Genomic DNA, 128509 nt, shown 5'->3' with positions numbered 1-128509 from the left:
GACAAACGCTGGTGGACCTGTTCCTCTGTCTTATTCTTATTAAAAGCAACAGGGAAGCAACTGGCAGTCCTGATTGTGGATGCCCTCACTGGTGCTTTTAAAATCCTTCATTTCATTGAAACATTAGTATAAACAGTAGAGAGGCGGCCACATGGCGCTGTAATGATTCAGAGTGGCGTTGTGTTCAGTCCAGCTGTTACCAGGTGTGTGACTTTCCTCCCACCATCCAGCAACATGCAGATGAAGTGAACTGGTGACTCAGTAATGAGGCGTGGGTGTTCACTCTTCCATTGCTCATCATTAATAAAGCTGTTGACAGTACAAACCATCTTTTACCTGATCTGAACTTCAGGCTCCGTTTACATGACAAGGTGTAGAAACTACAAAACTTGCAAGACAACTGAAGCCACTGAGAGTCACTGAAAATGGGTCGAAAATGCTCCAACTCGAGGGAAACACAACTTCTTGAACATGCTGTTTCTGCACATGCATGCTATGACTGCTGTGAACAGTTCTTCTGCGTGTGCTCCAGTAGATGGACGATAACAACGCTGGCCTCCAGATCGTCATGTCTCCCAGTCCAGATTCTCCTTGGACCTGCTGGTTTCAGAGTTGACAGATATTCTCAATAACAATCCATCTTCATCATCTTTCCATACAAATGTCTCCCATTGTTGTTATCACAGTGTATTATTCTCTGCGTGCATGTGTGAGTGGTTTCATTACAAAAATAACCAACAGCTCCCACTAGAGGCCTACTGCTAATCGCATTGTTTTCAGTATTTCGGTCCTTTGTTTCAAGAACGTTGAAATGAAACTGCAAAACTTCCAAAACAACAATGCAAAAGTTGTGGGGATCACGTGGGCAGAATTCCCCATATAGACTGAGGGCCGGGGTTTGTTAGCATATATATAGCGCCACATCGGCTGTTCTGTTGCAGTGGTTTTTGGTAATAAAGAGTTCATGTATGAGCAGATCACTCTGCCTCCGACTCCGACAGCCCGACCGTTACCTGGTGCCACATTCAGGATTTCTCTGCGCTTCTTGCCGGTAAGCGACTTTTCTCCAAAGTCAATCGCGTGCGCGGTTATCATCAGGTGCCGGTCCATCCCGCAGACGGTCCCAAAACCACGGTCATTACCCCATTCGGGCTGTTCGAGTGCCTTCGCATACTGTTAGGGTTAAAAAATGCAGCTCAGTCGTTTCAACGTCTGATGGACTCGGTCCTCCGCGACATGCCATTCATTTTTGTGTACCTCGATGACATTCTTGTCGCCAGCGCCTCCGATACGGAGCACATTTCCCATTTGCGAGCGCTTTTTCAGAGGCTCAGTGAGCACGGGTTGATCGTTAATCCCACGAAGTGCGTTTTCGGCCGGCCTGAAATTGATTTTCTCGGCCACCATATCACCGCGGACGGTGCATCTCCACTCACGTCTAAAGTTGAGGCTGTTGCGGCTTTTTCCGCGCCCTCACTCGGCTCGCGCGCTCAGAGAGTTCATACAGGCATGAACTGCACCGTTTCATCCCGCGTGCGGCCCACATCATGCGTCCGCTCTACGAGGCTCTTAAAGGAACCACCCTGAACCAGGCCGTCGACTGGTCCACGGAGCGCGAGTCAGACGCGTCTGGTTACGCCGTCGGGGCCGTCAGGGAGCAGTTGGTTAATGGCGCCTGGCAGCCGTTAGCCTTTTTCAGTCCTCAGCTCACGTTCAGGGAGTGCAAGTACAGCGCGTTTGATCGTGAACTGCTGGCGCTGTGGTTGGCGGTGCACCATTCCCCTGGAGGGCCGCGAATTCACTGCGATCGCGGATCACAAGCCCCTAACGTTCGCGATGGTGAAAGTGTCTGAACTGTGGTCAGCGCGACAACAACGGCAGCTCGCTTACATTTCTGAGTTCACCACAGACGTCCGATACGTGTCGTGTAAATCAAACGTGGTCGCAAATTGTCTCTCCAGAGCTGCGGTCGGGACTGTCCAGCTGGCCCTCGACTACACCCGTATGGCAGAGGACCAAGCCTCTGATCCGGATGTGGCGAGTTTTAGGACCGCGGACTCGGGCCTCTGTTTGGCCGATGTGCATTTCGGGTCCGCCAATTGTTCGCGACTTTGCGATGAGTCCACCGGCCAACCACGCCCGCTCGTACCGGCCTCCTGGAGACACGCGGTTTTCGAGGCCATACACAACCTCTCACATCCGGGCAGGAAAGCCTCTGTCCGCCTCGTGTTCGCAAAATTCGTGTGGCTGGGCCTCAAACGCGACATGAGGTCCTGGGCTGACAGCTGCGTGAGCTGTCAATGCGCTAAAATATACCGTCACACGACGGCTCCGCTGGAAACTTTTCCAGTCCCGCACCGGCACTTCGATCACGTTCACGTTGATTTAGTGGGTCCACTTCTGCCTTCGCATGGGTTCTCCTACGTTCTGACCATGGTGGACAGGACCACTCGGTGGCCCGAGGCCGTACCCCTCGTGTCTACCTCGGCCGCTGATCTCGCCTTTGTAAGCTCATGGGTGTCCCATTTTGGCACCCCCGCCGACCTGTCCTCCGACCATGGCGCTCAATTCACGTCGGAGCTGTGGAGCACTGTCGCGGAGAGTCTGGGCGTTAAGCTTCACCTCACCACCGCAAACCACCTCCAAGCCAACGGCCTGTTTGAGAGGTTCCACCGGTCCATGAAGGCTTCCCTGCGGGCTGCCCGAACTGACTCACTCCGCCTCCGACTCCCTGTCTCCGGCACCACAAACTGATGTGTCATGTGAAACATAAATGGGGCCCACAGGTCTGATCTACTGAAGATTTGCCTGTGTAAAAACATGCAGTACTGTCTTGTTTTCTGTGTAGATTGATGCACCAAGGCCACTCAGTTTGTCTTTATGAAAATGACAAGTGTCTCCCAGACTGCACATAGTACTGAGGGGAGTATTGTTCAGTTATTGAGGTGTAAATCAACCCGGCTTTCAGCAGAGATGCAGATGTTAACGTAGTGACATGCATTTCCTCAATTGCCTCGATGAATAGATTTTCTTTTTCTTTGTTGTCTTTTTCACCAACCCATTTTTTTGTTGTTGTTGTGACTCAATATGTTTCATGTTTTTAATCAAGAAGTTCAACTACATAGTATCACGTTTCCCTTCATTATGTACTTGTGGGGCTTCGTGCTCCATCCAATCACTAATGGTGAACACAAGCCAGGAGACAAGGAAACAATGCTGTTTACAGCAGCTGTAACGTAAACAGGTTTAATTAAACTAAAATGCTGAATATCGCATGTCACACAGCACAAATCCTACAAGATCTCAGTAAATCAGGCCCTAAATCTCCTGTAGCTGTGACTGTGAGCGTGTCCGTCTCGCTGTGTTTGCACTGTGATGACTGGCAGCCCGCCCAGAGTTTACCCGGCATTTGCCATTTGTAGGCTGGGCTCCGACACAATGCAACCCAGGGCTGAACAAAGTGGCAGAAAAGAGAATGCGGTATTGCAGATGAAGTGGTATTTGTCTGAAGAATCCTTCAAAATGATAAATGAGGTTTGTTTTTTAAACACGTCCCACAGATGTTCCTCTGGAAACTCCTGTCAAGCTACTCCTGAACCACTTCTCTACATCGTCCATCATCCTTGTGGAGGAAGTTTAGCAGCATCCAGGGTCAGTCACAGTCAGTTCTCAATAATGGCCGACAGCCCTCTAAACTCCAGCTCCCAGAAGCCACCAGGAGACTGACCTTTGTAGGTTAAACCACCTCGTCACAGGAGTGGAGGGGAGGAGGAGGACAGACGCCTGACAGCAGAGAGCTGGAGACCCGACAGCAGACACAGAAGAGGGACAACGGCGGCCGAGGGGGAAGCTTTTGTTCCTGCCTGAGTTGATTCTTTAACTTTCTTTCACCAAGTGGCTCATGAAGCCCAGTCATTACCTTCAAACTGCTTCTGCGTGTCTGACTGCTGCTCCTCACACTGCAGCTCTCCTGTCTTGCCCGATCTGCCATGGTTAATGGTTCTCTGTGGACATGTGGGTGTGCTTTCATTACAAAAACAACTATATCAACTTGTGGAGGAACGTTTCATGACCATCAGTTGAGTTGCGCACGCTGGAATTCAGCTGTCATTGTAAAAAAAAAAAAAAGTCTTTCATTCTTTCAGGAACATTGACCTTCTGCCGTTGTTCCACGGTCGACTTCCGATACTCATGAAGCCGTTGATGGAGCTTTTATTGGAGGCCATGAATCATCAAGAGCATCCAGACACCACGGTGGCATGGACGCACGCCGTCTCCTGCCGCCTTAAATCACAGACTGCATCAATGTATTCATGTTATAGTTGCTTTTCTCTTAACCTTCCCATGCTTGGTTCGCTACACGCCAGGAAGACCTCGACCATTCCTGCTGGGGAGTGGTGCAGGGTGGAGCTAGCAATTTAGGAATTCAGTAGCATATTAAAAGCAACATATGAAAAGCAATAGACTATATGTCCCTGGTGTGTTTCAGTGCTTCTAAAGAAGAAGTCGGTCTCATTTCATTCCATTTCTTCTCATGTTAAGGCTGTTTTCCAACTCTTTGTGCCAACAAGATTCGATTCCATGACATTCAGAAAACAGCAGAATGAAGGCCTTGCAGTTTCCCTCTCTGGTTTTATGATCTGTTTTGCTTCAGAATCAAAATACCACATTTAAACTCTTCATTTGTTGATTTGTCGGAGCCCCACTGGCAGCAGTTTGCAAGATTATAGCACCCACACTTGGGCAGTTTGTCACAAAGCTGCAGTCAAACCTCTATAAACATCAGTGAGCATCATTAGCATCAATGGAACTTTAAAAAAACTCTACAAAAAGAGAATGCGCTGCATGAAACTTAACATCTGGGATTCTGCGTTTACTTTCTCTCTTAGCATCCAGAATCTCTGAGTGGGAATGTTTCTCCCTGATATCCATGAGAGGTAATACTTGGACTCCTGCCTGAATATTTCCTCTTTCCACCAGTTCTGAGAAGTGTGGGAGGAAATCAGACTTTGCATGGTACATAAGTGTTGTGAGTGTTTCTGTTACACCGTTGTTCTCCAAGAAAAGGAGTGACGAGAGATTAGAATGCCTTTCCAGTGTGCATTCAGGGTTTTCGTTAAAGGTTTTCTCAGTATTAGTGAAGAACCTCGTTGAGAGCGACCGCTGGACTCTGGTTCAGACCGGCGCTCAGGCAGCCCTGCCAGGAGCTCCGGGAGTCTCACTAGACTTTTATTATCCTGCCGTAGAGAGAACTGTACCCTCATTAGTGTTCAGTCTTCCTGGCTTTGTTCTGTTTAGTGTGTATTAAGGGATTGTGCGATACGGCGTCTCACCTTTGAAGCTGCAGCCCTGATTTAATAAGCTCCTGCAGAAAATGGACTCAACTGCCTGCTCAGGCAAAAACCTTCAGTGAGGACGTGTTTGTTTGGTTGGTCAGCTCTGAATATCATGAAGTGGCATCCAGTGAAAACAGCAGTACTTTACATGAGACTTTTGTGACCTTTTGACCTGAAAAGGATCTGCTGGAGTCTATATGTTTATGTGGAGGAACGAGATGGAGCACTGAAGGAAATGCTTTGTTGTACATTAACAAAGTATAAAGATCTGAACCACACATCTTAGAATATATATCCTTTTGTCTAAATATACAGTATTTACATGCATTTTACTTTGCTGCAACATTTAGCATATTGTTGCAGTAATCGATGGAGGTGAAACCACATCGGGACAGCAGAGCGTGAACGAGCTGAATCTCGAACTGGAACATAACAACACAGCTTTCAAGTTATTTCTTGAACAATGAGACCCTTTTATTGTGGAAAAGCTTCAGTAATAATAAACATTCAATGCAATCTGGTATGAATCAATGATGCTGATTGCACGAGGACTTTGTGTGAAGCTGAGAAAAAATGCAGGAGCAAATGTGTAAAACTGGTCGTCATAGCTTATTGGGTGCATTTTAACGATATAATGATGTATATATAATGGGACTATTAGCACCTGATAAAATGAGTAGCCAGTTTTTGGCATAAACTTTGTACTGTACTTGCTTTACAGTTTTAATAACTAAACCGAAAAAAAATATATGAGAACACAAAAAAGTCAGATTTAATAGCGTTGCCTCTCTGCTGTCTTTGTTACTCTCCGGGGCCGTCAGGAAAACATGAGCTGCTCCTCGCTGTCCCCCGAGTATCCGCTCTACACACACACACACACACACACACACACACACACACACACACACACACACACACACACGTTTCAAACTCTTAGCTCCTGCACAGAAGACGGAGTGACTAAGTCGTTACGTAATCCCGGCAGTGGCTGTTTTTTCGAATCGCTGTTTCACAGCCAGAGATAAAGCAGAGCCAGAGTGAGAAACTTCATGACTTCTAATTTAGCAGAAGCAGATTTTATGGACGTTGGTCGAGTGTGTTTCTTCCACAACATCTCGCAAAACTAAGGGTCCGCTTAAACAGCAACGACTTGAAGTGGAAGTGTACAGATCTGCCACAATAAAGACATGTTTTTCCGAGCTGTATCTCGATATACTGAGATAGTTTTCTCATTTTGAAGAGAGTTTTCTCATTACAATTTACAGATTAGAGCTTCTGGCATCAGTAACTCTTTAATGAAATGTCATCAACACACAAACAACACCTCTTTCTCAATGATGTGAGGTGGAAAATATGCTACAAGCTCATTTTACTCAACAGCAGCTGTTTGTTGAGAAGGGGAGATAACATTGATCCATGCAGCTGCACAGCAAATTTTCCAGTGTTGAATTAACTCTGAAAGTGTTAAGAGTGGTCTCATATATACACTGTTGTAGTGTTAAATGTAAGTGTTAAAATATACACTTTAAAGTGTTGATTCTAAGAATTAACACTGTATAGAGTTAAATAGGAACACTGGTCAACAGAGAATATTAATATAACTCTACAGAGTGTCAGCATTAGAAAATTAACACTGGTCAGTGTTGAGATTTTAACACTACAAAAGTGTATATATGAGACCACTCTTTAACACTTTCAGAGTTAATTCAACACTGGAAAATTTGCTGTGTGGCTACGAATGGTTTAATTTCAATTAATTCACTTACATATGATATCAACAAGGAATCATCATCTATTTGATCAGAAAATATAGATTATATATAGATTATATATAATAAACTGTATGACTGAATGTATAGTAAATGCAAATAAATGGATTATTCCTTTGTCGACATTACAAAGGGCGGATGAGTCATTAGTATTACAGAGGAGGTGAAATTTGCTGTGTTTTTATTGAATCTGCTCGGGAGCAAGTGAGAGAAAGTAATAAAAAGAGGTTTTAGTTCTTCATGCATTATAGATTAAAAACAGACATGGAGGAATTTAATCTCTTTAATAATCCTCACTGATCCCAAACGGCTGCTCGCTCATTATTTGACAGCCTCAGTGCAGATTTGAGGAAACGGAACTTGCGAGGGGAGGTGAGAGACAAATGGGAGCAGCGAGGTCATGGCGTTACCGGGCCAGGGGGTCAAAGGTCAAACGAAACAACTTCACCTGCTAGAACCACGACGATCCTGGCAGAGCGTTTAGCGTTTCAGCAAACCTCCGAAGAAGAGACACATCGACTGAGCCGTAGCGTCCAGCTGCATCGATGTCCGACGGCAGCCGCCGCCGCTCTGCGAGCAATAATGAGCTGAATGGAAGGAGACCCAGGAGGGCGGGAGCCGGCCCGGATTCTGCTGAAAGGCATCTCTCCTAACAACAGCACTGGGATAGTTTACCAGAGACGAATGAGAGCAGAGCAGAGCGCCGCTCATTACAGCCGAGGCGGCGCTCCAGCAGGAGTCAGCCGGCCTGCTGTGGCGGTCGGAGGAGGGCTGCATTCATTTTCAGGTCGGTTGTTTGTGTCGGACGATCAGGATCGAGATTTAAAAGGCCGCTAAACCGACCAGAAAGTGTCTGGGAACAAAACCCTGAACTGTTCCGAGGAGTTCTGTGAGGGCTGGTTTACCCCGCGTTTCAAATGAAAACTTTTGTTCTCTTCAGAGAAGAATCACGCTTTCCGAAGGTGACAGAAACACTGGAAACAAAAAAACCTGTTTTCACCACTTTCATGTGAGCAGGCATTCAAAACACAATCAAGAATCATCATCTAAACGTCAGATATCGATGGAAACTTACAAAAACCTTCAATGAGGATTCAAATCGGAGAAACTTTGACTGTTTGATAGATATTCATTGTTCTTATCATTTTCATTAATTCTTTTCCAACACCTTATTCTCGAACCACACAATAAGAAATACAGAAAAAGAATGTTTTCAGGTCTGTCAGTTGCTTCCTCTTTGAAGGGAGCTCCTCCTTTCTTCCTGTCACCGTCCGCTCTGTCGCTCCTGTGCAATTTATTTTTTTTTTTCTCTGTGAAATTGCCTTGAGATGTCTGTGTTGTATTTGGCTCTAGAGAAATAAAAATTTCACTGAAATGAATTTATTGTGACATTTTCAGTGTTTTCTGACATTTTCTGACATTTCCCTTCTTGGATTCTCTTCGGTTGCTCTGCTTTTTCCCACAGCCTTGATTTTTCTGACTGGTCATCTCTGATATACTTTAAGTTGCGTTTCGAAATTCAGATGCATTTACTGTTACACTGATGAGTTTGATCGCTTCCCGCACCAACATGTTGAGCAGCATGAGATCACATTTCAGTGCTCCATCCGGTCACTACATGAAAAAACTCAAGCAAATTCACAAACAATGGACTTTTTTTTCTTTGAAACAGGGATTAATGCAAAATGAATTCAAACTGAAAGCTTCATCCATTTACGTGGGCTTGAAAGTTTGTTGCTTTATGACTTATAGGGCCATAGATTTACTGATTTACCTAAAATATTCAAAAGAAGCTCAGATTACATTTCAATAATCAAACGATGAGGCTGATTTAAGATTCCGTTCACAGTTTACCTGTAGATCTTTCTGTCTCCATCACCAGCTGTAAAATGCCTAAAATGCTTTCAGCGAGGCTGCCAAACAGCCGCCCGTCACTTCCAGGTGTGAATGAATTCATGCTCCGTCTCCAGTTATGAATTTTGGGGATGAGCTGCCAAACGCCATGTTCTATTACAGCCTGATAAAAATGGATGGGGCCCAACAAGAATCTGTCACATAAATTCTTCTGCCGTAAAGCCGGCGAGACGGTAAACCCGACCGGTACGCGCACACACTCCGGACTGCTGTGAAGTCTGAGGCGAAGTGACTGATGCGTGACGGCTAATCAATGTGCATGATGGATGGAGAAACAAAGCGCGGATCCAGGGCGGAGCGTCAACTTAGCCCGGTAATGAATGGCTCGGGGAAGCTATCGGGATGAATATACTGTTCGGGGAAAGACTTTTAAAGGGAGGATGTACTGTACGCTGCAGAGATTTATGAGAATGAATAAGTGCCGGTTCTCCATGCGTGGCGTTAAATTATGCCGAAGCCTCCAGAAAGCGGGAACTCCTCAAGTCTTGGCTCCGATCGAGACGCTGCTTTTAAAGATACCTAACGCGTAAACAAAACCATAAATTTATCTGGTAGTTGAGCGGGTTTATGCGAGAAAATAGAACGATCAGTTTGAAGTCTGTCCAAGGTCAGCAGGCATAATGGTTGTTATTGATCCCGTTGGCTCTCTGGACGGTCCGGCTGCCCGAGACTCGCACAGCAGGCAGACAAAGTCTTCACTTTTTCAGACACTGACGGATCAATAACATGTGACTTTCTTCAGATTGATGACTGTCTGCCTTCGCTCAGCATCTTTGATGTTTGTCAGGGAATGAAAACTCCTCTTTATTCTTGGCATCCTGATATTCTAAGTAGTCAATCACGATCCAGGAAAGCAGTGAACGTCTGATCGAGCTGAGCGGACTTTTAAAAGTTCCTGATGAGCCATTTCACCAAGCAAAGTAACACACATGGACAATTCAAATGAATGGATGAATGAAAACACAACATTCACTTTCTGTATTTGCTTTGCTTGAGAATAACTCTGTTTTAATCACAGCCCTCTTGCAGAGACGCTGCTGTTATTGTAAAGAGACGCATTTAATCATCTGACCCCTCGTGACCTTGAAGTCTTGTTTTTTTCCTCCTCCTGATCTCCTCTCCGTCTCTGGAGTTCAACACCGGAGTTCAGGTTGTGTTCAGATAAAGGGGGTTTTCAGAGGGCTGAAGGGCACGGTGGAGGGATCATCATGATTCCGGGCTGCTTTGAGGACCTGGACTGTGTGCCGTGCTGAAGGCAGCCTGTCAGGACGTCGAGGCAGAATAACTTCAACAAGCTTCTCAGAGACGAAGTCAGTCTGAATCCAAGACAGACGCTTTGGAATGAGTTCCAAAAATCTTGATGGAAAAAACTTTGAAATTTCATCCGGCTCAGATACTTTTTTCCCCATCAGTATGAGCTGATCGGAATTTATTGATTATGATCTCGTCGTGTGGAAACACATTATAGACTCATATTTCTGCCTCAGTGGGAGCGAGCTGAATTCAATTAGGGTTTTTTTCCTTTTTTCAATTTTAATTTCACTCTATAATTCGTGCGCTTCGCGTCAGCCCCGGCTCCCTCTGGCACAGATTTGCTGATGAGCTGCTTTTACTCAAGCTGTCAGGAAAGACAAGAGTGCAAAAGTTCAGAACACTCCCCTTTCTGCTGCACCGGCCGTATCATTCAGCTGTCATCTGTTTGCCCGGCAGTCCTGCCCTTATAACACACTTATCCCTCCATCCACCGGGGTGTGTGTGATCACATTCTCAGTTCAGGAAATTAAAATCAACAAACAGTGTGTGTGTGTGTGTACGAAGAGGACATACCCTGCCTTCTGTTGGGTATAATACTTCCTCTGATTCATCCTGTCTTCATCAGGATCTCTTGCCAGCGGAGCTCCAACATGACGAGTCAGCGGCTCCGATGGCGCCCGGACCAATTCCACTGTAAATGAATTAAACTGGCGCTCTGCCAACGCCTCCTACAGGACATGTGTAGCTGGAAACCTTTCTATTTCTACTTCTTTGAGGACCAAATGACAAGATACATGCTGACGATAACCGGTTTGGGTTACTAGGGTCATTGTTGGATTTTGAATATTTGGACAAATAAGTAGTTTTAAACAATCTTCCCAATCTATAAACGGGCCCTAAAGACACTTCGCCACTCTACTTGACCGTCACACGCTGGGTGACCTCCGTCAATCTGCTGATCAGACGTCGACCACTGACAGGTGGAGCGAGTGACTCTCATTGACTCCGAATGTTCTGTTTTCAGAGGTAATTTACTGAAACAGGAATAATTTGAAAAAAGGTAAAGATTTAATCAAGTCTGACAACAATGACGAGACCCAGCATGTGATTAGTTTACCAGCAGTTTCCAGGCCTGAGCCTCTTGGGGGGAGCAGCAAAGATCGGGTGGGATCGTTGGAGGATTTTTGACAGTTTCTACATGTGTTGATAAAAATACAACTTCTGCATGTACGCAGCTGCTGGCCTAGAAGACATCAGGAGGGAGCGTGGTGGAGATCAGTAAATCCACCGCAGCGGTGGAAGGAAGAAAAGTGCGATCTGCAGCTGCCTTCTGCTGGATGTAGGTGGGTTACTTATTAGTTCAGAGGGGAGAGAGCAGCCCGTCCATCACTCGCCAGGCAGATGGAATTCCCTGCTGCCGTTTAATCGGAGCCTCCACTCCATGCTTGTCAGTCTGGATCAGCATCCGGGCTCGGCGGAGCGGCTTGAAGTGGCGGGCCGAGCGCAGAGGCGGCCTCCATTTGCACGATTGCAGGGCGGCGTGGGATTCGTCCTCTGGAGTGAATAAAGCTGTCCGCCGGTCTTGTTGTACAAAACACTTTCATCTCATCAGGAGTGTGGTGAACGTATGTGGAAGGTTTATACCATGTTGCAGTGAGCTCCGTCCATAGGGCCCGACCGGGGAAACGCCGACGCCTCCTCTTTAAAAGACGAGGAGAAATTAACCTTAAAAAGTTGTGGAGCTGTTATGTTTAGATGCAACTTTAATTATTCAAGTCTGGAAAAAAAAATTGAAGAGACCATAGCAGAAATATCCCTTTCTCTGACAGTGTCACTGATTGGTGTTACTGTAAAACGTGGTTTTATTCTGAAATGTTGGCTCACATAAGCAGCTGGCACTTGATTGGCTGTACTTTTCAGCTTGAAGACTGTCTTGAAAAAGACAGATTTACAAAAAAAAAAAAAAATTGTTGTTGCTGGTGACCAAAAATGTAAGAACTAGAATAACTCATGGGAGGAAGTGAGCGCAGTGGTCCTGCCCTTATATAGTTCACTGTATGTTTCCTCACTGGAATACGTCTGGACACCCCGGCTCTTAAAAGTGCTGCATGACCTTTATTACTGAAAAGCAACATCCAGGGTTACAGCGGTTTTCTTGTTCCTCGAGGAAAAAAAAATACTTTACAACATTAAAACACAGATGAAGCTGCAATATGCAATGAAAACAAGCAGAACGGCTGAGCGGCTCACAGAAATACTCCTGTGTCATGGGAGCCATGAACTCTCGTTCTTTATCTCCCCTCAGATTCCTCCTAAAAAACACCGGAGGACACGTTTCTGGAGATCGGTGAAAATTCCCAGTTTGGAACCACTGATGTTCACTATCGGTGCATCCCTACATAAAATATGGTTTTAATGAAAGAAAACAGCAGGAGTGAAACTCAAACAGCCTGGAAAGCGAAAGAGAAAATGAAGCTTGGACAACATCCCTCCGCTGACCAGTGGTAACCTTTGCTGGCTCCTCCTCCTCCTCCCACTATGTGCTCAGTGCTGCTCAGAGTGTCTTGAGTCAAGTGCCTCCAGCTGAGAGGGCGGCCGGCGCTCGCAGGCTGAAAAATGCCCCTGTGAATTCAGGAGCCGGTCCTTTCCCAGCCGCTGCACGTCCTGCACGAAGGTGAATATCTGCGAAGACACGCAGCTGCAGGGAAGAAAAGGAGCCTCGGTGAGGCCCAGGCTGACTGGAACGGAGGATTTGAAGGAGAAACAGAGCAGATTGGAAGAACTGTGGAGTGGAGATGCTCGGCTGTGTGCAGCAGAGATCACAGTCAATTCTAATAAATCACAATATTCTGAAGAAAATCCCATTTTTTTCCCTGTGATTGTCTTCGACAGCATGACGCCGTGTGACACAGCAGCGATATCCACAGCAGAGACAGTGATTCCAAGGCAACGTGACTGATCTTATTGCATGAAAACTCAGAAATTGTATGTTCCAAAGACAGTGGCTGGAAGAAAATCAAGTTTTAACAACACAGATGCATCAGAGTGCGCCGCCGCTGCATGGAAAACAATCAATAACGCCTAACGACGCCGCGCCGCTGTGAGAGCTCCATCAGGCCTGCGGGAAGCAGCCGTGAATCTGAGCTCCCAGTTCGTCACGTGCGGAGAAATATGTGTTATTAATAACTCAGAGAAACCTGAATGATAAAAGAAATCAGCCTGTGTAAAATTAGATCTTAAGCTCCCAAGACGGTCTGCTCCGCTTTCCTCTCAGACGGAGGAGGCGTGCAGACATCACGACAGTCCAAACACACTCACGCACGCGCGCGCGCACACACACACACACACACACACACACACACACACACACACACACACACACATACCCTTAGGAGTGGCTTTTAAGGTTCCATTTCGATGACATTTCAAATAAAAACGTATCGTTTTCGCATCGCTTCATGTTTACATGGCAGAAACACAGAAAATGATGTCGCCACCGATTCCACGCCACACGTTGGCGCAGTTGTTCTTTTTCAATGAACAATGGGAGCAAGAGGACATTCATCCGGGCAGACGACCAAGTCGTATTGTTATTCCGGCTGATTCAACAAAAGTTTTCATTTTTCTCTTGCAACTTTGTGTAAAACCGAACTTGAGACATGAAACGATTCCACTTTCTGACCCAGTTCGGCCTCGTCTTCCGAGACTGGTGGGTTTTTATATTCCGGTCCCATCAGCAACCAGACACATCCATCCAGACATGCTGATGTTGAAGCATGTCATATTTGAACAACTGAAGCTGATGCAGTAAGATGTTGATTATGCCTTGAGAATCACGACCATTAATTCATCTCACCAACTATTTTACTGCACTCATGGTGTACATGCACAGTAGCAGCGCTTCCGTCGTTTCCACGACAGAACACAGAGTCAGAGCATTCTCAAAAAGTTCCACTTCAGAAACTGTTTTCAGGAAGGTGTGTTTTCAGTCACTCCGACCACTGTTGTCATGTAAACAGACACACAAAACGCTGCTTTAGATCGTTGAGTCCTGAGTCGGACTGACTTCAGCAGCTGAATAAAACATCTGGCCTGTCAAATAGTGAAAAGAGAAGCAAACTGAATGTTGGGAGTCAAATGAGTGTTAGCCTCTTTAAATGTGCTGTACATAGTTGACAGTGACATTGACAAATGTGGTTTTGACACAATAAAAATTCCAAATTCAATTCAGTATTTCTCGGAAAGACAAACAGAACAGAAGAGCAGTGATTCTTTCAATTCCATGACAATCACAATATATCCCCCGAAATATGATGAAGAGAATGCTCAAACAATCTTTCACTTTAAACATATTGCAAATGATGCCAAACCAACACCACCTGGTTTAAAGTGATCGCTGCAGAGGTGGAGATGCTAATGCTAACATCATGACATTTTACTTAGTGTAACTTTTTTGTCATTATTTGGAGGAACATTTTTCCCAGTTGAAGACAATATCCAAGGACTAATATATTCGACATCAAAGGCATAAATGACGAGCACGAGAGGAGAAAAAATGAGGGGAAATGGAAAACTGAGGAAAACTGAGACAAAGAGGGAATTTTTGTCATGAACACATTTCCAGTTAACTTTCAAAAAGACCACAGCTTCACAAAAAATTCCATTTTCTCTTTTTTACTCACAATAAATTGTCTCACATGTGAATACATTTCACAAGATTTGATGAATTTTCTACCATATCTTCTTATTAAAGACCTTTTGTTGTGACTTCAAATGTAAGTTATGTGCTCATTTTTTATCAACATGGTGACATTTTCTAAATTTTTTGCTTTTTTAACTGGCTCTTCAGCTCCTTGTAGTAATAGACCACTTGGACAAAGATAATAAACTTTTTTTTGTTGAAAATTTTCAAATATCTCAAAATATTACTGCAGAAATTACAAGAATATGAATCCTTTATATTTAATCTGTATAATATTTCTTTTATGTAACTTTTATATCAGCTTGATTCATCTAGTTCATTCACCAAAAATATGTGAAACAATCATTTTTGAAGCTGAACAGAGGTAGCTGGAAAATAATTAATCTTCATACCACCAGTATATGTCTCCTTTTTGAACTGTCCACAGCTGATTGGAAACATTTTCCCGCAGTAGGTTCTGGTTCCACAACGTTTTCACGGGTGAATAAGTTTTCCACAGGTTTCTAAACCACTGTGCTGAGGTTCCATCAGCCTCGTCCCGACCTGCCTTGTAATGCAACTTTCAACCACAAGGTGGTACAGTGAGTCGCTCCACTGTTATTGGAGGGCAGACTGAAGAAGGGCGGCTCACTGCTGCCACCTACTGAGCAGCATTACTATTGCAACAACACATCATCAGTAGGGTAAAACCAACCTGTCTCAGGATGCTTCCCTAGTGGGTGAAAAGTCCAGTGCTTGGTAAATTCTGCTTCACAATGACAGGAAGAGCCGACATCGAAGTAGTTCAACTGAAACTTCACACAGAGGACATTTAATCTTTAATCTATCACTCAATCAAGTGAGTGAGATCATTGAAACTGAGCTTTGCTTATGCAGAAGAGAAATGACTTGAAGCTCGGCTGCTCTAAAGGCATCTGGGCACAGCAGCGCGAGGAGACAGATTAGGAGGAGGAGGAGGAGGAAGAGGAGGAGGAGGAGGAGGAGGAGAGGGGAGATGAGGAGCATGAGGTCTGGGCACACAGAGCAGAGAGAATAGGAGGGCTCCTCCAGCATCCCGGCTCTCCGGTCTATGGGTGTCAGCGGGCGGCGGGGCGGCGGAGCGGCTCCGGACTCCGGCGCGTCTCGGCCGGACGCGGCGGCGGCGGCGGCGGCGGCGGCGCAGGGGAAACCCGCAACTGACATCTCTCACGCAACTATGCCAGCGATCTGCCGTCTGTGACCAGAGAGAGGGAGAGAGAGAGGCTATGGACGTGCCGGAGGATGAGACGCTGCTGGAGAACCAGACGGAGCGGCACGGGCCAGAGCAGCCGAGCCCGGGCGCAGCGCGTCCCGCCTGGGCGGTCACGGCGCTGGCCAGCGTGCTGATCTTCACCACCGTGGTGGACGTCCTGGGAAACCTGCTGGTCATCCTGTCCGTGCTCAGAAACCGAAAACTACGGAATGCGGGTAAGAAGCAGGCTGGCAGATTGTTTTTAATGTTTATTATTGTTATTATTTACTCAAGGTGTGCCAGATGTTGGTGATAACACACACACACACACACATGTGGAGGCGTGACACACACAGAGGTGATGGACAGTCAATCAGGAGTGCTGTCAAAGTGTCACATGCTGAGGCGCGTGTGTGTTTTCTGCACCATGTGGATAATGAATGGGAATCACGTTCCTGCAGAAATGAATGAGTTTTAATTCATAACCTCTCAGTCACTGACTTTCTGAATGAGTTGTTGACAACAGTCTGCCTCAGCAATCAGTCAGCCCAAACCACAGGATTCCTCCTCATTACAGCAGTTCAGGGGGGATCTGCCACATCCGTGATCTGATCTGTGCTTAAATCACACTTTCATACCAAATTCCAACTTCATCTGACGAAAAGAAGTGAAACCTCCAACAGTGGCACCAGACTCAACATTGCATTTATGCAAAGCGATTTGAGGGATTTTTGTTCATTCTGGATTGGTATAGAGATGGATTTATTTCTTCCAAACAGCCTATATTCAGGTATATTCTTATGGCTTTCCAGCATGAACAACCACTTTAAATCATCTCAGATTTTCAATTATATATCAGTTTTATCTGTTTTTATTGGTGCTGTGGTGATTACACTGTGAGCTACTGGACACCTTGAATTTCTCCCCTGGGGGATGAATAAACTATTTTTCTGTTTCCTTTTTGCTGTAGAACGTTGAACGCCTGAGTTTCAGTTGTATTGTTGAAATATTCAGCTCCAGGCTAAATCCAACTTCAGATTCTCGAAATTACCCTCTAGAATTTGGTGATTTTGAGTGTAATTCATGTGACAATCACCTTTAACCAGATTCCCACACAGCCCCACAGCATGAGGATACCTCCACCAAGCATTACCAACATGAGCAGTGCAAGAATAAAGTAGAGCTCAGTCTGCATGAAGATCAATATCAAACATATTGAAGCAGTTAGCCTTTCTGTAATCATTCCAAACTGTTTATTCAGAAGAAAACTCAGATAAAATGTTTTTTTTTTAATTAAATTGGTAATTTTTCCAACAATAAATGTCCTTATGCCTTTTTCCTTTTAAAAACCGGGAAGGCTAAATGACAGTGGCAGCAGTGGCGGCTTTGCGGAGACAGTATACAAGATGACTGAGGAACCTTTTAGTTGGTTTATTGAGGGAAACATTTATCTGTTGTGCAATTACAGACTCATTGTGCCTCACAAAACATTTGTTATTATAAAGCCAGCCTAAGACTTCATCAACCTGAGCTCATAGCTTTAAAAACTGGATTTTTTTTTTTTTGTCCAAAAAAGCTTTTATTTTCTGACTGTATTGTATCAAATTTCCTTATGTTCTATATTCCAGTTAGAAATGACTTTCAACATCACATGACGCCAATACTGAATGTGATGGATCTCAAACATGACTTCATTCCTTCCTGGAATGATGGATTGTCCTTTCAAATCACCCAATTCATCATTTTTTAATCCTATTTCGAGTGACGCTGAATGATTGTTCTCGTGCCTCTCAGACTTTGGGGTCAGTTTCCCCTGGGGGGGCTTCGGGGGGCTTTTCCCAGGATGTGTGGTTCTCAATGGAGTCATGATGGAAACAAGTGTCAAACTTCATATCACTGTTGAACTTTTCTCAACTGACTGAAGCGAGTCTGATCGATGACAGCAGATTACAAACAGGTGTGGAGTTGCTCTGGAACTCTTTAAATCCGCCTTTCTAAAGAATTGTCGGTTGATGATAAGAAGAGATTCTCTGCAGGCCTTCGATGGAGAGGAGCTGATTTCCCTCAGAATGGGGCTCAAAGTCATTTCAAAGACTTTGGGCTTTGTGCAGCCGGGGCCCCGTGAGTGTTACAACGAACTTCGTTATCTGACAATGTATTTCTCCACAGAAATGGATCTGATCTTTTAATCTTAATAGAACCAGTCAATAAACACTTTATAAAACCACGGCGCCACGAGGAGAAGGCTTCATAGTGATGTGTGAAATTGTACATTTTTCTTTAGTCTTACCACTGATCCATGAAAGGGTAAAATGGTTGTGGACAGGAGAATTAATTCAATATTTCTGAATGGCCGGAGGCAGGGTATTGCAGACCTGTGTGTGTGTGTGTGTGTGTGTGTGTGTTTGAGAAAACATATTCGTTCTCATATGGGATAATTCATGAGTCACTTCACTGAGTCACTGCCTGTACGGACTGAGCTGAGCGCCACGTTCAAAACGCTGCTTTAATTATACAGAAAGCTTCCGTCTTTCGTGTTGAATGTTCTCCAGCCTCTTCACACGAAATCTGAGCTGGGTGTTCCCCTGCTCCTTTTCGCCGCCCGAATCCCGTGTTCTTACTCAACAGAGCGATGAAATATGGAGTTGAGCGCTCTATAAAAAGCCGGGGGATGGAGCGAGCGGCCCCCGAGACGCCGCCCGAGACGTTCCGGCTCCGACTGTAGCTTCCGCTCAGCGTCACCGCGTTTCTGCCTTCAGTGTCCTCAATTTCAGGCAGAAGTACAGAACTGAGCAAATGTTGGAGGCAGGTGTGAAAAGTGCTGTGAAGTAAAAGGTCTTGCGGTAAGAGGAGTGTTGGCCGTGTGCGTTTATTGATCATCACAATGCAAATCAAGTGAGCAGATGAAGCTGTGTGAGTACAGCTTTTTAATCTCAACAACTATTCTGCATCTTCTGTGGCAGTCTTCAATGATAGCATAGCTGTGGAGGTAAAAGTCCAAATCGTCAGAAAAAGGTGATTTACAAGTGACAGACATGTTTGGTGATGACATAATAGTTGAGAAAATGTAAAAATTGCGATTATTTCAAAATGCTTCTCCTTGATAATCAGGTGATATTTGAATTGAACCTCCACCTTCTCCGGGATCTGGAGTTTGTCCCGGCGACCGGAGACAGTTGGCAGGAGGCAGCGCGGGCAGGCCGCCAGTCCGTCAGCAGGCTAACAGAGACAATCACAACACACACACACACACACACACACACACTTTAGTGTCATCATTTTCCTAATGAGCATGTCTTCGGATTACCTGGAGAAGCCTAAACAGGCACAGGAAGAACATCCTGATTCCTCACAGAGAGCTCCTGGCCCGGAATCGAACCGGGGACCTCCTGCTGTGACACAGCAGTGTTAACATCTGATGCTCTGTGTTGGTTTTAGAGTTTGAGAGTCACCTTACAGGCAAACCCAACTTGATCGTGTTGTGGTTTCATTACAAAAACAGCCAACAGCGCCATCTGGTGGCCCGGCATGCGAACCGCATCGCGTTTCTGCCGTTTCCGTGGCAGAACAGTTAAACTTAACCCATATCAAGTTATCCGGGTTGTATTGAGATGTTTTTTGGGAGCGATGCGGATTCCCAGCATGGACAAACAGCTGTGAGGCTGCCGCCGCTCCGCGGCTGTCACCGGTAGAGGCGGGCCGCCACGCTCCTCACGGCGCCCGATTTGCATGTGTCGACTGCAGAGTTGGTCACATGGGGGGAGCCGGAGAGGAAGGTTCCCTCACCGGCTCCTCACATTCAAACCACAACACAGCTGTTGTTGAGCATTACAGGTGAACTTTTCAATTACATTTGACGCCATAGGGGACATTTTTTGAAATGTGAAAAACAAAATGAGAAAAATAAGCGAGGAGACAGTACAGAGGAGATATTTTAATCCATTTCTGCTGTAACTGGTGTAGAATAAAAGGTCAAAAGGTCTTGAAAAAGATTACCGGTGACCCTGATTTGCAATCTGAGGAGCACATCATCATCCTCACAGTGGGGAAAACAGTTTCCATGCAAACGTTCTAATTGGAAATGCCAGATTAGATAGGATGTACAAAGAAGTGGCTTTCTGCGCGGAGTGCCTTTGTAGTGTCCAAATCCTCCGCCTGCGACGGCTTCGCGGCGGACTGACAGCAGCGGCGCGGCGTCTGGAGCCGCCTCACTCCCCGAGTCTGACAGGGGAAGTTAAATTGTCTGATTTATCTGCTGCCTGGCCCGATCCGACGTGTCCGCCGAGGAGGCATCCGGCACGTACAGACCAGCCCGACGCGTGTCTCAGCCTCACACGGCTTCAGACATCAAGCCCACCTGCCAGCTGCCAGGTTATCTATGGAAAAGCAGGAAATCTGCAGCCGGCCAGCTTCTCATCACATGGGGGTGCGCATATAAATATTTGCTCAACTTTAAGCCCCGTTTTACACACCAGTGATTTCAAACTTCGGCCGTGCTTTGCTGTGTCCATTTACACAACGATGCTCGGAAGCTTTTCTGAAACGTTGTTGTTTCAGGGTAAAAACACAGCGCTGGGCTGTCATCGCTGCCTGGGTCAGTCTGGTTCACTCATGTTTTTGTTGCTGAAGTATAATCGGTCACCTGGAGGAAGATGGATGAACGTAACAGCCGAGATAAACCACCAGTCTGCCGACATTTATCTCAGGCCGCTGAAGCATCACAGTGTCTGGATTAGGTGTTCAGTGAAATGCTTAACATTTCTGATCTTGCAGATGCTTGACAAAGTAAACAAGGGACCAACAGTTATCACCTCATTACTTTCAAAGTTAATGCGGCCGCTGCGATGGATCGCTGTTATATTATTCACAGCGCTGGTGGAGACAGCGGTGCGTTCACAGCTGTGCTGTATCAGCTCCTCTGAAAGTGTTGGAAACTGGTTCTTACTCGGTATCGGGTCTCAGCTGCTCCACGAGGCAACAGCTGTGTTTTCAGATCCTACATTCATCTGCTTCACTCTCTTTATGAGGCTACCTCCGGAGCGCCGTGTCTTTAAATCTGCTGAGTGAAGATGAGCCGTTTGTCTTTTAGCGGGAAAAGGTCAAGCCCCGTCTGTACAGGACTATCTGCAAATTCCCCTCACAAAATGCAATAGATTGATGAAAGCATGCGGCACACAGAAATATATTGAGTACAGTCAAGATTATCGAACGCTCTGCAGCAGTCTTATGGCCACCTGGAACTCCTCAGCTGGTTGTAATAGGAAATATTGGGTAAAAATATCAATACATTGTGATTTAACACTTTTCTGTTTGTCAGAAATAAGCAGCATCAAAACTTACTAAGGTTTCAGTTTTCAATTCACCATGTAATTTAAACTTTGTGCAGTTTTTTTTTTTTTTAATTAGTATTATTGGCTATTCTGTCCACACTTTCACAATCACTTCTTCTGCTGTGAACGGATATGTAAATGAACTGAAATATTAGCTTAAAGCGGTTTGCTGTTACTCTGCCGTTGCTCAGACAAACAGAGAATGGCCTCATCCATATTGGGATGGGATTAGTTTGGTGTTTTTCAGTCTGTTGAAATTTGTAATTCAATTATTACTGTGGAAAAAAAAAAACTCCTTTTCAGTGACTGAAAAATGGTCAGGAATACTGACCCTGAGGTGGAATCCTGTCTGTATGAATTGACATGTCTGTTATTTGATGGAATTATTCCGGATGCCTTCACATACCTGGACTCTTCGCAGAAATTGCCCTTCGGAGTGTGAAACTTGAATCGGCCAAAGTTTCCAGCGTGACCCAGTTGTGAGTTTTCTCGTGAAGGATTATTATTCAGCTTTGGCTGCAGGCGGGGAAAAGTGACGCACGGCCCGTTCTGTACGTCCTGACAAACTGGTAAATTGAGTGCACGGTTTCTTCTTGGTGTTTTTCTTCGGCACATCATAAACGTAGCTGTTTTTTTTCTCTACCAAACAAACGATTTTTTAGCAGACTGGAGTAAAGTAGGTTTTTTTCAATGAACGAGCACCACCTGCTGAACTTCTGTCAAGTGAATACTGACTGAAAATGACATTAGAACCCTTCTCTGGCCGATCAGAGTGTTTGGCTGTTTACAGTCATAACCAGCAGATTTCGTAATGTAGTCGCTCATTAAGAACTTCTTCTTCATGCATCCTCGACAAAGTGAGTAATTTCATACAATTATTCTTCAAGCTTCTACTGAAACGCTTTGATTTTATGGCTTTACTTAAAGGATGATGATGTTAACAGATTTATTAACCAAAAGGGGTATTTTTCTTGTTGCCTCAGAGATTAATTGTCTCAGCTTTAAACGCATTAATCTCACTGAATCCTCTGAATTCCTCCCACGTTCCAAAGAATTGCTCCGGTCTGTTGGTGACTGTAAATTACGGATATTAGTGTGTGTGTGTGTGTGTGTGTGTGTGTGTGTGTGTGTGTGTGTGTGTGTGTGTGTGTGTGTTAGCTCCGTGATGAACTGCTGACCTGTGACCGCGATGTGATGTCCATTTATTTACATTTATAGGAGACATTTTGCTTCCCCGCGACCACTCTGGTATGTTAAAGCGAATAAAGAAGAGCGAAGCAGCGTCTTGGTTTCCTCAGCAGCATCGTCTCACTCTTCCAGCTTCCAGCGTCTGTCTGGGACATTTGCATGTTCTCCTTGTGGCTGCATGGGATTGTTATGGATGCACTATTATGGCTGCATTTTACGAAAGTTTCATGTTGAAACAGCAACGTTTTGAAACCAACGACCGTTTACATGGCAACAGCAGAAACGCTGAAAACAGATATCAGTACTCTATAGACATTAACAATTGTGAGTCCAGGGACAAAGGATAGGGGACAGGGACTGGATCGCGCTATGGGGGACTCTCCAATAAACTGTCTCTGCGTTTTGGTCGTCTGTTTACACGACAACGCTGCATCTTTTTGGAAACAGCTTCCAGGGAGGAACCTTTCGAAAACACTCCGGCTCCTTAACCAACATTTTCATTCATGTAACATTTATGAAGCTAACACACACACGTGATGATTAGAAGGCTATGTTTTGCACAGGATGTCACTCATGGTATCTAAAGTTGATCACACGTAAAAGTAGTTATAAACCTGAAGCAGTGCCTTTGCTCAAACATGAAATCGAATCGGGTTCTACATTTTAAGTTAAAAGGTTGAAAAGCTGGACGGTTTAATGGACTTAAGATGTTCGTAAATCTTCCTTCCTGAATAAACTGGGATTGATGTGTTCTCAGAAATACCGTTTGGTCTCCCGTTTGCGCTCCTGAAGTTCTTCATCTGCTGCGTATCGACAGGCCTTCATTCCATTATAACTTGCAGAGAGAGAAACGCTTCTCCTGCTTTAATTGTTAACGTGCTCCGAGGAGCCAACTGCGAACCACCGAGGACTCAAATTATATATAATTCCTGAAGCTTTTCCTAATGAGTATTGAAGAGAAACCACTCTCACCAGTCAATAAAAGTCTGAGATTTTGGAAAAACTTTCCACTTTCGTTTATTATTAATCAGCTTAAGACACTAAAAGTTTGATTTGGAGTTGGAGAGCAGCTCCTCTTGGACACACTTCAACTGTAATTTAGGCCTCATTTCAGGAGAAAATGGTTCATTTTTGTTTGAGAGAAGCTTCGTCTTTGCATGGAAACACTCAGGTGGCGGTTTGGCGGTGCAGTATGAGAGCCTCCAACAGTCTCACACCACAGAGGGGTTGGTTTTCCACCTCATGGATTCCAGCGTTTCAGTTCTGTATGATTCACATCTGAACCGCCGTTCACCAGCGGAGCGAACGTCTCGCTCTCTGCACCTCGGCGCCGGGGAGCGTTCACGTGTTCCGGAGCAGCTACGGCACGCGGCGGAGTTCATGAGCGGGGCACTGCCACATCCCCGGTCGCCTCTAAATCGGGATCCATTTATCCTGGTCCCAGATCCTGGAAGTGGCTGTGTCTTCACTCCGCCGTGATATGGAACAATACACTGACGGAGCAGAGCGGCGAACCAAGACAAACAGCGCCGGTTGTTGCAAACTGCAGAACGCAGTAGCAGCAGGCGGGAATCGGCGCTGTGAGGATGCAGCCAGAGGGAGACTGCATGTGCAAACATCTTTAGAGGAAGACGCTGGTGTTTAACTTGTGCCTGAAACAATACAAACCACATATAAGTACAAGCATCCGCATGAGGCTTACACACTTCAGGTTGCTCACACAAGAATCAGTTACAATTAATTTAAGTTCAGCCAATATCCGTGAATTCTGTGTGACTTTGAAATTTTGTCAAGCTGCGGTGATTGGATTCACAACATCACAGCATCCTGGAGGGACGGAAGAATAATCTGCTGGAAACTGCTTCACATCAGATGCTTTTGGTCATTATGAAGCGCAGAAAAGCACCATATGGGAGGAAGATTGGTCAAACAGTCAGATTTGTGTAGAAGTAGCAAATTTACAGGTGTTTAACTGAAAACATGAAAACTTTAACAAAGGAGCTTCCAAAGTCACGTCTTGGAAGATGTTTCTAAAAAGTAGCGTTTTCAGTTGCTCAGAGCTCCGTTGCCATGTAAACAGAAACCCAACAACAAAGTAAGTTTCACGTTTTCAAGTCATTGCTCCATAAAAAGGAATTAAAAACTGAACTGAAAACAAACAAATTAATTTCTCTAAGAATCAGTTTTTCCTCAGCTGACTCCACAGAGTGATTGTCTCAAAACAGCACAGTACATTTCCACATCACCACAGATTCTACTCTGAATTATTCGCATTAGTCTGTGTTTCTTTTCCATATGCACGCAGAGAAATCAAAGACAAACAGATAACAACACTCACCATGTGAAAGATTCAGCCTTGTCTTGTCAGGATACCAGAAACGCACGTCTCTCATCCAGACAGTTATCCGAGCACATGGGTTATCCACCGATTTACTGCAAAAGAAAAGCAACATTTTTTAAATGAAACAAGATGGCAGATGCCATTAAACAAAACTGAAATGTATTTTTTTCAATATGAGTGCAAACACAGCAAAAAGCCACATCCACGCACTCCATTTCAACCTTTTCCAATTGAATCAATTGCTGAGAGCTGAAGGCCACAGCGGCGGCGGCGAGCTGCAGATGATGTTATTGTTCTGGATCCGCTTCCCGCTGCGTTCCTGCTCAAGATTAAAGGCCAAACCTGCATTTGCATGCATGTTGCTTCATGACACACCTCGTCTCGCTGGCGACCGCGGGCTCCGCGACTCCCTGCCTGCCGCATTCATTTGTTTCAATAAAGATCAGCGGGCTCCCCGGCGAGCGTCTGCGGCGCCGTGCGATCCAAGATTTACTATAACAATACGCTGGATGTAAATCAAAGGTTTGGTGGTTTCCTTGGCGGTGTCGGCCGTACACGATCACCCACAGATCAGGCGTAACGCTGCGAGCGCTGACAGGTGAAATGAATGGCACTGATTATCTCTTTATCGTGGCAACTGTTGGTGGGCGGGAGGCATTAAGGCAGCAACTGGATAATTTGTCATCAGAATTAATGGATTAGAAGCAGAAAAGAGGAAAAGAGTAAAGGTTTGAGTAGATCTGACAACAAGCAGGTTGTGTGTGTGTGTGTGTGAGAGAGAATGTTATGTGACGTTATGCATCCTTAATATTGAGGATTACTAAAGGAAGACAGACTGTAAACTATATTCTGCCGGAATATCAAGAGGAGGGAAACGATAGTTCCTACAACACCAGAAACTTGACCAGCAGAGACCTGGATCCAGTAGAAAGACCCTTCATGCTCAGGGAGAACATGCATTTGAAACCTTTCAAGGCCCAGACTGGCTCTCCATCCCTCCTTAACTATCTTTTTTGGTGCTTTTAATGATAAAGTGTCTCAGATGTTGTTGTTCTTCATTTTGTTTAACGAAACATCACAGACCTGGTTTGCCTTTTCTTTATAGGATATTTTTGCAGGCAGACAACAGTTGTGAGTGGTTTTTCCATATGATAATGCATTTGGCTTGTTGTATTGATGTCTCGGATAAACATGAGCCGCATAACGAGGGAGATTCGTTTGAAAGCTGGCAGGCGACGGCAAATACGGAGGAATTATGCTGAATCTCCATTAACTTTTGCTGTTGCCGTTCCGGAGAGCGTGATGAATGAACGGGAGCGCTCACACTTGGATGAACCCTGATGTGAGTGTGCTGTCAGCGCGGTTCATTTGTAGAGGTATGAAAGCCACCGCTTGAATCCTTGTGTGCATCAGACACACACTACTTGACTCAGAGCGCTTCACACGGAGTTCCATTGAAGCCGGAACGCAGTGCGGGACCAAAGGCGAGCGAAGCGGCGTCAGATCTCTGTGTCCTTGCCGCAGATCTTTGTTAATGTGCCCAAACAAAGAACTTCCTGCAGCTTTTTTACACTTTAAACTCACAAGTGGTGAAAATATAAGGAGGACATGAAAGATATCACGCATAATATGAGTTATGAAATAACTTACAGTAGGATGTTAAAAATTCAGCGAGCACGTAAAGGAGTACAGTCTGTGAGTTTTCTCTCCTTCTGCTTTGGTTTTGATGGAAACGCAGCTCAGTTTTGAACAAACCGAGTCAGATTCCATGAGGACCGGACGATGAATGGAAGACCTGCGGTCTCAGAGTCACCGTTCTCTTTAATAAAGGTGTCTTTCACAAGTCGCAATGTCAGCACAATACCGAACAGTCTGTAAAGTGTTTGGGAAAAACTTTCAGACTGAACATCTTCACCCTTGGATCTTATTGAAGCTCATTAAGACTTTTCTTTTTTTTTAATTTTATAATATCTGAAAGTCTTCTACAGAACGACAGTCATTCTCAAAGGTCCTTACCGATTTTACAAAATAAATATATTTTGTATTTTGAAGCTTAGAATGTGTCTAAAGGGAATATTTCTTTGCTGCCTTTCTGGGTGAGGGTTGTTAAATCTCATTTAGTACTATTGTCCCACAGTGGAATGTTTATTGGCTTCTTTTATTAAAATAGTTTACCTTCTTTTTTCATATCTTGTGAGGGTCTTAAAAAAAAAAATCTTATTATTGAAGTTCTACAGAAGAAATGTTACATAATATCTATTTGTGGCATGTTTTATGGTTCTTTACGGAAATATACTTTGTTATGTACATTCATCCATCTTTTATAACCACTATGAACCACTTTGCCAAGTCAGATTGATAAATTCCAAGCTGAAACTAACCATGAACACACTCAAGATTAATCATAATAGAGACCAGAACTCAGATTTACCAAACTACAAAAACTCAGGAAGTCACCAAGCTCAGTTTTCCAGAAGATGCACCAACGACTTAGCACCGAGTCGGCACAATATACGGTACTGACACTGGTTCCAACCGGAGCTGAATGAAAGAACAAAAATTAATTATAGTAGTATATATAGTAGCAAATAAGATAGTACCTTGGAAATGAAGTGAAACAACACTCAGGAGGAGAGTCGGATACTTATCTGCAGGATAAACTGGAGCTGGGCGAACCAGCCAGGAGTCAGCGGGTGTGATAGAAGTTTACGGTTCCGGTGGTTGGTTGTGGCTCTGGACTGGATTCTATGTTGCGTGAAGCCAGACTGAGTCGCTCCCTGTCGCACGTGAGGCCAGTCAGCTGATTACAAGGCGTTTTTGTCTGCTAACAGCTACAGAAACCTCATACATGCGGACAGCAGCGTTCTGACAGTGAGCGGAAAGAGCTCAGGGCTCGTCTCCTTTCAGACAGAAACGCCGCCACTGCGCAGGTGACTGCAGCTGTAGTAAACACTTCCTCTGCACAAGCAGGTGGACAATAATAACAATGAGGGCCTCCAGATTCTCATGATATGTCAAAGCTTTTGCACTTGAAACGCTGTCGTGTAAATAAGGCTTTGCTTCTCACGTCGACCTTCACTGCTGCGAAAAAAAATTCAATACTGGTTCTCAAAGGCAGAATCTGACTGATATAATCACTTTATAGCACTCTGACAATCTCTTAGTTGACAATACTTTTTGCAACAAACAACAAATATTGAGTATCGCAGCCCTCCCCGTGGTGTATTTTCTCAGTCCTCAAAAACGGGAAGAAGTCATTGTTATGCCAGCACAGTTCCTAAGAAATCCCCCAGCTAATGAAAAAGGAGCCAATTAGAGAGCAGGATAAGAGAGAGGGGGACTCCTGAGGCAGAGCGAAAAGAGAGACCTCTGATATAAGTCATCCACTGAGAGAATGCTTTCAGCTCCGCTCTCTCCAGCCCTTTCTTCCACTTCTACTGTGCCTTTCTTCCTGGTGTCCTTTGTGTAGAGGTCAGGTAAAAAAAGAAACTATTATAGATGGCCATTAGTACGTGATCTCACTAACATTACACCAATATTTTCAGCAATTATAGTCCAACTACAAGGGTTTTAAATCCACTCTTGGAATAAGTACACACAGTTTTTGGCTTTCTACCACATATTGGCTTTGCTCAACAAAGATTTATTCTCATTTGGCCCCCACCATGCTGTGGGGTCCAACATCAATACTGCTAATTGATTTTTTTCTTTAATTACTGTTATGGGTTTATCTTTGGGAAGCTTTTTAGATTTTTCTTCTTTCATGCATAAATTGCTTGTCTGACTAATGTAGTATTGTAATATTCTATATCAGTAGTGATTGATGTGTGGTGTCCAAAGCAGAATAGAATAGAGGAAGTGTTGTTTCAGCACAGGGGAGGAAGCATCATGAATCAAGGCTGCTTTTCAGCAATTAGCCTAACTAACTGAGTCCAAAAGCAACCAGACCATCAGTCTCTTGTCTAGTGTGACCAAAGATCAAATCAGAAATTAGAAAGCCAGGCTGTGCTCAGCATTACATTTATTATTAGCAGTATATGTATTCATTGCTTCTTATTGGATACGCTGTAAAAACAATTATTGTTCAAATAAAGACAAAACCTGATTCGACTCCTGTGTCAAGTGTAACGTATCAGGACAAACTTCCTCATGCTAATTCTAGATGTAAAAACAGAGTGGAGTTTGTATACAATGGCCTGTTGAAACCATTCACCTTTGTTTTCTAAGACTTCTTGGTTGTTTCACCCATAAGACCTTCGTATTTCATTCACTTTATGTCCACTGCTCCACACTAAAACTCTCTAAAGTGCTAATTCCTGTACATGAGGGTGATTTAATACAAACTTTGCACATAAAACAGATATTATTATTCAAGGATTTAGCTGATTATGTTGATTCGGCCACTGTTCTGACACATTATGCCACTTCAGCCCCAAAACTTGACTTTGCTGACTTTCTTGTGATGGTGTGTGACCCAGGTGGCAGTCGGCGTCACAAGGAAACAAACCCTGGCATGAGCCTAAAGACTACACCGGCACTGAGACCTGCCACATGGTGACCCAGATGGAGGATTCCACATGCAGTTGCCATTAGCACCGTTCCAGATGGTTTATGTTTGTGTTTACCTTCCGTCAGATTCAGCAATGTGAAATTAGCCCTGTTTTGAGACTGCAGAAAGCTTTGCACTTGGCAGCTGGTGCATGCATTGTTGTTGTGTAACTCAGAATTTGTTCAAACGTCTATATATAAACCCCGCCGGTCCATCTGTTATACCTGCTTTTTTAAAAGTTCGTAGTGGTGGAGATGGATAGCAGGGTTTAGATCGGTCACCAGTCTATCACCGGGTTAACACATAGACACACACTCACACACTTACATGTAATTAGAGACACGATCTCTACATGCATGTTTTTGGACAGCAAGAGAAGCTGGAGCACTGAAGCAGACAGGAAAAAGTTGACAGACTCCACAGAACTAACAAATTTTGGTCTCCTCATCATGAGACTACACGATCAAGCTGTCTGCTATTCTTTAAGATGGAACCAAACTATGCACATTCCTGGTACATACAGCAGGTTGAGGTACACCTATGGGAGCAATTTGCCATTATCTCCCTTCTTCTGCACCCTGCCAGGGGTTATCTGACAGCTGGCCAGTGCAGGGCTCATTAGCTATGCCTCCAAATGATTGTGGAGCTGCTGCAGGTACATTAGAAAAGTTCGGCCCTGCTGGCACCATGGACCCTGAGGGTCTTTGACATGTAGCATCGAGAAACGTTGGTCAAGCTGTTGGTGCTTCCCATCCCACCCTGTAAAGGATCGCTTTCTGCTAATTGCATTCTTGCCATTTGTACTAAAAGTTACAGAGAAGGAATTATGAGCAAAAGAAGGTGGTTATTGTCTCAAATTTTTTTTTTCATAATAAAGGAATCACTAGAGCTACAGCGACACTGATACTAAGGTATCAGGTATCGGGTTCAGTAATATGTTGTTCATCGTAGCAGTAAATCAACTCATTAACCTCTTCTTAGGAGTTGCTCAAGACAGCAAATAATGCACCCGTCTGTATAAACCCATTCTTACATTAGGGGAACAAACGCATAGAAGAATGTCATCTGCGTATTAGTTTACTATCAAATGACAGTTTAAGCAGATTGTTTCGGTCCATTGCTAATACAAATGAGACGTAAATCTGTACTGACCACTTTAAACCAGATTCATTATCTGTGTGATCAAATGATTTCCACCATTATTTCAATAATGGTCCTGGTGGTGTCTGTCAGGAAAAGTTGAGCATTGTGTTTCATTTTAAGTTACCATTGTTATGCAGTGAGATGAGTTTTTCTTTCAGTTTATGATTTAATCCAATTCCCATGTCTTTCATTGTTCTCCTAAATGTGTTGGCAATGAGTTGACAAGTTTTCTATTATTTGTAATTTCTGTTATTCCCATCTGGCTCTGTCTTTTTCTCCCTTAATGGCTTTGCTTTCTGCCTCTGTCTGTCCCAAATTCTCACTTCCCATCCTTTTTATGAACTCTCTTCTCTCTTTTCCTTTCCAAGCAAGGTCAATCTGGACTTTTATACTTTACGACCAAAGATTTCTTGTAAAAGGAAATTTTAAAAGCTAAAGGGCGTTCTCCCAACACGTTCAACCTTCATTCACTGTTTTATGGAGCTGCTCAGAAATAAAGACTACTCTTATGTTTACAATCAGAACTTAGAAGGTCTTCCCATGAATCTGTAAATGAGCCATTTCAGTACATATGGAGCGAACACATTTCTGCCCATTCAGTGGATCATGCCTGTTGAAAAACAGTAAATATAATTTCACAGTGGAGATAAAAACTTGAGAGGCCATTAATGGACTCCTTTCTTTATAATCAACTCAAATCAAATGAGACTAACCAGCTCTTCTCGAAGCATTCCCTTGACTTGATTGCACCAAAAAGAAAAAGAAAAATGAAAAAAAAAAAGAGTAAAAGACTGTTTTTGATTTGAAAAGCAGAGAGCTGTCTGATAATATTAGAAAAACTATACAACTCCAGACACTCCAAAGTAATCAGAAAAGATTGGAAAACCTGTTCTTCAACAGTTTGCTCTCAACAAGCTCTGCTGCCATCAAAGTGTTCAGGTGCTCCCTGGATGAACCCAGAGAAGTGTGTAAAGGTTAAAAACAGCATGAGAGAACTTCAGGCTGAGCAGGACCATTGTGAAGTGGTGCTCTCAGTGTGTACCATCCGCCAAACACTTAACTGAGCAGCACTCAGAGGGTCAGGCCGAAGAGGACGACACACTGAGAGATCTACTTGAAAAGGCAACCGAGGTAAAGTGTTGACAAAATGCATAACATCGGTTTTTTGTTATCGACCAAATGATGTCCGAAGTACCATCACGCATGGTGGCAGCACCATCGTACTACAAGGCTGCGTTATCCCTGTAACCAGGAATTAACAAAATGATATTTGAAGAAAACCATGCCATCACATTGCCCTGTGACAGACTGGCGACCTGTCCAGGGCATACCCCGCCTTCGCCCACAGCAGCTGGGATCGGCTCCAGCCACCCGCGACCCGAAAGGGAAGAAGCAGCAGATAGTGAATGAATGAATGAATATTTGAAGAAAACCATGAGAGAAATTTCTCAGTGAGATGTGTGCTTCACTCTCGGAAAACCATTGTGAGAAGAAACTCCGCTGTCTGTGAGCAGAATAACGAGCCAAAGCTCACATTCAGTAGCAGAAAAAAAAGATGGATTGTTTCAAAAAGGCCAGCAGTGAGTTCTGACCTCAATCCATCTGTAAACCTTTGGCGACTGCACAAAGAAAACTCCTGCAAACTTGAAATAGCTTGAATGCATCACAGTTGGGGAATGTCAGAAACTGGCAGCAGACAGATGCAGGAAGCTCCTAGATGAATACAAAGGACGGTCAGAGTGTGTTAAAGGTTTACTTCGGCAGCATCCATGAGGTCTCACCGTCACGCCACAGAAGCAACAATGGTGCCGAGGAAGCTGTTTACCAACCGCCAGGGAGCCCGGGATCAAACCGCTGACCCTGTGATTAGAGGATGACCCGCTTCGCCACCTGGGCCACAGCTGCCAGAGCAGCACCAGCAGAGCAGTGGAGTTAATTTTAATCAAATCACACCTGCCAACAGGAACAGAGGCATTGAGATCGACTGGAAAGGCTTCTGTGAACAGCTGTCACTTCAAAAGACAAAGTTTCACTCATAAGTTGATCATTGAAGAAAAAAAAAAAATACTCTAAGAGATGAATTACGTGTTAGAGGAACATTCAGTCTCCTTACTAAAGTTCCAGAATCTTGGACAATGATTGCAAACACTGAACTCTTCTGAAACAAAAACACAGAAATGAGGCATTCTCACTTGAAACCTCATGCCTAAGAACCAGGAAGCATAAGCCAGAATGAGCCACATGCCATGCTTTCCCTCTACACATGCATGTTTTAACATTTTCTGCAGAAAACACTTTAAACAGCAAAGAACACACAGCATAGATGCCACTGCTTGATGCGTGCGTCTGTGATGCAGCGGCTTAAACCTTTACAGCATCTATGTTCCAAGCAGAGTCTCGGAATCTTAACATTTGTGATGCTTAGTTGAACAATGGTCTTTGAGGAAGAAAGAAGCTTGCTTTCACATCAAATCTGATTCTCCATTTGTTTGAGAGAAGACAAGAAAGCGGTGGAAGTAATGGCCCCCGCCCCTCGCTCTCCAAGGACATGGCGGTTATGTCATGTGCGTCTGAGAACACGGGGTTCATCTCACAGTCATGAATTATGAATTTTGATCTCTCAGCTATCTGCTCTGTCGCTGTCTGCGTCCATGTCCATCCTCACTCAAAGAACTGGGATTCAGATGTCGTCCTGCGATCTACGCCAGTGCTGCTGAACTGTCTCTGTGTCTTCTACCATAAACACGCAGTCTGGTGCATCATGGGGGGTCGGAATTGTATTTTCAAGCCATTTAATTTTGCTGCTCGTCTGCGTCTTACAATTTCCACTTACTGAGGGTTAATGGGAAACATTTGCTTTGATATCAGGACAGATGATCTGAGCTTTGTCACAACAATCAATCAGAGATGAGCGATGAAGCTGGAGTGAAATATTTCAACAGGGATTCTCAAGATTTCCTCTTCTTTTAAGAGGAGATTATTAGTTTTCACTGGCAAAAGCTCTTGTAAGAGTTCCGTTGCTGCTAAATCCAGCTGAAAATGAATTGGATTTTTTCATGAACTGGCCAAATGTTTTACTTACAACATCTGATGTCTCCGTTCAATCAGGTTTATGCAAATCGCAGATCATTTCAGCCTGATGTTTTTCACATGTTTCACATCATCTTGATGTTTTTGGAACAGGAGATGTCAAATTTCTTCCTCAGTTTAAACTTAGTTATTCATATCAAACTTTTTCAAACATTCACTTTCACACCTGTGTTCTACTCCAGACAACATGTTTCAGCACATCCTCAAACTGAAACGACGCCTGATGAGATGCATTCATCATCTGCTGTTTCAGAATTTGCTGAATTTGGCAACATGGTGTTCTGAGTATGACCGGGACACTGACGCCACAAAGACCAAGGAAGTAATGCTGAACTTCACTGGATGGAAATGCACTGAGCATCTGGGCTACAAACATCTTCCATGAGTTAAAGAAACCAGATATTTAGCTTCTTCATGAAGCTTCATTTAATTGATACCATTCTAATGAATAATGTCCCCAGTTCAAGGCATTCAGGACCGGCAGCAGGTGAAAAGCTAGGCAGAGCACAGAAAACACTCAACCTAAGAGGAACCTTCCTCTTAAAGACATTTACACTGTAACCACTGGAGCTCCATGTCAGCTGTTTCCCTGCTGCCCTCTCAGAGGCGATGGAGACTCTGTACAACCTCCACAAATGGACTGGAAGCTTATTTTGCCCCCAAGCAAGCAAATCCCCTCCTTAGCAAACATTTTAGATGAAACAATTCTTCACTTCTCATCTACATTTTATTTATTCTTCTTGAAATATTTTGATAATTTTAAACATACTGCTGAAGATTTCCTTGTTTTCTTAATATTTATGATAAATCGTCCATTTATGAGTTCGAGCACTCTGTGCAGCATCAGACCTGATATCCGACCCTGGTCTATAAAAACCTGCCTCTGACCTCGTCTTAAAGTTGGACGGTTTCATCTATTCTGCTCTCTGCAGTCGCCTTGTAAGTTAACATCCTCACCTTCATTTCACTTTCAGCCTAATTAGCTTCTGCTCCCACATTTTACTCTCTCTCTCTCTCTGTCAGTGTGTTAACCGTTAACAAGCTTTCTTGTACTTCTACACAAACAAAAGACCCCAAAACAATACCGCAGACATTTTAGAAAGAACATTTCTTCAGAAATAGTTTGAGATCGAGTAAATCCCTCCTGCAGCCAGTAGGATTAGCATTCTGCGGCTGCTGTGCAGAGTTCATGATGAGATATGGTGGCTGACATGTTCGGTAACAGCAGAGCCGCTTGAAGGTAAGAAATACTGCAAGAAACCAGCAAAACAGGTGGAACACAGTCAGAAGTGTTTAAAAATGGATTTTAAATTTGTTTTCCCTCTGGATTCATTGTAGTCTTCTTCTATTCACCCATTTCTCTCAAGGAAAAAAAAAAAAACACCTTCACATTCCCGAAAAAGGAACGTGTTCCACATCCACATTTTGAGGTACCAGTGAACCCAGTTTCCCCAAACTCATCTCTGCACTGGCAATAAGAGTGACATTTTCAACGTTACAGTTTATTTCGTTTTGACGTGATTCCAGGACATTAATCCCCATTGTGTTTCTGCTTTGTCCCGCTGGCGTTTCACATTTGATTCATCCTGATGAGGTTATTTACCTGCTGTGGGGTTCTACTTCACATTCCTGGAATTATTCCTGCTAGAAGGTAGTGTGGGGTTAGGGATTAAACGACTTTTACAAGGTTTACCTTCCTGGACGTCACAGGAGTTGTGAGTTAAAGACCTTAATGAGGATGGAACCACAGCAGCGCCACGCCCCTGAGCCTCCTCTCCATCCCCCTGCCCTCACCGCCAGAGAACCACAACGGTCTATATTAAGCTCTGAACGAATTGACAGAGCATCTTTCTATTAATACCTGAGAGGCTGCGGGCGAGACATCTATAATTGATACGCCTGCCGCTCGTGAGTCTTGCCATGCCAGATCTGTGTTTTCCTCGGGTCAACATGGCAATAAAACAAGAGGAAAGCACGCTCTGCACGCCGCTCAATCTTCTCTCCTCCGGATTACGTAACCTTAATTTGCCTTTGCGCCGGTCCTCAGCGGATGTGTGCGACGGGGAAAAGAGCGAGTGCGCTGCGCCCCTCCCCCCGGAGAGAGCTCTACCTCCGATGACCTGCGAGTCTTTTGTGTCGGAGCCGCCCTCCTCTCCCCTCCTCCCTGAGCTGCTCCCTCTTATCTTCGGCCTTGTCTCTCATAACCCCCCCCCCCCCCCGCCCCCCCGCCCTGTGGAACTTCACCAGCTTTTTCCCTGCCGCTCCTCGGCTGTCCTCCTTTCCCTCCATCCATTCAGGATTCCTCTGCCTGCGATACGGTTGCATCACTCTCGTGCTGCATTCAGCGATTTGCGCGTCGGCTCAGCATTGTTTTCCCTTCCCTCAGTGAGAGATGAAAAGCTGTTTATCAGTCTCATAACTGTGTTTTATGTACCGAGCTGCGGGCACCGTGTGGTAAAACCTTTTGAAGACTGGAAACAGAGAAAAACCCAGCTACAACACTCTGGCCCTCCGTCACCTCTGAAGCCCAACAATTAACTTGTTTTATCTCATATCTAGCGTCTCGCAGCCTCCTCCTCACATGTGCTCTTTTCTATTCACCGGATGTAACCGTTTACCCTTTAGAAAGCTGCCAAGGGCTAAAAGCATGCGTTCTGTCAATGCTGCAGGCGGTGCCAGTCTGAGGCTCCCGAGGCCCTCCCCGACCAATGCAATCTAGTTTGAGCTTGACCATGAACAATGCTGGAGGGCGACAAGCAAATGCTGCACTCATTATCAGCTGTGCTGACTGTAGATACGCAAAATTTTCTTTTGTTGAAACTTTCATATTCACAGGCCTGCTCAGGCTTTTCAGGAAAAGTAAGACATTTTAAGACTTTATTGTTTGTTCTCCACTAATAACTGAAATGTATCTATGATATGCCTTAATCACAGCTTTTCAAACATTCAACACAACAACAGGTATTTTGTGTTTTGTAAAACAGTTACTACAACAGGACACCAGTGGTCTGGTTTGATGGGAGTCAGCAGAATGAAAGCAGGAGTGCAAAATGTGTTGTAAAAGAGCAAACATCAAACACAAAATAGAATAAAGAATGTGAGATAAATTATACTACATATTTTTGATGAGGCACAAAAACTGACAGAATGCTGATTTCATGAAACAAAGTAAATCCACTAAAAAAAAATCCAAAAGTTTCAATAAATAAAATACTGAAACGATCAATCCTTCAGCCTACAGCCTACAGTATGCATTGAGCAGTGTGTCTATAGAGGCTACACACTGATGGAGGGACATGCTGCATCGATACAGAAGCTGTGCAGACGGTCCATGCGTAGCCTTCATGAACCGTTTACACATATGGAGGATAAATTAGACTTAGTGGCATACAGTGAGTATTATCTGTACTGGATATCGGAGAGTAGCTTAGTATTTGTCCTTTAATAAACTGGTATTGGTGCATATATTAAGATACTATACTATGCGATTCGGTATCATCACAGAAACATATATTGTTTTTCTGTCCTGGGTCTGGAGGCTGCTCTGGTGTCTGTCAGCACAGACCTTCAGTCTCTGGATTGGCTCCTTGAATCCTTCTCAAAATTACACAAACCTTTTGTTTGCATCTGAACTGACAGGACAAAGCCACGACACACAGGAGATGAAGATGTCGGTTCAGGAAGTGATCAGATATATCAGAGCTTTGGTGAGCCGTCCAGTAACTCTTATTAGTGTTAGAGGCTGAAGGTTTACACCTCCTCCAGAGGAGCTAAATCACATTGGGATCTCTTAGCATAAACTCCCTCGCAGTATTTCTCCTGATCTGGGAGACAAACCCCATTTTCCATATTTATGAAGTTTAAGGAACGAAAAGGAAAGTGCGTGTTATCCTGCAGGTGTGTCAGATGTGGTTGTGGATCGGCGCTGTCAGTGTGTGTACACAATCTGTGAAACCTTCCTTCCATTCACCAGTTTGCTTCTGGGCCTGTCGGTGTTGAGCCCGCTCTCCGGCTCCTCTGTTTAATTTCCCTCATTACAAACACATATCTGTCAAGCGGCTCTGACGGTGGCTCTGAATTAATGCTGGGTGTGAGTGTGGGGGACTGGTGTTCTTCTCTTTGTGAGCTCCGTGTTGGACTGGCAGCCGTTCCAAGGATCCCCCTGCCTTTGGTTCAGAGTCGGCTGGGACGAACCGCGACTCCCTGGACTTGGACAAAGCAGGTACAGTAAAAAGGATAAACGGGTGATTCATCTGCTCAGACTTGATCTTCGCCTCTGTGTTCACTGGCAAAAGTTTGGCTCTGATATTGTTTGCGGACGCCGGCAGGCTGTGTTTCTGGCACGCCTCCCACTGGCATCGCATTAATGCAGCCTCCTTTGATTGTACCGGCGCTCACTTTGACACGAGCACTTATTGCAGTGACCTGCGGAGTAAAGAGAGGGGAGTCAGTTCCGGACAAATTGGCAGTCATTTGAAAAGCGACACCACTTCCAGATGAGTCCACTCGGGGCCCGAGAGAGCTCTTTAGATCCTGGCATGACGACAGCGCACTCTTCGATAGCGAGGAGAAATGTCAGAGGTTTAATTAGGACAGGTTGGAGATGTCACTATCTGACCCGGGTGTAATCATTTACCCCTGGGCTGCAGCCTTCCATCGTAAAGTGTGATAAATGTAAAATGAATCTAACTTGATGTGTGCATTACTTCTCGTAAGCTCGCCACATGATAGGAATTTCACACACGAGCAGCGGGTAATGGGGTGGCACAAGATCAATGCGAGGAAATACCGTTCTTGCATGTGCAATACGAAAATCGATACGCCGGCACCACTCTCCCCAAAGTCTCTTCTTCATGTCCTCCTGCGGTGGTTTTTCTCTCAAGTTCATATCTGACACTTTGGGCCTGATTTTTTTTGATCTTGCTAAAAGAGATGTAGGTTCCACACTTTCAGTTTGTGTTTGTTCAGAAAGGAATTATATTATGAGTGAAAGCCCTCAAACAGAGATCTTCAAAATAAAAGTTTTAAATGTATTAATCTGTGTGCATGGGAAAGTTCAGCTTGAAGAGACTGGATGGAGCACCGAGCCCAGAAACATGCAGAATGTGATACCATGCAGCTGGAACGACGTCAGCAAACATATTAAAGTGTTACTGCAAATTATTCAGTCATATTGGAGATGATGCTCCCATAAGCACGTAGACGGAATTTAGCTTTCAGAGAAAGAGAAGAGTTCAGATATTACACAAAGGAAACGCCACAATCCCACTCATAAAACCACTGTCCCGACCTCTCGGGTAAGTAAGTGTCTAATATCGGTGTAAAACAGCCTGGAGTGTTGCACTGCCGCCATACAGCTGGGAAGTGGAATAATTACCAGTTGGAAAAGTCCCATTGTCCACTTTAGCGCTCACACGACAATAACAAATAAGAAAGATGGCCGCCTCCAGCCTTGCTGCCTTATTGCTGCCGTCAGAGTCCTGAAAAGAACAAATCAGCTCATCAGCACATGAATAAACTAAGAGGAGGGCAAACTGAAGCCCGGGGGCTACGGTTTATTTCCACGCTGCGTTCGTGCTCATGCTGTACGGTTGTTTCTGTGTTTTCAGTTGTGAACGTGTGTGAAGGCTGCTGTGGGGTCGGAGAGTTCGGCTCAGTGTGGCCGACTGGTGAACTGATCCATTAGCTGCAGCACCACAAGTTATGAGCCTACTTTTTTTAATTTGCGAGGCCTCTAATATCGTGGAAGTCCTGGTTTGATCTGTGAGGAGCCTGTAGCGCCTGGTTGAGGAAAACTGATTTAATAAACTGGAGCCAAGATATAAAACAATCAATATTCTTGGAAAATGCTGCTGCAGCTCTTTAAAATCAAATGAAAAGTGGAGATGAACCTACAGACTGCAGGAGGAGCTCACATATCGAACCTCATTTCATGTGGAATAAGTGATGAATGCTTTCATTTGGAGAATTAATGGAGGTGGGATTATTTGAATGCTACAGTTTTTTGTTCTTTAAATATCATGTAGGATCTTTGTTGATCATCATACCTCTTAAAATCATGTCACCCAACTTATCAATATTTACCAGAGTGTGTGAAATTTGCTCAAAAGCGACCTGATTGGTTGATATTCTGCAGATACAGTCAAGGAGGAGAGTTTGCAAAGACAGACAGCAGAACGGCATCCCTGATAATTGGAGCACATGAATGGAAGCAGTTTAGATAAATCAGTGATTTGATATTACACAGTTGCAGAATAATTAGAACGCATTTGGTCTGAGCTCTTTTGGAAGCATTATGCCAAGCCCGAGAGGCTACTTCACTGGCAGCAGCCGCTGAGAGCCTGCAGCCGAGCGAACGTTTGAGAATTATTCAACAATCTTCCGTCAGGCTGATTCAGATAAACACGTCCGCGTCCAACCCTGAATCCTCAGCGCTGCTGTGCTCTGCGGAAGGACTGACATGACAGAGGAACATACAGAAAATGATATAAGTTGGGTATTTGCATCCAGGTTTATCCTAGTACTTACAATAAATGTGACTTTTTTTTTTAACATATTAACTTGAAGTAAATGTTTCAGAGTAAATTCTTTTATCTTTCAGCTGATTCCTCCAGTCGAACAGTGGATAATCTGGTTCTATTTCGCTACTTCAGCCTTAACACTCATATTCTTCATCATCTCCTTCCTCCTCGATGAATCTTCCTCTTCTCCTCTATCCTCTACACCTCTCTCTTTAAATTCTCATTCTCTCCAAGCCGCTTCACTCTGGCTTCTCCAGACCAGCAGCTCTAATCGTGTCCATCCTGCTCCCTTCTTAATGAAAACCTCCGCATCTCCGTCTCGGCCACCTCCGGCTCAATCTGCCTTTTTTCAAAAAGTGCCCACCGCCCCCGAAACCAAACATAACAGCGGGTCTTGCTGCTGGCTTGTAAACCTCCAATTTCAGTCTTGCTGCTCTTCTTCTGTCACACATCCGGCCTGACACTCATCTCCACCCACTCCATCTTTCCCCGGACTCCTTTGTGCTCTGTCCATTGTTATGGATCGCTGGCCCCGGTGAAAGGATTCTTCTTCTCTCCCTCTATTCCCCGCATTTTCACCTTTCGATCTGCTTCTCTCCCCATTTGCATCTCCAGTGTCGACCTCCACCTCCACCGGTTAGTTTACATTTCCTCACAACTCTCACCACAAATTACAATATCAATGTCCTGCTGTAAAGGGTTCAGACCGGACCGCTGCCGCACCCGTGACCTTTCCCAAACCTTTCTGCCACTCCTCCTGCCCACCTCGCCACTGTGCCACCCTCACAGCCTTTTCTGCAGTTGCACCATTTGTCTCTTGGCACCGTATCATATGTTTTGTTGGGATTAACAAAGACACACAGTTCAGCTCCTTATGGCCTTCGCTAGCAGCGCTGGAAACCCGCATCTGTGGAACTCCGGGCATGGAACCAAACCGCTGCTTGCTATTCTGTAGCTTTCACTTTAGCTTTGCTCCAACAACTCTTTCCCAGCTGCTCTTTTTTTTTTTTTTTTTGTTTCCACTGTACAATAGATAATATAGAAAAAATGGTACCTTTGGCATCCGACCAGAACTTACGACTTGGCTTGTGGAGCAGCGTATAGCATAAATGGGAGTAAATTCAATGAGTTCCATTGTTGATGCTTGAGAGATGACTGCTCTTAGCTTGATTTTTCCTATTAGATGTATTTAGTGAAGTAGCTTTAATCTGTGGGAGTCCATTCAGAAGTCAAAGGCTTGCCACTCCACTAATGTTGATTTATTCCTCAGCAATGGTCAAAGATGCAGCACGACTTGTTCATCCTCCATAAAAACATGGTAAAGTATCTCTGTCAAGGTCATAACCCACAATACTGAGAAACCGCGGATATATTATCTTTTGCTCATTAATGTAGCTTTCTGGCCACCAGGCAGTGCAGACAGGAGGAAGGAGCTTTGCTAAACTTTCAAAATAAACCTTTGGTGCATTCAGAACAACCAGATCTGTCTTTTTCTTGAGGTCCCATTCAGACAGCAATTCTTCAGGTGAAAACGCATCGAGTTTTTTTTTTTTATTTTGTTATTTTCACGTTTATATCAAAATTCTGGAAAAAAAAGTTTGTTTACATGACAACGGTAGAAACACCGAAAACTGTAGTTACCCTGCCAGGCCACAAGTTGGTGCTGATGAGTCCACATGGCAACCACGTGAAAACGCCAAACATTTGTTGTGTTTTGAGTGTCTCATTACACTACAACAGTGCTCAGAGACAGTGGTGGGCAAGGCTCCTTGGGGGCGCCAAGCAAAAAATTCAATCGGGCCCCCCCATCCATGCACACCGTAAAAAAAACATTTCTTTGGCACACAATTTTTGGGGACATTGGATGATGTATAGAGCTAGGGGCAGCGATTAAATTCCTTAATCGCGAGCTAAGTCGCGACCGCAATGAGCCGGGATTTAATCGCGATTAATCGCGATTAAAATGGATCATTTGTGAAGTCCTGCCAAGGCCATTCAAAATGTGTGTGTGTTCCATAAATAAGAAATAAGTCCTCAAGAACGAGTTTCTGTTTATATTGCAATTAGACATGACATAATCAGGCAAGGCATCACAATAACCAACAGGTGATATCTGACATGTTCCGTGTTCATGTGTCATCAACACAAGTCATGGAAACGAATGAAAAATGAATTTCTTATGAGCGCACACTTCCTCAAACTCATCCATATCCGACTCTCAGACAGAGAAGGCAGGATAAATTCAGTCACGCCGAATGTGCCTCATCCTCATCTTTATTAAGCCAGATTGTGTGTTGAAGGGAAATGTACTTTGTCACTCACTCGCGGCACGGTGTGGTTACTGACCCTCAAATTTTAATCGCAAACAACATATACTCCCATCAACACCCAAGAGACGGAGGGGGGGGGGGGCAATGGGGTCTTCTGCGCCCCCGTTTCCAGGTTCCTTCTGGTGGGGGGTGGGGCGGGGGGGGCTGTTGTTTTCCCCACAGGCCGGGGGTTTGGAGCGGCTGTGGTTTGGGGGGCTGCTGGCTCAGGGGGGTGCATACCTGTCTGCGGCGGGGGGGTGGGGGGGTGGGGGCGGCAGTTGTGGGTGGCGGGGGGTTCTGGATGTGGGGTTCGGTGTTCCCTTGCCTTCCGGGGGTGTCTCCCACAGGATGTGACAGTTGGATGACGCGGGAATGTGAGTGTGTTTGGGGTAGGATGGACTGTGTGGTGTGTGTGTGTGTGTGTGTTGTGTGGGTGTGTGTGTGTGTGTGTGTGTGTGTGTGTGTCTGTGTGTGGTGTGTGTGTGTGTGTATGTGCGTGTGCGTCGCGTGCTTGTTAGCGTGTGCGTGTGCGTGAGAGGGTGTGAGTGTGTTGGAATGTGATGTGTGTGTGTGCGTTTGGTTTAGGGATGAGTGGTGTGTGTGTGCGTGTGTGCATGTGGTGTGTCAGTATGAGTGAGTGGGTATGAGTGTTGGGTTGGGGCGGGGGGGAGTGAGGCGGGCGAGGACAGGGGGTGGGAGGGGTGGGCCGGGCGGGGGGCGGGCGGGGGGGTGGGTTCCGGGTGGGGGTCGTGGGGTGGGGGGTGGGTGGGTGGGGGTGGGGTGGGGTGGGGGGGGGGGGGGGGGGGGGGGGGGGGGGTGGGTGGGTGGGGGGGGGGGGGGGGGGGGGGTGGGGGGGGGGGGGGGGGGGGGGGGGGGGTGGGGGGGGGGGGGGGGTGGGGGGGGGGGGTTGGGGGGGGGGGTGGGGGGGGGTTGGGGGGGGGGGGAGGAGACTCAGTCTCATCTGCTGCTAATATTAAAATCTGTTCGGATAGTAAAAGGCTACAATCATACAATATTGCACGCCCCAGCTACCGAACAGGACAAGGGAAAAAAAAAAAAAAATGTACTTTGTTTTTGCGTGTTTTCAGCGCCTGAAGAAAGCCCCGGCAAACGGTGCACCGCAAAACACGTAATTTAGTTTGATTTTTTTTTTTTATATATATATTTGCGCTCCTGATTTCAGTTTGTGCCTTATACCAGCCTTTTCCTCGTGATTTTTATGATAATTCGGCCGAGGTCAATATGGCAAATATGAGGAATGGACCGTGTTTCACCGCTAAAAGCGCGAGTGTGTGTTTTTATGGTCAGCAGGAGCGCGGTGTGACTCTTGCAGCGCAGGACAGGTTCGGCTTGTTCACGCCCCCCACAGGCTGGGCCAGGCATACATCCACACTAAAATATATCAAAGTGAATTGCATAGCTTGCATGTGTAGACGCAGCTCCCAGGCCCAACTTTGAAAAGCATAGATAATGGCGACATTTTTTTTTCTGCGCTCTAAGAATCTCGTGGTAATGCAGCACGTTACTGCCGTTAACGGCCCAGCTATAATATGTGTACTGAAAAACTTAGAGAACCCCGAATCTCTTCTGTTAGATCCAGGGACCAACAGAAGTCATTGAAAGCCCTGGCTTATCAGTAATTATATTATACAATAAACCTTGCGGCTCGCCTGATTGGCGCAGACAGCGCTGAAGGCTGATAGGCCGTGCAGGGCCCCCCAAGGGGTTTGCTACGTCGTCGTTTCATAATTGAATCATAAATGCCGATTGTTGTCGTTTCTGTGCAGTACATGTATTAGCAATTGGGGTACCCGGTCTCTCAGGGGCCTGCTTGCGGGGCCCCCTAAAAGCCGGAGCCCCAGGCAATTGCCTGGTTTGCCTGTTGGCACGCCGCACCTCTGCTCAGAGACACTGAAAACAAACTTTTTTCAAAATGGCAATGGTGAAACTTTTCACAAATGCTTGAATTCCATCACCATGTGGACGGCGTGAAACGACATTTTCCTCATGGCAAGAGTAGAGGGGTAGAGTAGAGGAAATAGAAGGCAGCGCTCTCACTGGTTCACTTGATACTGATATAAGACAGAAAAACAAAGAGTGGGGATTCACCCGTTCCGACACCAGTGTTGGGTTTCAGGTCTGATCTGAACACTCGGATACTCTCCAGTAGTACAACCCAGCCAGTATTACATGACATCAATCGCCAGCAACGCCGGCAGAAGCAGAAAAGAGCATCAGTGATGTCTGTGTTTGGAGATTCTTTAAGATTAAGAGAAAAGTAACGTGATCTGCCAGAATATGTATGATATATAATTTTTGCTTGTCTTGACATCAGTGTTTCGACTACTGAGAGGTCGGACAGTTTGTCCTGCAGGTTTGGAAACACAGTCTTCATTAGTACCAGAGCCTCACACACCCCGGTCAGTCCCTTCAAACATGGCCTCTCTTCCAGTTTTATCATGAATTCTAGTGGTGCTTCTGGTTGGACGTGCAAATGGAGACAAATATGACGTCTCAGATGGATTTACATTTCATTTGTGCTCACATCAGACCCAGACAGAGACACACAGATTGATTATCCATTTATTAAACACTGCGAGGGAGCTGGTTGCACTGTGTTTGCACAGCAGTGAAGCAGCCCTCTCAGGTAAATACGGTTTGTTTGTCAGGAAACAGATTGATCCCGTTGATGAACTCCATCATTATAGATCTGAATGAGCACAATGTTGACATTTTTGAAGCTAATGTGTCTCACACAATGATACCGCTGTCCATTATTTATGATTATACGATCTGAATGTCTGTGTCCTGCCAGAAACAACAGCTGTTTGTAGTATTGATAAGCCTGAACACCAACATCGTAAACTGGAGGGCTCTGTGGTGTTAGCACACATTTTATGACACAGTAAGCATTTGCCACATTATGGGCTGCCACGGCTCCTCACTGCAGTAAATTATGCAACACTAGTGTTTATTACCACTGTGTGTTTGTGTGTGTGTGTGTGTGTGTGTGTGTGTTGTGTGTGTGTGTGTGTGTGTGTGCCTTTTTTTTTTGTTATTTGGAGCCGAGCCAGCAGCCCCGGTGTCTCCTCTCCTCCCTCTGCTTCTCTCCACCACTCGCTCTGCTTTCCGCTCCGCTCTCGCTCTCTGCTCATGTAACGCGATTTGGTGGACTCCCCTGACGTTTACTTATCTGAGAGAGCGCAGGCTGCCATCGGTTCACAGCTGCGCCGCCACCGCCGCTGCCGTCACCGGCGAGCGCGGCGCCAGACAACAAAGGCCGACCCCGCGGATGACGGCAAACAGAGACCTTGCCTTGACAAAGCCCGGAATGTGAGCTCCACAATCACATTCACCTCATGACGTCCGTTCCGGCTCCTCACGCTCCCACCTGTGCCGTTACAGCGCTAACCCCCATTGACAGCTTTTATCGTGCAGGTGTAACCTGCTCAGCGCTGCTGAATCTGCCCGCTTCTCTGAAAAAGACACTGAAACACAGTCCCATTGCACGCCTGGAAACTCATGATTGGGCACATTTACACTGAAAACCAGTAAGATGTGTCAAAAAGCTCAAAGACTGTTTATGCGCGAAAGTTAGCTTGGCACGACACCCCTTCAGAGCAGTTTCTGTCTTTAAATCTTTATTAAAGTTAGTAGCTCGAGGAAGATGCGTTATGGTCTGGGGTGTTAGCAAGAGGTTGAAAGAAACTCATTCTGAAGGGATGATAATGAGAAGACAGCTGATTAAAACCAACAATATGCAGACAGCCTAGAAGCTAATGCTAATGCTAATGTTGCTCTTAGTGGTGCGTCGGGTTTCTGTTGAAAAGGCTCTCAGTTTGGAGGCTTTGTATGAAAAATGAATGGTAACTGATTGATGGATTAGACGGTCTTGGTTCTGAAAAGATGCAGTTGGCTGTGATTGGCTGCTGTCACACGTCCATATGTCCTTCACAAACCTGCGATTTAGATTCACTGTGGCTCCACTCTGACTAATTTCAGCTGCCATGCCAGAGCACAAGGACAACCGTGTGTGTTTGTGTGTGTGTGTGTGTGTGTGTGTGTGTGTGTGTGTAATCTGTTAAACTCTTGTGGCATGGCGGTTTTGGATGAGTGCGTCCAGTCTGGCTTTCATTTAGCGATAAGTGCTTTATTATGACATTAGGGAGCAGAGATGCACCGTGAAGCTGATTATCCTTGGTCCGACGTTACATCCCACCACCTCCTCACTCCTGGCAATATGCTTATACTACATTAATAGTTCATAATAACATTATTTAACAGGTTACACAATTGAGGCTTGTGGATTTGAATTTTGAAAAGCCGAGCAATCATCCGGGCTTTCTTCTCACGTTGGACCCAAGGCGCTCCTCTCTGGATCAAATGGAATGGCTTTTGTAAGGAGACGTGTGTGGAACTCGATCCTGTTTATATCTGCGCAAAATGTTTTTCCTGGCCTATATGATGAATTAAATGTTGGAGCTTTGAACAGTGCTTCATGGTTGATCTTTTTGAAGTTGCTGCAGACTTGCTCCAGGCCTTTTCTGTGTGGTGTTTGCATGTTCTCCCTGAGCCTACATGGCTTTTTTCACCTCCAGACATACTAATTGGGCTTATTGCTCTAGCGACTTCTTTTGTGCACGCTGTGATATATTGATCAGCGCTCTGTTTCACAGTTAGAATATCTCTGGTTCAACTCATTTTGTGTGAAGTTTGCGTATACAAAAATACATATATGAAAACGCAGTTATAGTTATAGATAGATAGAACAGTTATACATTTCCACATGAAGGATGGTCATGTAAGTGTGGACTGGGAGGACAGAGATTCATCTATTATCTACTGTTAAAGCTGAATGAAGTGATGGCCCAGCAGGAAAGCTAACAAGAAATTCAAGTTGCAAACTACAAACACGTCTGGACATGGTGCTGTTGCCTCATGGTGAGAAGGATGCAGGATCGCTGTCGAGCTTTCATGCTCTCCCTCAGTCTGCCCTGGAATGTCTTCATTGTGTTTTAAGGTCATTTTCAGGTGTTTACCTGCAGTGGAGGATAAAAACAGGAATCAACATAGAGCCGTCAGCAGCTCTTGAAGAACCATGTCAATCCTCGAACTTTAAAGAGATAAAGAAAAGTCCCTATAAATAAAAACAGTGAATATACAGGGGAAGAGACATAAATCAGTGAAATCTCTCTGAAGTGAGTGTGTGTCTTTGTTCTCATTGTGAGGTCTAACGCTTGAAAACACGCCACGCTTGTGATTTGTTCATTTCAGGGCTTGAATGCAGCAAACATATTTGCAGAGTTCAGAATGAGTCATTGAATACAGTCGAGATTAGTACGATTAGTTATGATGTTTTGTGAGGCATCAGATCAGAGACTGAGTTCCACATGTATTGCTGGACGAATGCGTGTTTATATGCGTCCTGGTTTTATTTCCTTTTTCTCACATTGGCCTTATCATGACACCGAGGTTGGGTTTACTGGTAACGTCTTTGATTTACCTTCTGTATCGTGTCACATACCCGCAAACCCTCCACATGAGTGAGGTCCAATTAAATAGTGAACGCCGATGTTTGACCTTGAAACATTATGCATATAGTGCTGAGGCAGACGGACAATATTTATACAAGGGTTTTGTTAATGACAGGGTCCCATAAGTAACACGACCAACATCTCTTAACACATCTGTCTCATCCACTCAGGTTTTACACATATAACAATGGATGTAATCGTCATACTTTTATGTGGAAGCTCATGCACTGTCCTCAGGACTGTATCTGACACAACAACTATTGATTTACTGATTTGATTTTTGTGTCTCAAATGGGATCAGGTCATGCTCATAGGTGATTGTTCAATGCTCAGTGGGGCTTGATACAGCACAACACAAATCCTTTAAGCAGAGATGCTGCTGATATTGCAGAACGAGGCATTTAACCAGCTGGCTCCCCTTCGCTTTTATTTGTGGACTTTATTCTAAGTTATCTCCTGATTGTACCTCAAAATTCTCATATTCTTCATATTGCATTTTCCTTTCCTTTTTGCCAAATTCAGTTTTTTATTGCAATGTTATATAGTTGATCATTCCCTCCAGCAATCAATGTTTTCATGCTGTAGTTGTGTAGATTAGATGCAGTGCTGCTCCAAGTCATTGAAAATTCAGCTTTTGAGAACGACTCCAAGGTGGAACTTTTCAAAATGCTCTGTTCTGCATGTAAATGGGCGAAAATGATTATTTCTGGAAATGCTCAGGCTCATGCCTGAGCACTGCAGATGCACACCACAGCTGTAATCCATAGTTCTACTGCACATGTACAAGTAGATGGACAATAAAAGTGGTGGTGTCCTGAGTGTCATGACTCCCAGTCCTTATTCTCCTGGACTTGTTAGTTTTAGAGTTGAGTCACTGGAATAGGAATCTAAAGCGCTCATCTGTCCAGTGAATGTCCATGCAATAAACAGCTCTCACTAGTGGCCCAACATGCTGACTACGTTTTTCAGTCTTTCCTTCCTTTGTCGTGAACAGAATCGTTTTCAGGACGTTGCTTTGTGAACATGAAAGTTTTCTGAAATGAAAACACAAAATGGCTCCGATTCAATCATGTGAATACTCCTGTTTGCGTCTCTCACAGTCATATTCTCGATTGATTGTAAGTATGACGGAATCTATCTGTGTATGAGTAGACTCCAGCAAATCAGGCCGATTAGGTTCAGAAAGCTTTTTTTTTTTTTTTTTGCCTGCTTTGACGTGGTTATACTGCTAAGGTTACTGCGAGGTCAAAGTTACAGGAAGTCCTTCCAGTATGTGCATCTCTGTTGAAATACCTGTGACCCGTCTTGTTGGAAGGCCCTCTACACTGTACCGAAATGAAGCGCACGGTAACATCAGATATGCAAATCTGGTTTGACATTTGGTTATAGAGCTAAGGTTACTACTGGGTTCAGTTCAGGGCAAGATGAGGGAATGAGAAGGCTCCACATAGAGTTTGCAGTTCAGTGTGTGTGTGTGTGTGTGTGTGCATGCAGGGTCACCTTGTGTCAGCAGCAGAGGTTGATGGGATGTGTCGGCTTCTCTGCTCACTGCAGAAACCACTCCGGAAGCGGCCGGGAAGGCGAGAACACGTGCAGAAGACACAACCAAATAGCGGCGCTCCGACTGATCCGTGGCCGCTGTCCCGTCACGCTGACATGCACACGAGACGCAGACATGAGCCCACAAAGCAGCCTTTTCCCCCACGTTGTTTTCTTGCAGTCTGGACGCCGCTGTGCAACTGTCAGCGTTATTAACGTGAAAAAAACATCTTCAAATCAGTGGTGATTTGAGTTTTCTTCTTCTGCTGTTTGTAGACTGATAAATAGAACAATCCTGTGTGGGCTGTTGGAAATGAAAATGCATCAAAGCAAGCAAGTATTGTGTTTTATTACTATTGTAGCATAGCATTCAGGTGTCACGATTTGAATAACTAACCCAGCTGTTCCTCATCTGCAGGCTCTTTTCAGGGAACTCTGAGATGCTGTTGGACCTTTATCTTTTATTCTTCAGGAACTTTCAGGAAATCCAAGGTCACTGTACAATGAAGAAGTTTAGTACAGTTAAAAACAAGTCAAAAACAACCGCTTATCACTTACTGAACAAAATGCTATTCAAGCTTTCATTTCAAAACTGATTCTAAAAGGGATGAAACATTGGAACTACTCATACTGACACCCTGTTGACGCCACAGCGTTTCAAGTGAAAAATGTTTAATATTTGTGTTTTTGTTTCAGAAAAGTTTCACATCTACTCGACAACATTCTCAAAATGATTTGCATTTACAATGAAAAAGCTGAACATGATATAGATTTCATGTTGGAACATCAGTGGGTGCTGTTGGTTGTTTTTTTTTTTTTTTTTGTAAAAAAAAACACACCTGAGTGCAGAGAACAATAAACTATAAACAGTAACACACATTTGTATGGACAGACAATTAAGTTGAATTAATATTCCAGGTGACTCCACAATAAACTATCAGATTCCAGGAGATTACGGCCTGGGAGTCATGACACTCTGGAGGAAAACATCGTTCTTATTGTCTATCTATTCGCACATCTGGAGAAGAATTCATTAATACTCCTTTTCTTTTTCAACCAAAATCCCTCTTTGGTTTTGTTTTCCATAAACTTTCACAAAAACCATCTGAAGAAGAAACCCAGAGAGCATTCAAGTGATACTTCAGACTTGTTGTCACCTCTCAAACGAGGCAGTGTTCAAGGAAACCCCCGGAGGCAGAGAGCTGCCGGCCGGCCGATCAGACATCGTGAAGGTTTTCAAATCTTTGGCAGCAGTTTCCTGAAGCTCACCAGAGCTCAGCCTGCGAGACGCTGTGCAGCTCCGCAGGACTGAGTCTCAGACCGCCCAATGGCACGGCTTGAAAACACCTCAGGAACCAGCTTCGGCTAAAGATTTGAATCGTGCAGGACGGATGAGTGAATTTCTGACAAAACAAAGAAAAAAAGAACTCATCTGTTCTTCAGTGTACTGAAGTCAAAAGCTATAAACAAGTTTTCTCTTTTTGTTTATTATCCACAGTAACTTTATTCAGGTGGATGTTTTGTGAACAGTGCTATAAAGGCCAGTATCTCAGCAGTTCAGTTCATTTCAATAAGAAAAGAGATAAAGTTTTAATCTCTTCCTCACCGACGAGTTTTAATGTTATCATAAATGTCAATTCACTATGAAAAGAAGTCTGGCTTGCCCCCTCTGTCAAACAAGTCTTCTATTTATACTGTGAGACCAGCTTTTCCTTCAGCCAGTCGTCATTTTTTTCTCATTTCCCAGCAGATTTTGTGCAACATTTCGCCTCTTTGCAGCGCAACACAACCCCAAAGTTAAAAACGTTGCATTCAATAAACAAATTAGAGTGAGCTTTACGCAGATGTAAACCTCTCTCATGTGAACCCTGCCGGGTCTTTTTCGGCCTCCCGATCAATAAGTCCACCTGCCCGACGCGCTTGACTTGATTTGGCCGGGACTCCTCCGCCTGGCTGCTGAAGCCACTTGATATGCCACGCCACGGGCCGCCGCCACGGGCCCCCCCCTTCCCATCAGATCCCAACTGATCCTGTCGCTGGTAAATTATAAAGAAGGTACTGCTGTGTGCCATCTGTGCAGAAAATTATGCACAGCTCTCATCCCGAAATCCAAACTGCAGATGGAGCACACAAATCATCCTGCAACCTACCGGTATCTGAACCAGCCTACGGAGAACAATCATCCCTCTGCTTTCATCTCACTGGGAAAAAAAATGGGATTTTTAGTGCGTTCTTACAAAGAGCTCCAATGTCATCTGAGAGAAAACCTGGTCTGAACAGGTTTTAAATTCGGATTTATATGCAAGACATTCATATTCAAGTCCTCATCTGAATGCTCAGAGAATGAATTACCCTGTTTTGGTTTTTAATTTATACGGGCTTCAAGTAACTTCTAAAAAGGTTCTGTAATTGTTAAAAATAAACACCAAACATAAGCTCCAGTATCGAAATCTTCCAGGTTGCAACTATAACTTCAGGTTAAAAATTAAAATTAATTCAGTTTTCATTAAAATCCTTTATTGTAAATGTGACTAAGAGGAATTTGTGTTTGAAAATAATCATCCGGGCAAATCCAGACTTAAAACAGTTACAGCATTGACGACATACAGAAGAGACTGAGCAGGAAGCTAGCTTGTAGCTCACTGCTGAAGCTAAACAGACAATCGTTGCACCCAATCAGTCACCGTTACCTTATGAGAGTTAGAAATTCACAGCTGGGAAAATAAACACCACTGATAAGTTCCATGAGGTTTTGATCCTGTTTGAGATTTGTTTGACCAGGATCGTTTTTTTTTCTCCTGCCACACGTGAAGCACTCTGGAAGCAAAGCCCACAGTTCGTTGCTCATCTTCCAGCCTTCAAAGCCCAGACTTCTGAGATCTGGCCGACAGTCGATTGATTTCACAGCATTCGATCAGAGTTCCGCTGCAGCCGCCGGAAGACCTCGTCTTCAGGCTGCTGTTCGGAGCTCAGAGTTCATTCCTGGCCAGCAGCGCTGGCGCCGGGAAAAAAAAAAAAAACTCCTCTTGACCCAAATATGGCCGGAGCGAAAGTATCCTCAATTTGCCTGCTGCCAATGATGCAATGCATGTGGTGACTGAGCTCAGAGGCCGACTCCGGTAAACAGACCCGTGGAGCTCTGACCATGGTTTTCTTTTTTTATTTTTCCAACATCTGATGAGAGGATACAAAAAGATTTCTACAAAAATCAAAGAAAACTGTAATGACGCACTTTCTAGAGTCTCTGGAAACATGACGACCTGCCCATTGCGCTCATCTTCGCGGCTCCAGTGACGGTTTGTGTTTTTGGATTCACATGTTGGCCTTGATGCGATGTGTTGCTGACTCAGAGGCTTCGGGGTCGGCAGGACTCCCGGGAAATAAAAGGTAGGAATGACTGCTCAAAGCAATTCTTCTAATCACATCAGATGCTCTGCACCGCATTTTGCATTACTTGTGGTATTTTCTGCTCCGGCCCAGCAAACAGCAGTGACACCAGCCTCTGATCGGCTACTGCACGGCGTGCTGTCCTTGAAATTCCCCAGTCACTTCGGTGGATTTATTCTCAGCCTGCAGCTTTCCTACCTGCAGCAAACAACCTGGTCTGGGGAAGGTGTTTTAGCTATTTTAATGTGACTGTTACACTTTGTGATTGGGAAGCTTGGAGGAGAAGGACTGACGCAGGCAGTGGGGGAATTTGGCTGACTTTGTTTATATTTGTTTGACTCTTTTTCAAATGATTTAAGTTTCGAGTGGTTTTTAAAGAATGTGCTGCATGAATCAAGTTTGCTTCTAAAATATCAGAGACCTGACATGCCAACTTTAACATTTTCAGGATCACAGTTTTGACATCACTGATATTTTTTATCAATATGTATTGAGCTGTTTTTTCAGTTTTGAATCTCGGAGCCATCTGCTTCTCATACCTGTTCATATCTTGTTCTACAAGCAATATTCTTATTGCAGCGGTTTGGGAGAGTGTAAAAGAGCATTTACTTTTCCTGAAACATGCCATTCCATGTCTTTGTTATTTAAACATAGCAAGGTCAACGCACAGGCCGGGACGAAGCCTCTCTTTGGCTGTGGGCTGCATTTTTGACACCTTTTATTTGAGCAGTAGTCCAAAGCTGCACGTAGCACCTGAATGCATCATTAGTGCGTTTCCCTCTGTAGCGAGAAGCTCGTGTGGCTGCAGGGCCTCACAGCACATTAGAGGTGGAAAGAGCAGGAGAGGCAGTCGCATCTCTCAGGTCAGCCAGCATGCACACCGGCTTAGAAATACTGGCTCTTGTGAATTCTGAAAGAGAGAGAGAGAGAGTTTTTGAAAAAAAGAAATAGAAATGCAGATGAAACAGTGTTGTATGATGCAAATATTTTAACTCTGTGGTCAGAACAGTATCAGGATTCACAGTCATGAAACCGTCAGGACACCTCCAGCAGGTCAACAAGGCAAAGCACTCGTCCAGAATCGCAAATGAACGACTGCAAAGGGAAAGACGGAGTCTTCTGAAGTGGTCAGCGCCGAATCCTTTGAAGACAGAGATACAGCGGCGAGGACTGCTGTGAACTCGAGGAGAGCTGCTTTTTCAGCTTCATTTAGTGCATTTTTCACACAGTGGCAGGTATTTTGACGTAAAATCCAGTGTGAGCCTCGGAAACTTTCTATTTTCATGGTGCTAATTAATGACTGTGAATGAGTTTTGTTTCTGGATCCACGTAAAGATTCAGCTTATAAAAAAAGGGGGAAAAAAAGAAGCAGTAGTTCAGAATAAAGTTTAAATTTAATTTATTATTAATATTATTATTTTTTAATTCATTAATCAATTATTTTTTTGCTCTACTTGACTTATTTTCACATTCTAAAAAGTTATAATTCAAGATTTTGTCCATATTATTGTACACTTAAATGAATATGTTGATATTTATTGATGTGTTAAATATGAAATAGTTCATATTACAATTGTAGTTTGCTTGGTTGTTGTTCTCAGTACTCAGTACATGTATGAAAACTCCCCCAGTAAGGGTGGTATGAGGTATGCCTTGACAGGTATGTTAATCTGAAAGGACGTTCGCTGGTATTTAACAAACGGTTTGCACTCTGTTGGGATTCAGCTGTTAGTCTTCTGTTAATTTAGCTTTTTTTAACCTTATTCTGAGAATTGTGTTGGAATTTAGGAGACCATAGCAGAAGAACTCAGTTTTTACACACCTTAACTTTGAAGATACTGACGCCGGCTACAGTAAAATCCCTGCTTCTCACAGCATAAAGCCTGAGTCCAGGTAAAATGGATCATTTTCAATGTTTCTGCCGTTGTCGTGTGGACGGACATCGTTTTCAGAACATTGCTGTACAAATGCAAAACTGGAAAAAACTGTTGCACAAGACAGTTTCTGATGTACTGTCCTGAGATCCTGAAGCTGTTCAGAGCTCCATCTCATTCCATCCACGTGCTGAACTATCAGGGTGAGACGCTGATCCTGCTCTGGCGTAACCACGGCGGTTTGTGAATGAAGGTGGCTGATCATAGAAAGCTCGTGGAGACTATGAAGTAATTACGTTTGCTGTATAAGTGAGGCCTGTTGTTACGTTCACATGTATATGATAAGTGGTCTCAGTGCAGCACTTCAGACTCTAGAGCCGTGGAAACATGGTTTATGGACCGACCGTCTGATGAACCAATCAGAGGAGGAATGAATGATATGCGCTTCATCTGTAACGGGAGCAGATTCAGTTTCAAGATTACATTTGCATTTAGCAATACATCCTCTGACAACACGTCACAGGTCAGATGAAAACAGCAAGACTCCTAAACTGAGTCAATTCTCAGAAAAGACAAATAGAAATGTGTGTACAGATGTAAACTGTGTCCGGGGGACCAGGGCGTCATCGCTGCAGCGGAGTAATCTATCACACGCTGCTGAATTTAACTGTGAGGCCGTCTCATGGCGGCGGGAGAAAAACAGTTAGTGAGGCTGGCTGTGCAGCACCGCAGGCTGCTGGAGCTCCCGCCTCGGGGCAGGACTGAGGACTGCTGGGAGACGTCTTTCTGGACACCTGTTGTTTTGGCCGCCGGGTGATAATGGGCCGGGCTGTTAAACCCAAATCATCGTTTTTTTTTTTTTTAAGACCCTCTTTATGGCCTTTTCGGCTGTTTCTTCTTGGGTTGACCTCAACCTCATAGCTGGCTGAGAGGGAGCAACAAAAAAAAATTACTTTCTTTGTTTCAGCATGACCTTGAGACAGCGCACAAAATAATACTCACAGATGGGTGAGTAAGTCTGGGATTGTAAGAACTTCAGCGGTTCTGCACAGAGGCCTGACCCCGGCCAAACACCTCTGGCCTGGACTGGAATGGAGCTTTTCAGCCAAGAACTCCCATATAATCACTGCCTCACCTTGCAAATGTTTCTCTGGAAAAAGGGCCATAAATTCACACTGACACACTCCAACATTTCAGAAAGCTTTCTCAGAAGCTGCTCAGCCGGCACTGTATTTATTACTATCCCTGGCAGGGGTCCATACAAACCTCTGAAAAATTCAGAAGCGTCAATAACTTGAAGCGCGCTGCAGCTGGAGGTGGGAATCAAAATCCAACGGTGCTTCAGCTGCTGAGGACACGAGAATATCGAGCTACTGCGCCTCAGCAGCTACTCTCTGCAGTTCACATGTCAAATGATCTTCAGCTAAAACAACATGCCGAATTATCGTCCATCTACCTGTGCATGTGCAGTGGAACTGTTTATCATGGGGGACATGAGCGGCAGCAGTGCTTCCTCAAACAAGAGCGTTTCCAGAAAGTGTCGTTTTCACCTGTTTACACGACGACAGTGTCGGAGCGTTTTTAGGCCTGCGGTCTCTAAAGATGAATGTCTTGTCCTCTCAACAGGAACCATATAGAATGTGGACCAACTTCAAACAAAACTCATTGTGAGCCACTTTTTATTGTTTCATGGGTAGAAATAAATATCTGTTGAAGCCTCCTGTCACTGGTTCGTGTTAGACGGCGACTCGCAGCCTTAGCAGCAGACGTACGTATGTCTGAGAGCGTCTGATACAGAAGAGCTGCCAAGAAAAGTAATAAGTTTAGTGTGTTACAGCGTCAGAAAGGGGCCGTGGTGTTGTGGTAACACACCTTTTATTATTCCTCGCAAAACAGGAAGGTCACAATTTCACAAGAGTACTGGTAAGGGACTCAATAAAGAGTCGGAGTGATGAGCCAGATGAATGGCAGCACTGACAGCGACGGCTTCTCGTCAGTGATCGTCCGCAGCGGGAGCCGAGCGCGGCGTTGTTTACAAGCAGCTGTTTCATTGGTGGCTGAGGACGCCGTTGTTTTTCCCCGTCACTCAGCAGAGGGGAAACTTGCAGTGACAGTCGTTTCCTGATCCCGACTGTTAAAACAAAGCTCGCGTCCTTCCAGCGCACCTGCCTCACTTCAAACAGCCGTGCTCTCTGAACGCGCCCGTTTCATCTGGCGGCGTTGTGCTGAGGTGTGGAGGAAACGCTCTGACTCTGCATGGACACACGCTTTTTATTGAAAGCTGTTTTTCTCAAGTCTTATTGACGTGTTTATAATTGCATAAGGTCCCAGCTGCTGATGCACTCCAACCCAGAGCTCCGAATCTATTATTAGACACTAAACTTTGGAAGGACTGAAATTTCTGTGCTCCCTGGTGCTTGGAGAAGCGAGACCAAGTTTATTGGACTCACCTGTAAATGAAATGACTGATTCTGATGGCTGAAATGATTTAGGTCGGTCAGAAAGCAAGAGAGGACGACAAAGTCTGTTGAGAAAAGTGAAAGTGAAGGATGGCAGGGCGAGCAGAACCACTTCCACTCCAAGATTAATTTGTTTTCCTCAGATAATGAATCGCCCAACACAATAATTACTGCATTTGTTTTACCTCGCTGGTGATAACAACTGTAAACAGCAGCCGTCTGCTGAGCGAGCCGCTCCTTGAAAGAGTTGTTTGTTCTGGCGATTAAGCGGCCCCCTTGAAAAGAAGTTTCCAGGCTTATAGTGACATTGTTTGATTTAATTAATTTGCTTAAAGGGTTGAACCACACTTATGTTTTTCAAGAGCAGTAATGTGCCCAAAGTTTTCACACTGCCCGTGGGATGAGAGAAGTCTATAACTAGGGATGCACATAGAATAATTACGAGATGAGTAGAAACCTTTAGATGCACATAACTTTTACCTTTCTTTCGTGGATCTACTTTGGAAAAAAAGATTTCTCAGATGATTTAACTTTATCATTAACAATTTAAAGTTTTGTTTCCAAAGTAAAAAAAAAAAAAAAAAATCCACACTGACAGTGTCACACTATGTTCTGAGGTGAGCTCACAGCAGCACACTTGGCTTTTTGCACAAAATTATCGCTATTGTTCACACAACAAACAGCTTTGCCCACAGTCTGAAGCTGGAGGTGCTAAAACAACAAAGCTTGGAGACGACGCGGGCCACGGAGTGTCAGTCTCCCTGTCAGTCGCTATATTATCAGCAGGAGGAAGTGTGTGGGTTCCCACAGTTCTGGGTCAGTTGTTTGTCAGTCACCATATCCTGCAGCTACCGAGCCAAAAAAGCTCACACACTTTAGGTTAGATCTACAAAAATCCAATTACATAAATATACATATTTTTTTTAATAAATATAGAAGATTTCTCATACATTGGCAGATAGACTCTAAGAAAATAAATATTTTCTGTCACAATGCATCAAAACTTCTGTATTGAACTTCCATTGGGTGGACAGATAGTGAAATACTTCCCAAAATGTACATTTAAAAAAGAAAATAAATAAATAAAAACTGACTTGTGCTGTGATAACAAAAAAGCAACCACATTGCAAACAGTACAGATTTACACCAATACATCCGCTTTGCATGTGCAGCTCAGGTCCACCCTGATGGATCACTCAGCACAGCTCCTGATTGGACGGACCACATGTACTCGTTCACATAGATAAGGTTTTAAATCGAAAGCCAAGTTAGATTGAAACAAATTACCTGCTGCAGAACTAACAAATATCAGAAACATTTTTTACATTCAAAGTCCTGAAGTCGGCTTTCAAGATTTCCCTTCAGTAAAGAGAAGATCTGATCTTTGGCAGATCATCTCCAATTCAAATTCATTTGCTAATTTTTCCACCAAGACAATCTTTTGTGCACTGGCTTGGTGATGAGGCCCAGCTGGTAGTAGAAGGTGGTGAATGATAGAGGCTAATGAGGTATGGCGAGGCGGTGAGGGAGAAGGTCGTGGAAGGTGAGAGGAATGTTTCACTGCAGCAGGAACGCAGTACAGCCAATGATTCAACTCATGGTATTATTATTAATCAATCAAACAGGAGTTTAGTAAATCAGGTCCAGCATCTCAGAACTGCTCAGTGGAGGCCATTTCCCAAAGAGAAGCAATTCTGCTGCAGTTCAATGAGCAGCTGTTAAAAACCACAACAGTTTAAAAGACATTAAATAGAAATGTAGGATTTAATACTTCGCTAATTCTCACAGAAGGTGAAATAACGATACAGGGCTCCCTTTTACCTCCAGAACTGTCTCCATTCCCAGTTTCATCAGTTTGTCTTCATTATGTCTGCCTAACTAAATGGTTGTCTGTGATTGGCTGATGGGATATTTATGTAAATGAGCTAATATGCAGGTAAACCTCATGTTGATCCCAGTGGGCGTATTTTCTCCATACACTAATTTTTCACTGCATACAGGGAATTCATTAAGATATAATTCAGTGACATTTCGGTGTTTTCCAGGCTTGTTGTGAATGCGGGATTAAAAAGATTCATAACAACCGCGCCCGGCATCATCGTTCGCACTTGTTCTAGTTAATTAGATTTTTTTTTAATTACTTCATTTGTACCTCGCATTCATATTTCTGCACCCCAAAAAAAAAAAAAAAATCCACCATGCTATAAAATCCAGAGGCAATAATTCACAGGAAACAAACGGTGCATGTAAAGTGAGTCATTCACGGTAATGAATACCCCATTTGGGCTCTGAACTGCTGGTGTCAATGGGCTGCCTCCGCAACCACACGGAGATAGGAGCCATAAATTTGGCCAATACGGGAAATGTGCCAAGAAACTGCCTTTACTGTCTAAAAAGAACATAAAAGCCGAAGTACAGCGTATCAGATGGAGCTGTTTGGCAGAGACAGTGAACTTTTCACATCAAAGACAACTTGTAAGGGGAGGAAATGTATATAACTTTGAAGACTGGTGTTGGAAATGTTCTGTGTGGATTGTCTGGCTGTCCTTGGGGAAGGGGAAGCTTGCGGACATCAATTCAGCTTTGAATTCTGCCTCAGATCCACTGTTGTGGTAGTTGCTGAAATGGATGACTTGTCCAAAGTTAGAAGTTGCTCATTTATAAAGCAGACTATTTACACGGCAATGATTTCCAGAGAAAATACAAAACTTCTGCTGCATTTCGGGCGCCTGTTTACACCACAGCAGTGCTCGAAGTCACTTATACTGCAACTTTTTCCGAATGGCTCCCAAGGTGCAATTTTTCAAAAACAAGACTCGGGGAAGCACAACTTTGTGGGAACACAAACTTATCGAACTGCACAATCTACACACACAACAGCAGTCGTGAGGAGAGGACGGTCAGGTTGCTTTAAACACCCTCAAAGCGTTACACAACATATTAATTATCCACCATCACGGTCCTATGTGGGTTCACAGATTACCATAAACACATTAATTTGCATCATGCTATGACGCCAAACAGTGATTACTGTTGTTAAGGGAGGCGGGACGTGAGCGCCGAGAGGTCATCTCAGACAAGAGGCACACAAGTGTGAAGCTGAAAGTATGGAATCACAAAGCATGAGTCACCATTATCTAACGTATGAAAAGCTCAGCGAGAGCACCTGCTGCCTCCCGCCTGGTGTGAGGAGGGAGGCAGGAGGCGCCGCGCACACACCGACAGCTACACGCAGTCAAACCATGCAATGTAATCAATATTGGACAGAAGAATACACACGACGACGTTCCGGGTTAAAAAGTGAAGTTTTGGCATTTTCGTTTCGCAACAGTTTACACCGCAACGTTCGTTTACACGGTAATGGCAGAAAAACTGAAAACAGTGTTCTTTTCCTAAAGTACAACTAGTTGGTGCTCTTGTTTGTTTTTGTGATGAAACCAGACACACGTGAACAGAGGACAATACGTATAAACAATGGGAGAACTCAGACATTCATGTTGACAGATGATCAGGTTTATCACTCTTCCAGGTGACTTTTAAATAAAAAACGACCCGGTCCAGGAGAATATGGACTGGAGTCACGACACTCTGGAGGAAAACATGGTTGTTATCGTCTTTCTGCTTGTTCATGTGAAGAAGAACTATTCACTGCGTTAGTGGGGAGCGTGACCAGTTTCAGAAAAGTTACATTCCCCCTGTTTACATGGAGCTGAACTATTTCCAGAAAGTCTCGTTTTCCCCTGTCTGCAGAGTGATGGGGCCTGAGCATTCCCAGAAAGTTCCACCTTGGGAGCTGTTCCCAAAAACTTGTGTTTTCAGTGACTTTGAGCCCTGTTATCATACAAATGGACATCCAAAACTTTGTTTTCTGTTGAAACTGTTGCTACATAAACGGGCCCAAAGTCATTATCTGTGCCTGCTTTTATTCAACTCAGTGTTAGTGGAAGTTTGAGCCTGTTCCAGCTCACTTCGGGGAAAATAATGGATGTGTCACTTGCATGAAGTAGACAGCTGTTTTCTGTCACCGCTGTTCCAAAAAATTGCTAAAAATAGTCAAATAATTCCTCGAGACACGTGCAGAAACAATCCCACAGAGACGTAAAATGCCGAGTGCCCCTCTTCCTTTCCTTCCACATTCCCTCCTCGTCCTCTTCTTGTTCTTAAGTGTCACCATCAATCAGCGGCGAGCTCCGTCATGCCCCGGTCCTCCATGCAGATAGAGGTGCTGCAGAACGGAACAAGAGGCTCATCTCCCCAAACAAGAGGCTTCCATTTGAAGGAACTGGCCCCCTGACAGCTGATCTAAATTGCAGGGGGAGGATGGGGGTGGTAATTAAGATTGTGGTAGTGAAGAGAATGAGGGATGGGAACGCCACAGAGGAATGTATGTGGGAGACAGATGAGATGATGTAAAGGCGAACGGAATGTCAGGTAATCAAGGGGAAAAGGGGAAGAGGACCATTTATACCACGGGATGAGGCTCGGGGGTGTGCGCCCAGGGGAGAAGGACATGGTAGGTCACACAGACATTTATAGGTTGTAGGGGGTGTGAATGTCAGCAGTAAAGACTTCCATACCTGAATGCTCGCTCTCCTGCGTGTGGCATTAGACGGCTCTTATGCTTCAAAGCTTATGCTGCGATTTGCTCCGATCATGTTTGCCTACACTGATTTATGACTCACTTTTAATGACTCTGGCACATAAGCTATCCTCACTGATAAATAGCTCCAATTAAATCTCCCGGACTAAAATAGTATTACCTCCCACCCATTGACGCTCATTGAAGTGGAGAAAGTGAAACAAACGCAGAAGCCCCTTTGGCAGTGAGTGGGCCATTGTGGTATTGAACAGCCTTCCTGATGAGAGCTGAGTCTGTCAGTCTGCTGAGGTGCATTGCAAATAAAGCAAAAAGTTTGCCGGAGCCCATAAATCCCTCCAGGGATGCAAATAATCCGAGAGGATCACAGTCTTGCAGTCTTTCTAAGAAATTGCAAAGAATTTCCATTTTGACAGCAGTTTTATTGACAAGTGCAAATGTTTTTTAATCAACAGAAACAGCTAAAATCACAATTTTCAAATAAATATGTTGACTGTTTATGCATTAGATAATCAAAAAGGATAATCTAGTTTGTGTTTGAAGACGAGCTAACTCCCCAACTCTGCATTAACAGGCTTAGAATCTAAATGAATTTTAGAAAAGTTTTGCCTTACTTCTGATACTCTTCCTCTGCGATGCATTCAGGCACTCTGAGTCCTGCAGGAGATCTTTTTTCCTGTGGCGGATCCCAGCTCTCTCCGAAGGTTTGAAGTTGGATTTAGTTCAGGGCTCATCTGTGGTCTATTTACAACATCCATCAATCTTCACTTCATCCAACGTTGGGTTGCAGGGTGCTGGAGCAGATCCCAGCTGACTCAGGACGAAGACAGGTTGCAGGAGGCTGTAAAACTGTAAAGTCTGTTCCTCAGTTCGTTTCTCTCATCAAAGAACCGAGATTTTTCACCACAGACTGAGTTTTCTAACACCAGCAGTAGCAGCAGTGCATTTCTCTTTCAATGACTTGGTAATCTTAAGATTTCATCATTCCTAATTCTGCTTGATGCTGCAGGTAGGACCGGTTTTTCATCCTGGGTTCACAAATGCACAGATCCACTGCATCATAAAGAGCTGCTGCTTATAGAACATGATCCCAGGCAGACTGTGGTCGATTGATGCCTGCTTTTTTGTTTTCCTTGGAGCAGTACTGTCCTCCTTGGCTTTAGGGAAGCTGCTTTTTGGTGGGTGATGGCAGAGGACTGAGGGCCTTTCTGTGTGATATTCACTGATTCCTTCAGGTTCTCACAGACGTGCGTTGGACGGTTACCGGTGACCTTAAATGTCCTTTAGGTGTGAATGTGAGTGCGTGTGACTGTCTGTCTCTCCCGGTTTGTCTGTGTGGACTGGCGACCTTACCAGGCCGTACCTGGATGGATGGATGGACGTCAGAGGCTGAAAGCAGGACTGTGCACCCATAATTCAAATATTCTGATCATGTGGAATTGTTTTAATTTGCTTTAAGGTGATTAATACTGGGGTTTCCAGTGTTTCTGGGCAGCGCTGACAGGACTTTACATTTCTTGAGTCTCTCCTCAAAGCTGAAAGTTTGGCACGGATCAGTTGTGTGTCCTGCAGTCTCTTCTCTCCGGATGTCAACAGGCTGATTCCGCCACTTGAACCAGGCTGTTATCAGACGAGGGTCTGCTGAATCCTGCGGCACGCTGCTCCCATTGGGCGGAATGGCCCTTCAGATGATGGCCTGCTGTGAAGGGCCTCTCTCTCTCTGCTGTGAAGGATCCTAATCACCCATCATCTTTTTTTTTTTGTGAACGTTTTATCAAAGATCAGCCCATTCAGCTACGCAGTCGTGCTAAAGGAACGCCGGCAGCTCCAGCGCTGACGTCAATGGATGAATATTACATGGGATGTTACACAATATGACATAAAAACTTAATAAGCGCCGTGGCCTCGTGCTCTTTGATCATTACACATGTGTAGAGTCACAATGAACATTATTGTGATTTTCACGAGCTTGGCTCTATAAATGATTTATAATCAAGATGCACTTCAGTTGTTTGAATGATGTGATTAAAAAAAGGAAGAAATTTTATTTATTTATTTTTTGTGCAAATTAAAATGCAATCTGGAGGAAACCACTAATTTTTCCAGTTCCTGCAGATCGTAAAGCCTAAAAGTAATAAACTGAAACCGAGATGACAGATGGGGCCGATTAGTTATTGTTTCGGGGCAGAATCATCCAAACTGCATTATTGATGAACGACCTGCAGGAGTGTCAGACAGTTTGAGGAACAGTTGAATCCACTTTGGTGTCTCTGACACGTTGGACTAAAGGCCACTGCCAGGGATGAAGGCTGAGCCTTGTAGTGATGGATTCCCCTCCAGTCAGCCTTCTCCTCACCTTGACAGCAGAATGTGTCGCTGAATGCCAGCAGTAATTCCAGCAGATAGACATCAGGGTAACAGCTCCTTCATGAGACTGATATTTGCATTGTGTGTTGAAAGATCAGAGTGTGAGTTTAGTCTGCAGTTATTTGGTCTGTCTGGAGCTAAAGACTGGATTATGCTTTGTGGATTATGCAGAGAGCGCTCCTGGCTTGATGCTCTGCATGGCGTCTGCTCCCAAACCGCAGGAGGCAATATAGCAAAGCGCACGACGTCCACCGAAGTGCGAAACTAGAGAAGAACAACCGGCACGTCTTCTACTCCTGATCCTGTGAGTGGAGACAGAGAGTGGCAGCAGGACACAGCAACCTGTTGGACATCGCCTGACAAAGCAGTGTTTGTCAAATACGGTTACCTAAGAAAATGAAATATGAAAAACATGTAAAAATAACTTGTATGTCTGATTTATGAATGAGACATCAGTTACAATACACCTGGCTAAACAGCCTTATGAGGTAGATGGTAGATTTTATACAGACTCACTTCCTTGTTCTGTTCTGGGACGTTTTCCAGCATGTCAGCAGCACCATAGTCAAATCTTGTGTTTTCAGTGTCCCTGTGGGTTTTCTTTCTCCTGGCCTTTGTTTTTCAGTCTCATTAAAACCAGATCTTCAATCGCCCTCCTCCTCAGCTTCGCCATTACTTCTCCACCTGTGTCTATTTTGTTATGAAAATGTGGAAGTGCATTAAGCGGATATTTAGTCGTCGCCTCAAATCAACAATAAGGTCCGCTTGTGTTGTTTTATGTCAATTCAGAGTATTCACTTTGTAGTTACAGAGCTCTCTTTCTTTCCTTGTCTGAAGCGGACGTATCGTTGCTATCGCGCTTTCAGGAAATCTGCTGCCCGTGACGGATGATTACTGTTTTAAGGACACTCGGCCTTTGGGGCTGCTGAGTGATGCTGGGAGCTTTATTCGCCGGCTGAGATGCTGCTGGTACAGAAAGCCTCAGTCTTTGCCCTCCAGCAGCATCCATGTAAGCATTTTCTGATCTGACGACACTATAGACAGGACAACATCACTGTGTTAAAAATAAAGCCACTTCATGCTCCATCACTGTTATGACATTCTCCTGACCCGTTCTACTACTGCTTCACTGTTCCACTGGCTTTTAAGGGTTTGAAGCAGCTTTTTATTTCTCGAAAAATATACGCGAATGAATCCAAGAATACAAATGAATCTACTGTACCTTAAAAAATGAAGCTGATATTCAGCTGTGGAGATTGTTTTAGGTCCAATGATCAGCCGAGCAGTACGGCGGTGTGAAGACAATACATCAAAAAGTTGACTCAAAAACGCGCCGATGCTGATTAGACTTCGCTGAGAGCGGCATTATTGGGGAAACAGAAAATGGAAAACTGCCTTTCGGGCTGATTGGCTTCGGATCGGTGGCTTGATATGGTGTAAAGAGACCACCCGGAGAGGCGGCGTGATGAGAGGAGGTTCACCACTGGGGGGGCAAAAACTCACCAGGAGGAGCATTTGTTTTCATCAATGTTGGAATAAACGAGGTATTCTTTCATCTGCGGTTCGTAATAATTAGACCATCTTTATGCAAAGTACCAGTTCAGCTTGTTGCAACTTTCAGGACCTGATTCGGCATCAAAAGCTGATGGACTGATGGAAAATCGCTGCATGGGTGTAATGACACACTGCACCGATGATTCCTCCAACGCAAGGGCCCTGAGGCTGTGGCTCAGTAGGTTGAGAGGTCCTCTGTTTGATTCCCATGCCTCATCTCCACATGCTGAAGTGTCCTTGAGCAAAACTATGAACCCCAGCCTGCTCCCATTGGATGAATAGAGCGCCTTGCTCGGCAGTCACACCCACTGTTCCTGGGCAGAGTGGTGGTCGAATATAGAAGTGGACTTGTGATTGGAATGTTGCAGGTTCAATTCCCAGTCCACCACATGATAGAAATTGGATGGATAACTCCAGAAAAAGGTATTTAGATTAAGAAAGTATAATAATAGACATCTGGACAATGTGTAGAGACGCTGCTGTCTTCTGTGAGCCTGAACACATTGAAGTCTAAAAATCTTCACTTTGTGCTCTGATTGATCAGTATTTTGAATTTTTTAGGGAGATTATAGATCACTCAGCATCTTCTGAGTTCTTTTCAAGTGGGAAGGTTGAAATAATCCAGAGCAATAATCACAGGATTCCAGGAAGCGTAATGCTGTGATTTAGATCACATTTTATCCGGGGGACAGATCCGTTAATATTCCTACAGCGTGGTAAAAGTGACTCTGCAGGCCACACCTGTCACATCTTTTTACACAAATCACACTCTGATTGCAACCTGTTCCTGACACGGTGAATATAAATTTCTGATAAGTTCTAAAAAGGGCGTGGACAAAAGGCAGCTGCCGAGTGTAGGAGTCATGTGTCAAGCAACTGCTCTCCTTCATCCGTTAATAAAAGGAGCACCTTGGCCGCACGCTGGACGTGCTTCGGTCTCAACTTTTATGAAACATTTAAGCACTTTTACATCCAGAATGGGTCTTTCTCACTCACTCTCAGTCACTTTGAATTTAATTCTTCTCTGCAGTATCTGTATTCTTCAGTGTCTCAGCTTTAACTGATGCTGCACCTCGTATTGAAATGTTTGCAAACATTTCAGGCCACGACTGAAAGCTGTTTATGTGACTGTCAGTCCAGTATTTTTTAGACTCACAATGTTAATAGTGGCTTGAATGTTCATTTAACTTAGATTAGAAAATGAACAAATATGAAACTATACCTGTACATATGATGTGAGATCTCGAGATGTTACTGTATACCAAAAACTACTACAATACCCATGAAAAACCTCTATTGCTACTGTAGTTGACTGACAGCAAGAAAATCAATGAAAAAGAAAACAGTACTGAAGAATAATAATAAACATGATTGGAATTTGAGCAACAGAAAGAGTTAAATATGTGGGAAATTTGTTACGCTGATGAATATAATCAAGCTAATCGTGAGCTAAAAGTCAAGGAACAAATTCATAACAGCTTCTAGAACAGCAGTTTCTGGACCAGGATTATCAAAGCTGCATGTACATCAGCGAAACTCTTTTTTTTTTTCTCTTCATGACTCATTTTCTGACAGATGTGACCTACATTCAGGTGGGACTCATAAACGGAAAAACACGGTAGCATTGAAACATGAGGAACTCTCATGTCTGTCCACACATCACACCGGATTCATCAGGTTTTTTAACCACTGAGCCGCTCGGCAGGAGTTTCAGTGGGACAAATTGGCCCTGCACAGTAATTGTTTCCTGCTCTTCAAGCAGAGACTTTCACGGTCGGAAGCCAGGCTGAAATCCATCACGGAGTGAGAGTGAGAGGATGGATGGATGGGCTGCAGGTGACCGGCGCCTGAACCCCACAAACCAACACGTACAGCCTTGTAATCCGGGCCTTGTGTGGCCGAAGACAGCCTGCTGAATTACCCAGACTCCTTATCGAGCGTTGGCCCCGACCTGCCGGACTGTGACTGCGCCGCATTATCATCTCCGCTTCCCGCAGCGCCACGTGATAAATCTTCCCCCGTCGATACTCACGGCGGCTCATAACCGCATAATGAAGCTAAATGTTTCCACTGGCGCTCCTCCTCGGCCGCTGACGCCCGCCGTCCTTGTCTTTCATGTGAAGTTCTGGACTGCGTCTGCATTTATCAGACCATCCTGAATCACTCAGTGGAGTGACACTGAAAGTCGGCGCGGCACCACGACGCCTCCGTCACAAGACGGGAAAAGGATTGATGGAAGAGCCGTTTTTCACCTGTGACAATTGAGGATGAGATTTGCAAATGGGATAAACCATCTACGCTATTTTTGTTGCCGGTTCGGTGCAATTATTACTGCTTAAGAGCAGATTGCATGAAACATCTTTAATACTTTAGCTTTAAAATGTAAATGATATCGGTTGAGAAGCGTTGAAGTCAGAAATGGAAGTTGTTCCTCAGATAACAGCAGAAAAAAATTCCACAGTAACGGATCTACACACAGTAGACAGGTTAGTTTTACCCTGCTGATGATGTGTTGTTGCAACAGTAATCCAATGTCAGGAAACACTGTACGACCTGATTCACTAATATCCTGTGTAAAGCAGGTTAGATTGAGTGTTTATGCTTTATCTCGGTGATCATTAAGACTACGGAAACAGGAGCATTCAGATGAGGATTTAGTGTGTGTTGTTGCTTTCAGTCAGCATGAAGTCGTACTTCAGAGTGGAACAGCAAATAAACTGAATTTGCTAAATGAGATCAAGAAGGTAAACTGAAAAAGGTACAATGAAGTCAGACTTTATAAAGTTGTGAGGAGCCAGCTGGGGAAAGAGCAGACAGAAAAGTAGCATCTCTGTTAAAAGATGAACTAATTTACAACACAGTTATTGCGAGACATGGTAAATCACACTGTGTTATGAGTTAAGCACCTGTTAGCCAAGCACACGTCAAGCAGCTGCAGCGAGAGGATCAATCGTCTGGAGCGAGTCAATTTAAGACTTTGTTGTACCAGGCTTTAAAGCAATTTGGAGATATTTTCAGGAGGTATGAGAAATTCTGGATTTTTTAATTACAATCACAAGCGAAAAGGCAAAAGCACAACTTTGGTTTCATTTTCAGTGTCGGTTTGCGTGACAGTATTGCTACTGACTATCACTGCCACTGAACAGGCACTTCTTAGAAATGCCTCCCAAGGTGGAACTTTTTGAAAATGCTCTCTCATTCACAGTGTAAAGAGGTAGAAGTGGTGCTGCTCCTGTCGTCGGGCTGGGAGCTGCAGACGTGTCGGTAAAGAGCAGCTCCGGCTCGGTTGTTAATTCAAGGTCAGACTAACTTCCATCTCTGATCTCTGCCTCCAGCGGATCTGTCTTAAATATCTGCAGAGATATCTGGCTTCACTGAGGAAGTTCAGGAGGAAAGTGAAAACAGGATTATTTTTGGGGGGAAATTTCAAACTTCTTGGTAACTGAAGCCGGCTGTTTTCATAATGAGCCAATGATTGCTCTCTGAGCCGAGCCGCTAGGTGTTCGGGATGGACTCTCTGTGCTCGCTCGACTTGCCGGTGTCGGTGAGGCCTGACAGGCTTGGCTGATATGAATTTAGTGTGCAGCTGAGGAAAAAGGCTGCCTCATCACAGACTCGAGCATCGGAGGGTCTGATCAGGACCTTCAAATAATCACAGCAAACACACTGACCTGTGCGATTAGAACGTATCCCGGTTAGAAGGAAAAGTGATTGAAGTGACCTTGAATGCATCATAGATGTGTTTCTGCACGTCTCATACTTTCATTACAGGCATTTGTAGAACTTAAATAGTTTGAGATCCAACAATCCACTGAGCAACAGTAATAATAATAATAAAAATAATGCGTTTTTTATTTTTATAGTGCTTACAGTTTACATAGTTACATTAAAAAATCAGCAAATGCAAGAACAGAAAACACTGTGCCGTGTATTTTTGATGATTTATTTGATTTTTTTAACAACATACCTCTCTCATTCTGAAATGTCAATAAAGCTCAACTATGACTACAAGAATTATTAGATAACTAAATGAAAAACAAATATTTCCCCATTTCATTTGTTTAATTTTGTCAATTAAAGTCAAAATAATAAACTTTTGAAGAAGTCACTGCTAAAACGAGGACCCACCACCAAGAATTAGCTGTAGTGTGGCACCTGAAAGCAAAGTGGAAACTTTCTACCTTCCAAACATGGATTTTTAACCTTCAGTCAGAGAGAAACTGGCTGCATGCAGTTCCCCAGCTGCTGCTGATAACCAACCAGCCACAGCCTGTCGCTTCCAATCGCCAGGCCTGATGCTAACCACATGCTATTAACACTGAAAGGGTCGAGCAGCTCAACACGACACTCGAGACTCAATGATTTCCAGAACAACATTAACCGAAGTATCAATGTCTGTAATTAGGAAAAAAGATCTGCAGCAGCCGAGGATGTTACGCTTGTCAGTATTGACCATTATTACATTATTAGTCGCTGTAGTCTGTAATGCTGTGTTCTGACACTGGACTGGCAAATCAGCCAGACTGTGAGTCAGAACACCTTGGACAGCTACTGTCCTTCAGTTGTGTATTGGTTTGCCATGATCAGCCCAAAAGGCCTCTGCTTTGAGGTAAGTTTGATCTAAAGTTTTAACCTCACGAGACATTTCACTGTAGCTTCATCACGGTGTGGGAGCCGCTCAGTTGTCTGTCAGTTGGAACGATGCAAGTTGAATCCCCCATCGGTCCTTCTGACAAGGAAGCTCCAAATTGTCCTCAGTGGAGGAACGAGCTGCCTCCGTTGGTGTATGAGCGATGGTGACTAACATGGCAAAGCGCTTTGGGTCCTGTTAAGCTTGTGGAAATGCTCTACATCGCAGAAATCCATTATGCAGAGGAGATAAATTTCATCCCTCCCTGCTATAAAAATGACAAACCGAAAGGATGAATATAAAGACCGGGGGAGGGACCTGGGTGTAATATATATGGGTCACTGGCACAGCCTGTAAAATCAACTGAAACTCTGAACAGTGTCTTTCCCATCCCAGATAGTTTTGCTCAATACTTTATTTACTGGTGTTTTGTTTGGTGACAATGTTCAATTCTTCATCAGCCACCTCTGGGACGACCGAGAGGAGAGGCTGAAAAGGTCACGAGTCGGGGTATTTGTGCAGAAATGCCAGGAAATTTACACTGAAAGGGCAGCAACTAACTTTTATAACTAGAGACTGTCAGAGCAGAACCAGCAGCTGTCTGTTTATCCCATCTGGACTGAATAATTTATGAAAAAAATTAAATGAAAAAACCACTAGTGGACCTCTTAAGGACTTTGCGATTATGATCTTGCGCTCTTTTTAAACTGTATATATGCTCATGTACGACATCTGGCCTGGGTAAGCTCACTGGACAGCTAAGGCTTCAAAAGCCTCACACAGCAGCAGCTGCCACACAGAACACAAAAGTCCCCTGAAAACCACGGGGAACGCTGGCGTCCATGATGGACCAAGAGCTAAAGTTCAGTCCAGCACCCCCCACTGCATCATCCATCCTGCTGGCAGCTTTCCATTTACTGAATAAAAAAGTGGATGAACTGGGGGAGTGCAGGAGGTCTGTGGCCTTTTGTTACTGGTTTTCTCCTGGACTCTGCAGTGATTTCTTACCACTATACCTCTGGGACCAGGAGCCCATGGGGAAGCCTGGAGGTGGATTTAGTGGACCTTTATAAATCTATGTACAGACCTGCTTTGCTAATTTATGTTCTTGCTCATAATGTGGAGAGTGTTTGTTGGAGGACTGGCTGCAGAGAGTTTTTATGGTTTCATAAATCCACATTATGAAACATGTTAACTTCTAAACTATGTCCTAAGGTTTTGGTCCCCGATTTTTCTGAAAGACTATGATTTTTCTGTGGATTATTAGCATTGCTATTTAAATGAACTTTTAATTTTTTCATTGATTGCAATCATGTACTTGAATGTACTTAAAAAATATGTGAAAAGGAAGGAACACGTTTCAGAGATACTCTACTGTTTCAATCAAGGACACATGAGATGCGGTTGCATGAGTGATAACCCTAACCTTAACCTGAGAACTTTGCTGAACATTCTTCACTTGTTTGCATGTTTCCTTGTAGAGGTACCACTGTGCAGCATGAATAGGAGCAGGCATCGTCCCGAACAGCTATAAAAATGATCCAGCAGCCAAGGCGACGCGAAGACGAGGATACGGTTCCCTCCCTTCAAATCTCCCAGCTCAGGAGGCCATTATTATGTTGCTCACTGCATTCTGACATGTTTTGGATGCTGCTGAGGTCAAGGTGAACTTCATTATCCCCAAGCGGCAGCTTGTGGCGCAGCCAGCAGTAAAGCCTGAACAACAGAGACAACACACACACACACACACACACCCTTTCTTTTTGCAGCTACTGAGCGGGCAGATGGAAGCAAGAGCCGGAGTTCTTTTATATGTTGGATCAACACATCGGAAAATTGAAATGAGACTTTTCTAAACACATGTGGCTCAGTTAGTTGGGTTTGTGGTTTTTCAAGGTTGACGTTTCCTCGTCTTCCCCAGTCAAAGGGTTCTTGAGCAAGACACTGAACCCTCAAACTGCCTCCAGAGGATGGATCGAAGCGCTTTGCACACTGAATCAGTCAAAAAGCCTGATACGAGAAACATCTGATTGAATCACGCAGCTCATCGACACTCTGCTGTATTTTAATGACCTTCATGTTGGCCGTTGGAAGAACACGAGGTCTCGTGATTGAACTTTAGAAGTTAGATTGTTCAATTTCTTTGACACAGAGGGGAAAACTTTCGTATAAATGCTTATTTTATTCATCTCTCAAATTCTCTCCTTTTATTTAAAGGATGACTGCTCTCTACAGTGGCTACAGTTAGCGTTTTCCTGGTTCTATATATTTTTTCAAACGATAATTCTTGATTGATGGTTTCACATTGACATATTTTCTTTCTATTCTAAATTATGAATTTATTAATTCAACCAAGATGACACTTTGTTTAACTGACTCAACTAAGTTGTTTGATGAACACAATTGTTTCGTTCTTTTCTTTAACGTTTCCCACCGGTTTTTCACTGTCTCGACTTCCTTAAAGAAAGGAGGAAAAAGCAGTGACGTTGTTGTCCTCCGTCGTCCTCCAAGCCGGGTTGAACTGAGGAGAGCATTCAGGCTGATACCCGAAGTAATTCGACAGTCATGCCGTTGTAAAGAACGGAGTGAAATAGGGCCGCGTCCTCCCCGCAAATACAAACACAACTGCTTCATTACCTGCTAAAAGCAATTACCCGAAGAAACCAGACATTATTAATGGAGAAGACCAAGAACCTGTCAGTCACTGTCCCAGAAAGAAACGTTCTCTGAGACCGTTAGCGGTTGACGGTAGGTATCCAGAGGGCCGACGCCATGTGAGTTACATTAAAATGAGTCACATGAAGGTAAACACTGAAATGACACATCACAATAGTTCACTGTTACTACAGTGTCCAGAATTAATAAGAAACTCAGTCATTTGTGTATTTCCATTTCCCTACAAACTCCCCGACGTCTCGAGCCTCTCCGAAGTCCGACGCAGCGTCAGTCAACCTTCCTGTGTGTTTTTCCACCCTGAAAGATGGAATTTTGTTCAGCCTCTCGTGCAGGGAGCATTAGATTGACTGAGACTGGACTGTAACACAGTGCACTAACTATTTGTGGAAACATGCTTCCTTCTCCTTCTCCCCTCAGCGGTCGGGGCAGTGGAGTAGTAAAGTAGAAAACTGTATTTCACTTCCACTTCAATTCAGCGTGTTCATATTGTGTGCTTCTACTGTGCGATCTAATGAGGTGTGGCGCTGTGAGGGGAAATGAAGGTGGGCTCACACTTCCCTTCAAGCTGCCCCTGCTGAAGTGATTGATTGGTTGACACTTGCAGCAGCCGGCCCCGGGAAAGGTGGGGTCATACATAAACATGCGCCCACTGCAGCAGGGTTATTAAAGCCTCCATCACCGCCTCACACCACTCCGTCCTCTCCCTCTATCCTTCACAGGTAATGTGTTTGTGGTGAGCCTGGCCTTCGCGGACCTGGTGGTTGCTTTCTACCCCTACCCCCTGGTGTTGTACGCCATCTTCCACGACGGCTGGTCACTGGGTGAGACCCAATGCAAGGTGAGCTGTTGGATCTCCAAACATTTCTAGCAGCTGAATTTGGATGGAAACCTCCTATAAAAGTTGACATATTGTCAACAAAAGGCTGAAGAAGAGAGAAACGGCTGAAAAAGCATTTATCAACCCATTAGGGCTCATTTATACTCATACATATGCATGAAAATTAATTTGTTTTCATGACTGACAGTGGTATGGACAGTGCCTCCTGATTAATGTCATGTTATGATGCAAAGTGACAACTGAGTTAATGCACTGGGCTACGTGATCGATTGGCACATTATTTTGGCACATATGCACTGAAAATAACATTTGCTTATTTGAACAGTAACATGCTGCATGAGTACCGCAGTGTGGATTTATTGCTATTCATCATTAAAGCCTCTTTTTGACAGCTGTCTGAGAGACAAAACAAGAACATCAGGCACCATGAAAGTGATTCATTATGGTTGGGTAAATTTGTGGGAAATTGAATACACACCACATGTTCTGTGGTGCAACATGAAAGCCGTCTGAGAGCCGACGGAGCGATATGTGTGGCGTATCAGGGCACATTTACACGACAACCATTTCAAGTGAAAACGCAAATCTTTTGTTGCCTGTTGAGTTTCTGTTTACATGACAACGGTGCTCAGAAACACTGAAGATGCAACTTTTTAAAAACAGCTTCCAAAGTCAGAATTTTATGAAAATGCTCCAAAGCCGTTGCTATGGATCAGACAAAAACGACACGAGCACCACGGCTGTAAATGATTTGCAATTAGATGGACAATGACCATGTCCAGCATGCCAGGCCATCTCATGGCCTGGAAGCAAAGAAGTTTTCTGAAACAAGAAACACCAAAATTATGAGATTTCACTTTAACTGTTGCATAAACGATGCCTCATGAGTGCTGCATTTACTTGACGGGGCTCTCTTGTGGTCCTCTCCAATAGTATTTCATACAAATGTGTCCCAGAGGACACTGAACACCACCCGAAAGCCCACAAAAGGAGAGTGAGTATGTAAATAGTCTTTGGGAAAACGCAGATTCAGGGTTTAGCTCTTTTTTTTAATGATCATTAGTGTTCTCTGCAGAGCATCTGCCAATGCAGAGACCACAGGAGAGCTGCCTCCATCATCAAGGACCCCCACCCACCCCCAACATGGACTATTCGCACTCCTGCCTTCAGGTCGGAAGTACAGGAGTGTGAAACGCAGGTCCACCAGATTTAAGAACTCTTTCTTCCCAACGGCCATCAGACAGACATTTGACAGCTTGGGGGTAAAAGCTGTTTCGGAGTCTGTTGGTTTTGACTCTCAGTGTCATATCTATTTTATACTTTTTTTTTTTAATATACTCTTGGCATCCATTATGGGCTGTAGAGTAAGAAGTGCATTTTACAGGGAAACATGTTTCTTTACTGTGCAAATGACAAGAACTAAATCTTTGAATTCTTTGAATCTTTAGGTAAAAATAATAGTACAGAAATACAATTATTAGCATCATGTGAAAACAATTTTTTGGGTGGTCCAGTCCCATGAATTGCAAGTTTATAGAAGGATGCTGGTTATTGATTCTTATTGTAGCTGGTGTTGATGATGAACATGTATCCACAGGAGATTTGGTGATGTGAAAAACAAAAAAAAACCCAAATATAATTGTCATGTTTGGGCCTTGTGTTGCTGATTTCTCTAGATTTTGTGATCTCCATTGTTTGATGTTATGTACTGTATGTTGGTATGAAAACCAGCTCACTTCTCAATCCATGATTTGGAAAGTCATAAAAACTATATAAGCTGATTTTGAAAAATGCTGGGTTGAGATGTATCGATAGTATCAGGGGCGATAGAACAGTGATATCTGTGGTTTGAAAAATCCTTCATAATAAAGACAAACATAAGGTGTAAATTATGTTCTGCCAAAAAAATCAAGAGGAGGTGAAATTAAGTTTATAAGACACCAGCAACTGGATCAGCAGAGACACTTGGACCAGCAGAGTTCAGGGCTCACACACCATCGATGCTACACATGACTGAAGATTCACTGACTAACAGCGAGCTGCAGAGCGTAGCACCAAATAGCAAGCTCAGTCTCTCGGTTCATCATTTGACCCAGTTGTACTCCTCCGGGTTTTTTTGGACTTACTTCTTTAGCCGTTTCTTGCTCTGTGGATGTCTTCATTTAAATGTTTTTTCTTTGACTTTCACCTCTTAGAACCTGGCATCAGTAGCTAACCCATTTCTCTGGCCGCCGCAGGTAAGCGGCTTCCTGATGGGCCTGAGCGTCATCGGCTCCATCTTCAACATCACGGGCATCGCCATCAACCGGTACTGCTACATCTGCCACAGCTTCAGCTACGACAAACTGTACAGCTACCGCAACACGCTGCTGCTGGTGGCGCTCATCTGGCTGCTGACCATCATCGCCATCGTGCCCAACCTCTTCGTTGGCTCCCTGCAGTACGACCCGCGGATCTACTCCTGCACGTTTGCACAGACTGCCAGCTCGTCGTACACCATCACGGTGGTGGTCATCCACTTCTTCGTGCCCATCGCCGTGGTCACCTTCTGCTACCTGCGCATCTGGATCCTGGTCATCCAGGTGAGGCGGAGGGTGAAGACCGAGGTGCGTCCGCGCCTCAAGCCAAGTGACCTGAGAAATTTCATCACCATGTTCGTGGTGTTCGTGTTGTTCGCCATTTGCTGGGCGCCGCTCAACTTCATCGGGCTGGCCGTGGCGATCGACCCCGATTCCGTGGTGCCCCGCATCCCCGAGTGGCTCTTCGTGGTCAGCTACTTCATGGCTTACTTCAACAGTTGCCTTAACGCCATCATCTATGGCCTGCTCAACCAGAACTTCCGCCGGGAGTACAAGCGGATCATCATGTCCGTGTGGATGCCGCACCTCTTCTTCCAGGAGACGTCGCGAGGGGGCACCGAAGGCATGAAGAGCAAGCCGTCCCCGGGACTCAACAACAACGAGCAAGTGAAAGGAGAGACCCTGTGATGCCATTTCTCCTCTTCTTTCATTTTCTCATCCCCCCTCTTTCCCGCCCTCCTCGTCTGCTGTGCTCTCGTGTGCAGTGCCACCCATCATATGTGCCAAAGCAATGAACTCCAGAACTCCAGGCAGCAAGTGTGAGCAAGGCTTTAATAGGGGGGAAAAAAAGGCGTAGAAAGAGGCATATATACACCAACAGCTGTGGTATTCAAGTTTTATAAGTGTGCCATTCATAAAATCTCAGGCTCATCAATTTTGGTTTGCACCTATAATAATGGTAATCGCACAAAATTTACGACAAAGCGGTTAAAAAATGTCCAGGAGGACATTCATGCTATCAAAGAGTTAATGTGAAGATGTGCATTACATAATATTTCAGATCGGGTGGAGTCAGAGGGAAACGGAGGGGAAAAAAAGAGACACTTTGGCCAGAGTGTATTAAAAAATACATCTGTCAAATCAGGAATACGAGAACATAGAATCACTGAATACAATGGGATTCATGCCGTTACATAACAGGATATTTAACATAGACCTCACTGCTTATCAATGCTAGTGAAAGTAATCATCTGTAGAAGTCACACTTATAAATATCAGTGTAATTCTTTGTTCATCTGAAGGTTTTGTTTCCTGTTTCAACTGTATTTTTTCTTTATTAGAATCAGACATCAGGATTTTGCAGCCAAGGAACAAAAGTAAACCAACAAAACCAAACTGACAAACAAATGATGCCTTAATTTCAGCATTGCTTTGCAGCACCAGAAACCTGAAGTCTGTCCAGATGTTTGACAGTTTGCCAAAACACCTGGAAAATAGACGTGAATGTTTTCCCTGCCTTTTTAATGCTTATCAGCAGAACTTTTCACAGTCTTTGCTACATCACAGTTATTGGCATCTCGGGCCCCATTTACTGGACGATGATGCTTCAAGGGAAAACGCACCTTTTCTTGCATGGTTTCTCGTTTCCACGGTAACGCCAGAAACGATGTAGTTTTCATGTTTGGCCACTCGTTGGTGCTATTGTTTATGAAACCACACAGGTGCGTGTAGAGAACAACACGCACCACTACTGCGTAAACGGACACCTGTAACGCAAGAAAAGTTTCTCCTTTTCACTTTTTTAAAATGGTTGCCATGGAAACGGGCCATAAGCGGACTCACCGAGCACGTTGTCCGTAGAGAAGGAGCGAGAGCTGCAGAGGAATCTCTCTGACCTTGCTGCTCCGTCCTCTGGAGAGCAGCTCTGGTCCTGTTTCGCTTCAGTCCTCCTCGCTGTGGACTGACCCTCGTCGTTACTCCTTCACCTGATGAATTCCTTCTGACAGCCGCATGAAAGACGGCACGCTCTAAGTAACATTGACATCTGGCTCCAGCCACACATCGACTGGAGTGAATTAAACACTTGAAAGAGAGTCAACAGTGACTTTCCGGAGTTAATGATGGCTTTATATTACCAGTAACTAGTAAGAAAAAAAAACACTGCACTGCTTCAGGAGAACAACATCTTCCATACCATAACAGTTTGATTTTCTTTCAGACCTCAGAGAGAAAAATGATGGTAATGAGAGACTCATTATTGGACATTCTGAGGGGCTTGATGGGAAAACCATTACATTCAGGTCTACTGAAGCAGGAAGACACATTAAATGCAGGACAGGGACCCAGGATTAAACACCCCTTGTTCTCCAAGGTTACAGGAAGCTAATATTCCACATTACAAGAGAAATGCAAGTGTCCAGTATTTAAATACTGACTTCTGATTCTTAAAACCTCAAAATATGTCAAACCATTGCAGAAAAGTTTGGATTTCTATTACTTAAGAAACAAATTGAATTGTTTGATTTAATCTTATTTTCTCTGTCTGTTCCTCACTCTGGAACTGGATGTAATGAAACATTTGCAGAATCAGTGTCCTAAGAAGGTCAGGGTGGAGAGTTGGTGCAATGTGAGGGCAAAAGCATAATTTCCTGATTTCTGGGAGCAAAACTGTTCATCAAGGCAGAAGATGAGTCCTGGTTTCTGGAGGAGCAAAGTCCTGCAAGATTTAGATGGTCTCAGCTCCAACAGTCGACTCAAGCTTTCTGCAGAACGTCATGAATTAATAGAGAAGAAAATGTGTGTGTCAGTGGAATCCAGAGCAAAATCAGAAAACTCTGCTCTCTTAATACCCTTTTCAGAACCATCCTTAAAAAGTCCCTGTAAAAGGTCATCAAGAGGTGAAGTTAACACAACAACCTTCAGACCTAAAGCTCTGTAGCACTTCATTCCTGCTGTAAATCAGTTTTTACTGACTCTTTGTTCGGGGGATGAGACACGCCTCAGCTTCCATGTGAAAACCAACATTGATGAGCCTTTAACACGAACTGTACGTTCTTCTGCATTCTGCTTTGTACACCTCAGGGTGCCTACCTCCTCTGCTGTGTGGCAAATGTATATTTGAAAGCAGGGGGCACCAAAAGATTTAGTGTTTTACATCGAGAAGTCCACGGTGGCGGCATGAAGTCCTGCTCAGCAGACTGCTGCGGGAGCTCTGTACTGTTTTAGTAATGTTCTGCTGTGCTGTACGTTCACACAGTTTCAACGGTACACTGCATACCAGTAGCAGGCGATTCCTTTTAATCAATTTAGTTTCTTTCCCTCCAAAAAAACAGACCCCGACGTTGGTTTTTGTTGTGTTTTTTTTTTTTTTTCATACTTTCTTATAAGAACTGTGGAGAAACGCACCACAACACAGTGACTCCCTGACAGATGTCTTTCACTTTGTTACTTGTGAATGCCTCAAATTTCTAACGGGCATTTCCAAGGATTGTCAATAAGGTGCCTGTTTATTGCTCATCGCCTCAAATATAAACTATTTACCAAAAAAAGAAAAAAAAAAGGATCTTGGAACCATGCTGACAATGGGTTTCAGGTATATTGTTACAGAAATCACTCATCAGCTTATATAGAGTCAAGGTGTGTTCACACTGAACAGGAAGCCAATTGTACAATCTGCATCAACACACAGGTTCAGAATAACACAGCTGCTTCTTCATTTTATAACAAGTGTAACTCCTTTCAAAGGTTCAAAAAATACTATTTGATCTCACTAGATCTTTATTGTATTCATTTGAAATATATAGCCCACTTCTGCAGTGCCACAACAATGATATACAAAATTAGCTCCAAAGATCTAACAGACTTATATGTAGTGACGGCACTAAACTGTTCATATACATCTTCATTTGGCAATTATAATACTCGGAGGCATCTATTTCAGAGGTTAATGCTATATAAAAAGAACTAGATTTTGGGGATTTCTCCAAACAGCTCAAAGTGCTTGTAGCAAACTTTTTGAAGCCTTCATACCTCATAAATGAAAAAAAAAAAAATGCAAGTCAAACTTAACTTAGTCAAACTTAAAGCATGGCAACAATTTAAGAAGCCCTCATGCTGAGAGAGAAAAAATAGTTTTAAAAATTGTATTGAAATGAAATCAGTATGAGAATCAACCTGCGACCTCTGAGGCCTCCTTCAGAAGGTAATATTTCAAGAGGAAATGCATCTTTTCTATGTTTTCGTTACAGAAAACTTTCACATTCACACGGCAACAGCAGAAACAGTGAAAAAAATGTAGTCTTCTCGTTGACCACTGGTGGGCGCTGCTGTCAGTGCATTTTATTTCTGTATGTGTTTTAAAGACTTCTATGTCAGAACAAACTTTTTGTTTTATATCAGCATTTTTATAGAACTCAAGTAGCAGACAGCTCGCGAATATAAAGTCTGCATCTCACTTTGGTGGGAATATAAACCAGAGACTGTAAAAAGCTGTTAAATTTGAGCAAATGTCAGAAAAAAAAGAGCTTCTCAGTTCTGTCTGAACACACCTTTAAACAACTCAACTGTTGCAGAATTATTAACCCTGGTTTGTATGTCCAATTCTTAGTAATTTTTAGATATATAAGCTAAAAAAATGAATAAAATCCAGACGGTATATAAAAGCACAACTATCTATGAAGCCCGGACGACAGTGTACTTATGCAGTTTACAGGTTAAAATCTTAGTAAAGTTTTGATCTTAGTAACGATGAAACTCACCACTTTTTCTATGCATTTCATGTTTCATGTCACGACCAGAGAACATGACAGTAAAAGAGACTCTATACTGCTCAATGTGAATAATGCTACCGTTTCTATCCAAGTTGATCTTAGTAAAAAAAAAAAGAACAAAAACAAACAAACAAACAAAAAAAAAAACAAACAACCCAGAGTGAATGAATCGTCACGTGCTGATGTGCAGGTTTGTCCTGGACACACTGCTGAAGACTGTGCATGAGGTTATTATGACTGACCTGTAATGGTTTACTTGTTCGCTGATTATATTTGTGTTTTCGCATCGGATTTGGAAAACTGTGAAGAACGAAGGTTTATTAGACTATTTGTTACAGGATAAAGACGGACTTTGCACTATTTTATGGAAGCACTAGGCGGTTTTTCAAATATACAGTGCCTGTAGTTATTTCATTCACCTCGATGGAGATTTTCTGCTTTCATTGCTGTTACAAATGGAATCAAAGTCGATTTCTTTGGCTTTTATGACACAAATCAAAACAAAAACCCTGAAATCAACAATTTCTCAACAAGATATTAGTGAATCAATAAAAATGTTCTTGTAAACTGGTGTCTGCAATAATGTTCATCCACTTCAATCCTATTTATCGCAAAGCTGTGTCAGGCAATGATTCTTAATTTGATCAAAGTCTTCACTTTGTCTCCAGAATGTTCATCATTAAGTATTTCCATGCAGCTTTACTGAGTGTCAGGTCTTTTCTTTACTGGGGGAAAAAAAGCTCAAGTCAAAGTTTCCTGCTGATTAAATCAGTGTCTTCCAGGATTTCTCAGTAAAAGCCTTTATTACCTTTCAAAGCCTTCCACACAGCACTGAATGGAGGTATTAGTTGAGCATGATGCTGCCACCACCATGCTTCATAGTGGAGATTGGCCACGTTTACATGAGTTTTAATTCCTCTTTAATTCAGAATAAAACTTAATTCTGCTTTAAAGGTGCATTAAGGAGTTTGCACGTTTTATGCAAAATGTGCACGGAAGAGAGGAACTCCTTCCTCACTCTTTTAGTAGCGCTCAAGTAAAATTTAAGTTTCTTTTACCTGGTGGGGTCTGTGCTGGAGTTGTGGCAGTGCTAGAAGCTGGCATTTTCTTACTTTCTGGAAGATCCTGCTCAGTTGTTGCTCACTAAGCATCTGGTGGAGTAATGGCGGACAAAACGAAACCTAACTAAATCAGGCCAGCCGGAGCGCACATTACGTCATTCCTTTCAAATTCTCCCTAAAAAAATTCTGGTGCCGGACCAGCACTGCAACTTTCAAGTGACAATTTAGCGCTGTTAGTGGTACTTGCAATGAATATGTCAGAGCACATTGTACACATCATTAAAAATATGTAACATATTTACGGTGGAAAATAAGTATTTTTAAAGTTGAAAAACTCCTTAATGTACCTTTAAAGTCACCTCGTAAACACCTAATCCCAAATGAAAAAGATTATTCTGAATTCCAAATAAAGTATTTGGTTTATTCTTTTTATTTTCAAGTGGAATTAAATAATTTCTCGATCATGTAAACCTTTATTTCACTTTAGGCTAATTACCATCATCTGCTTATGCACGTTCTATTGTACTGTCACAATGACACACATATTCCAAGATGGCCACCAGAAGCAAGCGTTGGACTGAAACAATTGATTTAACGGTAAGCTTAGAAGAATTATAATGAAAGGAGCGGATGGATGGAAGCATGAAAATGCAGACCTTTTTAAAGCTGTCGCATCAAAGTTAATCAAGAAAGAAAAAGAGAAAAAAATTGCCTGAACGAGAGTTACTCAATCCAGAATTACTATTCTCAACATCAAAAGAAAGGAGAATACTTTAACTCTAAATTATTTGATTCAGAATTTATTTCACAATTAAAAAAAACAACATGTAACCGTGGCCAGTGTGTGAGATGCATTGATAGTTGAAAAGACTCCTTCTGATCCCATCAGACCAAAGACAATTCTTCCTTGAAGTCTCCCACATTTATGAACAGGTTTAGACTGAAGGTTTTTTTTTTTTTTTTTTTTTTTACTCAACACTTGTCTGAAGAATTTATCAACGTCTGAGATGCTGAATCTTTCAAGTCACGTCTTCTAGCTTAGTTCTTGAGGACTCCAAACACATTTTACCTGCAACATGGTCATTTGAACACATTGCTTTTAAAAAAGTTTTGTTCATTGCGCCTAACTCATTAGAAACGTTCTCCATGTATGCAGACGATAGTGTAGTAAATAGTAGTGAATGTAAACTTTGTTGGAGGAGAGCGGTTTACTTTCTACTAAACCTGATGACAAAATCATTGGTAATTCAGGTATGAAACAACAATTTTGGTGCAAAATCGCCAACATATGAGCGATTTTATCCATCCACTGACCTATACATCTCAAAGAGCATCTTTTCTCTGATCCTCCATGCGTCATTGCAGTAAAATACTGATAAACCAAAAGGTTAATATGGAAACAGGGCGAGGTGTTTTTTTTTTCTTTTTTTTTCGTAGGTTAATGTGAAAAAGCCAAGTTATTATGACCAGGATTCCATTTATGAAAGCAATTAAAGAGGAAAACATGCAGGAGAAGTATACGTTTACTGGCCATGTATGTTTGCTTTCACATTATCTTCTGAAATATCTCACAAACTGTGTACAATATTGTGCTGCAGGATGGAAGAAGCCTGTTCTGAAACAAGCAGGACGAATCTGGGAACCCTTCCTGCTCTCGGCTGCAGGAGGGACCAGCTTTTTCTCACTTACACGCCTTCATATCTCTCTGTGAGTTATTTCTGATGTTTCAGCAGGTCGCTCTGATTTGTCCCTTATTTTTGTTGCAAACTCAGCACTTCCTCCTGTCTTACCTTTCTTTTCTTTTTTTTTTCTTCATAAGTTTGTCACTTGCTGTGCTTCAGGAACACAATCCGATACTGACTGTGGGACTTTGTCGCATGAATCGGATGTCAACAGAACCTTTGATGATGTACTTCCCAGCAGAAAACTGGATTTTGGGGGGAAAAAAATTTTACAACAAAATGTAAATTATTGCTGATAAACTGAGGTCATGATAAATCCGTAAAGTTTTTCTTCCTGTGTATTTACAGCAACAAATTCTACTGCAGCCCTCATATTTTACTCCTAACGTCTGATGAAAAACACAGCAGGCGCAGAATGCATCATAAAAATAAGCCATCGGTGAAGAGATACGCCCACATTCCAGAGATTCTTTATCTTGTAATTATATCTTCTGTTCGAACAGGGGATTAAACACAAGGACATTAATTGCGTCCTTGCTTTAAAAAGTTTACTCTGACAGCAGATTTTAGCAGCCTGTAACAGGTACGCTGCGGTGGGAGGGAAGCGAACGGACGCCTTGTGGGAGGCTTCTGTTGTCATCCAAGGACAAACTATAACTTTATAAAGTCGCATAATAACGTCACATGAAGATGTTGGTGGATCAAACACAAACTGTGGCTCATTTTCACTGTAAGAATAAATCCCCAGAACAGAAGACGCAATGTTTCCCGCTGGGAGTCTTCAGCCCATCACACACTTGAGTTCTCCTTTCCTTCATATTCAGAGAGAAGCTGTTTTTATATTTAGGTGAAAAACATTTTAGGAATAATTAGATGTTACATTTGAAAGTTTGAGTACTTGTCCTTGTGAGGATGTTACGTAGACTTAATATAATCAAAACCAAATCCCGACCTGACCCTGAATCTTTCCACGTCTGCTGTTCCTTCACGACGACTGAAATGCTGCTGAAGGTTTTTTCAGGCGGTTGATGTTCCCAGTCCACTCCCTCATTTGGACGGTAGCCACAGTTTGATTTTCACACGTTTCGAACAGTTTGAGATGATTTGGGCCAAAAGTTCTGCAGAATTCAATGGAGGCTCTTGACATGTGGGTAGGTTTGACAAACTCCAACATTCTGGTGCATTTCGGAGAGTTGCTGAGACACAGCTGGGGTGGAGCTTCAGCTTTGTGAGAGGACAGGAAGTGGAGGACCGCTCTCATTTATCATCATATTGAGAGCTTTTCTGGCTCCTTAAAGTCTGTCAAAAAAAAGCTAATTTAGATTTTAGTTTTGTGACATAACCAATCTAGACATAACCAGACAGAGCTAAAGTGAGCTAACGCAAACTCAGAACTATTTTTTTGGCCAACTACAATCCCTTAAATCAACCAATACATTCCAAAACGTTATGTTTGGTTTTATTTCATATTGGCAGCAGCTGGTGGAGAAAGAAATGCAACAGATGGGAAAGACCTGGAGCAGTATTTCAGTCATGGAGAAGGACCAGCAGAAGTAGCTGCGCGCCACGCCACTTGGCATCATCAGTATGAGTGAGTGAGGGAGGATTGTACAACATTTCCATGTTGATGGTGTTTCTGATGAAGATGAAAAAACACCACCAAAAAGTATCAAAAATTACCTTGCAAAGACCAATTTACCTGAAAAGAAGAAAGTAGAACACTTAAACTATATGTTTTGGTGTCTTATACAAATGCATTTCTAGCTGGGCTTTCTGTTTTAAATTTTACATTATCTGGATGAAATGAAAAACAAAGTGAAAACACTTTTTAACCTACCTGGCTGGCTCATGATAGGGTTTTTAAATTTCTTCAGAATATATGTATAACTGCTTTACACAGACTTTAAAGCAAAGCCTGTTCAACTCAGAGCTCTGCCAAAGTTTGAGGTCTTCTTATACCGGCTTCCTGTGAGTTATCTTATCAGGAAATGAAGGATTGATAATAATATTAATATTAAAATAAATCTGTAAAGTGTGAGCATATTTTGCCATTGTGTTTTTATTCCTTCGGGGGTTTATTCCCTGGGGGGGCTGGACTGTTGTAGTTATCGGAACAGTTGGATCACATCCACTGGATGTGTCACAATTGGATTTTATTCAAACAAACTTTCAGTAGATCAGTCCTTAAACTGTTTAATAAATTCAGAAAAAAAATTATAACTGTTTCTCTGGTCTTTTAATCAGCATCTAATGTCTTTCCAGCCATTAGCAATTTCAAACTCGGTGTGAAAAGCTGCACTAACAGCACTGCAGCAGCAGCAGCGCTGTGAGGGAATGTACAAGAAAGTTGCAAATAATAATCACAAACTGTGCAAATCCTGTCATGATTGATTTGTTTGACAAAGAAGACTCCGAGCAAAGCTTCTGAAAAGTTTGCACAGCACCACACAGTCAGTTTTTCTCCAGTTCAAACGATGCTGCTCATCATTCAAACACATGGTTTTCCAAATATTGACTTGATTTAGACATATTACTGAGGAGCATTGAGTAATATTATAAGTACAATTTCTTACTTTTTGAGCTACTTTTACATTTGATGCTTCCTATGAATCAATCTTGACAACACGTTTGAAGACCTTGCCTTGTAGCTTCTCATTTTTTCCCAGTTATTTTGTGCTGTGGCTTGATTTTTGGTGAAATTACAGAAATCAACGGCCGCAACACGAACAAGACAGCTCTTGCTTGTTTTTTGTTTTTCCTTCGGCCTGCTGGATTTGTCAAATGACACACCAAAGTTCACAACGTTTGGACTCGCTCTCAACCTGGAACATTTTCAGCCTTCAGTCAGTTGCTGTCCTACGAAACACTCCTGAGGTCAAGATTACTTTCAGTTCTTCATCTGGGACTCACAAATCGCTTAGTGGTCTTTATAAGTGGGGAGAGTTGAAACAGAAGGACAATGTATTGTATTACAGATATTAAAAAGATGACTGAAACATTATTTATGAGTTCACCATTGTACATGTGTTTGCCACTGTAAAAAAGGTGAAACATCAATAAAAAAAACACATTATTTTTCATTTTCTGAACTTTTTTTTTTTTAATGTGGTTTCCATTGATTGAAGATTGGTCACTGACTCCAGGGGGTCTGGTCCAAACAGGCTTCAGCTGGTCGAAACCAGGCGCTTCTCCCATCGCTAAGGTTCATAGCGTGCATGCTAACTGTGTAGCCTACGTGTGGCTAACGTGCTAGCTACAGGGTTTTCGGTGTAAACAGACGTCGCTTTCCAGACTTTTCTGTACAAATGGAAAGTTTTCTGAAGCGAAAACATGAAAATGATCATTTCACGTGAAAATCTGTTGGGTAAACGTGGTGAACGGGTGGTCAGAAGACGCAGAACGCCCTTCAAGTCACTGTGGAATGAATCCTACACTCGCATCGATTTCTTATTAAGCAGTCATTTTCATCACAGTGGAGTTTTTCACCTCATACAAACACACACACACACACACACACACACACACACACACACACACACACACACACACACACACACACGTTTGTACAGCTATATGTTGTGAGGATATTCATTGACATAATGCATTTCCTAGCCCCTTACCCTAACCCTAACCATCAAAAATTAATTCCTAACCCTAACCCTAACCCATACCCTAAACCTAACCTAAACCTAATTGTAACCCTAAACCAAAAATCAAGTCTTAACTCTCAAAAAGGCCAAAAAAGGTGTGTCAAATAGTGAGGACCGGCAAAAATGTCCTCACTTTCTGAAAATTGTCCTCACTTGTAAGGTTAAAAACCCAATGTCCTCACAAAAGGTCCTCACAACATATAGCTGTACAAGTACACACACACACACACACACACACACACACACACACACACACACACACACGCGCACACACACACACACTTTTGTCATTCTTTACTTTTAGCTGTCACTTTTGCAAAAAGTTGAACTTGCATTGACTCTTGGCATCGTTTTTTTTTCCGGATCCTCGGTGTGTTGTTGAGTTTTCTTTGCCCTCTGTGTCAACTTGCAGGCGCACATCATGTCTTCTCCAGGTCGTGTATGAAATCTTTGCACGACTGAGCATCTGGAGGTTCAATGGAGGTTCAACATCTACCAAAAGCCCATCTTAGTCCGGGCTGACGACAGCGTCATTTACAGGTATTTGTAGAGGGAGCAACAATCTTTACCAAATCAAGCCTATTACTGAAGGGCCAGCTGGATTATACCAATATTCTTATATAGATTTGTTGCATTCAAGCTTTGATACAAACAAGTTAGAGAACTCCTAAGGACCCTGAGCCCCACAAGTTCTCCCAGAGAGATTTGACACTGGGCCATATCAGTGACAATACGGTGAAGGCTCTTTCACTTAAAATAACACTATTTGTTATCACAGTCTTGAAGCAACATGGCAGTCTCCCAGACAGAACTGACAGCTGATCCATACTATCAGTATCAACAAGACGATTTCAATCCCCCTAAAATTTAGCTAGTGATGCTTCTAGATGAAGCATGTGGCGATCAGGGCACACTAAAAATATACACAGAAGAGGTGAGATTAAAAAAGGGGGCAGGTAGTGGTATCTGAGAAAATGTGATAAGTTACAATGTGATTGTGTGAGCTTCTGATGTCATATATATGCAAGTTTTTCAACTTTCAGTTTTTACCTGATCACTTACGGTGTGTTTCCACCAGATGCGTTTAACGCGCGACAAATGACATTGCGCCGTGCTAGACGCCCGAGTTTTGTCGCTGGTGTGTGAATTCATTCGCATGGCGCGTCATGCTGGTAAAAATATGCAACACAAAACATCTTGCAGAAACATCACAGCCCTCCTCATCACCGTCTCCTGCACATCAGCAATGGGCAGGATTCCTCTGATGTTTGTGTCAGGAGTGGTGTGCAGTTTGACCCAATTGCAGAGAGACAGAGGCAGGATCGATGATTGAACAGGTTTATTTAGTGCAGGAAAACCACGTGGGCTGCAGCCTGGCAGCAGCCTCACAGGTTGGCTGGGGGCGAGGTCGTGGCGTGGCGGTGGCAAGGTCGTGGCGTGGCGAGGCCGTGGCGTGGCGAAATCCCTCACAGAGTACAGCAGAGCAGGGAAGAACTTGTGCAGCAGCACAGCAGGCTGGTGAGGATCACAATCCAGCATGGACCAGGTGACTGGGAGAAGTTTAAATAGGCAGGCAGAGTGGCAGCCCCCAGCTGAATGCTATGAGTAATCAGCAGGACCCAGGGAGACCGGGACTGCCCATAGCCTGCCAGAGCAGAATCCTGACAGTTTGTTCCACAGTCCTGTGTGCACCCGGCTGTCTGTCTCTGTGTGCGTGTGTGTGTGTGTGTGTGTGTGTGTGTGTGTTCCATTGCTAAAACCTCTGATAAAGCGGTCAATACGGTGTTTGAAATTAACTGGTGTCCTTGTTAACTGGTGACTGACTTCCTTTAGCATTTCCTGCTGCTGCTGCTACTGGCAGCAGATGCTGAAATTAGACTCATTAAAGGTCTGACACGGCTTTTTGTTTGGTTGTTAACATCTTATCAGCAACAAGGGACGTGAAAGAACCCCAGTCGCCAGTTAATAGGGAACCAGTTATTCCAAAACACCGGCTCCTCTCCGGGTTCTGGACACTTCTCCTCTGGTTAGCTGCTGCGTTCAGGTGACTGGAGCGAGCTGCGGAAAACTGAAACTCGGTCGGTCACATGAAAGCAGCGGTGACAGCTGGACTCGGAGACACTCAGCAGACACGTGAAGGAAGCGTGGACAATTTGCACAAAGGAACGGCTCTCAGACAGCTGTGAACCGGCTCTCATCGTTCACTTAAAAGAGCCGTTCAAACGAACGGCTCGTTCATTGAACGTCACAGCACTACCAGGAGCTGCGCCTGGACGACGTCCGGTTCCAGCACTACTTCCGGCTGACGCTGTGTTTCCATCAGAAGCGGTGAACAAATGAGATCACGCACGCAGCTCGCCGCTCACCTTGGCATCATGCCAACTGTTCTGCGTGGTCGGAGCCCTGCATGCCCTACATCAGTATGTCCATGAAGACCTCCACGCTGATAGGCTGTCCTGCGAATTCGCTTGAAAAGTTCAATTTCAACTCGAGCAACAAGCGTGGAGCGATGAAGCGGCGGGCTTCGGGCGGCGACCGGCGAGCGGGGCCGACTGGCAGTGCAAGTTGACGGGCGCGTGGATTTGTCGCTGGAAACGCTCGCCGCCAGCCGCTCAAGATTGAGCGACAATCGCTTCATTACATTGACTTTGTATGTAATCTCATCGCACGAAAAATTTGCGTCTCGTCCGGTGGAAACACACCGTTAGAGAACAATGGGATTTGATGAAAACGTATTGTTTTTGTAAGGGCTTCCATGCAGAGTGCAACATTTTCCAAAGGCCACTTCTCTTTTTTGAGCCAGTCGGCACTGCACATGAAAAATACAGTCGTGGAAAACAGTTTCATAGGTAACAGATTGACAGTAACAATGGAGGAATCCAGAGTATCTGAATTTAAGGGTGCTTTCACACCTACAGCATCTGGTCCGCTTGAAGCGGACTAGCGTCCCCAACTCCTGCAGGTTCGGTTCGTACGCGCTGGTGTGAAAGCAGACCAGTTAGTTTTGGTCCGGGACAAAGAACCGCACCGAGACCTCCTCGAGGAGGTGGTCTCGGTGCGGTCTCGGCGCGGTCCGCTGCTGGTGTGAAAGTTGACCAGCCTCGGTCTTGTCCGCGCTGTTGTGGAGAAGGCTTTTTGGTCGGCGGAGGCTTCCGTAGCAAGCCGCGCAGCACATCACGTCACACATGCTGGCCAATCAGGGTTCACTTCCGCCACCCAAAACACATTATTATGTGAACAGCGCCACCAAGGGGCAGGAGGGTCATAGTGGATAGTTCATCTGCAAAAACAAGTGGTGTGAATGCGAACCGAACCAGTTGACAGCTGCAACATTTATGAATAATTTATGTCCGAACCGAACCACTCTAGCGGACTAGTAGGTGTGAAAGCACCCTAACAGTGCCTGTTATTACCACACCCTCATCTGTATAACGTGAGACAAATTGCCTACATACACTGAGTTGGCTTATCTGCAACAGAAATACAATTTAAAGTTTTTCATTGTTCTCTCTGTGCATGCATTGGAGATTGTATATTTTTAAAAAGCACAGCACCCACTAGTGGCCTTAAAAGTAAAATGTTGGCCTTTCCTGGTGTTTCCATGTGTGCAACAGTAGCTTTCAAAACTTTCCATCCAATGCAAAGGTTTACTATTAAGTGAAATGAGAATGAGATGTCCGTCTGTGGGATGAACCAGAAGTCAGAAATTGGAGCTGAGCATTTAAAAAAAAACTGCCACAAGATAACATGCCAGAGTTTACACTTACAAATGTTATCACAGACACAGCTAGAGTCACGAGGAGGCGTTCGTGGCGTTGCCCCCCTCAGATCAACATTCACAGGCAGTCGTTGGAGAGAGCTGTTGTTAAGTGGTGATTGAACAGACTTTGACATGGAAATCCAGACGCAGGTGAAGACTGGTCCAGGCTATAATACCGCTATCTTGGTCCTGGCTTTTGGGGGTTTTGTTGATCTGGTTGTGTGGAATAATACATGAGATCACTCATGGCTGAGTGCAGGCACTGAGCAGTGGTGGAACGTATAGAACATACTCTCTGGGGATGCTTGACGCATCGTCTCAACAGTGGGCGGCGGCAGAACAATTCCATACCCTACCTCCTGGGTCACCCCTGACATCTATCAGCCCTGGCACTGGGCCAGGGACCACACAGCGGTGTCGTGCTGAACAGGAAGGTTGTGCGATCAGATTGGTGTCAGTCTTCGAGTGGAGTTTGCATGTTCTTCCTTTTCATGCACGTCCACAGCCCAAAGACCTGCTGACCATTACCTGGATGTATGGGACTGTGGTAAAACGCTGGCATCATTACAAAGATCAAAGTAGGAGGCATGTCATCTATAATGTGATTGTGTATGTGTGTTATAATAAAGGAGCATTTCAGTGTTTCTCTCTCGGTTGATCTTCTTCATGTTAATACTGTGGACTTTCCACCCCTGTGACTCCACTTTCTGCCTGTCTCTTTGTATCCATTCCTTTCCGAGCCGTTCCTCTTTGCTCATGCACATGCTCAGTTGTCGCTCCCCTCTGTGAGCAGCGCCTGAGGCATGATGGGAGATTAATGCATACAAATTGCCTCTGTCGGCCCAAACATTACTTAAGTTCCAGGGTGGCCGTCATCCTGGCAGAGGAGTCGAATAACTGCTGACAGGAGCGGCAGTGGCTACAGGCATGAAGAGATGGCTGAATATTGATTTCCCCTGAAACCTGTGCATCCTGCCATGGCGGCAGCGCCTCAGCACTTCGGGCTGGAACTCGCCGTCCGGCTCTTATTGTGCACACCTTGCATGTCTAGACACATATTAGCAGGGAAAACGTCCTTGATTCAAAGTCGCAGGGGAGCGCAGTCATACCTGGAGCGGCGCGAACAATCGGCACTCGCAGCTCCGGCATTGAGGCGTCGAACCCCCGCCATCAGTCTACTGCAAACAAGGACATGTGGCTCACGGTGCTCTCCACATGGAACCGCATCTCAAATAAACAAAGACAAATGGGCTTTGTGTTTGGGCAGCTTGGTGTAACCGGCTCGGACACGTCTTATGGATCTCAATTATCTGGCTCGTAATATTTGTGAGCCAGACTGTGTGTTCAGACAGTTTGGGAATTTACTGCTCTGAATCAAGCAGACTCATCGGGGTCTGTTTTAAAGGTCTTGTGCATCTCAGATTGTTTTGGAATACATTGAAGTGCACTTTGAGAAGAAGAAAGTCGACTAAAGTGGCTTTTCTTATGTTTGTGGCAGGTCGGCTCTCGGATAGTCAGACTCCCTCCTCCACCCGCTGATGCTCTTCCTGCTCAGTTTGGATCAGGATCCATGGTCTCATGGATGGGATTCATATTTTGCTGATTGTTTAAACGCAAATATTCACAGATATTTTATGCATGGCCTGTTAATTTAAAGATCAGCCCATTTACAGCTGATATAATAAGGCTGAAGCCACCTGCTGCATATTCATGCATGCTTCCCTGCAATAATCCTGTTTTGCCCTGAACTTTTTTTTGTAATTGCTTGAGGGAAAACCAGATCTGAGTTTATGAATGACATTACTGAAGAAGTTAAACATAAAACAGATCTCTGTGTTTTGAGGGTCGTATGGCCTTTGCTATTTTGCCAGCCTTATGAATTTCTGGTATTGTTGTTTTGACTTTGTGTTTCGTAATTAGATCAACTTTGTAAATGTTTTAAACAACTGATTTATTGCCAGAGTTTCAGCGCACCAACTTTGACCAGGCACTTATCTTCTTTTATTATGATGTACCTCCAGAGTCCTGTCAGAAAGACAGCAGTGAGCTGTGGGCGTCTCTCCTCCGTTCACTGCATGAGAGAAGAGCTGGAAGGATCTCACTGGAATCAACCACGATGCAGAAACTCACTTTCCTAAATTTGAGAACACGACCTTCAGGGAAGGCATTTCTGAAGACGTCTAAAGCGTCCTGAATACTGATAAGAGTGTGTATGGGTGTGAGAGCACTGTTTCAGCTCAGGACAACACAAAAGGGTTTAGAGAGAGTTCAGTCCAGGTCGGAGTTCTGAAAGTAAAAGGAGATTTGGTTCCATATGAAGCTTCCTTCTGAACTCACTTCTCCTCATCTAACTTCTGTCAGTTAGTGATGATCAGGCACATTTTTTTTTCCCCCTTGGACACTATAATTTGGGAATAATGAGCAAGTAAATTTCACCCCTTATGAGACGTGGTTCAGGCTGTGAGACAGCCTAAACTAATGATGCTCCCTCCACCGTGCATTGTGCTGCATATATAACTACCCATGATTCCATGAAGAAAACTGCATAATTTCAAAGGTTACACAAAGTTCTTTATGCACTTGTGTATATTAATCAATGAGTAAAGCTCATGCATAACACCGCACGGATCACTTAGATAAAACATCTCCCATCGGAGGGAATGTGGCTGTTGGCATTCGTTCAACTCGCCTCACAAATTAGCTGACGTATCTAAAAAATATATATTCTTCTTTAGAGGCTGCACCTATTTCTGTAGGTGTGATGGTGATTAAGTACTGCCGTGAGTAGTTCCCTGTATAAGGAGCTTAGCGTATGTGATGGATGACTAACTGCTTCAACATTGACACTGACTGTATTGGGTCGTTCTGATCTTCGCAACTTACAATTACACCTCCGCAACCCTACGCACACAATTACATACCGATGGCAGCTCAGCATGCAGGTAGTGTCCTGATAACTACCCTTTTTTGATGTCCCATCATCTGTGGAAGCACAAACTGATCCTGTTTGTTTTTTTCTGAAAGCATTTGGTCACCTGCTATCACAGAGTACATCAGTTCATTCGTGTGCTGTATTGTTTTAATTCCTCAAAACAGTTTGCTGTGTTCTTATGTAGTAACAGAAAAATTCAGCTTTTATCCATTGAAGAGCTTTTTGTTCAATAAATGCAGCTCTGGCGGTTTGGGTCTTATCTACACAGTGACATTTTCTGTGTTTTAAAGGTAAATATGTTTTTGCAATTCTGAAAAGTTTGTGAAAATGAATACAGAGTGACTCCTCTGATTGTAACGATCCAGACTTTCACACACCATTGAATCCTACTTCCATCTCACTTTATAAAGACTGAATTTGATTTATTGTGTTTATAACATTTAGAAATGAGACAATGACATCAATCTTGTTCTGCAATCTGTAACTGCAGTCCAGTAATCCAATCCAGTAATATGAATAATTCATCAGGAAGATTTAATTTTGGACCTAATCAAAACCATAAAACACTTTTCTGATTCCAGGAATCATTCTGAGTTTGACTCGAAGAAAAGAAAGTCGAACCTCAGATGTTCATTCAGTTCAAAACCAGAAGAGGTTTGAAAACAAAAACAGATGTTTAGACAAGAGACTGGATGAATCTACAGCAAAGGCTGGTTATGATCACACAGCGTGGTTCTTCACCCCGACATGGTTTCCAAATTGTAGTTCATGAAATTTTCACATTTCCATAGAAACAATTAAAGTTATGTAGTGACCATGCCAGACCACGAGTTGGCAGTATTTTTGTCATGAGAAGTTGTCATGTAAACAAGACTTGAGACACGAAACCAAATCCAAGGTAAACAACCTCATTTTCTGACCCAGAATGCTCTTCGTCTTCAGACACTGGTGGGAACGTGTGCCTTCGTCGCTTCAGCACCAACAAGCAATCTGAAACATCCATTCCAATGGGAAATTGTCACGTGACAGTTAGCGGAGGAGGACTTAAAATCCCGGGCACGAATGTAGTTTAAAGCAAAACTCATTTTATTATCAATAAAAACTAAAAAAAGAACTCCATAAACGAACAGTCTTCTGCTCAAAGAAGTATAAAAGTCCACAAAGGGCAGTGAGGAACTGCACCATGGGAGCAGGACACCAAAACCAAGCACCAAGAGGCAGAGACAGCTCTGAGGCAGACACACAGTAAAACACAGACGGACCATCGGAACACATAACGACAGGCCTTGATATACCAACGACACCAGGTGACGACAATCACACACTCAGGTGAAAGACATCCGGGCAGGAAACAGCAGTCAGACACAAGGAAGAGGAGCCAAGGAGCCTGGAACCAGAGCCAGAGTCAGAATACCACATGAAACACATGAACCCTGACACGAACTGACGTAGTAAGATCTTTCAAGTGTCTTGAGCAGTGTTGGGCAAGTTACTTTTGAAAAGTAATTAGTAAATAGATACCCGTACTTCCATTAAAAAGCTGCCGTTCATTAATGACCAGGTTTCTCTCTACGACTGGATCTTTGTCACATCACGTGATGCACTTTTCACCAATTGGTTCCTTTTTTCCGTAAACAAACTCCATGCTCAGCTGGTGCAGCTGGTGGGAAAACCAAGATGAAAGCAGTGAATTATAGAAGTGGGAACAGCATTGTATCACTGGAAAAACTCATTAGTTAGATTGCTCTTTGCTAAAAAATTGTATCTGTTAGTAATGCCGTTTATTTTAATGCCTTTACTATTACTAGTATCAGATACAATGCCCAATTTTAGTACTGGCGATTCCCTGTAATAAATAATCCTTTTTTAATGTTTGTAATTTTTTGGAGATTACTTTTGGTTATGTATTCATTTAAAGAGCTGCATGATGGAGCAGTCTATGGTTCTCACCTCAGGTTCAAATATTGTCCAGACCTTCGTGTGGGGGATTTGCATGTTCTCCCCCGTGTGGGTGTGGGTGTGGGTGTGTTCTGGGTTTTCTCCTACAGTTCAAAAAGTGACACTAATTGATTTGTGTAAATGACCCCGAGGTGTGAATGTGAGTGTGGCCGTCTGTCTCGTTTGTCCAGTGATGGACTGGTGACCTGTCCAGGTGTCTCCTGTCCTCACCAGCAGTGAGCTGATTGGTTCCAGCATCCCTCGACCCTGCACAAGATTCAGCAGTATAGACGACTGATGGATTTTTTATCATTCATTATATTAAAAAAAAAAAAAAGATCATGAAAACCACTGGAACACACTTGGATTGTTTTTACAGCAGGGAGTTAATCTTCTGATTATCTGAACATCACATCATTTATAGCAGCCACAAAAATGTCCGTCCAGGTAATGGGATTTCCCTCCCTGTGCGCCGCCTCTCACTCTTTCCTGCAGTTTTACAGCCATTACAGCTCGTTTCAGGCAGACAGTCGAACTGATCCTGTTCTTTACGGTGTGGGCCAGATGCAGCGCGATGCCTTCATGAGGCTGGAGACGGTTCAGGGACGGAGGAGGCCACCTTGATCTCCTGTCACAGGATTGGAAACACACAATTTCCAGTGTCAGAGATTAATGAGCTGATTTCAAACGCTGCTCGGCGGCTAATGACCTGGAAAAATGTTAATTTAGGACATGAATACAAACTGCCCCTGCTTTTCAGCCTATTCCAGAAGAAAACTAATAAAATGGTTTGTATGTCTGATTTCATTCATGGCAGCTTCCTTTTCAGTTCACCATTCAGAGAGAAAATCCCCCATTCATTAAGAAAAAGGAAGACATGCTGGGCAGCAGGAACGAAGCTCTGGTGCTGCAGTGCCCCCTTGTGGCTGAAGCATGTGGCGCTACAGACACAGTTCACACTGCTTTTCAAAGAAACACACTGAAACAAAACCAGGAAAAAAAAGGCAGTAAAGGGGGATAAATTAAGTAAAAACTTTATTAAGATAAAAGCAATAGAATAAATAAATTCTGTTGTTCAGTTGTGTTTTAAAATCGTTTTTATGTTTGTTTGTTTTTTTATATAATTTCCACTTTGTGATTTATTCACCTCAGCTTTGGTTTGATTTATGTCTTAAATCTAGATTTCTGTCTTCATCATGTTGATCTGTATTTGGCACTTTTGTAAATTCTCTTTTTTTCTCAGCCCTGCATGTTTCATTTTTATTTAACTATTCCTCAGTGACCAGTAACTCCAGTCTGACAGAAATCTGGACTGCAAAATGTCAAAATAGCCCAAAATAAAGCCAAAGATTACCTTTTCTCCTTCAGATCATTTATCAAAACACAGTTTTATAGATTCAGGGTCAGATGTTATCATTGCCACAATTTCATTTTTCTATTTTCAAAGAAACTTTATTCTGCTTTTTATTCATTGTACTTTATTACTTCTCTAAAAACGTATTCACATCGACTGGGTCAACTTCAAGACTCCTAAATAAACTGAAATGATGAATCAAGCAGGGTGTAGCCTTTGCATGCTGTTTGAACATAAATTAAATGTAATGGCATTAAATAAATCTCCATATCAACACTCAGTAAAGGTCAGTACTCATACTTGTAGTCATCCTTAAAAAAAAATAGTGGTATCATTATGTCCTTCATTCAAATCCATAAATTAAAATAAGATGTGTTTTGAACTGGAGCCGGTCTAACATGAAAAAAAAGTAAATAAAAAAGATTAATGATGGATGACAGGACTTAATTTTAATTCAAAACAAAACTTGTCAACAACTTCAACAACTTCAGCCTTTTTTGACAAACTCAACTGTGAATTTAATGTGATAGAAAATAGTTTTAAGACTGACAGAAATGCATATTAATCAAACCCATGTCTCATATTTCTGCGTTGTACCTGTTTCACACAAATAAAGTCTGTGGGTCTGGGTTGAATTAAAGATGGCATGTTCATTTTCAACATAACTTTTTCCATCTGATTAATGACCTATGACCCCTAAAAACAAGCCGTCGACTCAGTCCTGATCACGATCGACCAGCTGAGAACCATGAGTTGAAGAGAAGAGAAGTCTGGTGTCTTGGTTTGGTTTAGAAGTGCTTCATAAATAAAGTCTTTTCAAGACAACAGGAAGTCTTCAGGAAGCTTCTGATCATTCAGATACAGAGATTTGCTAAAATGACAAAGAAAGTGTTATTCCTGTAGTTTCAGGATCTCTGATCATTTTCTCAGGGCCCGTTTACACGATGGTTTAAAGTGAAAATGCAAAATGTTTGATGGACAGTAGCAACGATGGCGGCCTCCATAGTGTCATGACTGCGAGTCGACAGTCTCCTGGGACTTGGTAGTTTTAGAGTTGAGAGCCACATAACAGCAATCGAACTTGATCCTCTGTAAAAATGTCCCTATAATGTTACCTTGTACGCCATTTCCTTGTAAAAGGCATCGTTTTTTTTAATGTTTTTAGAGCTTTGCCGTGTAAATGTGAATCTTTTCTGGTACATTTTCACTTGAAACGCTGGCGTGTAAACGGAGCCTCAGTCTGATGGATGACAGCGAGCCGGTTTCCTGATCAGTCCATTCTTCACATGAAAATACAACAATACAGAAAAGGAAATGTTGTTATACATCGTAAATGTAAAAGTAAATGTGAAACAAACTGAAATGAAAACAGGTCCTGATCTTGTTTGGATAGTCTGTAAAAGAGGACTTCCTGCTGGCGCCGGTCAGTAGGCCCTCCTGATTTCATAAGTCGACCACGAGCCGACGGCGTCCTCCTTCACCCAGGACGGGTGGGCGTCGGCCGCCATGCCGGCGTGGCCGTCGGCCGACTCCTCCGTCACCATCTTGGACATGAGGTCAGTGACGGAGCTGCTCATGTAGGGGGGGCAGGTGGTGGAGGAGGGGGCGGCGGGGTAGGCGCTGCCGGTTAAGGAGTGGTAGTGGGCGTCCTCCAGCGGGTGCAGGGTGTAGGGCTGCCCGCTGGGCGCCGGGCACATGGACGAGCCCCGGCTGGGGGAGCGGTACTGGGACGGGCTCCCGGGGGCCTCCGGGCTGGGCATGGAGGGCGGCACGGCGACGGGGGCCAGGCTGTCCGTGCAGAGGGCGTCCACCTGGGGGACCGGCTCAGGGACCGACTGCTCCCACGGATCCCTCTGAGGAAGAGGAAGATAGGAGAGGAAGGGCGGAGGAACCAGGAGGACAGGACCAGAGGGGGACATGGCTTTAGTCTCAGGCCTTCAGTCCTGATGAAAGTCTCTGAAAAATCCTGAAGGACACTGAACATGAACTGGATACAAAGCAGGAGTCGACTTCACTAAACATCAATCTTGAACACGGAGGGAGTAAAGGGACGTTTGCAAGACCTTTATTTAACAACATTTTTGAAATGATCCAATACAATAACTTTTACACTTTTAGATCAGTTGGGATGGATTTTAGACTTTTAAACTGACAGGTCAGAAGAAGTGACACTGGATGAGGCCGAGTGTTCTCCAGGTTCTGGACAGGGCTTTGTTCTGTCGTCTTTATTATTCTTCCACAAACATCTGTCCAAGCAGATGTGAACAGGGCCATCATTAAATACACAGATGACTCTGTTATTGTCATTTTTACTCAAAGAGTGTAAAACCCAGTCATGGCCCAGTTACTGATGACTTTATACATTAGTGTGAGGAGCCCTGCCTTCAAATGAACATATCTAAAACAAAAGGTATGGCTATTGATTTTAGGGAACAACAGTCAATTTACTTAAAGGTCAGAAAATAGAGCAACTTCAATCATATAAATACTTTGGGACAACTGATAAAAAAAAAACTAAACGTTGATGAAAACTGCAAGTGGGTCTGCTAAACGGGTTGTCAGCTCTTTTACTACATCAGTCTGTTTTATCTTTTTGCTCGGCTCAGTCAGACCTCTGATCTGGTCTGATCTTGACGAGAGCTCGTCAATATAAACATCTAACACCCATCCTCCAAAAACTCCACCGGCTCCCCTCTGCTCAGACACACTACAGGGTCTGTCTCCTCACTTATCAGTGCATCCATGGAGACGCTCCCTCCTTCCTGAAGGAGCTGCTCAGTTTTCACTCCTCTACACGCTCGCTCCGTCCCATCAACTCCAACCATCTCCGCCCCCTCAGAACTAACTCCTGCCCCATGAGCGACCGGGGTTTCTGCTCTGCAGCCCCTCGTCAATGGAACAGCCTCCCTGCACTCCTGACAGCTCCTCAAACCTGCAGAGCTAGGAGAAGACTGAAAACTATTCTATTTCAAAGGCTGATTACTATTAACTGATTGATGCCATCATTGATGCCATCTTCTGTCTGACTTCATTTTTATTTTATTTGTTATGTTTTTGTGCTTTATTTCCTTATTGTAACATGTTGGTGAGACTTTTTGGATGGATGGATGAATGGATGAATGGATAGAAGATGGATGGATGGATGGATGGATGGATAAATGGATGGATGAATGGATGGATGAATGGATGGATGGATGGATGGAAAAATGGATGGATGGATGGATGGATGGAAAAATGGATGGATGGATGGATGGATGGATAAATGGATGGATGAATGGATGGATAGATGGATGCAAGGATGGATAAATTGATGGATGGTTGGATGATGGATGGATGGATGGATAGATGGATGGATGGATGGATGATGGATGGATGAAGGGATGGATGGATGGATGAAGGGATGGATGGATGGATGGATAAATTGATGATGGATGGATGGATGGATGGATGGATGGATGGATGGATGAATGGATGGATGGATGGATGGAAAAATGGATGGATGGATGGATGGATGGAAGGATAAATGGATGGATGAATGGATGGATAGATGGATGCAAGGATGGATAAATTGATGGATGGTTGGATGATGGATGGATGGATGGATAGATGGATGGATGGATGGATGATGGATGGATGGATGAAGGGATGGATGGATGGATGGATAAATTGATGATGGATGGATGGATGGATGGATGGATGGATTAATGGATGCAAGGATGGATAAATTGATGGATGGATAGATGATGGATGGAAGGATAGATGGATGGATGGATGGATGGATGGATGGATGGATGGATGGATGATGGATGGATGGATGATGGATGGATGGATGGATGGAAAATACAAAAATGGATGGATACATTAATTTATGCATGGATGGAAAAATGGATGGATGCATGGATGAACTGATGGTTTAATAGATTGATGAAAGAATAGATGGATGGATGGATGGTTAAATCAGTGGCTGGATGGATAAATCAACTGATGGATGAGTGGATGGACGGATGGATGGATGACCTGTGTAGTTGTTCTCTGGCTCTGTGCAGATGTCCTTTGATCCTTTCTTTCTTTTCACCCGACATGTTTCCATGTCTGGTTTTTGTTTGCTGACAGAAGTTTTTCGAGTCAACCAGACGTTTGAACGCCTTGACTCCCACAGCGGCTCCGGACTGTGAGACTCACCAGGAACAAGTGGGACGACTCTCCGCTGAAGGGAGGCAGCAGGGACGACAGGGCCGAGGAGGGCAGGAAGGACCCCGCCGAGGACGAGAAGGTGGCGGCGCTGCGGTAGTCGCCGAAGGTTTCCGGGTAGTAGCTGTCGATGAGGGACGAGTAGCTGCTCATGGAGGAGGGGTCGCAGCCCAGAGGTTTGCCCCCCAGGGGGGAGGAGTAGACGTCAGGAGAGAACTGCTTGGAGGATGAGCAGAAGTCCGAGTCGGAGATGAACGGACGCCTCATCCCGTAATACCCAGGCAGCATGTGGGACCCTGAAGGAGGAAGGTCAGTTAGCTTTAAAACATCTTAAATAATCCTTTAGATCGGGCGCAGTGCTATCAAACTTTAGATCAGTGTGTATTCATGGATTTGTTCGTCTGTTGTTAGTTGCAGACATTCATTTATTAAAATTTGATAAGTCTCTATAAACGAACTGCAACAAAAGTGGATATAGGCTGTTTGTAGTTTATACACTGTTTTTTTTCTGAGTCTCATTTTAAAATTTCTATTCAATAAGAAAAATGTACAGTGTAAAATCATGCTGGGAAGAGGCATCAGCCTGACCCTGCAGAATTTACATCTTAAAATAAAATATGGTGTATCAATTTTGCCATTTAAAATATAATTATGTAAATATGACAACAACATTTTGCCGATAATTCTTTGAACGAGCATAACAAGAATTCTTGGAAATATAATAACCTCAGTCAGTGATGTAATGATGAATGAAAATGCATTTCTTGGAAATATTGGATTTTCTCCATTTTTGTCCAGTTTATCAGAATTGATTAAAATGGATGACAATTTTCATATTAAGGGTTACTGTATACTGTACAGCAAACTGTTGCAGTATTATTATTATTTTTTTTTACATTATTGGCAAATTACAACTTCTCAGTGTTATTCCATTAAAAATATCAAACCTGTAAGGCCCTGTGGCGTCCCTCAGGGCACACTTTGAGAACCACTGAGTTAGTGTGAGGACGATGGTTCATAATCAACACGTTAGTGAAGGTTGAGGCTGCTAATGCATCAGGTAAAGATCACGATAACAAATGTTTAACATGAGCCGACAGCAGTTTGGAGAGGGATGAGATGCGAGTCTGAATGTGTGAACACACGTGGAGGCGGCAAGGAGTTCAGGACTCACCGGGCATCTGGACGTATGAAGGTGGAGAGGTGGATCCTCCCTGCAGAGACACACAAGACGTCACATTTATTTCACTCACCTCAGGAAAACAGACGACAAGAGATTTACCAGCAGAGGAGGACAAGAACTGATCCAAATGCTGGAAAATACAACCGTGTGTGTGACAGGAAGAAAACCAAACATTTCATCTGAAGATGTGCAGGCAGCTCGGAGGTGCAGTGGTTTGCTCTGTGGCCTCACCTGAGACAGATTCATGGTTCACATGCAGATTTTTGCATGTTGTGAAAGTGTTTTCTACCGGTATTCCGGTTTCCTTCCACAGTCCAGAGACAGTGGTTTCCTCTTCTTCTGTCTTTTTATTTTACGGTTTAATGGAAACTTCACATGGGTTTAATCTTCCTTATGTACACGTTATAAAAACAGCAGATATGGTCAAAAGCTCACATTTTGAAATAATGACTCTACTTTTTTTTTAATTATAATGAAAGGAAACGTCACTCATAATCGAGACGGAAGGAAGGAGAAACCTCACCCACTAGTGGCCCAACATAAAAACTACAACGTGTTTCTGCCATTTCTTTGCAAATGCACGTTATTTTCAGGATGTCACCATGTAAACATTTTCAAACAAAAACACAAGACAAAACATTTTCAGTTGAACGTTATTGACAAGATGCCTCCACACTGTGAGAAACACTGAGGTTCACTGGAGACTCCAACAGGAACAAAATCCAAAAAGCTGAAGACCAAACGGATTATGTAACGTTCAACTGACTGCTCTAAAATGACCAGAGGGACTCAAGTCAAACAGGGAGAAACTGACTTTGTTTTCAGGTTATTTAAAGGAGTACTAAGCAACTTTTGCTCTTGTGCTCCCCCTACTGGTCTGTGAACGCTTACTGTCGTAAACATTCTCTGCCTAACCCCCCCACCCCCACGTACAGAGTGCGTCCCACTCCCGTTTCCTTTTTTTCCACTCGTCAGGCAAAGTTTTTTTCTGTCTTTTTGGTTCTGCCATCCGTGAGCACCTAAGGGTGGCGTTGCTAATGGTAGCGAGGGTTTCATGTTTGTTTTACGCGCTTTCATCCTTGTACTCCCATATGAGTGCTGTAAAGCAGGTTTGTTCTCGCGAGATGTAGTCGGGTCGGCTCCTCTGAAAATTGCAAGTGCTGTTTTCAGGACGCAGACCCCGGGGGGAGTTGAGGGACCGGCGAAACACTGTGCCAAGTCTTTGTTTACCCCCACAGGGATTCTGAAACACATTTATTGAGGTAAAAAAGTTGCATAGTTCTGCTTTAAAAGAAAAAAAAAACTTACAGGTCTGCCATTCATGTGTGATAAGCAAACATAATTTCTGTTTTTGTTGACACATAAAGCACCTTTCTGTTAAAAAATTGCAAAATACATATTTAAGTATAAATGAAAACTTGACTTCTATACAGCGCATTAGAAGCATTGATTCGATTCAACCTCACTGCTGCTGGTTTGAAAGAAACAGGTAGTTATTAAATACGGTCATTTGGTTGATATTATTATTATTCTCATTATTATTGTTCATATATTTGGTTCAAAAATGATGAACACAAACTAACACAGTGTAAATTTGCTTCATTAACTCGAGCAATGTTCCTTTTACACTAAATGCCCCTCACTGTGACTCTTATTGGGAAATGTTGGTGAGCATCTATTTAACATGAGATTACACGTGTTGGCCCAGTTGATCTGCTGCAGCTCAGAGATCAGAGTCCACACACACACACACGCACAGTGACGCCATCTCTGGTTTTTGCATATTGCTAACATGAAAGAGTTGATATGAAGCTCCCTGCCGGCTGGGGAGCAAACAAATTTTGAGGCTTGGATTTGAATGTGATTTGCCAGCGCCAAGACTTCCTCATGTGGCCCAGGTACGGCTCAGTGCATCTCTGAAGGCTGCGTATGGAAATCAGCTCGCCCAGGCTCAGACAGTCGCACACAGTGTGTGTGTGTGTGTGTGTGTGTGTGTGTGTGTGCAGGCTAATGATGATGGATTTAACTTCATTTTATATTCTTTTGTTGTGTTGAATGTTTTCCCCTGGTTTAATCTCCAGTATAATACTCTAAATGTCCAAGTTTAAATAATGACAACTGTTTGGTCTTGTAAGTTTATATCTCAGGACTCTCTTTGGGCTAACACACTGTCAGGATCTGGAATCCTTCACTCACACACACACACACACACACACACACACACACACACACACACACACACACTCTGATGTCTGTGTTCATTTATGTAATGGCAGCATGTCCGGGCAAACCACTTCAGCAGCGCTGCAGTCAGATGACATAAGATCTTTGTGTTTCCACTGCGGCCGTGTTGCAACATGAGGACGACTCGCTCTGCGGTCAGCAATCACTCCTCTCTCTCTTTATTCCCGGGATAAAAGCCACCTTTATAGCTAACAGAAGGACGAAGGACGCGGACCCTTTTAGTCACTCTGCGCCCGTTAACTTTTTAAAAAATCAGATTTACTGACGTGCGAGTTTGTTTTGAGAGACCAAACGTCCTCCTCTGCCCCGACATGTTCACACTTCACATCCTGCATCGGGAGGAAATTCTGCTATTTTTCACAGCTTTTCTCAAAGAACAAACTTTAGTATCCATTTACACGACGCCTCAATCAATGAGGGATCATTTTTATATTGTCGTTTCAGAAAAACTTTTACGTTTTTTCGCAGCAACGTTCTGAAAACAATATTTGTTTACATGGCGATTGAAAAACAGCGGAAATGGTGTAGTTAGCATGTTGGGCCACTGGTGCTGTTGTTGTTGTTGGTTTTTTTTTTTCTTTTTTTATGAAATCACACAATCTACTATCAAAGCGTGGGCATTTTCACATTTTATGAGGATACTGTGTCAATATTCTGATCGTTCTGTGGAACATTAGTCCATATCTTTACTTATTTTCCTGTAAAATAAAAAAAAAACTGCTATATTTTGATTGGTAGAGAGATCATTTGATGAATGATCAATCACAAATAAATTATTTGCAGATCGTTTGATGGATTGATCCATTTCTACCCGTTCAAAAAAGGCATACTGTGAATATACTGAAATGAAGAGACATGTGGGAAGAAATTATGGAATGAAAGCCACAAGCAGCAAACTTTTCGCTTTATAAAATGTGATAAACCAAAATGTTTATACATGGCTTTCCTCACTGCAGCCATATTTTACATCTGGACTATTTTAGCTTTTTAAAGCTGCTCTGTTTCCTAATGGTTAGAGCAGTCTCAGATATCAGAGCAATTTTTTTTTCACTTTTTTTCCTTTCTTTTCCTTTCCTTTATTTATTTTCTTTTCTTCTTTCCTTTCTTTCTCTCAGAGCTGTTCTGGCTGTTTTATACCTTATTCAGCAGTTTCAAGCCATTTGTGAAAATCAGTGTGGAATGCAAATAAAAAAAAAATGAAAACAAATGTTGACTTCCATTACATAATATGGATTATAATTTGATGATATTGTGCATAAACACATGTGGATGCTGTTTGTAACATTTGTTTGTAACATAAACACATAATGTTCATACAAAATCATTGTGAAAGCATCATGGAGTCACTGCAGAGGAGCCGAAGCTCCAGAGGAATACAGCAGTTTGTACATATATTCTGTATCTATAGTTGATCATTTCCACGATTTCCAAGGCATTTTGTCATTGGCTGTATTAAAACATATGTTTTACTATAGTATTATGCAATTATTAGTTGCTACAGGGCATCCTGTAGTGTGATTTAAGTATCCTGAGGTTGTGTTAATAAAATATATTCATGTAAAGATATATTAAACCATCCTCTCCAAACCAAACGCAGACTTTAAGACTAAGACGAGTTTAATCGAACACGTAAAGCAGTCAAATCTGTGATCAGTGGAAGATTTGAGTTCTTTCCTGCTCCACAGCAAGGAACATGAATTTATTATTGAAGTCAAGCTGCATTTCAGCGGCATAATTTAACTTGACTTGTTTAAGATGGAAATTGTCCTGGACTGTAACTCTCTTCAAGCATTTCTTCTCAGTGCGACTCGAAAAATCCTGGAAACCGTCCTGCAGCGGTGTTGTGCTTCACGCTCGCTTACAGCAGTGATTTCAAGTGAAAATTGAAAACTTTCATTGCATTTGGGGGTCTGTTTGTATGAAAATGTTGCTCAGAGCCACTGAAAAAAAACAATTTTTCAAACATAATACTTCTCCGACGACACTTAAATGACACTTTCAGCAAAAACTTGTTCTCAAACATTATTACTGCAAACTTTACGAAGAGCATTAAAACTTGATTAACCTCTGTTCACTGAGCCTGAACTGAACGATGACAGCAACACTCGAAGCCCAATAGCAGCGATTTCTGACATCTGCTTGCTAAACAGTATTAGTGTCCAGCTCATTACTTAACATCAACTTTCTGAAGAAATGACCACAGAAATCCTGTGTTCGGACAAGTGACAGGATTTTAATCGACATTAGTCTGAAGACGACATCAGATTGAACCGTTTTCGCTTTAAAATTTAGTAAAAAGTGCATTAAACTGGAAGGATTCCAGGATGGAGAGGATGCTATTTGTAAAAAACATAATACTTCCAGAAACATCACACTTCCAAAGGGAAGTATTTTAGTTCATATTGGTGTTGTTTTGTTTGATTAAAATGAAATGTGTCGTCTCTGAACTGAAATGTGCCAGACGACACTGGTTTATGCTGTTTTGTTTAATATATCCTCTCTTTCCTTCCTGTTTCTGTGCCTCTCGCTGCCACCGCTCTGCAACATGTTGATTTCAGTTGATCTCTGTCCTGCTCTCTCCTCAGGACCCGTTTACACAACAACAATTTCAAAACAAAGCGCAAAGCGAATGTTGGCGTGGAAACACAAAACTTCCATGGAGGTTTCTTTCTCTATTATTTCACAAGTTGTAGTTATTATTGGATAAAATTCTCACTGGAGTTCTTCAGAAAACACTCAAGCGCCTGGTTTTCTTGTGCTGCACACATCTCGGTATTAATGTCCTACAAAAATAAAGTGACTTTTTTTGGAAGTTTTTTTTTTAAAGATATTTTATTTAAATGCTGTGTGGTGTCAGACTTTGTTTTTCACTGGTGTCAAATAAATATGAGAGAAAGACGATAATTATGCAATAGTTACGTAAGGTACTTTCAGGCAAAAAAAATAAAAAATTTGAATATTTAACAGAGTTTTGGCCAAGACGGATCACATTTTGTCCTTTTCACTTAACTCCATAACTCTGTTCTTACAAAAAAAAAAACACTTTCAGCCAATGAATGACTCAATATGAAAATAAAAACTCATGTTTGATTACTTTGAAGGTCAGCTGCAATATTCAAGCTGTTCCACTGGAGCGTCGTGTTTCTTACTTTCGGCTTCCTTTTCTTCCTTTAAGCTCAGACAACTTCTTTTTGTGAGCCCATCAAAACCAATGCCTGCTTCAGTCTTGCGCTTTGGAGACGATGCAGTTGGTCGAAGGTTCTGCAGAAGCAGAACTGAACTGAAGGTTGAAAACAAACCGGTTTCTCAGCAACAGAAGAATTTCCCCTCCTGATCTGTGGTAATCATTGTCTGGTCTGTTGGTTCCAGCTGACTGCAGATGTAAATCCTAGATAATTGCTCTCCAACACTTTATGTAGCTTAAAAAACAACTTCAGTCTTTCATAAACCAGTTGGTCGGAACAGCATTCAGACTGATAGCTGTGTCGGCCATGATGCTGACTTAAGATGGAAGAGAAAAGACTTGAGCACCTTACTTACTACTTGAGAACCAGTTTCATTTTATTTTGAAGACTGGTGCGTTTATATGCTGACGATAGGGGGATTTCTGCCAGTGTTTGTCCTCACTGTAAAGTTTTGGAGGATTCAGCAAAGGCTTCCACAAGCTCTCTGACCAAACTGAACTTCATAACCAAGTTCTGAGCCTCCCATCAAGTGTACAGCAAGCCGGTTTCCTCTGTCCTCCAACAGGAACAGCAGAGAGCCCTCGCTCCCCCTCATCGCTCAGCAGGCTGCATATCTCCGGAGTGGACGAGCCAACGCTGCTCGGCAAACACCGGTGAATACAGTCCGGTGGAAGAAAGGTGCTCTGACAGGTGGTTTGTGGCCATGAAAAGCCCGTCGTGCTCGTGCATGCAGTCGTCTGAGGCTTCTGCTCGTTGCGTGCGTTTCTAAGACAACAATGGGCGGTTTGTGTTTGGCCCCGAACGCCGCGGAGGACAATGTGAGCAGGCAGGTGTGCGCGGCTGAAAAAAAAAAAAAAATCATGTTTGCATGGACGGCCTGCGGTGCACGGCCGACCTCACTACAACCCCCCCACCAGTGCTATCTGTCCATCTCCATCCTCCCCCCGCCCCCCCTCCACCCTGTCCTTTTGTGAGGCCTCATTAGCTTTGTGTCTTTGCTATTTACAGATTGGCTTCAGGAACGCCGGAGGGGAGTACAGGTGGTCGATGGATGGACACACAAAACCCAGCCAAGTGTAAATAAAGAGATTTTTTGTTTTTTCTTCGTGGGGGGGGGGGGGGGGGGGGGGGGGGGGGGGGGGGGGTCGATTTGTGCTGTTTGGTTTGGGGGGTGAGGGGGTGGGGAGAGTCGGGACATGCTTACGCTGTATCTGGGCCCGCTGGTCTGCCGGGACCGCTTCTCCGCCAGCAGGTCTTTGACCGTGTGCTTGACCCGGACGCCCTGGTACACCCGCTTGGAGTATTCTGGACCAAAACACAATCAGAGGACAGATTTGACTTGTAACACATCGTCATACAAATTTTCCTCCATCCCCACAAATGTCTGTTGATTTGAATGCTTCACAGTTTTATGCATATAGCAGAATGACTCTCTGGGATCGCTGTGTAAATGTCATGGAAATCGCCTTTGGTTTGGTCAATGCAAATGGCCGGCTATAAAAGAGGCAATTAACAACATTTCTACTGAAGCCTCACTGAGCAAACACTGGAGATTTCTAAGAAAATTTCAAATACTATACTTAAGGCTATACTTACATAAGGCACATATTCAGATTAATAAATATGAGGACTGATCCAACAATATATTGTTATTCATGACTTTATGGCAAATTCTTTAGTTCCTCTGAAACTTCTCCATTCCTGAAGTCAATGCAGAGTGAATATGGCTCCTGCGATTGTCTGAATTCATCAACATGGTCTGATGTTAAAACAACACAACTTCATTCAAATCATATTAGCACTCAAAAAAATAAATACATTGGAAGAGAATTAACTTGGGAGAAAAACAAATCGTCCAGCTCTATTCACTTTATATTTACATAGTAGGGCACATTATGAAACAAGGTGGTTAGAGCAAAAGGCATTAATAAAATTCTGAGAATGAAGTCTGATTAGATTTTTCTCTCCCTTAGGTGGCCCAGATTTCTTTCATTCACACATTAACCTACATTTGCTGGAACACCTTGCTCCAATGAACAGTTTCAAGAAAAGCTTTAGAATAATCTGAGTTCATTTTGACTCATTTTGAGTCTCAAACCAATTTACACCACATGTCCAGTGAAAATGCAGTTTTGCAATTTTTCTTTCAGAAAAGTATCCCGTCTACACAGCAGCGGTTTGAAAAGGGTGTAGTTGGCATGTTGGGCCACGAATTGGTGCTGTTTATTGTGGGAAAACACTGACTTTTGTAATCATCATGACTCTCAAAGATAAAACCACCGAGTCAAGGCCAAGACGGACTGGAAGTCGTGACTCTCTGCAGGCCGCCGTTGTTGTTACTGTCGTTCCTGCATGTGTCGCAGGTTTACATGGAACTGGTACTTCCTCTATAAATCTGAATAAAGCCTATTTGGCCCTAAATTGACCATGTAAACGCCTGAAAACTTCATTCAGAATTAAGTTTAAAAACGAACGGACCGGCGGGTTAATTCTCCTTGGGAAGGGAATTCTATGCTACTTAGAACGAATTAATTTGTTCTGCGCAAGCTCCATCGTGATTGTCCAGGATGGCGGCCCGCCGTCCATGTTTTGATTCATACAGAGACGACTTATTTTACGGCAGTTTCAGAAGAAGTGGATAAAATGAAGAGAGCAGATTTTCGAAAGCTGTAGCGTCAAAGTTCGAGAAAGAAAGACGAGAAAAACACTGTTTACTTCCAGGAGACGTCGGGACGTCTCGGCTGCCTCGTCCAATCAGAAAGCTTCGCAGACCCTAGCATGAGAGAGGATTTAACCCTTTGTTTTTCCAATGTAAATATCACTTTATAATTAGAATTCTGAATTACTTAATTTAGAATAAACCAATTCCAAATTAAAAATAGTGTAACCACGCTCAGTGTTTTCTCTTTCTACAAGCGACGCAGCCCGAGCAAAGACAGAGTCAGAGCATTTTCGAAAAGTTCCATCTTGGCAGCCGTTTTCAAAAAAGTTTCAGTTTTCACTTCAGATTGCTGAGGTGTGAGTGGGTTAGTGAAAGCTGGGAAAGTTCAGTGTAACTGGGAACTCCCCAGTGGGAAAGTCTCACTCATGACAGAACATTTGAAGTAGAGATACTGACCAGGATGATCGAGTCTGTTGTTTAAAGTGACTTCAGCAACACTATCAGCAGTTCCTAATCTTTTCTTTTTTTTTTTTTCTGGGACTAACTTGCTGGTTGTGTTCTACTTCCAGGAACTCTTCCTGCCTGGATCTGGGAGTAAAACTCATTTTCTCCTGTTATCTAAATCTAAATCTTGGGGATTCCACTGTAGCTACAGTTCAAAGAGCAAAACGTTACTTACTGGTGAATTTTATGAGTTTAGTGTTAAAGGAGGTTCAGATTTTGCTTCAGACTCATCATATTATCATTTGAGTTCTTTCTCTGCCGCACATGCATGAAAAGGTTTCAAACGCCAGACAGTGCTAACATCAAGCTAGCTTGTGCTAGCATCATTTATAACTTGCCACTACCTGTATTGTTTGTGAGCATCATATTGACAAGTCAGTAAATGGTTAACTAATGTTAATTATCATTAATTTTTCAGCTAATGCTAAAGAGCTTTGTGACCTTTATTAGTAGCATTTGATTTATTTTGCCATGTTAGCAGATGTTCACTACTGTATGTTCTTTTGTAATGTGCCAGTGAATGTTAAATGCGTTGTTAGCATCCTAAAATATGTTAAAAGCATCCGGACTAATGATTGACAGATTCATGTCAACTTTCGAGTTTGAATCAGAAATATACAGCTTACGTAACATAAATATGTATTAACGTCTGATGTTTAGTTAAAAACTTTCATACAATTCAGACAAATTGATGCATTCTGATCTTTTGCCTAAATCAATTTGTCAGGTAATAAATTAATCTATGCAATGAAATACAGGAAAATGTCAATAAACGTTAATCAAGGATTTTCAATTCAGCATCACAGTGGACTTAAAATGAGGTATTTATATCCAACTCACTGAAAACTGAAAAGTAACAAATTCAATAGAAATGCAAACCAAATGTTACAAAATGATACAAGTATTGACAAAAGTGTGACAAGCTTCTTTTTTTAAGTTTTTAAATGATCATATTTCAGATATAAACACAATTTCATCTATGAATACAATCAGTCAGTTCAAATTGTAAAAACATTAAATGATATGTATATGTAACTGACCCAAAATGACAACAAATGTGATGTTATTATAAAAGTCAAGGGTCACCGTTACAAACTTTCACAAAAGTTGAGAAAAAAAGCACCAAATGAAAGTATAAAGAGGAAAATTAAGTTAAAAGTTACACTTTAACCACACGGTCTTACCTGTGTCCATGTCGCTCCTGAATAATGTGACACATACACACACACACACACACACACACCCACGCCCCCACACACACACACTCCCACACACACACACACACTGACACAGGCCTGTCTGTCCTCTGCTGCTATTTGCCTACAGGAGCAGCGGCTGGCTGAGCACGGTGCCAGGATGGAGCTTCAACCAGCCAGTGAGAGGAGGGCAGGACGCCATCAGGACCCAACTCTCTCTCTCTCTCCACAAAAAAATGACCTTTATACATTTGTTTAAATGCAAATGTTTGGTGGAGGACGTTTTTCTCCGTATTTGCATCGGGAGTAGAGATTAGGGGCTGAAAGCATCAGGAGAGCAGCTCCTCCTTCACATCGGCCACATTTCAAAAACCTTCTACACTTTTTATTAAGAGTAAAGACAAATGACCACAATCTCATGGTTTACATGAGCGCAGTGAAGTGAAAAGAATAGTCATATAATCTGAGTACGTTTTCCTGTTTTTCACTTTTCATGGACAAAAATCAAAGTTCATGAACATTAAATACTAAGTTCATTAAATTGTCTTCAGCCAAATAAAAAGATTAACAGTAATCCCAACAGGAAGACATACACGCTTATATTATTACCTCAAGATCAGTTTTTGTCACCATCAGTCTGAGTTTAGAAACATTTCTCAGATGATAAAATCAATTCCCACCCAGCTGTTTGGAGAGAAGCTCATCACATTTTCTCCTAGCTATAATCAAAGCTTCTTTTTTTCTTATTTATTTAACTGAAGGATATTATTGTTCAACCTTTGTTTCTTTTCTGCCTTTTTCAATGGAATAAAGTTCAGACTTCTGTAACTTGACAGCTGTGGAAGAAAATATTTGATAGTTTTTCTTTAAATAATGCTTAATAAATGATCTAAAGCAGAAAGTTATGACATGATTTAAGTGATATAACAAAAAAAATACCTTCTAAAATGTAAAAACTGCAGCCAATAATACATTTATTGGAATTTAGAGCCTTTCTTTGCAGGTTTAGTGAAATAGTCCCAGTGAATGATAACACAACAGCGTCACCTGTCATTTCATATTAATCCGTCGCAGTAATGCACACAAACCTTTATCTTAGTTCTCCTGTCACTCTCGTCATTGTTCTCAGTTCATCTTTCACGAACTGCATGCCCACAGACTCCAGTGTTCGTGCGTGAGCATGTGATCTAGCAGGTTTATCTACAGCCGCTGAAAGCGGCCGCCATGACAGACGGCCGCATCCTCCGCCGGCATGTGGCAGCAGGGGAGTGGCCGACGGCGAGCCGGAGCATCTCTCTACCTGACAAATAAAGACTGGCGCTGCTTGGGCCCGGTTTGCGGTTGAGCCCGCCCCCCGACCTGTCCGCAGGTAAGCAGCCACCGCACGACAATACGGCCAGCTTATACAAGTCCATCCAGCGGGAGACAGTCGTAAAAGCCTTTTGTTGTGCTCACAAAAGACTCCGCTCAGTACGTTGCTCCACAGAAGCAAAATGGGACGAGGGGGGGGAGGAGGAGGGATGTGTATACAGCTCTAATTCCAAAACAGAATAGCAGCCGTGAAAAAGGAGACAGAGGACTGTTGAGGAGCGACAGTCCTCCAACAGAAACCACGATGGCAGACTTGGCACAGAGCCAGCACGCTTTGATAGGTATCACTGTCATGAAGTTAACCAACAGGCAATGAACTTACATAAAACATGGCAAATGATCTCTCTAAATAACTATATGAACTGAAGATTATCAATAATGTTGTTATGGAAACGGACACCGAAAGTTTTGGCTTTTTCTCTTGAAAACACTGTTGTGTAAACAAAGTCTGAGACCCCAGATAACCTCACATGCATGTCATCGAACCACAACGCCAGCAGGAACATCCATGAATGCACAGGCAGAACCTGCAAACTGCACCATCCAAGCTCCTTGTGAGAGTTTTTGACACAGTCGGACCATGGGCGACCAAAATGTTCAACGTGTCCCTCTCTTCTGGTGTTTCCTTCTACCTTCAAGCATGCAGTCGTAGAACCAAAACTTGAGACACCAAACTTGGACCAGCATGACCTTAAGAACTACAGGCCGATATCTCTACTGCCTTTTTTGTCTTCAGCCTTCAGCACAGTCGACCATCCGATCCTGATAGACAGGCTGCAGGACCTGATTGGCTTGTCAGGTCCAGTGCTCCAGTGGTTTTCCTCTTATCTGGCTGGAGCTTCAGCGTGTCAGCCAACCACACTATGCCTGAGCCAGCCAACCTGCAGTGTGGTGTGCCTCAGGGCTCAGTTCTGGGACCCCTCTTGTTCCTGCTGTATGTGCTTCCTGTGGATCAGACAATCCAGAAATTCCATAACATTTCCTACCACCTATTTGCTGATGACCTTCAGCTGTACTGCTCCTTCAAGCCCTCGGAAACTCACAAACTGAGCTCCATAATGGACTGCTTGTCACTAACCAAGCTGTGGTTAAGTGACAACAGCCTCCAATTAAATTCAGAAAAAACAGAGATCCCCATCATTGCCTCGGACAGAGCCATCCCCACCACTGAGCCCCTCAACCAAAACCGAACTGAGGAACCTTGGGGTGATCTTCGAAAGTGCTATGTCACTAGACAACCACTCAAGGCAGCTGGTTAGAAACTGTTTCTTCCAGCTGTGCAATATCGCTAAGCTCAGACACATGGTGTCAGAAAACGAGCTTGAAATGATCATTCATGCATTCATTTCCTCGCGACTGGACTACTGCAATGTTATAAGTTACATGCTCTATTGAGTGTTCTTTTATCTTTATATTTCTGATCTTTATATTTTGTTTTCTGGTTGTGAAGCATTTTGTGACTTATGGTCTGTAATGGGCTATATAAATACATTTAATTTACTTACTTACTTACATAGAAAGGCCTGAGGATTCCAACCTGCCGCGCTGTGAGGTGATAGTGCTAACCACTGCACAAAGTAAAGTCCCAGAGGGATGGAGATAACTTTATTTTAAAAAAAAAAAAGAGGAAACGAAACGTTGGAAGCTGTCAGCTAAAACTGCTGGATAGTACTGATAAAAGGTTAAAGAAAATAAAAACAACAGGCTAAAACTAGTAGAAATGACTGAAATGGAAAAACCATCAAATTGATTTTATAAAGTCAAAACTGTTGAAATCAATAACAGCATACGAACAGCTTTATGAGCTGTGTCATCCTCATTTGGAAGGTTCACTGTGTTTCGTGGCTTGAGATGCATGAAAAACTATGAAAACTCCCGACTCTTTGTCCACTGAGGCTGCAGTGCTCCGGAGTGAACTCCAGACTGAAACATGGCTCCAGGGCTTCGACATGTAAAAGACTCATTTTACATGAGGGCCAGGTTTCCTCCTGCAGGGAGCTGCTGAGGACTGAGGGACTGTTTACACTGCAGTTTGATCCAGAACACAGGAAATGTTATTGTGTTGCTGGGGACGCGCTCAGAGTACACTGAAAACGCTGCTTTCCGAAAATAACTCCAAAAGTGGAAGTTTTTGAAAACACCCCACCTCTGTCATCATCGTGCGAAAACATGTAGCATGTAGAAATGCTGCTACTGTGCATGTGCAACAGTGCACCATGAACTTCAAATTTCAAGAAGCTGAATAGTTTGCTATAATTGTTTCTTAAATGCATTATTAGGTTTGAACACGTCTGTGTTAGCAGTTGCATTGGTTAATTACATTCATTATCCATCTATCTTCTATTCCACTTTATCCTGTGAAGAAACACGAACTGCTGGACTCGGTCTCAGCTAACAGTGAATGGAAGCAGGATGCACCGTTTCAGTCCATCTCAGGACAAACACACAGACAACACACACACTCACACCCGGGAGCAAATTAGGTTCACTAGTTAACCTCACGTGCATGTTTTAGGATTGTGGGAGGAAACCGCGGAAGAAACATGCAAACACCACACAGTAAGGCCGAAAGGCTGAAGTCCAGATTGCTCATCGGGAACATCAGGGTTGTCATTTGCACCAAACACATCAATGTGATATAAGACACCTGAAACTATTGGTTTGCTCCTCTCTTTATTCGGGGATATTTGCTGTAAGGTTTGCATATCTCTCATAACTTCCTCCTCCAACATGTTTCACTCCACAGATTCATTTTCCATGTAAACATGGCCTCATGCAAGCAAAACACAAAAAATTAGGAGTCGATCACCTGTAGACATAAATATCGCTGAGCGCTGATGTGTGTGTGTGTGTGCAGGACGTTATTCATATTAAATGCCTGGAAACTGAAGCGGTTTTTCACAGCTGTCAAACTCGAATATGACCTGCTGCCTGGAGTGAATTCCAGCAGCTGACTTCCTGGTGGAGTGGCTGCAGGCGCTCTTCTGACAGGTCACGTTATCTGTGCTGCTTTCTGTTCAGACTTTTTTTTTTAAATCAGTTAATGGCTCACAGATAAGAGGGACACAACCGACATCTGCTGCAGAAGAGGAAGGAGGATATCCACTCTGCCTGACTCCACCTCCCCACTGAGGCCTTCAGCGGTCAGGGATGTTTCTGGTTACTCATTTTTAATCTAATGGAAGAAAAACGCCAACAGAAATTTAAATACTGTTTAAGGCTCTTTGTAGAGTGTGGGACTCTGCAGGTTAGCATTTAGTGGGTATGACCGATACCTCTATTCTACAGGACAAGCACTGTAGAAGCTAGCTAACCTTTAAACCAACTGTTAAATGCCAGAAAGCTTATACAAATATATAAACATATAAAGCTTTATATTCCATGATTTAGAAACACTATGCATTGTGGGAACCACCTCCACACAGCCTCTGCATGGATGCTGCACACACTTTCAAGAGCCTCTTTTAGATGTGGCTTTCCAAAACATTTCTAATAAACAAGGCTTGGCCTCTGCCGTGTAGATGTGGGTGTTTTGAAATAAACCCAGCTTCACTCTGCAAGACCTTAACCCCGTGTTTCCACCGGACGCGGCGCGAATTTTTCACGCGATGAGATTACATACAGAGTCAATGTAATGACGCGATTGTCGTTCAATCTTGAGCGGAGGGCGAGCGATGACACGTCGGCCGGCCGGCGGCGAGCATTTCCAGCGAAAAACTAGCACGCCGGTAGACACACGCTGCCACCTGCTGCCGCTCCCCGCCCGACGATCGTGGCCCACCGCCGACAGCCCGCTGCTTCATCGCTCGACGTTTGTCGCTCGAGTTGAAATAATTACTTTTAAATACTTTTCAAGCAAATTCGTGCCAGAACAGCCTGTCAGCGTGGAGGTCTTCACGGACGTGCTGACGTAGGGCAAGCAGGCCATGTAAGGAGCTCAATCCATTCATTAGGAGCAGTTTGCAGTTCAGTGCCTTGCACAAGGACACTGACATGTGGACAGGGAGAGATGGAGAATCGAACCAGCAGCCCTCAACCAACCAGCCACAGTCATTCAAAACATCTGGTTATTGTCGGAGTTCCCTCCTGAATTTTACATGTGAAGAAGTTTTATTCAGATTTTCCATGGATTGGTTTCTGTTTTGGAAAAAAACAAAAAAGGTCTTCTGACACCAAAATACAGTTTTTGGTGGAACTTGTAGTATTTGGGATCTTGCTCTGGGGACAGCTGGTGCTGATCGCCTCTTTTATGAACTTTCCTTTCCCTGAGAGCCTCCCTGGGTTTGCGGCTCTCCTGACCTCCAGTGGAGTCCTGCAGTCATGACTCGAAGCCCTGTGCAGTGAATCCACCAGAGGGCAATAAAAGACAAGTGAAGAGAGCGGAGAAGCCCCACGCAGGCTGCGGAGAGAGCCAGGTGGACGGACGGAGTGCAAACACCGCATGGAAAGATGCAATCAATAAGAGACAAAAGGAATTTCAGACATCCAAGGATACACAGAGTAAACACAGAGGCTGACATGTGGACAGCCTCTCTCATCCCTCTGTCATCCCGGGACTTGTTCAAACAGCTTTAGCTTATCGTGCTACGCTGCTGAGTCACGATTTATCACAGGCTGCGTCTGATCACACATCTCCTCTGCTTGCTTGCAGTCTCCACTGTCAACAGAGAACAGACTGTGCTCGGGTCAGGCCGGCGTGATGCAGCAGCGCTTTATTGGAAACTGGAAATCCGCCAGTCACCATCAACAAACAGCTTTTAGCGCTGATGCTGCTACAACCCACTAAAACTTCAACCGTCACCGGTTCTCCTCGCAAACTGCCCGTCTCCTGGAAACAGCCCTCCTGGGTTACGTAAGAGGACAAGAGGCTTTACGTTTTCTTCCACTGTGGTCGTTCATGTAGTAGATTCCTGTAAAAACACACATGGGAACACAATCCGAAAGCTCCGTGCAGCGGTCCAGTCCAAGAGCCAAATATCAAGATGATTAAAAATAAAAAAAACACAGATCAGTTGGTGCAGATAACTCAACTCGGTTTGAGGGCCGCTAAAGGCTCCTCAGATCATGAGCAAGTTCGTCTAATGCAAGAACTCTGCGAGGAATTTGTTGCCTGAAGTATTTCTGCCCAAATGTTTTCAGAAGTGTATTTTTCACCTATCTGTATGACAATGCAGGGGCAGTGTTTACAACACTCAGTGCGACTGAATTAAAATATATCAAGGGGATTAAGTTGTATATAATTTCATATGTTTTTTGTTAAAGAGGTAAACCGGCTCTGTCTTCAGCTGCTGTTATTATGGAGAGAGACGTTTCTTCTCCTGGCTCCCCGTCACTTTTATTTATGGATATTTGTTATCATAACATATTCCTCTGTTATACCTCAGACTTGTGACTTTGTTGCCAATCATTGTTCATAAACAGGATGCGCTGATATGGATGTGGGTTAAAGTTAAGGGCTCCATCCAATCAGCTCAGGGTGAATAGTGAACTTGGAGATGGCGCCGTGTGCAGCAGGTCCTTCTCGTGTCAACACGGCTTAAAGCACGCAAAACGCTCATTTGAATTCTGCTGTTTGCACGCGATGCGGCTCAAGTTATTCTGAGTTGTTCTCCTGAAAGACGCATGTAAACTCAGCAGGATCAGTCAGTCAGACCTTTACTGTTAAAGCCTGCAGAGTGAAAACACGACACGGTGTTATTTTTTTTATTTGTCTACATGTTGTTGTAGTAAGAATTTATTATACCTGCTTCAACTACAAGAATATGAATTCATTTCTTTTCTGCGTTGACAGACCAACAAGATTTTTTTATTCTTTTTTCCGATCTTAAAATAATCGTGTGGGCTTCCCAGAGCAGCACTGGACTGTCGACATTCTTCTCTCCCTTGTTAGAAAGCGACGCTCCTCAGGGCGTCCTCCCTTTTCCACTGCTAGCGGTTACATAAGACTGAGGAAGGAGATGAACAGCAGTTTACCCGTCTGCTTTCCATCCCAACAATCCTGACAACTTCTTGAAATCAAAACACGATTTTCAACAATGCTTTCAAGCGGAGATCGAAAGTTCAAAGCACTTGTGTTTTTTTTTTCGTTTTTTTTTTTTTTTCTGGCTTACTCCTGGAATCAACATCCAAGACAACACCTGAATAAATGCGGTCTGCTGAGTGAGTCTTTGACCTGAGAGACGAGTCAAATACAAACAAAACCAGTTCTCCATCTAAAGAAAAGCCTAAATAGTTATTTTCTTCATCAGAGTCGGGGGGAGAAACACGCGACTTGTCAGAGGACATGATCTTGGACAGCGGCAGTGGAATTTTCCACAGGATGGAGCACGAGCGTCTCGGACCAGGCTGTGTTGGAGGGGATTCTTGGTGGCTTCCTCCAGTGGCTCATGCACATATAGGGATTATCCTCATAAAACTAGAATCCTGCTCGTGAAGCTTTGGCATTTGTCTGGGCCCTGGCCACCAGCTCTTTCTTGGAATTAAAAAAAAAAAAAGTGCTTCGTCACACTGAAGAGGAATATTTTAAATTCTTCAGAGAGCCTGGAAGACGCATTTTGCTGAGTGGGGTAATATAAATGTTTATTCGAGTGCTGCCTGCACAGATGCTCGCTGTGCTCTGGCACTGGGAGGACCGCTCACGTGACACATGTCCTGAACTGATCTTGGGGCACGTTATTATTTCCACTGTCCGGTGTTTTATGATGTGCTTCATGCCGTTGATTTGGATTTTAATAGGGGAAAAAGTACTTTCACCAAATATGGCTCGGAGCGTGGCTTTAATTATGAGGAGGAATCCCCTGCAACAGAAATCCAACTCACCAACGGCCGGATTTCCTTTGATCCTGCAGAAACTGTTCCCAACTGCGTGCTCTTGCAAATAGATTGCGTTTTGGTTTGTGTGTTTTTTGTGGGAGAGTGACTATGACGGACAGCGAACAGTTTTCAAATGAGGGTTTGAGTTTATACTTACAGATAAAACTGGATGTGGCATCATGTGTGCATGTCACAAAAACTGAAGTGCAAAGCATTACTGGTCCACTGACTGAATGGGGCAATATTCTTGGTTCATGTAAACTAGTAGCTCAGTCTGACCGCTTAATTCAGTTTTCATGTAAACAGGATGATCTGATCTCTTGAGATTTCAATCAGACTTACACAAAATTAAGTGATTTTCTAAATGTAGCTATTGGTTAGAACATTTCAGCTGAGCATTGTCAGATTTTGTGAAAAAATAAACTTTTTTCACAGAATCCTGCAGTTCAGCTGTGTGATTCCGTCAGTGAGCTTCGTCAGTGTGAGCAATAACTGTCTGAAACAGGCAGACTCGGCGCGTCATGCCTCATACAGGACCTTTTGTCTCATTTCGGCCCAGAAGCTTCATGAAAGGCTAAACCAATGAATCTCTGCTCGCTGTCGTTGCTTGCAGAGATTCATTGGTTTAGGCTGCTGTTACATTAACGCGGTGATATATCACAGTACCCAGCTCTTGGACCAGAGCATGGAAACATCTTACAGTCAAGGGAATCTAATCCTTTTCTGCAGCACTTTGTAAACAATTTGTCTTTTTAAATCTGTGGGAGTGAGTGAGCAGGACAAGTTATTTAGAAGTCCTCTTGAGAGGATGAAGTAAGAGATGGAAATATGAGGTAAACCGAGAGAAGACGCTCTCCTGGCGGATCCATGACGCAAGGCGGCAGCGATAAAGCCGTGCCATTCGTGTTGGTATGATTACATGATGGGAGGTGAGAATGAAGTCACCTCTCCTGCTTCGTGTCTGCGCCTGTTGGCGGTGACGTCTCCTTCGAGGAAGTCTTTGTGCAGAGATGCGCAGGAGGGGAATCACCCGAGGCGGTGAGCCCGGGTCCGATCGGGCCAGTTCATCTGTGCTCCGAGTGCAGGTGCAGCGGTGAAATTAAAACAACACACGGATTTCACGCATCGTGACGAAGAGTCTGGACCGCGACGCAGACATACCCGATGTCATTCAGTCTGATATGATCCAGCTTGACGGTGGTGTTTTCAGGAGTTATTTGGCTGCTGTTGGTCCGGCGTTATGCTGACAGAACTCCTCTCTGTCGAAGGAACGAGGCCAGCCACCCATGATCTGCTGAAGATTTGAGGGCATGAAAACAGGTGCAGGCCCGATCGTCACACGCACAGACGTGTAGGTAAAAGTTACGTGACATTTGAAGTGAAAACACAGAGTTCCCGTCATCAACATGGGGACGGAACTTCAGCGTTTTCAGAAAGCCACCTTTTGACGAAACTTTGGAGTTTTCAATAAAATGTGGTTTTAGTGGCTTTAAAGCACCGTCGTCATGTAAACAGACAACAAAAAGACTTCAATTGAAATCCTTCCTGTGTCAACAGCCGTAATTAAGGTGACAAAGATGAAGTAAACTCCGACTTCCTCATCATAAAATGGGAAAAACTAGACTTTCTGAAAACATTCGGGCTCAATCTCAATCTTGATGGGAAAAATCATCAAGGATGAAAAGCATCCTGACCACCAGACCCTCCCTGCTGCTGTGCACCACCCCTCGAAACTTTGCGGTGCCCCATACCCCAACCTCATCTTGGTAAATTACTTGACAGAGGTCAGCCCAGGTCCTTGACGTTCTGGGAGATAGAAAGATTGTGACTTGTGGGTTCTCCATCCTTCCAATGCAGCAGTGGACAAAGTGGGAAAGAAAATGGACGAACATGTTACTGTACCTATTTTTAGTTTTTTTAAAAACCAGATCCATCCAAATGGAGGTGCAGACTGTAAGCTCCATCGCCAACCAAAATAACTCCCAAAGCCATATGGTGTAGTTTCACCTTTCCACAACACAAACTATCACAGATCATGAGAACATGAAGTTACATCACTCTCAACCAGAAGGTAAAACAAACTGTCTTATATTCAGCCACCCTCAGTCTGTACAAACCATCGATTTTTCGAACACTGGCGAGCTCAAGCTCATGAAAATTCCTTCGGCCAGACAAGGTCATCAGATTCTCATCCACCTACTTTGGCCCAATTAAAGGATTAAGAGCAGAAGCAAACATTTACATTCACCTCATGACTGGGCTCTGGTCTGGATCACACCGGACTGCGGTACCAGCCGGGCCTCCGCAGACTCAGACAGATGCTGCCCTCGGTTCACAGACAGGCCAACGCGCCGCCCGACCCGAGAGGTCGGCATGTGGCGCGGCAAGACGTCAGCGGGCGCTGCAGGTTCAGCAGAAACACACATGCAGAATTAATGGAAGAACTGCAGGAATGTGAGAGAGGGCTTGGTTGTGTGTGTGTGTGTGTGTGTGTGTGTGTGTGTGTGTGTGTGTGTGTGTGTGTGTGTGTGTGTGTGTGTGTGTGTGTGAGCGTGCGTGCGTGTGTGTATAACAACAAGAAGGCCGAGGCAGGCGGGAGGCGCAGACAGAGGAGGACCTGCACCGTAAATATTGCCTTTTTACCTACTTGACCACACTTCTTTCACCCAGTTTCTGGGGCAAATCCGTCCTGACGGCTCCGGTCAGCCCCTCGCCTCCCCAGTGAGGGGCTTTGCAGTGCTGCGAGATCGGACAGTGGCGTGAACTGTGCACGCAGTAATCCGTCGGGCCACCCAGCGTCCGGCGTTTTAGGAGACCCTGCATGCAAAGCCGAGCGGGATCAGTGAAATCAGGGCCTGCTTCCACTCAGACGGTGGGAAAGCTCTGAGGCAGCACGGGAGAAGCCGCATTAATGAGCTGATCACAAGATCTTTGTCTAACTGGAACACAAGCAACAGCTCAGGGAGTCAATTTGACACTTGAAGGTTCTCATATAAGTAGTTTTTATGAGGAAATCAGATGATGTGACAAATGGTGCCCATGACCAGAAGCAGCTCTTCCACTGTCGACCCTGACTGTTTCCAGAAAATCTTTTACACCACTTTATCATTTGAGAGCAAAAAATATGAAATAATGATTTTTTTTTCCCCCCTCTTTAATATCACAGGTGCAGCATCAGAGTGACTGATAATGTGAAAGCGATTCCAAAGGAAAGGTGTCGACTGATCTCGCCGTGCTGTCCTGGAAGATCTGGGCTCCATGTGAAGTCTCGCGGCGATCCATCAGCAGCCGAGATGCGCTGCTCTGCTCGGCAGCTGGCCGGGACACAAATCAAGCCCTGAAGGCAGTGACATATGAAGTGAGGCCAGCGAAATTGAAAAAGAGTATGTCCAAACCAAAACGATGTACACCGTGTGGTCCATTTGCAGATCCTCTGGTCGTGGGCACCCCGAGGCCTGATGTTGAAGGAGCTGATTTCCAGATGTGTCCTCAGCCCCTGACTTATGTAAGGTGAGGAGCCTGCACAGCGGGAGCAGGAGTTAGCTGTCTGCGCTCTTGATTGAAGGAGTCCAAATGTTGACTCTGTCTCGGAGCAGAACGGCGGGTACGTCTCTCTTCGCTGTCGCAGGCATCATTAACCCTCGGCTCAGTCATTCTGCCTGCAGCTCGGGACGGCACGGCGACGCACATCGTCTGTTTACTTTCCAAACTGACTTCATGAGTGAAAACATATCGGCCCATAATGACCGCGTTTCATAACGCGACGCCGATTCATTTGTCGTGCAGAAGCAGTGAGAGGTGGGCCTGTCAATCGGCCGGGGGAGCCGCATGAGCCCACACCAAGGACTGAAGGAAAACAGAGGGCGGCCTTTGACTAAATCACTCCTCTATATACCAGCAATCCCCTCGGGGCCGCGATGTGTGTTTGGTTTACTCACCTGTGTGGACCTGCTGGTGCTCCACAACAGGTGCTTCTGTGGTCGGAGGCTCACTGTGAGCACGGGCCTGTTTACTGTAATAACAGCCGTGTGTGTGTGTGTGTGTGTGTGTGTGTGTGTGTGTGTGTGTGTGTGTGTGTGTGTGTGTTTATTCCTGATTGAGACATACATAAATCTGTTAACGCACCCACATTACAAGGACTTGTCATCTTCGTGGGGACATAAATCAGGTCTCCATGAGGAAAATCATTCAGCTCTGAGGTGTGGACATATTTTAAGGCTTAGGATTATGTTAGGCTTTCTTCCATAAGACATTAAAACTCAGCATGCATGTGAACGGCTGTCTGCAGGAGCACCTGCTTTGTTGGCTGAAACCCACCTTGTAGGGATTAAAATGTTGCATTCTTTGGTAAAAGTTGGGGATTAAACTACAGGAATGGGCAAATTGTGAACAAGCAATTTATATTAGTGATAGTAATAGATGCATAGATTGCTTGTTTCTTTCTATTTCCTCTAGAAATGATGCTTTAAAAAAAATGGGTTCCACTGCAATGTTCCCTGAACACATGAGTCAGTAGTTACTCTGTGCATATTGAAGTTTTTTGAGAACCTGTACTAATGGAGGACTCAGTGATGCTTGTACACATCACTCTTAGGAATCTGGATGTTAATGGAAGGAAGATGCTCTATAATCGGGATGTTATGAAATAGGTATTAGTTTTGAAATAAAGAGTTTTCGGAAAGAGCGTCTGCAGCCAGTCAGGACTGTGTGAACACAGGTCACTCAGGTTGTTGGGAGTGTTTGGTGGAAGTTTAACCACATCCTCTGGTCTGGTTTCGTTTTGGAGGGCGAGACCAAACAAAGGAAAATGTCAGAACATTCAATAAAACAACAACAAAACATTCTCATAAAAGGCAGATCAACGTTATAATTCCTCCGTTTTCTATAAAACAACATGTGCTCGTTGACATTTTTAGCATACAGCGTCAGCTCAGTGTTCAAAGGACAGTTCACAGTCGATCTCAGTGCTGAGGTGAGGAGATGACGTTGACTCATCGGTGCACCGAGTCCTTTCTCAACCATCAACATCGTCAAAAGCCAGAGAAATGTGGACTGACTTCAGGAAGAACCTTTCTGCTGGTTGTGAAGGTCATGAAAAGAATTTCACTAAGAAACTGGTCGTCAGTGATTTTAATAAAACGATGCTTTCCACAATCACTCTGGCACAAGTGTGTGAAGAACTGAATAACAGCGCAGAGTTCACAGCCTTGAGCGGAGCCAGGAGAAATTCATAAACTCTCAATAACGGAGACAACAGCTTCAGCTAATGCTAATGCAGTTAGCATCTACAGCCCTCCGACTGTATGATAAACTGTAACGAGCCCATTAAAGCATCAGTAACCAGCGATGGGAGTAAGTGCATTAAATAAAAGTAACCTAATTACTTTTTCCGGCGTTATACCGTTACTAATATGAGGTGCAGTTCCGTGACTATAATTCACTGCTTTCAGCCTGATGTTTCCTCTGCCGGAGTGCAGCTGAGCCAGCGGCGCATCAAGGTTGTGTACAGAAAGAAGGAACTGTATTAATCATTAACATTTGCGAGGAAGGTTTCTTCCTCTTCCTTTCCATGGTGTGCATGTGCAGCAGCGGCGCTTCGTCTACTCAGGACTGTGCCCGGGTGTTTCTAGAACGTGTTGGAATCCAGGCATTTTCAAAAGTTACACCTTGGAAACCGTTTTCAGAAAGTTGCGTTTTGAGAGACTCAAGGCGCCGTCGTCCCGTAAACAGAACAAACACAATGAAAGTTTTGCGTTTTCCCTAGAAATGGTGTGAACAAGCACTTTATGTCACCATGTATCCAGTTATAAAGTAGTGACAGTAGAGCCACGGGTTACTTTATTAACCACCAAACATAAGGTTTTGGGTTTGATTACCACATGTCAAAGTGCCTTTAGGCAACTCAGTGAGCCCCAAATGGCTCCGAATGGGTGGACTTGCTTGGCGACGTGTGTGATTAACAACATGAGAGGTTTTGGTGGCCACTCAGTGCAGAAAGTGCTGCATGTGTGAAATCAGTTTCCCATTTATCAGTTAAGGACACATGATCAGGTTCAAGGGCTGAGTTGTGGGATTTAACGTTAGATGAGTGTGTGTGTGTGTGTGTGTGTGTGTGTGTGTGTGTGTGTGTGTGTGTGTGTGTGTGTGTGTGTGTGTGTGTGTGTGGCTCATCTTTTCTACAGATGCTACAAATACGCCTGAGAGTGGAAGCAGGACAACTTGGCAGGAGCCTCACTTGATCAAAAGCAAATTTATTGAGCAGTTCAGTAAACAATAAAACTTTTATAACAACATCAGTGTAAAACACAAGAAGCTCTTTGATGGAAAACTATGTGCTGTTTTATTGGAGCATTTTCATTTCGCCATTAAGTCTTCGATATCGACATGTTGGTCAAAGCGATGCTGGATCAGAGCCGGCCCGTGGCATAGGCAGTATAGGCAGATGCTAAGGGAACTGCCTATACATACACTGCCATTAGGGGGCGCCAGCGCCGCCGCGCCGACAGCAAATGAATAGTTTTGGAGTTTTTGTTTCACACAAGTTTCATGTTTATGTGGTGATGGCAGAAACACTAAAAATGATGTATGAGCATGCCAGGCCATGGATTGGTAAATTTGGAAATCAGGCCCGTAGATACTGCTGAGTCCTGCACTGAGGAGAACTTGGCAGCTGATTGAACAATAAGCAGATATACAGCAAATACTCTGGACTACACCACTGGCTAGAAACATTAACAAACAAGTATGCAGACATTTGCATGAACAGATGAGCAACTATGAAGCTACCAGTCCAGGAGAATCTGGACTGGAATCATAACACTCTGGAGGAATATATTGTTGTTATTGTCCATCGCACATGTGCAGTAGAGCTATTTGTTGCAGCTGTGGTGTTCATGCACACTAGCAGCATTTCTGCGGTCTCCACTGAGCCCAAGCGTTTCCAGAAAGTGCCATTTTAACCCATCCACACAATGACAGAGTCCGCCTGAGCTGTTCTCAAAAATGTCCGTTTTCAGTGGCTTTGAGCACTGGAGCCCCAAAAGGCAACGGAAGTTTTGCGTTTTCACTTGAAATCGTTACTGAGCTGATCGTGATTGCCGGGTGACCTTTTCTCTCATTACTCCCCACGAGTTCCTATAAACCCACCGCATGTAGTCTGGCCTCTCGCTGCACCGTCCTGAAGGATCTCAGGTTCTAAAGAACTGAAAGTCTGTGACCTGAGCCTCCTGATCAACCCAAACAGTACGCTGACATCTTTTAGCGCCTGTTTTGACAACGGCATTTTCAAGTGAGAACTGTAAACTTCTGTTGTGTTTTGACTGTTGGTTTATATGACAATGCCATTACAAGTCTCTCCAAAGAGCCCTTTTCAATAACAAAATCCAGAGTTTGACCTTTTTAAAATGGCTCGTCTTCATATAACGTCACTTTTCTAACATGCTACATTGTGAGTCAATAGTTTGAAAGCACTTCTCCAAAGAATTGTACACTTAAAACCATTTATTGAACCATCGATGGAGGCTCATCAGCCTATATGATAAAGTTTCATGGAACGTTTCCCATGATGCATCCTGGCACAATGCGTTCCCAGGTATGTGAGTTC

At 43.7% G+C, this 128509-nt stretch overlaps 2 protein-coding genes across 2 annotated transcripts; one reads left to right on the top strand and one right to left on the bottom strand.

Annotated features, from left to right (window-relative positions):
- Window positions 1-16127: 16127 nt before the first annotated feature.
- Window positions 16128-77249, top strand: LOC115401098 (melatonin receptor type 1B-like). Its single transcript, XM_030109270.1, has 3 exons — window positions 16128-16421; window positions 73993-74111; window positions 76349-77249. Exons 1-3 carry the CDS (start codon window positions 16220-16222, stop codon window positions 77096-77098), a joined length of 1071 nt encoding a protein of 356 aa, XP_029965130.1. The 5' UTR covers window positions 16128-16219; the 3' UTR covers window positions 77099-77249.
- Window positions 77250-97276: 20027 nt separating this feature from the next.
- LOC115400700 (uncharacterized protein C11orf53 homolog) lies at window positions 97277-112885 on the bottom strand. Its single transcript, XM_030108711.1, has 5 exons — window positions 112711-112885; window positions 109565-109665; window positions 102923-102962; window positions 101740-102044; window positions 97277-99410 (listed from the first exon to the last, which is right to left on the bottom strand). The coding sequence occupies exons 1-5, from the start codon at window positions 112718-112720 to the stop codon at window positions 98982-98984; spliced, it is 885 nt and encodes a 294-aa protein (XP_029964571.1). The 5' UTR covers window positions 112721-112885; the 3' UTR covers window positions 97277-98981.
- Between the last annotated feature and the right edge of the window lie 15624 nt (window positions 112886-128509).

Source organism: Salarias fasciatus, chromosome 14, assembly GCF_902148845.1.
Source record: "Salarias fasciatus chromosome 14, fSalaFa1.1, whole genome shotgun sequence".
In the NCBI taxonomy this organism is placed as follows: domain Eukaryota; kingdom Metazoa; phylum Chordata; class Actinopteri; order Blenniiformes; family Blenniidae; genus Salarias; species Salarias fasciatus.
The sequence above is the reverse complement of the archived record's forward strand: the minus strand, read 5'-3'. Positions and strand labels throughout refer to the sequence as shown.

What these genes read in the sequence shown, in the direction of transcription:
- LOC115401098 (XM_030109270.1), top strand. Translation starts at nt 16,220, where the DNA reads ATGGACGTGCCGGAGGATGAGACGCTGCTGGAGAACCAGACGGAGCGG. An exon ending in CCGAAAACTACGGAATGCGG is followed by an intron (nt 16,422 to 73,992) that starts GTAAGAAGCAGG and finishes TATCCTTCACAG; the next exon opens with GTAATGTGTTTGTGGTGAGC. An exon ending in TGGGTGAGACCCAATGCAAG is followed by an intron (nt 74,112 to 76,348) that starts GTGAGCTGTTGG and finishes TGGCCGCCGCAG; the next exon opens with GTAAGCGGCTTCCTGATGGG.
- LOC115400700 (XM_030108711.1), bottom strand. An exon ending in TTCATACGTCCAGATGCCCG is followed by an intron (nt 102,045 to 102,922) that starts GTGAGTCCTGAA and finishes TTCCTCCTTCAG; the next exon opens with GGTCCCACATGCTGCCTGGG. An exon ending in AGTCGTCCCACTTGTTCCTG is followed by an intron (nt 99,411 to 101,739) that starts GTGAGTCTCACA and finishes CCTCTTCCTCAG; the next exon opens with AGGGATCCGTGGGAGCAGTC.